Below are 144,179 nucleotides of genomic sequence, written 5' to 3' on the forward strand. Positions count from 1 at the left end.
CGCAAACACCGAAAGCGCTACTAAATGAAAAGGAAAAAGGAAACACAGGCAAAGGTACAAGATAAAAGAATAAGTAAGTTAAATATATAACGATAACAATATACAGAAAAAAATAGATAAAAGATGAAAAAATATAAAAATTTCGTAGAAATAAAACAATCACAACAGACTAGAACAGCTCAGAGAACGTGAGCAACTCCACAATCAGAAACAAACTCAACTACCCGGCTAACAACGTCACGATCATCCCCCAAAGCACGGGTAAGGAGACAAGGCAGTCCGTAACGTTCTCTTAGAACTGAGTATTCAGGACATTCAACAAGAATGTGCTGAATACTCAGGGGAACAATACACTCCTCACAATATGGACGGTCTAATCCACGCAACAAATAAATATGCGTCAGATAAGAGTGTCCGATACCCAGACGCACCACGAGCACTTCATCTTGACGACAAGAGGAGGATGTGTGCCACGTTCCTAGGATCGGCTTAACTGCGTGAAGTTTATTTCCAATTGCCTGGTCCCGATCCCCTTGCCAGTGAAAGCGCATCAAGCTGGAAAAATGACGACAAAGATCGGAGCAGGGAAGGGTATGCTCCAGTGCAACTCCGGCCAAAGCGGCCTTCTTGGCAGCTGTGTCAGCACGTTCGTTTCCCCGGATGCCGACATGACATGGCCGGATGCCGACATGACCCGGCACCCATCAAACAACGACGATACAACCCTGCTGCTGCAATTCATGGCATCTCACAAGAATGTCCTACACGAGACAGTTCATACTGAACACATTCGGTAGACTCAGAACCACGCTCTGTGAATAGGCGCAAACGAGCACCCGTCGTAATGAAAGCGTGAGAGCATGGTCCAAGGCAAGCTTAAGTGCAGTCAATTCAGCAGTGAACACGGAACACAGGCGATGCAAATGAAATTCTGAGCTGCTCTCGTCGGTGACAAAGGCACAGCCTACAGAATCACCATCCTTAGAACCGTCCGTATAGAACATTAAAATCAGGGTACTGATCTAACAGTGCAGCAAACTTCTGCTAGTACACCTGGGCTCGTAGTAGCCTGTTTCGAAAGTACAGACAAACTGGTATCATAACGAGGAATACAAAGCAGCCATGGTGGAATAGCACAAAACTGAACCAACGAAAGAGAGGGCCACACGAAATCATCAACGAGAAATCTCTCACACGCCCGGATGGACGTGTAAAACGAGGACGTGCAGCATAGCGCTCGTAATTCCGACCACCACGGACACACGGTCCACAACGGTGGTCTGGAATACAGCGCACATTTGCAGAATAATTAAGGAGACTCCTGCGACGATACGATAAGGAAGGTTCATTGGCTTCAACGTACAGGCTGGCTACGGGCAAGTACAGTAGGCGCCAGTAGCAATCCGAATACCCAGGTGATGCACTGTATCAAGTTGGCGCAACAAGGAAACATGAGCAGAGCCATAGGCAATATAGCCGTAGTCTAACTTGGATCGAATTACACTACGGTACAAGCGAAGCACGACAGTACGATCACCACCCCTTAAGATTACGAATATATGATGCCCACAAGAGACGATCAAAGACCAGACCCAAGAAACGGACCGTATCAACGAAGGACAAACGGGTGTCGCCGAGATACAAGTCCGGGTCAACAATGCAGGTACGCTGCCGGCAGAAGTGAACACATTGGGATTTCTCGGTGGAAAAGGGAAATCCCGTCTCATTCGACCAACGAACAAGACGACTGAGAGTCAGGTGAAGCTGTCGAGTAATGCCGCAAAGGTGGCGGGAGCGACAGAAAATAATAAGATCGTCAACGTAAAGGAGCCTGACACAGGAGCCTGAATCTGCGAAAGAACACTGTTGACAGCGACAGCAAACAACGTGACACTAACGACACTGCCTTGTGGAAAGCAATTTTTTTGTACAAAGCGCTCTGAGAGACTAGATCCCACACGCACTCGAAAATGTCGCTCGTGAAGGAAATTCTGAATAAATTCTGGCATATCGCCACGAAGACCACAGGCGTGTAATTGCCTTAAGATTCTGTAATATGTAGGATTTTCATATAACGTTGTTTCACGTTTTCTATATGTAAGAAGTTAAATTTTATATTTCCATAAAGTTAGGTTTGTTTTGTGTGTTACAAATTCCATAATAAATTGTAGCTAAAGTTCAAAATTTTCAGACATCATTGTGTCTAAGGCAGGTTGAAATGTAATGAGTTAAGCATCCTAAGGATATAAATACTTAATGATGTAACAGACTGTATACGAATACTTCATTGAAGTTATATTGAATTAAGTACCCAATTGTAAACAAATAATGTACTACAATGAGCAAAATAAATGACGCGTCTCTTTATTTTGAAGTTTTTTGAAAATATCTCCGTTTTCTTTATATGTTCGAAATCTCGGAAGGTTTCCCCAGCAGGACAGGTTAATAACAAACCCGTTTTTAATATTTGTGTTAGATATTAGCTTAAAATAAAGAAATTAGAAGCAAAAAACATTAAATCGACAGAAATCTCGAGAATTACCAACTCTGCTAAAGTGGGAAATTTTCAAGAACGCGAGGGAATTCTGCATTTCAACACGAAGCAGCGACATCTATGTCAGTGAGAGAAGCGTGGATTAGATCTACAAACGAAAATTTTAACGAAATATTTCTAGTATGTCTTATTATATGCATTATCAGCGAACTCCAAATATATGAATCTATGCTAAGTATTAACGTATAGATAGTGCAAATAGTGGAAATTACCTATGGAAAAAGACTGTTAGCCCAATCGTAATGAAAAATCGTCTTTACTGTAGAACAGGTTCAGCGTACGTAAGAAAGCAAATAGCTCAGTTAGATAAAGCAACGAGTTTGTATACCGAAGGTAGACGGTTCGAATCTCGTGAAGGACTGTTGTCATTTTTATCACTAAGGTTATTTTATTTATTTTTTATTTGGGAAAGAATCAAATTGTAACATATGTGTAAAACTCATGACGATACCAAAAAAAAAAAAAAAAAAAAAGAGAGAGAGAGAGAGAGAGAAAATATCGTCGCATTTGCATTAGTGTCTCTAATTTTTGTTTGCAAACAGATTCGTAATTATTTCCCCTGTGCTCACTGATGCATAACGAATGTTTTCCAGTAAATGTTAATTATACTTTGGAGAATTTTATAGTTTCACAATTCCTCACTTCATAGTCTTCTATCTACGTGTTTGGATATTTTGATAACAGATTTCCCTATTAAATGTTTAATTTTCTCTATAAATATTTCTTAAATTGAAATTGTTTTGAATTTACTACATAAGCAAAGTTGCCCGAAGGAGGAGAGCTCAAGTAATAGATATTCTACGTAAAAGCAACCTATTGTAGAATGATGATGCTTCTTACCTTCAGCACATAATCTTAACGTTAGAGTCAGAGAGAGAAAAATCCTGTTTTTCCTCCCCTATGACCACTCATCTTAAAGCTCTACCTATAATGATTCGTGTCACATAATTTCGACTCTCCAAAGACATTCATATTTATTATTATTATTATTATTATTATTATTATTATTATTATTATTATTATTCCTGAATATGCCACCATTACATAATGTTGTAACTTTAGACATCTTAGTTTAATGTGCTTTCTTTAGTAATAATTTGAGCAACCACGTCACAAAATTTAAAATGTATGAGGGGGCACGACGTTTTATTTCCCCTCCTCTCTTTTCAGCACCCTCCAACACAAGGTATATAATTTCTGAGAAGCAGGGCAGACAAAATGAATAAGAAATATATTTAGAGCATCCTTTCCTCCTTCGTGAATGTAATATCACGTAGCATTTTTTATTCTACTGAAGACGACCCTAGGCCGTTATGGTTAGGTAACAAAAGAAATACCTAATATATTTATAGCGCCCCTTAACTGTAATATTACCTCTTCCTTATTTGTTCGAGGCTTCCCTACACAACCAAGGGTGACAAAAAGAATAGGAAAAGTGTCTAAAGATTACAAAAGACTTTATATTTTGTCAGAAACAAGGCAGTATATACACAACATTGCTTTCGTTAACAAGTGTTTCACCCTTGAGTCGCTTATAAAATTAGGCAGAATAACTTTTGCCGATCATTGTTCTAGAGGGATTTGTCCAGGATGGTTTGGTGTCGAGCTAATAACGATGAGTATGTTTATTTACATCACTGTTAAAGAAATAGCAACCTTTCTGAAAGGAACTTACTTAGGAAACAGATCTTCCTTCTACTTAGCCAGAGCCCACTCTGAAAAATTGCATCTGGCGTTCTGAGTGAAAGTTCTATGGGACTATTAGAAAAATATATTCCCGTTTCCACGCTGATGGTAGAATTTCTTAAACCGTTATTGAATTACGTTCGAAGGGTAGGCGTAAATAGCGCCCCCGCAACAATGTGGCGTGGGGACCGCACAAGCTGCAAGGCCAAAAAGTATACAGAAAGTACGCAGGGGCGGAGCAGGCCAAATTTTCACACGGGCAAACTGACTTTTTGGCGCCCTTCCCCTAGTAGTAGCCTATATTTTACATTTTATCATAGTGTTTTTAATAGTTTAAACCAGAAGCGTCATTTCAGATTTTGCTTTGGGGGGGGCATGACCTCTTGATATAAGTAAAATTTCGCGTTTTTCACTGATTTACTACTATTCTAATGATAAAATCTATATACATCTCAAACTCAGGGGGGGGCAAATGCCCCTCCCTGCCCTTCCTAAATGACCCCCCTGTTTTAAACCCATTTTGAAAAAGAAATCCTTATCTAGGAAAACTTCACAAAGAATATGGCCCGCTATAAACAATACCAACTCCACCCCCCCTGGTCTAGTGGCTAGCACGCCTGCCTTCTGTGGTACCGGGTCCAATTCCCGGTGGATTACTGTTGAACGATAAAAGTGGTTCGGATTCCACTATAATTAGTATCCACATCTCCCTTGCCCATTAAGGCATAACCGTGGAACGCTAAACTCAAGCAAACAAACAAACAATACTTAATTCCCGGCACTCTTTATTCTACATGCCATCTCTCAATTTTTCGATACAGCCCCCTTAGTATTATGAAACTCTCTTCTTCCATAGTGAAATGGAAAAAGATCATATAATTGCCACTACTTTACAAGAATATAAACCAAAAACGTCAGTAGAAAGCACATTATAAAATTTACTTTTTGAGGCTCGTTTTGGTGCCCCTCTTTCTCTGGCACCCCGGGCAGTCGCCCGGCCCTTAGTCCGCCCTTGAAAGTACGGACGCATAACTAAGGACTGCGGAGGAGAGGTTAACCTTCATGTTATGCCACTGGTTTGACGTGTTTGAAATGTTCAGTAAGTGAAATAATTTCGACAGTTACTGATGTTTAAAGTTTAGCTAAGACAAAGCTACCTAATCAAATACATTTGATATCGGGATGTCACAATTTGATTTTTCCTCGCATAAAAAAGATAAAAACAATAGTAATAAAAACCCTTACTCGTACTGGGCTCCTAACTAACTAACAACCTAATTCTTACAGACTAGTTGCTCTGACCAACTGAGTTTCGATTTCTTACGCGAAAGAAGTCTGTTATATTAAGAGGCATGCTTTTCATTATCAAAACTGTTCGAAGTAATACGAACATGGCTTAAGAACAGAGACGGAACTGAATTACCACTCGATTGACCTTGAGGGCAAATCACCAAAGCGAAGCTATAAACGTAAGTTCAGCATGCATTTCTCTGGACTTGTGTTCAGTATTCCTATCTGCCAGTCATGCTTGTTCGTAGGAGTAATATGTTACAAACCTGACCTTTCGATACAGCACAATAGCAAAAGAATAAAAGGGAAGGAATTCTTGCCCTTGTGAACGTTGGATACCACCATGTGCAATAAAACTGTCGCGTCTCCTTGAAGTGATATTTTATCGAAAATAACTCGTTTTCCTTTATATAGTCTATCCGAAGTTTTTGAGGGTTTCAAAATGAGGAAATGTTACTGACAAACAAGGACGCATTTAGGGGTGGGTCCTGGGGGTCCGGACCCCCTCTGAAACCCCAACTTTTCTGTAAATTTAGCCTAATTTTGGGGATTATCTTTTAAAATTTTATTATAATTTATCCTAATATTGAAGTCGGACCCCTACCGAAATAAATTACTGCATACGTGTCTCTGACAATTTTCAATATATTCGTTAAATAATAAAGTAAAATAACTAAATTAGGAGCAAAAAGCTTTAATAATAATAATAATAATAATAATTGAAGCGAGCTTAACGAGTTTCAACCGTACGACTCAACCAACGTTTGGGTGCCTGTTCGTTCGTCTGCTCCTCTCATAAAAGACATTTCATTTTAATGAAACTAGTAAGTGCCTTCTTTTAGCTCTGCGAAGTAACTATTGCTTGGAATATGAATCTGCAAAACATAAGAGGTAAAATTAACCAAATGGTGCAAGTTTCCACTTATATATATAAAACAATTTTGCAATATCAACTACGTGAATCTTGTCCCATAAAGAAGCCGAAACCCCTACACCGAAGAGCCCTCCGAGATTTGATCATTGTCCACACGGACTGAAATTGTCATTTGAAGCCAAGACTTTAATATCAAGCCAATAATTTCTTTAAAATAGACGAAAATTCGGAAGTTATAAGCATTTTCATATTTTTGCTTTTTCCCATAAGGGACCCGTAGCCCCCTATACTGAAGAGCCCCCCTCCCGGAGATTTGATCATTGTCCACTCGGACTGAATTTGTCATTTGGAACCAACACTTTAATACGAAGCAAAATATTTCTTTAAAATAGACGAAAAATTCGAAAGTTATAAACATGTTAATAATTTTGCCTTTTCTCATAAGGGGGCCGTATTAGCCTACACTGAAGAGCCCCACGAGATTTGATCATTGACCACTTGGACTGAAACTCTTATTTGAAACCAAAACTTTAATATGAAGCCAAAAATTAAACTTTTACATCAATTTAAACTGACTGGGTTCCGGTTCCCCCCACTATTGTTTAGTTTAGTTAAGTGGTAATTTGTGACAGCTTCACATCATCAAAAGAATGTTTCACTTCCCCTCCCCTCCCCCAGGAGTTCGTGCTGGATCCACCACTGGAATCAATAGACACTCTTCCTATTCTTTTTGTCACCCTTGATTGTGTAGGGACTCCCTCGTACAAATAAAGAAGCGCTAATATTACAATCAAGGGGCGCTGTATATTAGGTATTTTTTAGTTACCTACCCCTAACCGCACAGGGCCATCTTTCGTAGAATAAAAAATATTACGTGATATTCCAATCATGAAAGGGGAGAGGATGCTGTAAATATATTTCTTATTCATTTTGTCTGTCCTGCTTATCAAAAATTACTTTCTGTTGGAAGGGTACTCAAATGAGAGAGGCAAAATAAAAAGTCGTACCCCCTCCTACATGGTTGCTCAAATAAGTACTAAAGAAAGCATTTTAAACTAAGATATTTAAGATTTAAACTAGGAAACTAAGATATCCTTACATTATGTAAGGATGGCATATTCAGGATTATTATTATTATTATTATTATTATTATTATTATTATTATTATTATTATTATTTGAATGTTTTTGGAGCACCGAAATTTTGTGAGACGAACAATGATATGTAGAGGTTTAAGATGGGTGGTCACAGAGGAGGAAAAACAGGATTTTTCTCTGTCTGACTCTCTAACGTAAAGATTATGTGCTGAAGGTAAGAAGCATCATCATTCTACAATAGGATGCTTTTACGTAGAATATCAATTACTTGAGTTCTCCACCTTGGGTCTACTTACCTTATGTAGTAAATTCAAAACATGAATGAATAGGGGGTTTAATGGGGACGTCAGCATCAAGGCTATATGTCCCCGTCACGATTTACATGGTTGCTCTGGACTAAAACATGTAAAGAAAAACGTTAAAATACTAGAGTGCAATAAACGAAAGTGCTGCTAAATAAAAACATAAAATGAAAAAGAAAATAAAAGAATAAATAGTCTAAAACAGATAACAAAAACAATATATAGAAAACAATAAAAGATAACAGAAATTAAAAGTTTAGCAGCAATAAAAATCGACAACACATTAAAAACGCTCAGAGAACGTGAGCAACCCCACAAGCTTTAACAAAGTCCAGTACCCGGCTAACTATATCATGTGAATCCCCCAAAGCGCGGGTAAGAACAGAAGGCAATCCGAAACGTTCTCTGAGAGCTGAGTATTCAGGACATTCAACAAGAATGTGCTGAATACTCAGCGGGACTATACACTCCTCACAGTACGGACGGTTCAATCTTTGCAGCAAGTAGCCATGCGTCAGATGAGAGTGTCCAATACGCAGACGCGCCAGGAGCACTTCATCTCGACGACGATGGCACGACGACGTACGCCATTCTCCTAGAAGTGGCTTCACTACATGTAACTTATTCTCAAGAGCCTGGTCCCAATCTGCTTGCCAGTGACAGCGCAACAAAGAATAGAAATGACACTGAAGATCGGAGCAGGGAAGGCTATGCTCCAGTGCAACCCCGGCCAAGGCGGCGTTCTTGGCAGCTGTGTCAGCACGTTCGTTTCCCCGGATGCCGACATGACCCGGCACCCAGCAGACAACGACGACACAACCCTGTTGCTGCAATTCATGGCATCTCACAAGAATGTCCTGCACGACAGAGTGCATACTAAAGACATTCTGTAGACTCAAAATCACACTCTGAGAATCGGTGCAAATAAGCACACGACGGAGGGAAAGCGTGAGAGCGTGGTCTAAGGCAAGCTTAACTGCAGTCAATTCAGCAGTGAACACTGAACACAGGCGATGTAAAAGAAATTCGGAGCTGGCCCCGTCGGTGACAAAGGCACAGCCTACAGAATCCTCATTCTTAGAACCGTCCGTAAAGAACACACTAAAATCGGGGTACTGATCTAACAGTGCGGCAAACTCTTGCTGGTACACCTGGGGACTAGTTTGCTGTTTCGAATGCATAGATAAACGTAAATCATGGCGAGGGAGACGAAGCAGCCATGGGGGAACAGCGCAAAAGTGAACCAATGAAAGAGAGGGCCACACGAAATCGTCGCCAAGGAAACTCTCACACGCACGGATGTACCATGGACGTGTAGAGCGAGGACGTGCAGCATAGCGCTCGTATATCCGACCACCACGGAGACATGGTCTACACGGGTGGTCTGGAATACAACGCACATGCGCAGAATAATTAAGAAGTAGTCTGCTGCGACGATATGATAACGAAGGTTCATTGGCCTCAGCATACAAGCTGGCGACGGGACTAGTTCGGTAAGCGCCAGTAGCAAGACGAATACCCAGGTGATGCACTGTGTCAAGTTGTCGTAACAGAGAAGCACGAGCAGAACCATAGACAATACATCCATAGTCTAACTTGGACCGAATTAGACTACGGTATAAACGAAGTAGAACAGTACGATCAGCACCCCACGTGCGGTGGGAAAGGACACGAAGGAGATTCAGAGCTCGAAGACAAGAATATTTAAGAGTCCGTACATGTGGTGCCCACGACAAGCGACGGTCAAACACCAGACCCAAGAAACGGACTGTATCAACGAATGACAAACGGGTGCCATCGAGGTACAAGTCCGGGTCAACAACGCACGTACGTTGCCGGCAGAAGTGAACACATTGGGATTTCTCGGTGGAAAAGCGAAATCCAGTCTCATTCGACCAGCGAACGAGACGATTGAGAGTCAGTTGAAGCTGTCGAGTAATGCCGCGAAGGTGGCGGGAGCGACAGAAAATTACAAGATCGTCAACATAAAGCAGACCAGACACAGGAGCCTGGATCTGCGAAAAACGCTGTTGACTGCGACAGCAAACAACGTGACACTAAGAACACTGCCTTGTGGAACACCATTTTCTTGTACAAAGCGCTCTGAGAGAGTAGAGCCCACACGCACTCTAAAGTGTCGCTCGTGAAGAAAATTCGAAATAAAGTGGGCCATATGTCCACGAAGACCCCAGTCGTATAATTGTTTTAGGATTCCGTAACGCCATGTGGTGTCATACGCCTTCTCTAAGTCGAAAAATATAGCAACAAGATGCTGGCCGTCGAGAAAGGCATCTTGAATTTCACCCTCAAGATAAGCAAGATTGTCGGTAGTGGAGCGGAAACGACGAAATCCACTTTGAAATTTGCTCAGAAGGGAATGCGATTCCAAATACCACACCAGGCGCTTGTTGACCATTCGCTCCAGCAGCTTACAGACACAGCTCGTGAGAGCAATGGGTCTGTAGCTCGTGGGGCTAGTTGCGGCTTTCCCTGGCTTTAAGATGGGAAGAACCAGGGCCTCACACCAAGCAGGTGGAAAAAACTCCTCAACCCAGAGGCGATTATACAGCTGCAATAATGCAAGCTGAGAATCGCGGGAGAGGTTGCGCAACATATCATAGGAAACACGGTCAAGCCCGGGAGCATTATTGGACGATTCGCGGAGAGCAGAATCGAACTCAACGAGCGTGAAAGGAGCGTTATAGTCCTCACTGTTGGCGGTACGGAAATTTAACGGGTTTCGCTCCAGCTGAGGACGTGAACGAGCAAAGGCTGGTGGGTAGTGATCTGACTCAGAGATAGTGGCAAAATGGTGGCCCAAGATATTGGCGATCTCTGAGGGATTGGTCTCTAGAACACCATTCACCGTTAAGGCTGGAACAGCAAGTAAAGAAGCGGATCCGTTTAGGGAGCGAACCCGACGCCACACAGTTGACATAGGTGTGCGACTACTGATGGACGAAAGGTAATTCTTCCAGGTTTGGCGCTTCGAGAGCTTGACCAGACGTCGAGCACGAGCACGTAGAATGCGGAATTGCTGAAGATTGTCTTCTGTGGGATGATGATTAAAAGTGGCAAGAGCGCGCCGACGAGCCTGGAGAGCCTCACGGAGTTCCGCAGACCACCATGGAACACGCCGGCGAGAAACGTCGCCACCGCATTCTGGAATGGAACCATGAGCAGCATCAATAACAGTCTGCTCAAAAGCCTCAGCCACAACAGCTACAGGGAGATCATCACGACAATGAAACTCACTGAGCGCACGGAATTTACGCCAGTCAGCACGCTTCAGATTGAAGCGGCGGGGAGGAAAAGGAGGAGTAACTGGGAGACCTTCAACAAACAACGGGAAGTGATCACTGTCACAAAGATCAGGATGCACTCTCCAGGTCAATGAGGTCGAGAGACCAGCACTGCACATGGAGAGGTCGATAGAAGAATATGTGCCATGGGCAGTGGAGAAATGAGTAGGACTGCCATCGTTAAGGATAAGCAAGCCACTCTCCTCAAGAAATTGGGTGACCTCGCGGCCACGACCGTCAGTACGGACAGAACCCCACAGACGGTGATAGGCATTAAGGTCTCCTACAAGCAAGACTGGCGGCTCAAGTTGATGGAAGAGCTGAAGCAGATCGGCGGTTGTAAAGGCTTCTGAGTGAGGAACGTACAATGAGCATACTGTAAGCGGGCGAGAAAAGTGTACTCGCACCGCAACGGCTTGCAGTCGGGACACAATGTGAATTTGCTGAGAATACAAAGAATCGGAGGCACAGACTGCCACGCCGCCAGCAGCGTGGGCAGCGTCTGGCTTGTCACATCGATACATAGTATACCCAGAGAGAACAAATGACTGGGTAGGCTTAAAATGGGTGTCCTGCAAGCAGAGAAGTACAGGCGAGTGGTCAGTTAGCAGTTGGATCAATTCCTCACGGTGACCACAGAAGCCATTGAGGTTCCACTGAAGAAGCGCCATACTGGGAAGGATTAACGTTTCAGGCGAATTTTCCCACGGGGTCCAATAACAGCCCACTCGGAATCCATAAGTTCGTCCTCCACCATGTCAGATTTCAGAGAAACTGCAGGAGGCTTACGAACTGGCGTAGATTTTGTTCTCTTGGGAGTGAGAACAGTCTCGTTCAGCCGGCGAATATGTTGGCTGAGTTTAAGTCCGCCTATATAAGGTGATCGGCGCTGGGCTGGAGTACGCCGAAGGCCACCACTAACAGAAACACGTGGGGTTCTGGGAAGCTCGCTTGTCGTTGCAACCGGGGTCTTCGGGGCACAACTAGTCTGTGGGACCGAGTCTGTCTGGGTGGAAACGTCGGAAGTCTGGGTGGCTACAGATTTTCGGGAACTAGCTGCAACAGTAGCGAAGGGAACAGAAAGCGAAGAAGGGACGCTTTCTTTCAGACGACGCTTAGCATCAGCAGCAGAAATCTTCTCAACAACCATGAGTTCCCGAATACGCTTCTCGCGCTGAAAGGCTGGACAGTCCCGTGACCAAGCTGAATGCTCACCCTTGCAGTTGACACAGAAGGGCTTGGCCGCTTTGCAGGGTTCCGCACCATGACTACCCTGCCCACAAATCGCACAAAGAGCAGCACTCGCATTACACGAGGTGCTGGTGTGCCCATAATGTTGACATTTAAAGCACCGCAAAGGACTAGGGATATACGGCCGAACTTTCAAACGATAGTATCCAGCCTTGACGTACTCCGGAAGCGTGGGCAAACTGAAAGTAAGAATCAGGGACTGGGTGGCGACAAGTTCACCTGACTTCTTACTTTTGATTCGAGCTACGTCGATAACGTGTTGGTCCGCTAACTCCGACTTAATTTCCTCTTCGGTTGCATTGAGGAGATCCCAACACGATATTACCCCTTTGGAAACGTTCAGCATACGATGTGGTTCGACTGACACGTTCACCGGTCCAATAGATGTTAACTTAAGTAGCTTCGCAGTTTGCCTCTCGTCTGTCGTTTCCACCAATAAAGTGCCATTACGCAACTTCTTCATATCTTTTACCTGTCCGGCATGGTAAGTGATAACTTTATGAATAACAAAAGGGGACAAGCCCTTAATAGCACTCGGACGGTTTGCATCAGAATTGGCACTATCAACGTCTTTATCTTTTATTACAAGATACCGGACTACAGGTGTCGCGATACTTGTCTTTTCCACTATCTCAGGTTCAGTTTGTTTGGGCTTCTTCCGTGAGGGAGAGCCCGGATCAGTGTTTAAAGTGTTTTTTCCCATAAAAGTGTTAATTTTAAGTAACATTTGAAGAGGAAAAAAAGGGTGTGAGGTCACACCAGGGCGTTAATAGGGGAACTAACGCTACCCCCTGGCCATCCCTTCAGCACGCCCGACACCTTAGGATCAGCGTGGGGCCGACGCGGTCAAGGGGAATGGAAGTGCAAAAACCATTCCCGTCGACAAAAACGCGTGGCCCCGGAAAAAGAAGAGGTAAAACAAAAGAAAAGAAACCTGGCCAACCAAAAGATAGACCCCCACCAGCCCAGAAAGAACAAAACAAAAAACAAAAGGTGCGGATTTTTTTTATTTTTGTTATTGTATTCGTTTTTTTTTGTATTTTTAGTTTTTTTGATTTTTTTTGTCTTTTATATTTTCAAAGACTAAACACACCGGACAAAACAAACACTGGACGCACACAACAGGAGGCCGGGTGGGTGCACGTCCTCCTCAAGTGGAGGAAGACGTCCACTAGACCTGCCTCTTCCCGACTCCCACCAACCACCCGCGAGTCCGGTAGCGGTATTCGCGGCTGAGAGGGCATGCAATGATATGCAGATGAGGGGTGAGACATGAATGAATGGATGATGAAGCCGCCCTCTCAGCTCCACCCCCTCCCCGACGATGACGGTCCGCTACATGGAGGGGGAAATTCAAAACAATTTCAATTCAATACAAATACATTGTAAAACCTTTCCGTAATTAAACATCTAGGGAAAATTAAACATTTAATAGGGACATCTGTTATCAAAATATCCAAACACGTAGATAGAAGACTATCTAGTGAGAAATATTGTGAAACTTTATAAAATTCTCCAAATTAGAATTAACATTTACTGGGAAACATTCGTTATGCGCCAGCGAGCATATGGTGAGCAGTGAGCACAGGGGAAATAATTACGAAACTGTTTGCAAACAAAATTAGGGACGCTAGTGCAAGTGCGACAACGGAATTTTTCTTTTTTTGGTATCGTCATGAGTTTTACACATACGTTACAATTTGATTCTTTCCCAAATAAAAAAAAATAAATAAAATAACCGTAGTGTAGTGATAAAAATGACAACGGCATTTCCAGGGGATCGAATACGCTACCTTCAGCATACAGACTTGTTGCTTTAACTAACTGAACTATTTGCTTTTTACGTGAACTGAGCCTGTTCCGGTAAAGACGATATTTCATTACGATCGTCCTACCAATTCGTCCTCTTCCATATATAATTTCCACTATTTGCTCTATCTTTATGTTAATACTTAGCATATATTCATATATTTGGAGATAATGAATATAATAAGACATACTAGAAATATTCGTTAAAAGTTTAGTTTGTAGATTTAATCCAGATTTCTCTCAATGACATAGATGTCGCTGCTTCGTGTTAAACTGCAGAATTCCCTCGTGTTCTTGAAAATTTCCCACTTTAGCAGAGTTGGTAATTCTCGAGATTTCTGTCGATTTAATGTTTTTTGCTTCTAAAATCTTTATTTTAAGCTAATATCTAACACAAATATTAAAAACGGGTTTGTTATTAACCTGTCCTGCTGGGGAAACCTTCCGAAATTTCGAACATATAAAGAAAACCGAGATATTTTCAAAAAACTTCAAAATAAAGAGACGCGTCATTTATTTTGCTCATGGTAGTACATTTCAGTGAACCCTTGTCATCTTCTTCATGCGTGTGTTTTTTAAGTGGACGCTCAAAAATTACTGGAGAGTTTAGTGCTAATTTTAAACAAAATTTAATGAAATTTTTGTCTCACGGTTTAGTGACTCATTTGTTGAAATCAACAGAGATGGGAAACGTCGGAAAATAACACCACTTTTATTATCACGGGGACACGTCTTTCAGATGCTCTAGCGTAAACTTTAGAAGAGTAAGGAGTAATTTCCGTTAAAGAACTCCATAATGCTAATTCAAGGAAATTTAAATTTATTCGATGAAAATATGTAGCCCTATTAAAAAACGGATCATTGAAACATAGCATCTCGGTCGTAATTTACACACATACACACAAAAAAAACGCATGTGGAAGACAATGAGTCATTGAAACATTGCATCTATTTTTCTACATACAGGGTGTTTCATTTAGTGCACTTTTATTACAGTTCCCTACTATATGCCTCAGAAAAAATAATATCTAATGAGGGCTTTTAAACATACGCAGAGTGGCCCGAAAGTAGGTATATAGACATACATGACTGTATACCTACTTTTGCGCCACTCTTCTATATAGGCTTACAAAACAGTCTAGAAATAAATATTGATTTTTCCATTCTTTAACTTGTTCACATTCGTTTTCCCTCCAAAAATGATCCGCAAATGTATCCAAAGTTTTTGTGTAGTATAACTTTTGTCTTTTAATGTATGTTTCACTGCTGTATGTGTTTAATGAAAAAAAAATTGCAATGTTACATTATTTTTTTTAAAATAGAAGGTATTCATTAACTACACAATGAATGAATGAATGGGGGATAAATGGGGACGTCAGCAACGAGGCTATATGTCCCCGTCACGATAAAAAAACGTTGCTCAGGACTGCAAGATTAAAAAAGAATCACAGGCTGAAACGAAGACAGTGCAAAGGAACGAGAGTGCTGCTAAATCAATAGGAAAAGGATAAAAGCAAAAGTGGAAGATAAAAGAATAAATAAGATAAAAAATAAAAACAACATACAAAAATAAACTTAAAACATGTGAGAAAATATAAAAATTTACCAGCAATAAAACAATGACAAAAGACTAAAAACAGCTCAGAGAACGTGAGCAACGCCAATACGACGCACGAACTCCACCACCCGGCCAACAACATCTCTATCATCCCCCAAAGCACGAGTAAGGACACAAGGCAGTCCGTAACGTTCTCTGAGATCTGAGTATTCAGGACACTCCACAAGAATGTGCTGAATATTCAGGGGGACTATACACTCCTCACAATACGGACGGTTCAACCTCCGCAGCAAGTAGCCATGCGTCAGATGAGAGTGTCCGATACGCAGACGCGCAGGAGCACTTCATCTCGACGACGATCGGACGAGGACGTACGCCACTCTCCTAGGAGTAGTTTGACAGCGTGTAATTTAATCTCAATGGCCAGGTCCCAATCGGCTTGCCAGTGAGAGCCCATCAATATGCGAAAATACGAATGAAGATCCGAGCAAGGAAGGCTATGCTCCAGTGCAACATCGTCCAAGGAGGTGTTCTTGGCAGCTGTGTCAGCACATTCGTCTCCCCGGATGCCGACATGACGCAGCACCCAAAAGACAATGACGACACAATCCTGTTGCTGCAATTGATGGCATCTTACAAGGATGTCCTGCACGAGAGAGTTCATACTCAAGACATTCTGTATACTCAGAACCACGCTCTGAGAATCGGTGCAAACAAGCAGACATAATGAAAATGTGAGAGCATGGTCCAAGGCAAGCTTAACTGCAGTCAATTCAGCAGTGAACACGGAATACAGGCGATGCAAATTGTCACCGACGAGGGCAGCTCAGAATTCAAAGACACATCCTACAGAATCCCCATCCTTAGAACCGCCCGTAAAAAACACACTAAAATCGGTGTACTGATCTAACAGTGCGGCAAACTCTTGCTGGTACACCTGGGAACTAATCTGCTGTTTCGAATGAATAGACAAACGTAAATCATGGCAAGGTAGACGAAGTAGCCAGGGAGGAATAGCACAAAAATGAACCAACGAAAGAGAGGGCCACGGGAAATCGTTGCCAAGGAAACTCTCACACGCCCGGATCGACGTGTAGAGCGAGGACGTGCGGCATAGCGCTCGTATATCCGACCACCACGGAGACATGTTCTACACGGATGGTCTGGAATACAACGCACATGCGCAGAATAATCAAGAAGTAGCCTGCTGCGACGATATGCTAACAAAGGTTTATTGGCTTTAGCATACAGGCTGGCGACGGAACTACTTCGGTAGGCGCCAGTAGCAAGACGAACACCCAGGTGATGCACTGTATGAAGTTCTCGTAACAGAGAAGCAGGAGCAGAACCATAGACAATATAGCCATATTCTAACTTGGACCGAATTAGACTACGGTACAAACCAAGCAGAACGGTACGATCGGCACCCCACGTGCGGTGGGAAAGGACACGGAAGAGATTCAGAGCTCGAAGAAAAGAGTACTTAAGATTCCGTACATGTGGTGCCCACGACAAGCGAGGTCAAACACCAGACCCAAGAAACGGACTGTATGAACGATTGATTGAATAGTGGGTTTAATGGGGACGTCAGCATGAAGGCTATATGTCCCCGTCACGATTTACACGGTTGCTCTCGACTACAAGATGTAAAGAAACAGGTTAAAAGATTAGAGCGCAATAAACAAAAGTGCTGCTAAATAAAAGGAGAAAATGAATGAATGAATGATTAGGGGGGGTAATGGGGACGTCAGCAGCTAGGCTATATGTCCCCGTCACGATGAACACGGTTGCTCTGAATTAAAAGATGGGAAGAAAAAGGCTAAAAGAAGAGGAAAAACAAAACTGCTGCTAAAGAAGAGAAAATAAAAGATAAATAGAGTAGAAAAATAGAAAATAAAACAATAAATAAGTTAAAATATATAACAATAAATAGAAACACAATAAAAGCTAACAGAAATTAAAAATGCAGCAGCAATAAAACAGTGGAAACACACTAAAACAGCTCAGAGAACGTGAGCAACCGCTGAAGCATTAACAAACTCAAGTACCCGGCGAACCATAACACTTGAATCCCCCAAAGTACGGGAGAGCAGAAGGCAATCTGAAACGTTCTCTGAGAGCTGAGTATTCAGGACATTCAACAAGAATGTGCTGAATACTCAGCGGGACTATACACTCCTCACAGTACGGACGGTTCAATCTCCGCAGCAAGTAGCCATGCGTCAGATGTGAGTGTCCGATACGCAAACGCGCCAGGAGCACTGCATCTCGACGACGAGCAGACAAGGACGTACGCCACTCTCTTAGGAGCGTTATAGTCCCCACTGTTGGCGGTAATGAAATTTAACGTGTTTCGCTCCAGCCGAGGACGGGAACGAGCAAATGCTGGTGGGTAGCGATCTGACACAGAGATAGTGGCAAATTGGTGGCCCAATATATTGGCGATCTCTGAGAGATTGCTCTCTAGAACACCATTCACGGTTAAGGCTGGGACAAGAAGTAAAGAAGCGGATCCGTTTAGGGAGCGAACCCGACGCCACACAGTTGACATAGGTGTGCGACTACTGAGGGACGAAACGTAATTCTTCTAGCTTTGGCGCTTCGAGAGCTTTACCAGATGTCGAGCACGAGCACGTAGAATGCGGAACTGCTGAAGATTTACTTCTGTGGGATGACGATTAAAAGTGGTAAGAGCGCGCCGAGGAGCGTGGATAGCCTCACGGAGTTCCGCAGACCACCATGGAACACGCCGACGGGAAACGTCGCTACCGCATTCTGGAATGGAACCATGAGCAGCATCAAGAACAGTCTGCTCAAAAGCCTCAGCCACAACAGCTACAGGCAGATCTTCACGACAATGAAACTCACTGAGCTCACGGAATTTACGCCAGTCAGCACACTTCAAATTGAAGCGGAGGAGAGGATAAGGAGGAGTAACAGGGAGACCTTCAACAAACAACGGGAAGTGATCACTGCTACAAAGATCAGGATGCACTCTCCATGTCAATGAGGTCAAGAGACCAGCACTGCACATGGAGAGGTCGATAGAAGAATAGGTACCATGAGCAGGACTGCCATCATTAAGGATAAACAAGCCACTCTCCTCAAGAAAGTCGTTGACCTCGCGGCCACTACCATTAGTACGGACTCAATCCTACAGACGGTGATAGGCATTAAGGTCTCCTACAAGCAAGAATGGCCGCTCGAGCTGATGGAAGAGCTGAAGCAAATCGGCAGTTGTAAAGGCTTCTGAGTGAGGAACGTATAATGAACTGTAAGCGGGCGAGAGAAGTACACTCGCATCGTTGACGATTTCCAGTCGCGATACAATGTGAATCTGACGAGAATGAAGAAGATCGGAGACACATACAGCCATGCCGCCAGTAACGTACTCAGTTTCTGGCTTATCACATCGATACATAGTATACCCAGAAAGAAGGAAGGACTGAGTAGGCTTAAAATGGGTTTCTTGCAAGCAGATAAGTGCAGGCGACTTGTCAAAAACGAATTGTGTCAATTCCTCACAGTGACTACAGAAACCATTCAGGTTCTTCTGAAGAAGCGCCATACCGGAAGAGATCAACGTTTAAGGTGAACGTTCCCGCGGAGTCCAATAACAACCCACTCTGAGTCCATGAGTTCGTAGTCCACCATGTAAGACTTGAGAGAAACTGCAGGTGGCTTATAATCTGCTGTAGATTTTGGTCTCTTTGGACTGAGAATTGTCCGTTCATCCGGCGAGTATGTTGGGTAAGTTTCAGGCCAGCGATATAAGGTGATCGACGATGGACTGGAGTACGCCGAAGACCACCACTAACGCAAAACGTGTGGTTCTGGGAAGTCCGCTTGTCGTTGCAATTCTGGTCTTGGTGTTCCAACTAGGCTCTGGAATAAAGTCGGTTTGTGCGGAAATGTCGGAAGTCTGGCTTGCGACAGATTCCTTAGAACTTGCTGCAACAGTAGCGAATGGAACAGAAAACGAGGAAGAAATGCTTTCTTTCAAACAACGCTTAGCATCTGCAGCAGAAAACTTTTCAACAACCCTGAGCTCTCGTATACGCTTCTCGCGCTGAAAGGCTGTACAATCCCGAGACCAAGCAGAATACTCACCCTTGCATTTGACACAAAAGGGTTACAACGTTGTCAATCTGTACCTGTTTCATAAAAAGGATCAGAGGCGTCATAGTAGAGCATCTATGCAAAAAGGAAGATAAAAAGAAATGTCTTGAGGTTGATAGGTAAGAATAATAGATATGTGTAAAAAGAAGTAAGAAGTAGGTAACGATTATTGAATGTAATATGGTGAGACTTCTTTTGGAAATAAAAAGATAAAAACCAGTTACCCTCGAAAAGGATTCTGTTAATTTGCTAGTATAATAATTCTTCTGATTACTATTTGCTAGTATAATAATTCTTCTGATTACTATTTATCCATACTTATTGATATGTCTTATAATGTTTATAAGTATATGTCATTATAGGGTTTGGTTGCTTTACAGGGTTCCGCACGATGACTACCCTGGCCACAATTAGCACAAAGAGTAGCACTCGCATCCCACGAGGTGCTCGTGTGCTCAAAATTTCGGCATTTATATCAGCGCAAAGGACTAGTTATATAGGGCCGAACTTCCAAACGATAGTAACCAGCCTTTACATACTCTGGAAGCGTTGGCAAACTGAAAGTAAGAATCAGTGACTGGCTAGCGACGAGTTCACCTGACTAGTTCACCTGACTTCTTACATTTTATGCGAGCTACGTCTGTAACATGTTGGTCCGTTAACTCCGACTTAATCTCCTCCTCGCTGGCATTGAGGAGATCCCAACACGATATCACCCTCGAGAGACGTTCAGTAGACGATGAGGTGCTACTGACACGTTCACTGGTCGAATCTCAGTTAATTTCAGTAGCTTCGCTGTTTGCGTCTCATGGATCGTTTCCACCAAGAAGGTGCTATTCCGCAATTTCTTGATGTCTTTAACCTGTCCGGATTGATAAGTAATGACTTTTTTAATAACGAAAGGGGATAAGCTCTTAATAGGACTCGGACGGCTTTCATCAGAAGTGGCATTATCGACATCTTTCTCTTTAACCCAGAAACGCTCCTTGTGCCACCAGTGACCCACTTTATATTTTACTACGTTACATGGGCTATATCATTCATTTAGTCTAGCCCCCGTTGTTCCACTTCAGGCACACTACCCCTTCTCTTGTTGTAAGGATTTCGCTTAGTTTTCTTCTCAGGTTTTCGATGCAACATGGTATTGTTCAGGCAGTTGCTAGTGTATGCAGATTTTTTTGAAATTGAGGGTGCGGTTGTGAATATAAAAGAATAAAAATTGTCTGTCAGGTTAGTATTTGCAGGAAAGTTTGATTATTTTCTTCAAAGGTAAGTTGTCTAATATAAATATAAATAGAAAACTGGCTCACTATAGTTAAATGATTCAGGTTATGATATGTCTAATCACCATCTTCCTCAGGTGTCCCAATGGGCTTTTCGTTTAGAAAAAAGAAGCCAAATGCAACATATAGTGATTTCATTTCTTAGCATTATGCAGAGGCGTAAAGAAGAGGTGTCCGGGTTTGGATACCTCAAATTCATATTTTTCTAAATTAAGAGCATTACTTTAAGCATGCAAGAAAATGTACCGTATGTGGAAGTAGGGTTCGGATACATCCTTCTAGAATTTTCAGCGCAGGCTTCTGCTGTAAAGTTGACCAGTTTAGTTTGAAATGGGATTCTTGTTTTATCGAGTTTACATAAAGATTAAACACAAATGTTAGTAGGTAATGTTTTTATAAAATAATGTAATAATGCATAACAATAATAATGAGGTAACGGATGAGGAATATATGGTAAAATTTTAAATTCGTGTTTCAGAATGAAACCAAAAGTAATACAATAGGACGAAATAAGGAATATATTGGAGGAAGTACATCGGACAGTGAAATTGATATTCCTTTCAGCGATGAAGATGGTAGTGATGATGGGAGGCAAGTACTTTCTGGTGTAACAGTTGATAATATAATAGAGTCGTTACAAGCAGAAGCAGATAGCAGTGATATAGAAGATGCAAGAACGTAAGCTTGTGGTAATAATGAAGCGAGTGAAACATCAAAGAAAACAAACAGAAAAACTTACAATTTGAAGTGGTCAAAGAATCGCTATAAAGAGCCAGATTGTATGTTTCAACAAGCATTCTCTGACCCACCATATCAAGGGAAAACACCCTATGAATATTTTAAGCAGTTCTTCACAGATGATCTGTTAAAAAATATATCAGAGCAGACAAATATTTATCATCTCCAAAAAGAAGGGAAGACTCTTGACTGTAACTTGAAAGAAATAGAACGATTTATTGGTGTGTACGTAATGATGGGACTTGTTACGATGCCTGAGAATGTATTGGCAAAGTGAAACAAGATGTCCACCGATTGCAGATGTTTTCACGAGAAGTAGGTCTCTAAAGTTATTGAGGAATATCCATTTTGTAGACAACCTTCAAACTTCCGAGGAAACTAAGATTGATAAATTGTGGAAAAACATCCTTTTTTGAAAACTTTGAAAACGGAGATTTTGAAAATAGAATCGGAAGAATTCAACGCTGTTCATGAAATCATTGTTTCGTTCAGAGGGCGATTATATTTGAAGCAATACATTCCGTCCAAACCTCATAAGTGCGGCTTCAAAGTTTGGGGAAGAGCAGGAACGTCAGGATTTCTTCATGATTTTCAAATATATGAGGGTGCATCCGAAGACAAAAACTTGTCTTGGTACCTGAGGAGATGTAATGAAATTATGTGAAACAGTACCTAGAGGTCAAAACTATAAAGTGATAGCTGACAACTTTTTCACCAGCATTCCCCTAGAACAAACATTACTCGAGCAAGGATATCGTTTTCTTGGAACAATCCGCACGAATAGACTGTGAACTAGCTGACGAAAAGGATCTAAAGAAGAATAGACGTGGCTCGTATGACTGGAAAACAAACATTCAGCATGAAATATGGGTTGTACGCTGGTATGACAACAGGGCGGTGACACTTCTATCAACGTTCATTGGAACCGAATCTTTGGATATAGCCCAACGATGGGATCGAAAAGCAAAGAAACAGGTTCAAGTAGAAATACCGAAATTTGTACGAATGTATAATCGCAAAATGGGGGGAGTTGATTTGCAAAATTACCTTACTGCAAAATACAAGTATTGTATTCGTTCTAATAGATGGTATATATTCATATTCTTTCACTTCATAATGGTTTGTGAAGTGAACAGTTGGATCTTGTACAAGCGTCACTGTACTGAAAATGGTGTGAAACATATACAGCTACGAGATTTCCAGTCAAGTATTGTACTGCTTGCTGAAATGTGGCAAGACAATGTCTAAGAGAAGCCACTCATCTCCACGTAATGATAAACCAAGGAAAAGAATAAAAAAATGAAAATGAAATCTTTGAGTTTTACGTCCCACGATTATGCCGGTTAGGCTAAAGGAGACGATGATTATGAGAAATGAATGAAATGGTGGAATGAAGAAAGTGGGAGGAAACGGGAGAACCCCGAGAAAACCCACGCACACGGTGTTTGTCCACCACAAAGTTCACTTGGCGGGAGCAGGGTTTGAACCCGGGACCCCATGCACCAGAGGTGAACGCTCTACCACTGAGCCACCGCGGCCCAGGAAAAGAATAAGTCGCACATGGAAGCCTTCTGCAGATGTAAGGAAAGATCATGGATCACTGACCCTTATGGACAGATGAACGGCAACGATGTACTCATTGTGTCAAGTATAAATCGTTTTTGAAGTGCTCAAAGTGTGGTAAGCTTTTGTGTCTTATAAAGAAAAGAAATTGCTTCTATAATTATCACAATGGTTGATTTTTGTACTGATGGTGTTATTTCTTTGTATTCATCAGAATGCAGGACTAAATTTTTGAGGTAGTGAGCTAGAATACAACACAAGGTAGATACTCCTTTGTTTAGGATTCCTAATGTTGAAAACGACAATAAGCGTGTAAGGTATTTATCCAAAGTTCAAATAAATAAATAATAATAAATGTATAACACTGAATCCAATAAATACATAAATAATAAAATAAAATAAAATAAAAATAATATATTTCCCTATACTTATAATAACGACATTTGTTTTCAGAATATTGTGTTTCTATTACAAATTTATAACTAATATAATAGTCTTCGTATTTCATCCGTAAAAGCCAAGTGGGTCACCAGTAGCACAGGGTGCCCTCCCTTCTTCCCACATGCTGTTACCACGGATTTTATTTTTTTGTCCCTTATTTAGGGCTGTGATTAAGCTAAGAACGAGAGTTGAACAAGATTTTACGAATTAAACTGGTCTTGGGCGTTTGTGGGTTAATTACAATATATCGTACGACTGGCGCGGCGATGCTTGTCTTTTCCACGATTTCACTTTCCTTTGTTTTGGGCGTCTTACGTGAGGGAGAGTCCAGATCAGATTTTAAAGTTTCGTACCCATAAATAGTGATGTTAATTAAACATTGAGTAAGGGTGTGAGGTCACACCGGAGCGTTAACGGGTGAACTAACGCTACCCCCTGGCAATCCCTTCAGCACGCGCACAACCTTAGGATCAGCGTGGGGCCGACGAGGTCAAGGTAAATGGGAGTGCAAGGAAACCATTCCCGTCGACAAAAACGCGTCGTCCCGGAAAAGGAAGAGGTGAAACAAAAGGAAGAGACCTGACAAAAGGATACACCTCCACCAGCCCAGGAAGAACAAACCAAAACAAAAAGGTGCGGATTTTGAATTTTACTTGTTTTTTTAATATTTTTAGTTTTGCGATTTTTTTGTTTTTTATATTTTCAAAGACTCAACACTCCGGAATACACATGCACACAACAGTAGGCCGGGTAGATGCACGTCCTCCCCCTCTCGTCCACTAGACCTTCCTCTTCCTGACTCCCACAAACCAGCCACGACTCCGGTAGAAAACAAGATATTTCATCAGACGGACAAATCATTGTAAACAACTTCAGGTGAAAGGGAAAGTGTTCTGCCACAATCATATAAAAGGACTCACTTTTAACAACAAGTTATGATTTGGAAGATTTGAAGATTCGAGTTGATTAGACTACCAAGGTTCTTACGAAGTCTTTCAAGAATAGCAACACACTCTCCTGGCCAGTAAGTTGTCCTTTCTCTCCTAACTGCTTATTTGTTATGATGACATTTGCTATGCCAGATTGTTGGTAGGTCTTCCAACAACAGGCTTCACTTATGCTACTGAGTATTTAGATTTATAATTTGTGTAATTATCATGATTGAATAGTACATTTGCTTTGAGAATGCAAATCTCAAGTTGGCTCCCATTTGTTAATGTGTTTGTGTAAAAGATATCTGCTAATGCTAAAGGCACATATATATAAATAATTAAGTAGTCTCTATAATTGTGCCTATAATAGCGAAAAGGCAGAATGTGACTTTGTATATTATCTGTCTAATAAATCTGTTAACAGACCATCGCTTCCTTTCATTTCACACATAATATAACTTTTATTTTTTTAAGAGACAAAACATGGCTCTTTTTCGGCGAAGACAATCGTACGTATAGCAATGTCATCTTAACATAATCCTAATTAATTTCACGCCAATAATTCTTAAGTTTATATGTTATGCTTTTGCTCAAAATACTCTTAGCAGGTCTAAGGTTAACATTTTCAACTCACGCAGTTGAACTTAACAGTATTCTTTGTAGAAAGTAGCCTTCCTAAAGATTCTTGCTATTGCTTCCGTTATGACCTACATAAGCTACTTCAACTATGTAGTTTGTGCTTCTTTTAGATTTCACACATATTTCAGTTCCTGCACCATTGCTATCCAGTTGCTAAACACAGCAACCCAACCTTTAATGCAGTTTTCAGTTTATTTATTTATTTATACATACAATATAGCTTTCGTCTTAGAAATTTAATGTCTCACATAAAAGAGGTACAAGACATCGGCAATTAACTACAAAAGACCGCTCTTCTATCTATAGACAAAAACAGTTTCTAAGAACACTAGGTTAAAAAAAATAGCTATTTAACTTCTGTCCTGTATCACCCACTAGTTTAATAGCTTCAATATAAAAATAATAAAATTCATATAAAATCGCTAGATAAAGAAGAGTAGGCCCATTTTCCATTAGCCGAATAAATAAATCTAGTGTTAAAAAATATTAGAATAGAAACATAGAGGTTTCCGATTCAAACCTCCCTTACTCTCCAAAAATCAATCAGTGCCTTTTGAGCACCTTTAGGTTTGCACTCCTATAGATTGTATTGAAACAATCTGGGTTAATTAGAACTTCTCTATAATAATAATTAAACTAAAGAGGTCCCAGACTATAACCTCTTGTTCTAATTCCATGTTGAATCTTGCATTATGCAACTTTGTCTTATCTCTTTATAGCGCGCAAATTGAGATCAAGACTAAACTATCTACCATTAAGTCCTACGTTTTACTAGGCAATTAATAAACCACTAATTAACTTATTAATTTAGGGTCGTAATCGCTAGTTGCACTAAACATAAATATAAGCGATCATCACTTGCTAATCCCCTTACTAACCATCACAATAATTTGGGTCCATAATCGATATATAGGCGATCTTTCACCCAATACATATACTAAATACAAGCAAATTTGCTCTTTAATCTAATCTATTAATTAAAGCATCATTAATGCTTCTTAATTCCATACTAAAATACTGCATCAAGCAGCTTTCATGCTAACTATACATTTAGTATCAAAAATGCATGTCTCCACTCCCAATATTTAGTAAGTTTAGGCAAGTTACTCTTTAATCATTTCATTACAATGCTAATCACATTGCATTTTCATTATCATTGCTTCATGATATTTTATTTCATTCTTTCGACTGACGACTTTCGAATAACAAGTCAAAACAAAACACCTAACAAAATTACTTCAAGATGTGAATATTGTTCAGGAAGAAAATAAGTCTGAAGGTCTCTGTTAGTGTATTTTCCGTAAACATATTATCTAAAACTTTCATAACATCCTATTTTCTAAATTCTTGCGCTTTTAAAATAACTATTTGTTGATATTTTCATTCTCTTTCCGTCAACAGTATCACTTGTTTATTACAGCAATTTTACTTTCAAATTTGTTACATGGTAAATATTTGTAACTTCTAAATACAAAACAAGGAAGTTTAGACCACTTTCACAATGGCTTGTTGACGTCACTTTCACTTTTAATTTCTATTTCTCCCATCAAGTTGAGTCTATTTTCGTAACTTTCACTTTCAAAACATTCTTCTAGTCACAAAAATATTTTGCCATTTCCTTCTGACAAACATGTCATTTCTGCATGTCATCGAAAATATTATTTCAACATCTGACGAAAACTTAAACTTTCTTTCCGGCTCAAAATTAAGATCAAAACAAATAATAATTTGAAATTGTCAATATTTTCTAGATTATTTCAAAAATAAAGAAAAGAAATCTATTTTCAATAACATTTCATGTTTGTTACAAGTCAACTACTTTCAAGTTCTTTAAAATAACAAATTTCAAGGTAGCTACAATGTACCAACTTCCCTTTCACTTTGTATAAAATCTTCAACACCCAAGTTTTTGGTATCAGTCTCTCATTCAGACTCATCGTTCTCAACCAACGCTCAACGTGTCTCCAAATTTTAGGTAAGACTTTCCTTCTTTCAAATTTATTTTGTTTTAATAATTTTGAACTTTAACTACTTTGAGATTTCAGAACTTAGTCTGTAATACCAAGATACCTTCAGTACTTTAACAAAGTAACATTACATATTTCCTTGCTTTAACTTTACATTTGCTTAACTAGCGTTTTTCAAACTACAGTCTCGCAAATATTTATGAAGTCAGTCTCATTGTTCATTAATTCAATGGCCGCATATAAAGCACAGGTTAATCATTTATTAACTTTACCATTAAATTGTTTTGATATAACAAGTGCGTTCTTTCATTGTAAATTCAAAAAAAACTTCTTTTCATTTATAGAGCCCTACAGGCATAACCATAGTATTCTGCCTAGATATGGCTGAACGCACATATATAAGATTCCTTTAATAACATGCCAATAGTTATAATTACAAATAGTATATCTTTTCCTTTAGTTTAATGTTGATGGCTTTCATAGCCTTTATTCTCACCCATGCTATTGATACACAAGGTGTCTGACTATAAACAATAGCTTACAATAATGATGTGATCTTTTTCTAAAACTTACAATGTAATTCATATATTGATTTAGTTCAAATTAGTGCTTTCTCTGCAAAAAAAAATATTTCAGCACTTATTTTTAGACATGATATTGAGTTTATAGTTCAAACAAGAGTAATAAGAATAATTTTCAAAATACAAAATTTTAATACAAGCATTTGGTGTGAAATTAAAAACTAATTCCTGCCCAATATAATTAATGGTATACCTTTAAAAAATTCCCTAATACTAATATTTTGATTTCTCACCATCACCCCACCCTGTTCTAAGCCATCAAACTAATCTGCCTGGCCAGCGAGAACAACGAGCAACTCCAAATACCTTACGAAGACATTCAGTATTCAGACGCTCTCAAGAAGAAGATGCCATCCAGTTCCATGAGATGCCATCGAGTTTCCGTGAGATGCCAGTCTTGTCCAGCACCTGATCCAGTACCAGTTTTACATCTTACACTAAAAAGAAGAGGCCATCCTTCCAGCCATTCATTCCAGACGGTATCCAGTCAGAACAAGATGTGTTCAGATGGATTGCGCTGGCTGCATGGAAATCATCCCAGACGGTATCCAGTCAGAAGATGATTTCCAGCCAGCCCAATCCAGATGACCACATCCCAGGCGTTCGTTCAATCCGTTACCAGGATTGACTTTGATGTCCTGACACACATTTACTACAAAAAAAGGATCTGTTCGTTTCCAGAACAGACCGCCAGTTCCCATCCCAGGCTCCAGTATCCAAGAGAAGCTGATGTTCCGGATGCAGTCTTGTAGCAGCCTCTTATGTTTCCACATCCCTGGAGATGTCAATCCAGCAGTACAATGAAGGCTCCACCCCAGAGGTTTTCCAGAAGAGCAGCCGACGTACAGCGCAAATTTGGCTCCAGATTCACCATCAGTTGTCCAGAGCAGCTGCAGTAGCAATTCTCCAAATTCGCCGTGGTGGTTTGACCATTCCCCCTACCTAATTTGGCCTTTGGGAATGTTACACCCAGACGTCTACATGGTTTTGCCCAGCATGCTTCTGTACACCATGGACCAACAGCTGTTTTATCAAAGCATCTACATCTAATATCCAGTTTCCAGTCTTCACGGATTCAGAGCTGCACAGCATATCAGCAGTAACATCCAGATGATGCTTCAAGATCTCATTCTTCACCACAATGAAACCTGCAAACTTGCGATGTTCATCTCTCGTTTACGCATCGCAGCATCACTCCATAAGATGAATCTCTCGTCATAGTCACCACCATTTCATCTCTCCAGTCAGGGTCTTCTAGTCTTCAATCAACACCTACATGATGTTTAGTGAAGTCATCCCATGCAGCACTTTTGGGACTGATCACCCCAGAAGGCAAGCCGTCTATGGATGTTCCACGTCTCAACGCCCCTGCCTGATTTCATACCAGCGTGATTCTGTGGAATGCGCACCCATATGAATCAGTACGCTTGAAGAAGTTTCAGCAGAGATTTGTCATTTCATCCTTCATCGATGCCCATCCAGAGAGTATTATCTATCCAGAAAATCATGCAAAGATGAGACTCTCTTTACGTCCTTCAGAAGTTTGTACCGCATCCATTGAATCCAGATGCTACAAAAATTTTTTCCTGTACAAGAAGTCTATAGCTGCATTACAATCTTCTGTATTAAATAAATACTTTAGCCTCTTACTTGAATACATAAAATAAAATAATGTACTGGTATCATATCATAAAACACATACTTTACAATATTGCTCGTCAAGCATTTCATATCAATCATTATTTCACATAATTATTTAGTATTCTTTATGTAATTATTTTGTATTATTTAAGTATATACTCAAATATTTGGTTGCTATTTTATTACATATGCTTATATATATATATATATATATATATATATATATATATATATATATATATATATATATATATATATATATATATTATACTTTGACTTTGCAACCATTACTACACACAGAATATACTAATAAGTCCTAGACAATTTGCAACACTTTGCTTCAATTTGTATTAATTTGCATTAGTTTGCATTTCATTCTTACTTGCTTCAGTGTTGAATTTTATTAAATTTGAGTATAATTAAAATAAATGTAAAAGCTGTTCTTTTTTGAGCCATGTCCTTAAGACTATGACTGGGCTGTGTGTTGTTTAATATAAATTTGATAATTATATTTGAGTATAATTAAAACTTTTTTAAATACAAAGGCAATAGCAACACTCTTTAGAAAACAAGATATTTCATCAGACGGACAAATCATTGTAAACAACTTCAGGTGAAAGGGAAAGTGTTCTGCCACAATCATATAAAAGGACTCACTTTTAACAACAAGTTATGATTTGGAAGATTTGAAGATTCGAGTTGATTAGACTACCAAGGTTCTTACGAAGTCTTTCAAGAATAGCAACACACTCTCCTGGCCAGTAAGTTGTCCTTTCTCTCCTAACTGCTTATTTGTTATGATGACATTTGCTATGCCAGATTGTTGGTAGGTCTTCCAACAACAGGCTTCACTTATGCTACTGAGTATTTAGATTTATAATTTGTGTAATTATCATGATTGAATAATACATTTGCTTTGAGAATGCAAATCTCAAGTTGGCTCCCATTTGTTAATGTGTTTGTGTAAAAGATATCTGCTAATGCTAAAGGCACATATATATATAAATAATTAAGTAGTCTCTATAATTGTGCCTATAATAGCGAAAAGGCAGAATGTGACTTTGTATATTATCTGTCTAATAAATCTGTTAACAGACCATCGCTTCCTTTCATTTCACACATAATATAACTTTTATTTTTTTAAGAGACAAAACAGTATGACCAGCACCCCATGTGTGGCGGGAAAGAACACGAAGGAGATTCAAAGCTCCAAGACAAGAGTACTTAAGATTCCGAGTATGTGGTGCCCACGACGGGCAGTGGTCAAAGACCAGATCCAACAAACGGACAGTATTAACGAAGGACAAACGGGTGCCATCAAGATAAAACACAGGGTCAACAATGGAAGGACGCTGCCGGCAGAAGTGAACACATTGGGATTTCCCGGGGGAAAAGCGAAATCCAGTAATGCCGCGAAGCTGTTGGGAGCGACAACAGATGACAAAGTCGTCAACATAAAACAGAGCAGACACAGGATCCTGGAGCTGAGAAAGAACGTTCTTGACTGCGACAGTAAACAACGTGACACTGAGGACACTGCATACTGGAACATCATTTTCTTGCACAAAGCGCTGTGGAAACTAGATCCCACTAGACCTTCCACTTTCTGACTCCCACCAATAACCCGTGAGGCGGTAGCGGTATTGGCGGCTGAGAGGGCATACAATAATGTGCGGATGAGGATTATAACGAACGAATGAAATAATGAAGCCGCCCTCTCCACTCCCACCCCGACCGTGACAGTTCGCTACATGGAGGAGGCTGAATAACTGAATTTTAACGTGTTAATAAAACTGTTTGAATATTTTGTAGCGTAGATGCCTAAGGAAGCTTGTAACAGCTGTTTTTATGGAATTTAATTTTGATGTTTCAGGCCAACTAGAAAGTTGTAATGTCGTTAACTATATTTTCGTGTTTGTATCCCATGTTTTTTTTTTTTTAAATAAGTCTCATATATTTTGCCTTGCAGAGACATATTTTACGATGCTACGAGAGCATTTGTATTTTGTGTGTTTACACATTTTTCTACTTGGTGGAGGACCAAAGTCGGTACGATGTCTTTCAGGGAACATACATATATTTTACTGAATATCAGTGTTTATATTTCAGTTGTGTATAGAAACATTTTTCTAAGTGCCTATAGTTGCAGGCCTTTCTACGTTTCTAGTTTTGCATCGCAGGTGTCGATCGCATATTTTGTGTGTAAGTACGTGTAGTATTACACATTTTCCCACCTATGGTTTTGGTCAATTCATCGCGTAATGACCGTTTATTTTCAGTAATCTTTAAACTAATGAGTCAGCTTCCTTGACTCACACCTTCGAAAAGGTTGGATCAACACTGTATAGTTTTCAACGTTTTCAAAATAGTTTTTTGCTGACAATACCCATACGTTCTGGTAACCCTACAATATCTACGTTTTTCTGGAAGTGAGCAACAACTATTGTTATAGGCCTAAGCTAATAGGAACTTTGTTTTAGAATAAAATTGTTTGTTATATTGAGCAGTATCGAACCAAAGTATCGATTTTCACATGGCGAACAAATGCCATTTTGATGTAATGACGTGCCGAATTTTCTTCATACACGTTAACGAAATCAAAATATTCTTTTCTTGATATACAGAATCATGCTTGTTTGTTAGAATGACTATGAACGTCAGTTTTGACACTCAAGCTCATTTGTTTTAATATTGGAAAAACGATTTTACGTTTGTTTTCGCTAAACTCCACAAGACACTATTGGAAAAAGGACATACAGGTGAAAACGTTAATTTGTTTTCATATTGTCAGCCTTATAATGTGTTTACATTTTTATTCATTTTAGTTTTTTAACGATCTTCTTTTTTCGAATATATTTCAGTATTATCAAATTTTTGATAATAATGTTTATATTTCTTTATGTTTTAGATTTCTGCTACCTGTCTATTTATTCACTTTTTAATGTTTTAAATTCAGATATATTCTAAAGGAGAGATTTACTAACTTTTATTGAGACGTTTGATACTTATTGAAGTCGATATTTTCATGAATAGTTATTGAGAGCGTATATTTACTTCATATTATACCAAATAAAGTGATCGAAACGGAACACTTAAAATATTTTTTAAAAGTATTTATAAGTGTTTAAATAGCCCTATAAAGGCTTTCTGCACACTTCCAGTGAAAAAAAGTTATCATACAGATATTTTAAAAAAATCTTCACTCCCCTCCTCATCAATTCAACGTTGGAAAACAATGAATCATATTCAACACAGGAAAATAGCATAGATTTAAACATAAGAAGAAACGGAAGATAAGGAAACTCAACGACTCCAGACATTTAAAAGGATCTTATTACATCATGGAACATTTGGACTGCTCATGCAGGAATGTCATCATGTTGCAGTGACTGAACAAATTGTTTAACTATTTTAAATAGCCCTTCTTCAGGTGAAAAACCATTGAACGTTTATGCATGTAAGTCTCACACCACACCACAGTGTTGCTAACTCACTGATTTTAATTTTTTTGATGAAAAACCTAATTTTATTCAAATCTCATTAAATGGCCAGGAGATTACAAAGACACTTCCTCAGACCAGACGGCAATCTATAACCGCCACCAGGTTGTAGAAGTATTTTTTGTGGAGCTCGGTATATTTCGTAAAGACAGTGATTATTTTTCTTATTTGTACTTTATTTCTTCAACGCAAATAAGTTCTTTCTTCGGTGAGAATTGCTTCTTTCTCACGCAATCTAACAAATAAGTCTTTCATCTTTTTATTTATAAACATATTTAAAACATTGCTTTGTTGTGAGAACACTTCAGTAAGCGACGAACCTTCTCAGTGTTTCTCCCTGACTTATTAACCCTTGGATGGATAAGCAGGGCCTCCGAGGCCCTATGTAGTTTTGTTTCCTTAGCCTTTAAAATATTTTATTGTGTAAAAGGCTGTGGCTTTGCGTAATCTTCGGATTGAGGATGTACATTGTGTATTGTCTTTCTGTACCTATTAGCTGTCAACGCTTTTTAGTAATTTGCATTTTTTCATTTATATACCCTATCAATGCATATGCAGGGCCTGCGAGGCCCTTGACCAGATTGCGTTCGCATTGCATTATTTTCAAACTATTTGACGTAAAATATATCTTAATATAATATTTTCAGACCTGGCATTCAATAACTGGGTGCTTTTATACATTTTAAGATTGTCAATAGATGGCACTACGCATGTTGATAGTGATATTGTAGATTTTTTCCCCAAAGCATTTTACATTGTAAATTCGCAAAGAAATAAAACGTGTTTAGTAAATTGTATCCAACTTATATCAATTTTGGAGAATGTAATAGATATTGATGTAATTATGAGTTTTGTTGTTTTATTTGGCACTTATAAATTACCGAAGGTTTTGCTATTTTAGGAATGTATTTGTGTTGACGTTGTAAGCTGAAGATTGGTGTGTTTCGTATTACTTTTGGTGCTACAATCGCCTCTACTCAGAAAAGGAAAGCATCAGACGAAGACTTCAGAAGTTTTGTGCGTATGTGTCTTGACGAAGAGACAGTGATATCCGATAGTAGTGCGACCGACTCTGAAGTTGAAGATTGTTCTAGTACTGTTCGGCCTATTAGTGCTCGTGAGGAAAGTTATCAGGACTATTCTTCATCAGGTTCAGAATATTGTAGTGACAGTGAGTGCATACAACAAATACAGAAAGATGATACCTTCATTAGCGTAAATGGAACAGTATGGAAGAAGAACGCTCCGTCTACTTCACGTACCCGAGCTCATAATATTGTAAAGTGTACCCCCGGTGTTTCAAGGGAAGTGAAAACATTGTGTCCCAAAGACGCATACGATTGTTTCATAACCCATTCAATAACAGAATAAATTATATATTGCACTAATTTGGAAGGGAGAAGATTAGCAACGGAAAAGGGGAAGGACTGGAAGAACGTTTCCGTTGAAGAAATGAATGCGTTTTTCGGTATTCTATTACAAGCAGGAGTTGAAAAGAGTTGGGATGTGCCTATTCGTGAGCTATTCCTGAACGAGAGGTCTAATCCTCTTTACAAAGCAACAATGTCTGTCAACCGGTTTGAAGATATCCGTAAAGCACTAAGATTTGACAAGCGTACACGAAGTGTTCGTCTGCAAACGGACAAGCTTGCACCAATTAGTTATGTGTGCAATCTTTTTCTTCATAATTGCAGAAAAGTAATTATTCCCAGTGAGTTTGTAACGATTGATGAACAATTAGTGCCATTTTGCGGAAAGTGTAGTTTCATCCAATATATGCCAAAAAACATTCCAAATATGGCATAAAGATCTTTTGGTTGTGCGATGCCAAATCATCATACGTTGTTGATGGGTGTTTATATACAGGCAGGAAACCAAATGAGCCAGTTCAAAGAAATTTGGGAGCAAATATTGTCAAAGAACTCACTCAAACCGTGAAGAAAACTTCAAGAAACGTAACAATGGATAATTATTTTACCAGTGTTAGTCTTGCAGAGGAGCTTCAGCAAGGAATGGCAATAGTGGGAACAATAAGACAAAACAAACCTGATATCCCGAAGGAGCTGAAAGCATCCCCCTCAAGAGAAGTAAGATCTTCAATTTTCGCCTTCAAAAATGACGTCACTCTTGTAAGTTACGTACCCAAAAGGAACAGATCAGTAAGTATGCTTAGTACAATGCATCATGACAAATCCATTGTTGAAGACCATCGTTGTGTGTGTGAGTGATGTTTGTGTGCGTTATGGTCTGGATGACCGTCTGAACGTCCGTGAGGTTTTCGAGACGAGACATCCGAATCTTCGGCACCTAATGCTCATCTGATAATTGAGACCGACGAGCAATTTGGGAAAAATTTTGTAATATCGTTTTGGAGAGGTCCTTCAACGTCCTACCCAGGTAAGTCCAGGTCTCAGGGAATACTCATTGGCAGGACCACGGACAGTGACCCGACAATATATATATCCGGTTGCATTGGTCTACATAACAGCTAAGGACATACTTTGCTTCTTTTCAAACATTTTTCAAATAACAGCCATAATTTAGGTATAACTATAATTTTCAAGTTCTATATCAGCAATAATAATACCGAGCTTTGCAGTTTAGTAAATTTGCAAAATATCTTTAGTTTCCGAGATTCAAGGAAGAACTGCTTTCAAAAATAACCCTCTTCGAAATTTCTGTGTAACGCTACTGCCTCCAAACAAATCAATTACTTATTCACTCAATAAAAATATTAAAAATGGAAAAACAGAAATAGAATAAAAGATCTTACCTGTAGCTTCTCAGCTTCCTGGGAAACATTAGTAATTGCATCTTATCTAGTGCTTGATCTTGTAGGAACTGTAGAATCATCAGGATATAAATCTTATTTTCCTTCCGTTCGAAACGCATCAACTGTCTTTTTTACCCTCTTTCGGAGCCATGAGTCACTTTCACTTTTGTCTTTGTGTGTGTCTTCTTGCACAATAGTAATGTTCCTACTTCATCCGACTTTAATTGCTTTCGAATTTCGAAAAATATAAAAATGTACATGGACGTCTGCTAAATTTATTTTGTGCATTCGAAGTACAAGAAGGTTGATCGTTAACTTTCTGTAGAAGTTGAGGATCACTTAAAAAGTCACTCAAATGTTCTTCCTAAACAAATGGTAATGCTTCATTCTGTTTTATTTTTCTTCTTCGGAAGAAGTAACAGAGCATAACACACAGCACGACTACAATCTTCCAACAACGACCGCTTAGTTTCATCTAAACCAGTAATGAATTACTATGACAGGAATATTTCTGGATACAGTCGAAAGGTGAGCCTTCGCCATTTGTTCTGAAACTCTGTTTTACAACACAGACTGCTTGCATGAAAAAAACTTACTTAAGGAACAGTATAAAACCTAAGAAATCAAAACGTTGAATAATAAGAAAGAAACAGGTAAAAGAATAAATAAAGATAAAACTATAACAGTAGTAATAAATACAAGAAACAACACCATATGAGGATAAAGGATAAGATATAAGCAACGAAAAGATAAAAGAAGGAATAACACACTCAAAAACTAAGAGACCGTGAGCTAGGCCAAGTGTATGCTGAAACCCAAGAACATGGCGAACACATGACATATCCCTTAAAGTGCGGGCAAGCGTACAAGGCAGTCTGTGATGTTTTCTGAGTTTTGAGTATTCAGGATATTCGACAAGAATGTGCCGAATACCCAGTGGGACGATACATTCTTCACAATACTGAGGGTTCAGAAACGTATTAGATAACCATATGTCATATGAGAGTGCCCAATGCAAAGACGCGCCAGGAGCACTTCACCTCGACTACTAGGTGAAGAGGATGTGAACCAATCCGAAAGCAACGGCTTAACTTCGTGAAGTTTATTGTCATAGTCTTCGTCCCAATCTGCCTGCCAATGGGAGCGCATCAGTCTAGAACAATAACAGCAAAGGTCGGAGCAAGGAAGGCCAATGCAACTCCAAACAAGGCGGCGTTCCTCGTAGCTGTGTCACGACGTTCGTTTCACCGAATGCCGACATGACCGGGCACCCAGCAGACATCGATGACAACCCTGTTGCTGTAGTTGATGACGTCTCAAAACAATCTCTTGTAAGAGGGCGCGCTGACTGAAGAAATTCCCTATGCTCAGAACAAACGAAAACGTGAGAGCACGGTCCAAAACTAACTTAATCGCAGTTAACTCTGCAGTAAAGACTGAACAAAGGCGATGCAATCTGAACTCTGAGCTGCCTTCGTCGGAGACAAAGGCACAGCCAACAGAAATCTCATCTTTAGAACCGTCCGTATAAAACACATTAAAGTCGGGATTCTGTTCGAGTAATGATGCGAACTCCTGCTGGTAGACCATGGAGCTGGTATATCCTGCTTCGAATAGAAACACAACGATCATTCCATGTCAAATCACCTAGAACATTGTGCTTCAGTGTCTCAGATTCTCTTCAAAATTTTTTCATACATACGTAAATACCAATGAAATTATGCTATTTTTTCGATTTTTGGATGAGAAATGGGTCGGGGAGAATTTTTTGAAAAATGTTAATTTTACTTCAATTTTACTATTTGGCAGTCAGCATCATGGAACTAAATTACCATAACTTTCTTATTTTCAAGTTATTGGGCTCATCCAGGAGTCAAATGAAAGCTTAATTTTTGCTCTTTCAGTAGATCCTAAGTAACCTTGCAAAACGTCACATTGTCAAACATTAATGCACATACAAAGCAAATTTTAGAGTTTTTACAAATTGTTCCATTACCCAAAAGTTACAACTATGAAATATTTTTTGTACATCCATCTTAACACGTACATGGTATGGTTTAAAAATAAAGAGGGTGTTTTTTGTATTTTTGTAATTATTAATTTTATGTACGGAAATATACAGTTTTAAATTTTGTTACAAATTATGTCATTGCTCGTAAGTTACAACTATGAAACATTTTAAATACAATCATCTTAGCCCGTACAAGATTGTACAAAGAGAGGGGTGGTGGGAAATGGCGGTAAAAAAATTTGGAAGAATTAATGGAAACACAGAATTTCTAGGAAAATACAGCACTCTCACCATTTTATGGGTGCTAATATTGAAATGAAGTTTCAATATTGCTGCATTGCCAAAGAAATCTTGGGATGTGTAAAGTTTCTCGTTTTCCAATATATCGATAGATCAATAGGTGGATTATCACTAAATCAATAAATGAAAAACTCTGATATCTACAGGTGTTGCTGACGTTGGTCAATGACTTGGCTTTATTCAGTAATTCTTTATATTTCTCATTGCTTCTGATCTTGATAAACTCTTCTTTCGTGCTTTTTACCAGGCGTCCGACTGCCATCAAATCTAGATCTTGAGATTGAAGCAGCTGCGAGAGCGAGCATGTTATGACCTGCATTACGAATTAAAGAAATATCCATTGTTTTCCCATTTGAGCTAAAATATCAACAACTTCAGCTCTCTTTCTTTCGTATTCTCAAGTACAGCTAAAATAGCTTGAAATATTTTTTATGCCTCCCTCACTGCATTATGCCAGGAAAACCATCGTGTTAGGACTAACCTTTCTAGACTTAAAATAGGAAGTATCTTCAGTTCTCTCTTGGTTTCTAAAAAGTAGTTCATGTCCTGGAGCACTATTCAATATGAAGCTGTAGAGCGGTTGAACCGTAGAAAGAAATTTTTAGCTTCCCGAACAACACCCATTGAATGCACTAAAACTAGGTTTAGGTTATGAGCATGTCGGTGAACGTACAGAGCATGAGGTGCTCGCTCTTTTATACTAATCTGGACACTACTTGCACAACCACTCATAACACTATACAGCACAATTTTTAACGTCCATTCCTTAGTCTGCAAGAAGGGGTAGAAGATAGTTTGTAATTCCCTGAACTACAGTCCCTGCATTACAATCACGTATCTAACCAGAAATTCTAACTGTTCAGACTTGGAGCAGTATTCAGTTTCGTCAGCAAGAATTGAATGCAAACCAGCCTCTTTTACTCTTGAAACGATACTTTTATAATTCGTGAGGAAAGTAAATACATCAGATCATTCTGATATTCTGGAGAGGTGTAATGACCATATCGGCGACTCTTTTTTTCTTAAGTTAGGAAGTCTTCTTGACATAAAGTTTCTAGTATTTCTAGAAAATTACTTTATTCGCAGTCTTCAGATTCCTATAACTTGGCGGCCTAGGTAACATACCACTTTTACAAGTGTTTTCACATATCTTCGATTTTCTGCAACTTCGATTTTCTTTTCGTTCACTATCTATTAATGACGATATTAACATATGTGTTTAACTTCGGCTTTTTAGCTCTGACAATGCAGCCATTGAATCATTTCCATGTTGCTGGAAATGTGTTAAAATATCCTTCCATTTTCTGAATCCTTTGTCTATAAATGTGCGGTTTCCTAGTGTTTCTCCTTGTCTTGTACAGAAATGATGATATGAAAAGCAATACATAGCGTCCTTGGATTCGGAATACTCCGCGCACTCACGAGCAATATAAGAAGGACTAGAGAATCTTCTTCCCTTGGTTTGAGGGAAATCTTTTACCTGTTGTACGGGAGATTCCAAAGGTCCACTACTTAGTGGTGGAATTTCTAGGAGGTTCAGACACCTCCCCAGTTGTTTCTTGTGAAAGAAAAGAAAAAAATTCATGCAACTATTTAGTTTAATAATGTATTTACAAAGTCATGCCAAATCTTCCATAAACTGAAATATATAATTTTACTTATATTACGATAGAAACTTTTTGCACTTATTCGTAAACAGGGACAATGCAGCAATTTATCTAACAAGCTGTTCTAGTTGAGAAGGCATGACTTCTTAAGGAAGGCTGGAAAATTTACATACTACAAACAAACCGAAATTATTATTTAGGAATACGAAATCATTAATAACTTGCTATACATATACATTTATTATCACAGTTTGTTACCTTATTGCTATGTAAAACCGTTTGGTGTTAACACAGACGAATTTAGAATCACTGGCTATAGAAAATTTACCAATAAAATTATACATAACAAAATAAAGTCACTTGTTTGACTTTAGCGTTTGAATTTGCGGTAATCGTGATAGCAGTCATGATTTTTATTTTTTTATTTTTTATTTATTTATTTTATTTATTTATTTTTTTTTGCGTTGCGATACACAAATATTGAGGAAACTGATACAAAATGTAGGACCTACTTCCTTCAAACAGGGTCGGATTTAAGCAAGAGCAATTTGGGGCATTTACCCTTGGGCGTAGCTGATTGAATGTAGGTGAATCATAGATTCCTTTTGGTCAGAGCAAGGAGCTGTAATCCAATTTCTTCCTGCAGAGAAAGTATATCTTCTAATGTGATTGTCACCTCTTCGGCTCCTTAAAACACTCATTCAAAGGTGAACAGTCCACCTGTGAGGAATTGACTCCGTAACCATAGTATTTGTACACTGAAACAATCCATTCACTTCTTTCGCGCTGGGATCAATATTACTGTCAATTATGTGTAGGTATCATGTTCCACGTTAACTGTACTTCGCATATTATGTATTGCACACACACACACACATACACACACACACTGTATATAAGTCTTTAGCTATAGTTCGAGCTTTTTCATTTGGACAATTCTTATATATTAGTACAAAAAATGCCTTGTAGAAATTCAAAATTATTTTAAAAAATAAGTATCAATGCTTTTTTCTAGAGTTCAGTGAAATTTGGTTCCTGTTTCCGTTGCAAAAGTACAAAATATAACTTTTATCGCTTTAAAAAAAATGATATAAGCTATATTTCAAATAAAACGTGAAAGTATAATTTACAGTATTGTTTTTCGATATTAACATCATAAATACCCTTTTATTGCAATGTTGCAGATTTTATTAAAATAGTAAAATGCTTGATATTATAAACTGACACGAGCAAATGAATGAAGTAAAGAGAACTGCAATGAGGAAAATAGTTCAGAGATGAATTCAAAATATACAGATTGTCCTCTTTTTTTTTATTGAGTACTAATAAAATAATTATTGAGGGAGTAGAATATATTGTTTCTTTCCTGTGAACTGAATAAATGGGTGTTCATTAGAAAAGGTATATGGTGCTGCGTTTTTAGGAAATTTAAAATCACTAGAAATACATCAGTAATTTTAGTAACAAGATCTTGGGTGGAAGCCACCATTTTATAATACATTCATGTGATGATCATTTTGATTAGTTTGTATTCACGTTACCTATTCCATCTAACCGGATAATACGTTGAATAGTGTATTAAAATGGTACTTCCAGGTAAATTTCTTCTTAGCGGTTTCATGAACTTTCCAGCTTCCCCTTCTAGATGGCTTTGTGGATCTGGTGGATACGACAGCTGAAAATCAGAAGGGTCGTTGGCAAATCACGCATTACTTTTTATCTTCGTACCATTACTTCATAATTGCATACAGCTTATAGCGATATATACGAGTAGAAATTCAACATAAGGGGACGTTTTGGCCAAAATTATAATCTCAGTCATTATACAACTAGAACAAGCAGGTGTTCATATGATCGGACATACATCTGATGAAAGTCAATCAAACAAAGCAGCGTGGAAACTTGTAAGCACATCAGGAAAGCTAGGAAAAGTGAATTCCACTATCCCTAATCCTGTAAATAAACACAGAAAAATACGGGCTTTTTCTGATGTAGTTCATATTATAAAATGTATCAAAAACCATTTTCACACAGATAAAATAAATTTCTAATTTTACAGGAAAGTTTTCCACATAGAAAAATCCCCTGAATTTGCAGGAATTAGGTCATGTCCCAATATTACGTCCAATTACATTTATCCCATGAATGTCCATGTGGCTTTCCAACTTCTCAGTCCGAGCGTGGCTAGAGCCACAAAATTATTTTAGAACCATAAACTGTGCCGGTTTCGAAAGCACAGAATAATTTACTCAGAACATGAATGACTTTGCCATGCTTTGAACATTAAGATCCCTTCCTCTTTAAAATTGCTCACACCATAAAATTCTGCAGAACATGTTGCATTTAATAAACAACACAAAGAACATTTTTGCATGTGAAGGAACACTTGAATATCTTCGTGTCATACAAAATACACTGGAAATAGCCCAATATTTGTGGAATAATGGTTTCCACACATATTAACAGCAAAATTTATTCAAGATCCACTAGAACGATATTTCGGGATTATAAAATCATTGTCATGTGATGATCACCATGTTACCCTTGACTTCCTTCATTTTTGTATGTTGCAATCTGTGTGTGTTCCTCTAAGAAAAGTGTTTTCTTCAAGTTTAAACTGAGAACCTGAAATAGATATTCCCCTCACATCTTTTGTTAATAAAATGAGACAATTGACAAAAATTACTAAACAAAAATACGCTACAGAACATCTCTTCCAAGGTAATTTTGGTTGGAAAGGGTACAAACGCATAATGGGAAAATAATTCACCACCACTTACAAAATGTAATGCTGCAAGTTTACCACTTGGCAGGTTACATAGTAAAGCGTTAAAATTCACTAAATATACATGCTATATAAGCACAGTACGAAAAACATCTACAAAACAAAATATCACTGCCGTTTTCACCAAATCAAAAGACTTCGGAAATTCATTTCTAACGTAATCAACTCAAAAATCGTTTAGTGTGCTATTACAGACAGAAAAAGAAGTGACCGCTAACACTGCATCTAATAAAAGCATATGGGGTGACGTGTTTTATGATTCTTTGAACAGCTTAAATGAAATCAAAGTTGAGACCACAGCTCTGTGATGTAGCAAGGAACATTCCATGAAACATTCCCAAATTCGTTTTACGTTATATGAAGTGCCGTTTCTATTTTCGCGCAAAGGAAATTCGGAAGGAGTTAGTGTCGTAAAAAATCGCAAATCCTGACGTATGTTTTCAAAAGTTGGTAATGTCTAATTACTGATCCAAGGCTCAACGAAGAAATCTTGTAGCATAATTACAGGTATACCTACATTTCCTACTTATAATAAATTATTATCTATGTTATCAATTTACTTTTACAGTTAAACTTACATAAATGGTGGAAAGCAATGAGTCGGACATTTTCTTCCGTTTTACACGAATCTCGAAAGCAATATAAAGCCACATCGGGACTTTGAAAAGTTATCATCATAGATATATTCCTACTTCATTGAATGAATGAATGAATGAATAGGGGGTTTAATGGGGACGTCAGCATCAAGGCTATATGTCCCCGTCACGATTTACATGGTTGCTCTGGACTAAAACATGTAAAGAAAAAGGTTAAAATACTAGAGGGCAATAAACGAAAGTGCTGCTAAATAAAAACATAAAATGAAAAAGAAAATAAAAGAATAAATAGTCTAAAACAGATAACAAAAACAATATATAGAAAACAATAAAAGATAACAGAAATTAAAAGTTTAGCAGCAATAAAAATCGACAACACATTAAAAACGCTCAGAGAACGTGAGCAACCCCACAAGCTTTAACAAAGTCAAGTACCCGGCTAACTATATCATGTGAATCCCCCAAAGCGCGGGTAAGAACAGAAGGCAATCCGAAACGTTCTCTGAGAGCTGAGTATTCAGGACATTCAACAAGAATGTGCTGAATACTCAGCGGGACTATACACTCCTCACAGTACGGACGGTTCAATCTTTGCAGCAAGTAGCCATGCGTCAGATGAGAGTGTCCGATACGCAGACGCGCCAGGAGCAGTTCATCTCGACGACGATGGCACGACGACGTACGCCATTCTCCTAGAAGTGGCTTCACTACATGTAACTTATTCTCAAGAGCCTGGTCCCAATCTGCTTGCCAGTGAGAGCGCAACAAAGAATAGAAATGACACTGAAGATCGGAGCAGGGAAGGCTATGCTCCAGTGCAACCCCGGCCAAGGCGGCGTTCTTGGCAGCTGTGTCAGCACGTTCGTTTCCCCGGATGCCGACATGACCCGGCACCCAGCAGACAACGACGACACAACCCTGTTGCTGCAATTCATGGCATCTCACAAGAATGTCCTGCACGACAGAGTGTATACTAAAGACATTCTGTAGACTCAAAATCACACTCTGGGAATCGGTGCAAATAAGCACACGACGGAGGGAAAGCGTGAGAGCGTGGTCTAAGGCAAGCTTAACTGCAGTCAATTCAGCAGTGAACACTGAACACAGCCGATGTAAAAGAAATTCGGAGCTGGCCCCGTCGGTGACAAAGGCACAGCCTACAGAATCCTCATTCTTAGAACCGTCCGTAAAGAACACACTAAAAGCGGGGTACTGATCTAACAGTGCGGCAAACTCTTGCTGGTACACCTGGGGACTAGTTTGCTGTTTCGAATGCATAGATAAACGTAAATCATGGCGAGGGAGACGAAGCAGCCATGGGGGAACAGCGCAAAAGTGAACCAATGAAAGAGAGGGCCACACGAAATCGTCGCCAAGGAAACTCTCACACGCACGGATGTACCATGGACGTGTAGAGCGAGGACGTGCAGCATAGCGCTCGTATATCCGACCACCACGGAGACATGGTCTACACGGGTGGTCTGGAATACAACGCACATGCGCAGAATAATTAAGAAGTAATCTGCTGCGACGATATGATAACGAAGGTTCATTGGCCTCAGCATACAAGCTGGCGACGGGACTAGTTCGGTAGGCGCCAGTAGCAAGACGAATACCCAGGTGATGCACTGTGTCAAGTTGTCGTAACAGAGAAGCACGAGCAGAACCATAGACAATACAGCCATAGTCTAACTTGGACCGAATTAGACTACGGTATAAACGAAGTAGAACAGTAAGATCAGCACCCCACGTGCGGTGGGAAAGGACACGAAGGAGATTCAGAGCTCGAAGACAAGAATATTTAAGAGTCCGTACATGTGGTGCCCACGACAAGCGACGGTCAAACACCAGACCCAAGAAACGGACTGTATCAACGAATGACAAACGGGTGCCATCCAGGTACAAGTCCGGGTCAACAACGCACGTACGCTGCCGGCAGAAGTGAACACATTGCGATTTCTCGGTAGAAAAGCGAAAGCCAGTCTCATTCGACCAGCGAACGAGACGATTGAGAGTCAGTTGAAGCTGTCGAGTAATGCCGCGAAGGTGGCGGGAGCGACAGAAAATTACAAGATCGTCAACATAAAGCAGACCAGACACAGGAGCCTGGATCTGCGAAAAAACGCTGTTGACTGCGACAGCAAACAACGTGACACTAAGAACACTGCCTTGTGGAACACCATTTTCTTGTACAAAGCGCTCTGAGAGAGTAGAGCCCACACGCACTCTAAAATGTCGCTCGTGAAGAAAATTCGAAATAAAGTGGGCCATATGCCCACGAAGACCCCAGTCGTATAATTGTTTTAGGATTCCGTAACGCCATGTGGTGTCATACGCCTTCTCTAAGTCGAAAAATATAGCAACAAGATGCTGGCCGTCGAGAAAGGCGTCTTGAATTTCACCCTCAAGATAAGCAAGATTGTCGGTAGTGAAGCGGAAACGACGAAATCCACTTTGAAATTTGCTCAAAAGGGAATGCGATTCCAAATACCACACCAGGCGCTTGTTGACCATTCGCTCCAGCAGCTTACAGACACAGCTCGTGAGAGCAATGGGTCTGTAGCTCGTGGGGCTAGTTGCGGCTTTCCCTGGCTTTAAGATGGAAAGAACCAGGGCCTCACACCAAGCAGGTGGAAAAAAACCCTCAACCCAGAGGCGATTATACAGCTGCAATAACGCAAGCTGAGAATCGCGGGAGAGGTTGCGCAACATATCATAGGAAACACGGTCAAGCCCGGGAGCAGTATTGGACGATTCGCGGAGAGCAGAATCGAACTCAACGAGCGTGAAAGGAGCGTTATAGTCCTCACTATTGGCGGTACGGAAATTTAACGGGTTTCGCTCTAGCTGAGGACGTGAACGAGCAAAGGCTGGTGGGTAGTGATCCGACTCAGAGATACTGGCAAAGTGGCTTCCCAAGATTGTAGCGATCTCTGAGGAATTGGTCTCGAGAACACCATTTACGTTTATAGCGGGCACATTAAGTGAAGAAGAATAGCCGTTTAAAGAGCGAACCCGATGCCACACAGTAGACATAGGCGTGCGACTACTGAATGACGAAACGTAATTCATCCAGCTTTGGCGCTTTGAGAACTTTACCAGACGGCGAGCACGAGCACGCAGAATGCGGAACTGCTGGAGATTTTCGTCTGTTGGATGACGATTAAAAGTGGCAAGAGCAAGCCGACGAGCCTGGATAGCCTCACGGAGTTCCGCAGACCACCAAGGAACACGCCGGCGGGGAACGTTGTCACCGCATTCTGGAATGGAACCATGAGCAGCATCAAGAACAGTCTGCTCAAAAGCCTCAGCCACAACAGCGACAGGGAGATCATCACGACAATGAAACGCACTGCGCTCACGGAACTTACGCCAGTCAGCACGCTTCAGATTGAAGCGGCGGAGAGGAAAAGGAGGTGTGACAGGGAGACCGTCAACAAATAACGGGAAGTGGTCACTGCCACAAAGATCGGGATGCACTCTCCATGTCAATGAAGTCAAGAGACCAGCACTGCACATGGAGAGGTCGATACAGGAATATGTGCCATGGGCAGTGGAAAAATGAGTAGGACTGCCATCATTAAGGATAAGCAAGCCACTCTCCTCGAGAAATTCAGTGACCTCGCGGCCACGACCGTCAGTACGGACAGAACCCCACAGACGGTGATAGGCATTAAGGTCTCCTACAAGCAAGACTGGCGGCTCAAGTTGATGGAAGAGCTGAAGGAGATCGGCGGTGCTAAAGGCTTCTGAATGAGGAATGTACAATGAACAAACTGTAAGCGGGCGAGAGAAGTATACTCGCACCGCAACTGCTTGCAGGCGGGAGACGAGGTGAATCTCCCGAGAATGAAAAGAATCAGAGACACAGACTGCCACGCCGCCAGCAGCGTGGTCACTATCAGGCTTATCACACCGATACATAGTGTACCCAGAAAGAAGGAAAGACTGGGTAGGCTTAGAATGGGTTTCTTGCAAGCAGACGACAACTGGTGAGTGGTCGGAGACCAGTTGTATCAATTCCTCACGGTGAGTGCAGAAGCCATTCAGGTTCCACTGAAGAAGCGCCATACTGGAAGGTGTCAACGTTTAAGGCGAACTTTCCCACGAGGTCCAATAACAGCCCACTCGGAATCCATCAGTTCGTCCTCCACCATGTCAGATTTCACAGAAACTCCAGGTGGCTTACGAACGGGAGTAGATTTCGGTCTCTTGGGAGAGAGAACCGTGTCGTTCAACCTGCGGATATGCTGACTGAGTTTAAGGCCAGCCAGGTAAGGTGATCGCCGTTGGGCTGGAGTACGTCGAAGACCACCACTAACAGTAACACGAGGTGGTTTCGGGCGTTCGCTCGGCGTTACAGCTGAAGGCTTGGAATGTTCGCTCGTTGTTGCAACGGGGGTCTTAAGAAGTTCGCTCATCTTCGTAACTGGGGTCTTCGAGTCAGAGCTGCTCTTTGAGACTAAGTCCGTTTGGGTGGAAACGTCAACGGTCTGTGTAGCTACAGATTTCCGAGAACTAGCAGCGACAGTAGCGAAGGGAACAGAAAGCGAGGAAGGATGGCTTTCTTTCAATCGACGCTTCGCATCTGTAGCAGAAATCTTCTCGACAACCATGAGTTCTCGAATACGCTTCTCGCGCTGATAAGCTGGACAATCCCGAGACCAAGCAGAATGCTCTCCCTTACAGTTAATACAGAAGGGCTTGGTCGCTTTGCAGGGCTCCGCACCATGACTACCCTGGCCACAATTCGCACAAAGAGCAGCACTCGCATTACACGACGTGCTGGTGTGTCCAAAATGTTGACATTTAAAGCAGCGCAGAGGACTAGGTATGTAGGGCCGAACTTTTAAGCGATAGTAACCAGCTTTCACAGACTCCGGAAGCGTGGGCAAACTAAAAGTAAGAATCAAGGACTGGGTGGCAACAAGTTCACCTGACTTCTTACTCTTGATGCGAGCTACATCTATAACGTGTTGGTCCGCTAATTTCGACTTGATCTCCTCTTCGGTGGCGTTGAGGAGATCCCAACATGTTATCACCCCTCGTGAAACGTTCAGCATACGATGCGGTTCGACTGACACGTTCACCGGTCCAATGGCAGTTAACTTAAGTAACTTCGACGTTTGCTTCTCGTCTGTCGTTTCCACCAATAAAGTGCCATTCCGCAGTTTCTTTATATCTTTAACCTGCCCGGCTTGATAAGTAATAACTTTATTGATGACAAAAGGGGATAAGCCCTTAATAGCACTCGGACGGTTTTCCTCTGTACTGGCACTATCAACGTCTTTCTCCTTAATTACAAGATATCGGACAACAGGGGTCGCGATACTTGTCTGTTCTGCAATTTCACTATCATTTTGTTTGGGCTTCTTCCTTGAGGGAGAGCCCGGTTCAGTTAAGAAAGTTTTTTTACCCATAAGAAAAGGATTTTGGTAAACATTTATAAATGAAAAAAAGGGTGTGAGGTCACACCGGGGCGTTAATAGGGGAACTAACGCTACCCCCTGGCAATCCCTTCGCCACGCCCTCAAACTTAGGATCAGCGTGGGGCCGACGCGGTCAAGGGGAATGGGAGTGCAATAAAACCATTCCCGTCGACAAAAACTCGTGGCCCCGGAAAAGTAAGAGGTGAAACAAAAGAAAAGAAACCTGGCCAACCAAATGATAGACCCCCACCAGCCCAGGAAGAACAAAACAAAACAAAAAGGTGCGGATTTTTTTGTATTTTTAGTTGTACTCGTTTTTTTGTATTTTGTATTTTTTGATTTTTTTTTATATATGCAAAGACTAAACACTGCGGACAACACAAACACTGGACGCACACAACAGGAGGCCGGGTGGGTGCACGTCCTCCTCAAGGGGAGGAAGACGTCCACTAGACCTTCCTCTTCCCGACTCCCACCAACCACCCGCGAGTCCGGTAGCGGTATTCGCGGCTGAGAGGGCAAGCAATGAGATGATGATGAGGGGTGATAAATGAATGACTTATGAAGCCGCCCTCTCAGCTCCACCCCCTCCCCGACGATGACGGTCCGCTACATGGAGGGGGTCCTACTTCATTGAAGTTCTGGTTTATACAAGTTTCATTATACATTAAAACTTTTAAAACTTAATTTAGGTTTTGTCTCAGTAGGTCGTATTTATAAAGTTCAAGGTTATCTTTTCAAGTAAAAGGTTGTGCTTTAGAGTATAAGGTAGAGGTATAAGCATATCCTTTTCTCCGTGTTCATAATGATTACCTTAGACTTGCAAGGATATCCTTCATTGTTTAAAGTAAATGGTGCCAAAACAACTGAGTATCTAGATATACAAATAATTTGTCCTTTACAGAAGCTTCGTTAGTAAGTTTGCAATCGTTTAAACGCATAATGTTGAGAGGAAAAACAAAAATTACTGTTCACAAATCGTGCAGGCAAAAATATACTCGTCTATCTAATATTAGGGCTGCTATAAAGCCAAAAGGAACGTGTGAAACTGCACCTTTAACGTCTTCTGTTTTGAGGAGTTCAGAAGGGAAATTCGATTTTAAAATGTGTTTCATCTGTGGAAAACCAGAAGTGATTGATTCAAAGTGTCCACAACACTGCAGCAAACAGTCCACCTTGTCTCTACATTAGAAGTAAGAGAAAATGTAATGAATTATGTGATGGTTTTGGAGAGTGTCAAATCTAGGCTTCTTAATGTTAATGACCTTGTGGAGCCTGAAGCACGATATCATAAATACTGTTATAGAGATTTGATGGAAACTACACCAAGCAAAGATGCAGTCAGAAAGCTGAAGCCACAACTAGGCGAAGTTTTTGATAAACTTTGCGAATACATAGAAAATAGCAACGAGTGTCAGTTTACTATACAAGAACTGCACAGCATAAATAAAGGTTTTTCAGGCATCCAGGAGACACACTGATTAATACTTGAGAAATCTACTGAAAGAACGGTTTAAGGATCGGTTACTTTTGTCCAATATTGGTGGACGAGTTAACGTTGTATGTTCATGCGATAATACCACTTAGCTGCAAAAACACAATCTGTTCACCAAGCTCTCGGTAGAACTAGTGTCTTTAAAATCTGGATTTGTATGTGACGATTCGGCAAATTGTGACCAAGCTTACGAGATTGGACTTAAAGCTATTGACAAAATCAAAGGAAAAAAATGAAGAGCTGAAACTTCACAGGAAAGACTTGGTAAAAAAAAATACAAGCAAAGCAAAAATCAGTTAAAAGTAGGTCCAGAGAGGTTATCGTTAATTCGGAACCGCTTTTCAACCGTATATTGTGTCTGTGCCCAGCAAATTAAGATTGCACCTGGAATATGAATTGAAAGCATGTCCACAATCCGTATTTGATGGTGTATCACTTCGAAAGGGTAAAAAAATCTTTTCTGATGATGTTTGAGGAAGGTGTTGTCGATAAACTTGATATGAACGATTGTATGTTTTGGATGGAGTATTCTTGCCACACTACGTGCCATGCCCGAAGAATTATATGTAAGGTGATGTCATACAAAATTACCATGCGTATGGGAAAAATGCGATCTTTGTTTTTGACGAACATCCAGAAGAGCCTACTACAAAGAACAAAGAGGAAAACAGAAAGGCGGCATGACATTTGTCCCGTGATATCGCGTTTGAGAACACCGTTTGTGTTATACGAAAAGAGGACTCCTTGCGCAACAAAACCAATAAAAATAAGTTGACGTTACCTCTGGGATCAGAACTTCAAAATCATGGATTAAGGCTGATAACAGCGGAAAACGATGCCGATATAGACATTGTGATGAGAACCATAAACCAAAGTAACATTAGTACTAACGTTATAGTTAGTAGGTTCAGATACAGATGTAATTGTATTCTTAATTTCGCTTTCTCCTGAACAGAAAAAAAAATTCGTAAAGAGAAAGGGGTGATATTTCTTCAATTCATAGACATGATAGAAACATTGATTGAAAAGTATAAGAGTTTCCGGCAACTTCTACTATTCACTCATGCAGTGACCGGTTGTGATACCACATCTAGTTTTTATGGCATAGAGAAAATAAAAAAATGAAAATGCTGAAGTCACCTGAGACTTACAGTTGGGCTGAAGTCTTTCTGAATGCTACCACATCGCAGAAAAATTGTTCACTGCCGGGGAGAAATTTTTACTGCATTTGTATGGGTTGAAAAATATTCTACGTTGAATGAGGCCCGATATTACAAATTTCTGATTTTGACAAAGAAAAGTACGCTTAGATATAACTTTGACTTGGCAAAATTACCGACGACCTCAGAAGCGTGCCATCAACACTTACTCACTTAGGTTCCATACTTTTTTTTCTGTTCAGATACAAATTCAGAGGTGGTTAGAAAACAAACTCCTTGCCACAAAGTGAGGACGCAAAATTGAAACTAAAAAATACAACGAAAGTTTCAAAAGAAGACTGAAATCAGTTCCAACATCCAAACCATTTCCTCCAGATGATCTGCTACATCGACTGTATTGTGCTTGCAACAAATGATGTGGCAATTACTATGGGTGAAAAAAGGCCAACTTGGATTGTTCGCCAACGTGTGAGCATTGCAATGGGTTATCATGCTTAAACTCACCAATCTACTAGAGGAAGATAATATGAATTCATCTTCTGAATAATAAAGATATACATATTGAAACTAACAACCACAAATTTAAAACGAACTGGAAGGTAAAAGAAAAGATAGCGTAAATTTTACTTGTGGGTGGGTGGTCCGTGATGCTATAAAACACTTTTCTCTGTATTATACAGTGTCATTAAATAACTGCGGGTTTTGCCAATTAGGAGCATGGCGCGCCATAAATGGTAGATCCGGCAGTGACAGGTAGGTGTATGGCCCTTAGTGGAAAGGGTTAGGGAACCCCCTTCCCCCGAAACAAAATTGGCATAAGTATTAGAAATTGCATATAAAATATTTATGTTGTTTTATATTATATTCTTATTTCTTTAGTAAACTCAATTTAAAGATATAGGATTAATAACCATACTTCTGTTCAATTACTTTACATTTTGTAATGGGTAAAATTCATCTACTTTACATCTTGTAGTAGATGCAATCACATTACATCTACTTCAGTCACAAATTACATGACCGAGCAGCCGCGTCGCAAGTCGAATCTTCTTGTTTTCTTTCGCCTCACCATCGTTAGCATCGCACATAAAGAAATAAAACTATATATTATATATATATATATATATATATATATATATATATATATATATATATATATATATATATATATATAAAAGTAGATTTAGAAATATATAGGCTATAACTTTTATAGCGAGTGTTTTACATAATATGGTATTAAAAATAGCCAAAACTCGAAAGCTACAACTCGAAAATCTAATTTTTCTGTATTTTTTTTAAAGTTAAAAACTACTAGGTTTAACGTAAATATTAAGAGGATCAATGTTGGGGTCCATTTAATAACAAACAAAACAAATACAGTTGAAGTTATCCTATCATTAGTAACAGATATATTGACTGTTTCATAAATCGTAAATATTGGCATTTTCACCCTTTGAAAGGGTGAGGGAAAGCTCCAGGGGATTTTCGGAGAGTTCTTTAAAATGCTCCTCTGGTAGAGCTCTATCAATGGGGTAAGATTCATTTTACCCTAATTGTTTCCAGCTCAAACCTAACCTCCCTCAACTTTAATAAACATAATGAAAAGTTCTTGTTCGGCTGCGCAATACTCTGAAACTCACCAACAAAATTGTGATTAACCCGAGTTTTGCTAACAGTGACAATACTCGAATAAGTAAATCAAAGTTCTGAAAACGTGACATGTAACCCTCGAATCCATCTATGAATCTTACAGCTCACTAGTGATTAGTATGTTGCTTCATTCAAATACATTGTTTCGATGTTTTACACTGTGCTACTAGCAGTACTACTTTGCTTAATTTCATGTGCTTCGTCAGCAAAATATAAACAATTCATTCCTATTTTAGGCATGTATCGTCGGATTCCACACGAGGAAAGTTCCATTCGTGTCTTGAAGCAAATATTGCGATAATCAGCGTGATGTATGAGGCGATGATCAGGCCTGCAAGTGGCCATATTTGCTTCAAGAACTGGGCCAAAACATCGATATCCATGGCGCCGATATCATCTGAGAAGGATTTCAAAAAGTGAGAAAATGCATGGTGTGAAATATGCTCGTTTTGTGGCTGATGGAGAAAACTGCGCTTAGCAGGTTAAGGGAAGTATAAGGGATCAATTAAGAGAATATTAAAATTTACTTTGTATCCAAAATTTCAGCACTATATCCACACAAGATGCTAGCTTATATCTATTTTTTTTATTAATTTACTTTGTGTTCATTTTTATTAGTAGTAATCTTTATAGTTATTAATATACATTTGCCTATTCTTTTAACAATTTAAAAAAAAAGTATTACTTTTCTGGTAATGGCTAAATATAGCTACAAAGATACAGAAATCCCAAAAGTGCAGGGAAAAACGCCAAACTTAAGAGTTTTTTTAAACTCACTGCTATGCAGTGTTTATAACCATTTAAAATTCATTTGGTCAAAATTTTCGAAAAAAAATCTAATCTTTTTTAGTATAAAAACAAAACACACCCATGTTAGCTATATTTCAAAACACAATCTCAAGACGGTGTCAAATTTCAGTGTCCACTTCGTTGCAAAAACCCTATGTCCAAATGTTAAAAAAGAAACGTCGAATAACACTAAAATAGCGTTGGTTAATCTCCCCAGTCAGCCAGTCTTTCCAAAGTAACACTTTTTTTGCTTTGAGTTATATACAAAAATTAAATATAAAGACAACAATTATTTTTAAAAGTACTAATAGCTCTAGAAAATTTTAAATAGCATAAACTTTTCCCAAAAACTTTTCCAAATTGCATTCCTAAGTTTATATTTACTTCTAAACAATGTCTGGAAAAAAGTTGTGGGTGCCTCTTATAATGCATTTAATTTAAAAATAAAACATTTTTTTTCAGTAAACAAAAATAATAAAAATGCTAGTTGTTGGATATAAAAATGCTATTGCAATAAGTAGTGTTTCTAGTGTGGTGTTTCTAGTAAACTAAATGCATATTAAAAGGTCTATTTAAATCATAAGGATGATTAATTAGTGTCCTACTTCAATACACCTGTGTTTGCACAAAGCTGTATGGTAAGTCCAAACTTTTCATTGTTTTATATGTTTGCATGTGTGTTTGTCAAAAAGAATCTCCTAATGTTTCTTTACAGGTGTTGTTGAAACTAGCATTTATATATCATAGTTTAGTTCGCATGTCATAAATTTAAGGCCTAGTACCAACCAAACAAGTCTATATAAAAGGTAACAAATTCAAACTTATAAAGCCATTTTTTGCAGGTGGTTGGCATAGCAAATAATTACCACACTATAATAGCATCCACTCTTATGGAAATAGTCCTGCAACTATACAACTTTGGCGCCCATCGTGGGCAAACCACCTTCGACTTATTTATACGTATGTAAAAAGTTATTTAAACAAAATACCGTCCAGGATATAAAGCTAACCATTTCTTCTATCTCAGTACATAGTGTAAACATAGGTAAATTTGATGCGTAAATGCGTTTCTTGAAAAAAGAAAAAGTATTGTAACTAACGGTAATAACTATTGTTTCTAAGTTACATTTCAAAAAACATTGCACCCTCCCCCCCCCCAAAAAAAAATAAGTGCGTTAAACTCAATGGAAATATATATTGAGGCGCTGTATTCTTCAGTCTCTGTCCAACTTCCAAAAGGTAATTCTTCTGTTTTGATACATTTTTGTTTATAGTGCTAGTTTTCCTTGTGTTTTTATAGTGGCCATATATTTTGTGTCTTTTGTTTACATGCTCTGAACAGTCTTACACAAGCAGCAAGAAAATAAGAGGAAAATTCAAAAGCAATACAAACATCTTTCTCTGGATGGTAGGGAAAAAAAAGTTTAGTATGGTATTTAATGTATATATATATATATATATATATATATATATATATATGTGTGTGTGTGTGTGTGTGTGTTTCTTTTAGCTAACTGTGTACAAAGTTGCTATGTGTTTAAAATAAAAAAAATCAAAATAGAAGGGGGGAATCAAGAACCCTCCAAACCAAAATTAGCATTAGTGAAAATACTAAGAGCATTTTCAACAGAGCTACTAGTAAAATCAAAGTGAAACTATTTACTTGTTATTGTAAAAATTAGATTAATGCTAAAAAATGGACGAATTTGTAAAAAATAACTTTTGGGGACAAGTTCTTAACGTAGAAGAAAGCGCGGAAAATAGGACAGTAACGCAAATTGTTGACGGAAATATTCAAAATATCGGACTAAAGTAAACCCTTAGAGTAATGAATGAATTCCAGCGGTCATTCGAGACTGAATTAGAATCAACCACTCAAGGTTTAAAAGAGAGTCTGGAGTCAAAACTAAAGTTAAATAATACTAAACTTGAAAATAGACTAGACGAGGTTACTAAAAGCTTGCAAGAGTCACAGAAGCAAAGCTACACTAAATTGGTTGAGGAATTCAGGCAGGAAAATAACGCTATAAATAATCGCTTGGAACAAGCATGTATTACGTTAAATTCACAAATAAACGAGATTTACAGTAAAGTAGGTTAGGTAGAAAAATGTTACGTCACAAATCCAATTACAACTAGAAACAAAACTAGATACTTTGAAAAAAGAGGTACAAAAAAGTAAAAATTTGCACTCAAACACTGAGAGATGAAGTAAGGGAACAGGTAAGAAATTGTAATCGTGAGATAGACCGCCAATTACGCTATGAAGTAAAACAAACTAGAGATGGCCACATTTTCCGGAAAAACGGAAAATATTTTTTCGTAAACGGGAAAATTGAAAACGGAAGACGGAAAATTTTCCGGAAAAGGGAAGACGGAAAATTTTCTGGAAAATGAGAATGTTCACTTGGGATAGTGACATTGGTTGTCTTACATTAAGAAAAATAACGAAAAATGCTACGCGAAAACAAGTAAATGAGGCAATGCTCTTCACTATCTAGTGCTATAGAAACGCAACTCAAACTTAACAGTGAATAGGAGAGGAAAGGTCGAGCAAATCAGCGACGAAACATTCTTTCCTGCTACATCTATTTGTACATTTGCTTAATCACGTACTTTTTCTGTTTATGTGAGGGCTTAGGGGTCATTCGTTTGCACCGGGAAATTCCGATCATGCGTGTATCTGAGGGCAGACTCCTGGCAATAAAGAGAGCTGGCAGTGTGTTATTAGTGCAACTAGTATGGTCATATGCCAACCATTTCTTCATTGCTTATCATGATCACTGTGATCTATCAAGGTCACCGATCCTTGGGGGCCGGGGGAAGCCCCCAAAGTTCATGTGGACCCCGCATTGTATTTAAAAATATACAATATTTTTCATAATTAGAATTCAATTTGTCTTAAAACACTCATATATGCCTTCTGAATCTGAATGGATCCCCAAAGTTACAGAGAAATCGGCACCCTGATTCTATAGAATCCATACGCAGTAGTCTTGTATTATTTCATGGGCGGGAGTACACTACGGATTCCAACTGAGCGCAGGCGTTAGAACATTGGTTTAACATTGAGAAGACCGATGCTCGATTCGAGCGCCCTACCATCCCGACTGTTTTTCTTTTTCTGTAAGTTTATTACTCAGTTACACCCGACCTGTGCCATAGACTTTTTAAACACATAAGATAAATTCAATTCTACTGAAGTAATTCAATTTTACTCTGTTCTCTGGTGTTACCAAATGTAACAAATGAAAAATATAATTTCAGTAAAGCATTCGACTTATTCAATTCCCTTCCCATTCTCAAAATGAACCCAAGATTTCTGTTTGCGTCATTTACAATTTGATATATATGATACTGAAACTATAGTTTGTTATCGTATATTACACCCAAATCGATGAGTTTTTCCCGCTTTGACAATCCTAGTAACATCACAAGTGCGGTACGAGAACTTTCGTATGCAAGCATATGTTGTTTTGTTCAGACTCTACATCTCTCTATAAATAATGGTCTTGCAATAGAAAAAGTCGAGAAACTGTTTTGTGTTGCTAGTCGGATTGTTTCCCACTTTAAACATAGTACGTCCGCAACGTCAAAACAGGAAAAACAATAAAGTTTATTAGGATTGGCAGTACATTCCCTTATACAGCAAGTTAAAACTCGGTGGAACAGCATACATGGAATGCTTGAGAGACTGGTAGAACAAAGAAGAGCTCTTAACATGTATTATCAGATAGAAATGTAACAAAGGCGTCAGATTGCAAGAAGCTGAATCCTTTAAGGATTTCCACTTTCTGAGGTTTCTAGGCTTTCACTCTAGGCTACTGCTTCCTTACTATTTATCGTAGGATCATGGTTGATACCTCGTTTTTTTTTTTTCACGATAGAGCATACTTACCAATGGTACCACCTGTCCGTATCATAAACGTTAACCGGAAAAATCGGGAAAAAACGGAATTTTTCTGAATAATCGCCCCTTCGTAACACTTGTGCACCTCGGGCCCGGCCTTGGTTTTACATAGGGATCTAAAAAATTGATAAATACCCAAAGGTACACACAATCCTTATGCAAAGCTTCAATCTGATATCTTGGAAACTACCAGGTGTAGAAGTATGAAACCGGAATTTCCCAATAGATGATGTTCGCGTCAGTTGAAACACCGTAAGACCGCTTGTGGAGCGCCAGCGCCTGCCTCTCACAGTTGAGGAAGTGTGGCAACACACAGTAACCAAGTTGAATGCATCGATAGAGTTTGCTAAAACCTCAAACATGTCGAGTTTTGTGCCTACGAACTATGATTTGCGGACAGCATTGCCGTTTTGCTTTCATTTGAAGAAAACTGCAGCGGAAGCGCATAGAATGCTTGTTGAAGCATACGGTGCGCATGCTCTTGGGAAAACTCAGTGCTTCGAGTGGTTTAAGAAGTTCAAAAGTATTGATTTTGATGTGCGAAACAAGGCGCGTGGCAAACCACCGAGAAAGTTTAAAGACAAGGACTTGCAAGCGTTACTGGATGAAGACGATACTCAGACTCAACAAGTACTTGCGGAACAATTAAATGTGACTAAAAGCAGTATCTCTTCGTCTTCAAGCTATGGGGAAGGTCCGGAAAGTGGGAAAATGGGTCCCACATGTGCTGACGAAAGACAGCAAGAAAATCGAAGAACCATTTGTCAGATGCTGCTCGCCAGATATCAACGCAAGTCGTTTCTCCATCGGATAGTTACAGGGGATAAAAAGTGGATATATTTACAAAATCCCAAGCGTCGTAAATCATGGGTGAATCCAGGCGAACCATCGACATCCACTGCCAGACCAAATCGGTTTGGCAAAAAGACAATGCTCTGCGTGTGGTGGGATCAAAAGGGTGACATCTATTATCAACTATTACAACCTGGTGAAACCGTTAACACGGATCGCTACCAACAGCAAATGATCGCTTTACACCAAGCCATACGTGACCAACGACCGGAATATGCAAAAAGGCAACATCAAGTCATTCTGCTCCACGACAATGCCTGATCAGGTACAGCAAAACGGGTCACGGATACCATCAAAGAGTTCAGTTGGGAAATACTAGCGCATGCGGCTTACTCACCAGATTTGGCCCCGTCCGATTACCATCTGTTCGCCTCATTGAGACATGTACTTGCCGGGCGAAACTGTACGACAATGGCTCGACGACTGGCTCGCTTCAAAGGAAGCAATGGTTTTTTTTTTTTTTTTGGCGTAGCATTCATAAGCTGTCGGAGAGATGGGAAAAACGTATCACTGCCAGTGGAGATTATTTTGAATAAAATGTGTTTGCTCATTGTCACATAACAGCAGTGTTATTGGCACAACAAGAGTCCGGTTTCATACTTCTTCACCTGGTAAAACCGTGAAAAAGTATTGAAATTTGCCTTAAGAAAAAAAGTCACGCCCCTTCGCCCCACTTGGCGATGCCAAGTTGACCATCTGGTTCCAAAACGCATCTGCGGTATTCTTTGGTCCATCCTTGACTTGAAAAAAAATCCCGGGTTAAATGTCTATTATAGAACCTAAATAAGCGGTCAAAGACGATAGTACGCCATAGTATATAAATATAACAGAACTCTTAAAAAGGTTGAACTTCCTACAGACTAGGGATGACCACATTTTCAGGGAAAACGGAATATAATTCTTCCAGAAACTGAAAAATTAAAAAGGAAAGACGGAAAATTTTCCGGAAATGGCCATCCCTAAAACAAACAAATAATTCTGTTAAAAAGCTTTATACTTACATTAAAGCCTCACTGAACAGTATTCAATCTCGTTTATACCGTAAAACTAAAAAAAAAATTAGTAATTAAAAAATTATCGGTCTATTCTACGCAAAACAATCAATCACATAAAATAGTCTTAATCAAACCCGGATACTCAGGAAATTGTGGCAAGAACGCTAGCAGCGTACCCTGCCACGCAAATCAGTCAGATGATTGTAGTAGTTTGGCTGAAATAAATACCATAAAATCTGCTTTCCTGCATAAAGATCTAACTCTACCCATATACACACAGAGTAAAGATGAATCGGAAACGTCAAGCTATTTGGCAGATCTGGATTCATACTTTAAGTTAACCGGAATACCAGATAGCCAAAAGCTTGCTTTTATAAGTCAATCATTAAAAAGTACACATTTACAGTGGTTCAAAGTTATCAGAAACGAGATAAATTCATAGCAAAATTTCGTAAAAAAAAAAAAAAGAAAAAAGAAAGAAAGAAAGAAATTAACAAACCTATCTCAACAAGGACAGGTTAGCAATATTAAGAGCTAATATTTTAACACAGAGATTTAACTCAAGTTTACATAAATCACCTACTGAAATTTCATTTAAAAATTTGCACCAAAATGCCACGCTTAAACCTCCAATTGAAAACGTCATACTAGTTAAAATTTTAGCAAAACAGCTCCCAGTTTAAATAGGTAGAGTTTTAATTGCGGCACGCCCAAAAAATACAAATAATATGCTTGCTTTGGTAGCTAAAATTCAAAGTGTACCAAAAAAGGAAAGTTAACAACCCCTCCAATAAAAAAGGTTATATAAATACTTTGAAAAGTAAAAGTTCTGCTTCCCCAAAAAATGCTTATAATAATAGGAAAAGAAAAAAACGCAAGAAGTAAAAAAAAAGTCTGGCCTTACAGAGGGACGAGAGTAAGGATAACGGTTCACAAAGTGATAACAATAGAGAAAGAGGCCAACACCGTCGCCAAGGACGAGGTTTTAGCAAAAGAGTACAAGGTCGTTCAAATAATAAAACACCACCCAGAAACAGGTCACGGGATCATGAAATACAAAACATAGTTTGAAGAGGGCCACCTCAATATGCGTGATCCAGGAAGTACAACTTCCAGTGTTTCAAACTCAAAACGTGTCGCCTGAGACCCGTATATACACACTGAGAGGAAACCGGAAGTAGAAATAGTAAACTACAAAAAGTCTCATCCCATTACCCAGTGTGTATACATTCCAAAACATAAAGCTAAAACAATTATTAAAAATACGTCAAAAGTTAGTAATAAGTGTGCCCAGTGTAAATACATTTAAAAAGCATGCTTTAGCATAGACCATGTAGAGAATCAAAGTAAAATTACACATTATTGTTAAGAAATGGCAAATCTATTACGGGAAAATAAAGTTTTTTTTTTTTAAATAAAATCTATGTTCAATAACCTACTTGACACAAATAAGAAACCTACTCTTTCAAATAATATTATCATTTTACCAGTAGTAGTTCTAAATAAATTTTACAGGAAAATGATAGTATTATGTAACCACAGGATCATCAGTATCGACCGTAAGCAAATCTTGTAAGAGAGTTCTAAAAGTGCAATGAAAGAAAACCACCATTTCTCAACATATCTAATATTCGTGTATCAGCTGTGTTTGAAAGCAAACCTGCCAAGGTAATAGGTCAAACGATGCTGGATATCACAGTAGGAACAGACACTTACGAGTACAACACTGTAGCGCTCTTCATATGACACCTAAACATAATATACTAGAATCGCAGTTCTTTCAAGAATGTGGTCCCAATATTGACTTATTATAAATAAGTAGGTAATATTTAGAAAACCAGTATACACTGAGGTCTAGAGGTAAACCAAGTAGGGTTAGTTTTAAAAAGTTTAAAAGAATAAGAAAAAGAAAAGGAAACTGTATGTGATAATATTGTTGCAATGAGGGAGAGAGAGTCCTCAGTATCCGATTTGCATGACATCACAATAGAGGCATAGAAGCTGCTAGCCTCGAGAGGCATGTAATATAAAAATAAGGAAAGGGTAAATGGAAGGTCAATCCTAAACCAAGGCGTAGGTGCGCCAGCTTCTTGTCGAAATGCCGGTAACAGTTCACGTGCATCAGTATAAATTAACTGGTCGCGTGTTATTACTAAAGCCACAAAAGAGGATATAAAAGATGTTCACTCCTATCAGGATCTAGATAAAGAGCAAAAAGAAATGCTCTTGAACGTATTATTAAAACACATTGATATTTTTAATAAGCGGCCTGGTTTACTTAAAAACTACACGCTTGTGAATGTTCTGTACAAATTTTAGTAACAAAAAAAACTCATAAGATTCTTATATGAAGATATTTCATACTGTTTCACAAAATTACCATATGGTACAAAAACTAGTTGGCATCATGTGTAAGGGCACTTGACAAATTATTGGACACTGGAGCGAGAAATTTCTCTAGTACTTATGCTAATGATACTGTAATAAATAGCATTACTTTTCAAAATCATATAAGGCATTTAAATAGAATTTTAACTTGTTTTTTTAAAAAAACGGAGGTTTAACATTGCAACTTCGAAAATCTAAATTTGCAAATACTAGTGTCAAAATTCTAGGTTACCAACTTTCGAGTGAAAAAATAAGCAAATTCCAACAAAAATCAAAGCTCCCCAAGAAAGTAAAAAAAACTCAGACAAATGCTTAATATTTGAACTTTTACAGGGCGTCCTGTTACAAGTACGCGGAAATTCTCCATCCTCTTTTCAAGTGATTAAAAAAGGGGTACAATTTAAATGAAAACCAATTCATCAAAAAGCACTTGAAAAAAATGCAAAAATCGTTTCAAAATAAAGTTGTGCTTAAAAAGCTACTTCTGGATTAACCCTACATTTTAAAAGTAACTGCTAGGAAGGTCGGCTCGGCCTGAATATTGTATCAACTCGATAACAAAAAGAAGATTAGAATTGTAGCACTAACTTCAAAAACATTCAATAAAGTACAATATCGGTTCACAGTAACGAAACGAAAATGTCTTAGTTTTATTAATGGAGTCTCAAAATTTAAACACTATCTTCTAGGATCAAAATTCAAAATATGTTCCAATCATCACTCATTAAAGTGTATCCTACTGTGTAGGCTTACGAGCAAGCATTTAATAAGGTAGGCCCTCGCCTTGTCATGTTTCAGTTTTCAATTTAAACATATTAAATGAAAAAATAATTTAGTAAATTACTTTTCACACTATCCAAATACCAGCAGCGTTGATGGGAAAATGAATAAACAATATGTGCTTCAAAAAACAATAGCAACGCTAACTAATACAGTTCTGTGTAATCTCCAAAAACTGATAGCTGTGTTACCAAAACTTCAAACATCAAACATATATTATAAAAGCATTAAAACACAGCTCTCACAAAGCTCAAAAACACGAAAAGTAAGCAGCAAAATTCCATTCGTATCATTTGATTAATAAAAAATTATGTAAAAAAATATATAAAAACTAAAATTTGCATACCGAAGGTGCTTGTAACTCCTATACTAAAGTACTATCATAACCAACATGGTCACTCCAGCGCTAACAAATGGTATCCATTAGTACTAAAACACTAGTTTGTCCTAAATAAAACGAGCAGTGAAAAAAAATATTATAAAAGCTGCAATATATGTCAAAAAGCAAATGCACCCAGCTATTATACAAATAAAAAATGCAATCAATAATTCCAAAGCAGGCAGCAGGAATCCTCATTTCAATTGACTTCTGCGGGCCAGTTGTACGAAAAATAGATGGGATGCAATATATTGTTGTAATCCTTAATGCTTTTTCAAAAGTAGTAGGCCTTTATCCTTATAAAAACAATACATTACAACCAACAATACAACAATCAAAAAGCTAAAAAAGTTCGTAAAATTATGCCCAAATGCAGAGGTAGTATTATCAAATCGTGCTTCACAATTTAATTCGGCAACGCGAAAAAAATGCAAAATTTAAATTTGCATCATATCATAAGTATACCATATCACCCACAGGGAGAAATAGCAAAAACTGCAGTAAAAAATAATGTACAAATATTACGAAAATATTGCCATAAGAGAAAAAACAATGGCCTAAGTATATATCTCATGTGGAAAAATGCATAAACATGTCAAAACACTTGAGTACGAGTCTAGCCCCGTACGAAGTCCACATGGAAATGTCACCATCAAAGAAAATGGCAAAGTTACTTGGCCTACCAAAACTAAATAAACGCTTACTAGTCTAGAGGACGTACATAAGGTCCTATTAGAAAATTGGACTTCAGAGAATTTCTCTTCAGATATTTGTTAGACAGTGGAAATGCATTATTTTTGGCTTGGGTACGTTGTTCCAGTCCCGTCAGTTTTTTTAAAATGGCCGCCAAATCCTATATGGCGGCCAGATTTGACATATTTCAAATAATAAAACAGAAACTTCATACATTTAAAAAAACGTTAATTTTTTATTGTAACTTTTTCTACATAAAATTTTGCTTTCCAAAGACATATAGACCATCAGTATACGAATTAAACTTTTGGATTGGGAGGTGCTTATGCTTATTAGTATAATGGATATAAATTAAAATGTAATGTATCTTATAATCTCACTTTGCTTCGTTTGTTTCAGATAAACAGTAAATCAACATGGAAGGAGTTCCACTGAAGCTATCACCTTGTAAAAGACAGCGGTGGCACACGACACATGATGATCCGAGCGCCATGTTCGTGAAAAACCTCTGTATCGAAGTGCCAACGGACGCAAGAAATTGAACGAAGCTTCTCTGAAGTGTGGTGACAAAATATTTAAAAACATTACAGAAGAAGATCGTTGTAAGGTCGTTTATCATATGCAATGTTATAAAACTTACATCCTAAAAGCAAAACATATTAAGACATGCAATGAAGTTGATGTAGAAAATGTAGGTGATTTGCATCAAACGGACCGTAAACGACGCTCGAATAGGCATTCAGGCTCTCTTTCCGCTGACCGATGTGAAGTCCTACAAACGCGACACAAAACTCTATCGAATATGCGAAAAGGATAGAGCCAGTGTCTTTTTATCTTCCACTAGACTCCTAAAGGAGCATGTTTATTACCGAACCAGTACTTTCATGGATGAAAACAGTGTTTTTGCAGCTGACATTATGTATCACGCGGTGCGTGTGAGTGGTTATCTGTCAAAATATGTTCATGCTCAGAAAGAAGTCAAAGCAGAAACTGAACAATCTAATAACGTACATGCGGCTTTTGAACCACTACTTCAAAAATTAGATTTTCCCACAAAAGACTACAGCTTGAGTGAAATGTAATCTTTCATGAACACTGAATACAATCTTTCTTCTCCAGTGACTAATAAGGAGCTGAAACACATGCTTATTTAAAAACTTGGCGATCAAATCATTTTTCATATCCCAAAGAGAGAACTTTGTCGAAACTTGTGTTTTCATTAAACGCTAATATTTCATCTGTTGTAGACAAAATCAGAGCTAATGAACCTGTAGTAAATGCCGCCAAGCTACTAGTAAGAATGCTTACAGTTTATCTTTGATCTGGATAACAAGTTTGGTGATGAACGTGATCTCGAAGCTTCATTCAGTAAATACACAGATAACCGTCCACCTTTGTAGGACCAATTCTTGAGTGTGCTAATTCCAAAAGAAAAGAGTGCAGATGTTGTTCAAAGAAAATGCGACAGCATTTTTTAGATAATCTTTTATCTGGTTCGTGGTGGGAAGAAAATGCAATCCATGATGCATGCAGATCCAAGTCCCTTATTACTGCTACCTCGGTCTGTGTGTCAGCTATGACACTGTGCAGAGACAGGACCATTACCTTGCATGGAGAACTGTCACTTGCAGAAGGCAACACATTGCCATTACCGCAAGTAATTCGTGCGAACCGGCCTATTAGAGCAGCGATGGATAACTTTGACTTGAAAGAAAACATATCGTCTGGGATTGGGGGGAACCCACGACACTGTTCTAGTTCTTTTCCAGGATAGTGCCACTTTGGACAAAAACTATGCTTTACCAAACATGACACTAGACAGTTTTGAGTTCGATAAACGGAGGAAAATATTTGATGACATTCTAGAGTACCAACAGTTAGAAAAATTCATTACATCTAAAACTACAGGTTGCAGTGGGCAGGATTACATTGCAAGTGAAAGAGTCGTAACTGTTGAAGAATCCGTTCGAACCGCGATTACTGATCGAATCTGGTATTTGACTAGATACTTCCAACAGCTTCCTATTGAGTCTGAAGAAGAGTTTCCTGCAGACAAGCAAATACCTTCCTGGAGTTCCTTTAATTCTATTGTGACGAGTAAACAGTTGCCAAAGAGGAATGTTGCATATAATCCTATTCTGCCTCATCCAGCCACTGATGTCTCATCCATTTATACAACAATGCTGAATTTTCAAAACGCGATGTGCCAAATTCAGATTAATGAGGGTTCTCTATCGTGCGACGAAGGAATATATCGGATTGCACGGGAAATACAGTTGCGGGAGCCAACAAAATTTTCAAACATATTTATCGGTTTAGGATCCTTTCATATGTGTAAGGTAATAATAAATTGCATTGGGCAATTTCTGGAAAATAGTGGAGTAAAAAAATTTTGATCGAAACAGAAACATTGGTCCGAAAATAGTTGAGAGCATCCTTATTGGCAACCATTACGCACGGGCTGTTCGAGGACTATTTCTATTTCCCGAAGCCTTCAGTTCGAACAGTTTTTCAACACTCCTGAAGGCAATAAACATTTAGACATATGTGAGTTGTTTCGAATGCTGCAGGAAGCATCCATAAAGGCAGACGATCAGAAAGCAAGTGTTGAGGTAAAATACGTGGAGTCCAATCTTCACGAATTCGACAAATGTTTTCAAGCATTTGTCAACGAAGAAAATGCAAAGTCAGTGATGTTCAAGTACTGGAACACATTCCTTACTGAAATATTCCCCACTCTTCGTGACATTATTCGTGCTGACCGGGAAGGCAATTGGGAACTGCATCTCTCAGCAGTTGGAAGAGCACTGCCTATTTTTTTTTCATTCGGAAAAATCAATTACGCAAGATGGGGCTGAACACTGAGAATTTTATTTGTGCAATTGAAAAATATTCCGCAATTTGGGACAGCACAATCGAAGACTACGATAACAGGAACATTCAATGCATGGAAATCAATTAGAGAGTTATTCATACCAGATTTTGAAGAAAACCACCTGTTACTGAAAAGAATATATTGTGTAAGTATCAGAATGTAATATAATTATATCCTAGATAGGGATGTGAAGTTTTCGCTTTAACGATAAGATTTGATTAGATGAGATAAGATAACGGTAATATTAATGATATTCCTAATCATGTCCGAAACAAGATACAATCTACAAAAGTTATTGTGCACTCAAATTTCAATAATCGGCTAAAATCAAGATAGGCAGTAAAATTCCATTTTCCTCTTTTAAGAGTTTGGAAATGAATCTATTGTAAACTACTTTTTAAATAAGTTTGTTGTGAATTGAAAAAAGTGTAGAATGTTTTAAGAATCACTGCAGTGTCTTTTTAGTCAGTATGTGTCTTCAAAGCTGAGTAACTTGTAATCGAAGTTTAGGAAGAATATCAAGCAATTTTTCTCAGATGGTAAGTCCAAAAATATATTTATTCGTTTATTTTTTAGTACATCGCGAAAAAATTACAAAGAATTTGAGTAGAAAATAAAATGAAAACTTTACGTCGCTATTCATAGCTAATGTTTCCACATGGTCTGCTGGTCTCCTTTGTTTTGGTGGAAAAACTAAATTAATATACATATTTGGACAACATTTCCTTAGTGTGCAAGGTGACCACTGGTTTTACCTCCTTACAAGTACTACTGCATTTCTTACATTAACATTTTCAAATACTTTCCAAAAGTAAATTATTACATACATATTACATGGAACTTATGAATCACAAGTTATTTTGTTACGTACGCCTGGTACAATTCTATTAAAAACTCGTTGCAAAGTGTCATAGTGCGTGATCACCCTTGCACTTATCACTTTCCAATATAGCCCATTTGCCATGGAAGAGCTTCTCCTGCACTCAAAAAATTATCAGCAAATTTATCCCTTAACTTAGGTGCTTTCTTTGTTAGAGGTTCAACAGCCGGATCCGTGTCGAACAACCTATCTACTGTTAGTATATCTTCTACGTTGAAACCGTCTTTTTCCCTCACAAAATTATGTAGGACACAGCATATTCTTAATTATGAACTCACATAATGACACTTCTACGTTTAACGACCAGTGAAAATCCTCCATTTATTTGCTAGGATTACAAAAGAACACTCAATATGTCTTCTTGCTCTGCAGAGCCTGTAATTGAAGACACGTTTCTTAATGTTAATGCATTTTCTCCGTAAGACCTGAGAATTGTATTTGATAAGCCAAAACTCACACCTGCCACAAAGACAAACGACATCGTCTCTTCCATTTCTCTGAAGAAGTTCTGTGCTGGAGGAATATATAGCGCGCTGTTTTGTAGCTTCTTATAAAACACGCTATCTTTAAGTACTGTCGAGTCTGTTTATTTCCCATAAACACTGATATCGATAGAGATGAACGTGCTGACACAGCTGCGAAGAACGCCGTTTTGACTAAGGTTGCCATGGAGCATAGCCTTCCTCGCTCCGTCCTTTGTCGTTATTATTGTGTTATGATCTGTTACTTCTTCCGAAGAAGAAAACATGAATCGACCATCAACAAAACTAAAACAGAATGTAGCATTATCAATTGTTCAGGAAGAACATTTGAGTGACTTTTAAGTGATCCTCAATTTGTACAGAAAGCTGACGATCAACCTTCTTATACTTCGAATGCACAAAGTAAATTTAGCAGACGTCCATGTAATTTTTTATATTTTTTTCGAAGTTCGAAAAGAATTAAAGTCGAATAAAATAGGAAAATGACTAGTGTGCAAGGAGAGGTATACAAAGACAGAAGTGAAAGTGACTCATCGCTCCGCAACAGGTTAAAACGACATCTGATTCGTTTCAACCGAAAGGAAAACAAGATTTATATCCTGATGTTTCTACGGTTCCTGCACGATCAAGCACCAGACAAAAGACAATTACCAATATGTCTCAGAAAGCTTAGAAGCAACAGGTAAAATCTTTTATTCTATTTCTATTTTTCCATTTTTTATTTTTAATTGAGTAAATCAGTAATTGCTTTGTTTGGAGGCAATAGCGTTACATAGAAATCTCTAAGAGGAATATTTTTGAAAATAATTCTTCCTTGAATCTCGGAAACTACAGATATTTTGCAAATTTACTCAGCTACAGAACCCTGTATTATTATTGCTGAAATAGAACCTCGAAATTATAGTAATACCTAAATTATGTAAATTGTGAAAAAAAATGTTTGATTTCTTTTTAAAAAGCGAAATATGTCCTTGGCTGTTATTCAAACCAATGCAACCAAATATATATATATATATATATATATATATATATATATATATATATATATTCGGTATATATCCATTAACAACAAGAGCTGCGAACCGTCCGGTGTCAGTAACAAGTTCAAACCGGACGCCTAATGTCTGATTTTGAGAGGTTCTTCCTAAAAGTAATAAGTTCCTTAACGTTAAAATATCAATTTATTTTTAAAGTTTTAATCGGTAAGTGAAGATTCGCTTCTATAATTAGGAGACGAAAGTGTGATATGTAGCTTATTTTCGGTCTGGTGAAACAATTGTTGTCATTTCTTAATATTGTATTTACTTACTTCTAAATGTGACGATACTACTTTTATGTAATAGTACACTTTGTAAGGATGTCTTATGTTTCTACAGTATTTTGAACCAAAAATAGGAGTCTCATATCTAGTTGTTATAATTGGCATTGGTGTGTTCTGAGCAAGTAATTTCCTCTCTGCCGATACGACAATTCCTTTTGTTGTCTTTGGAGACGAAGCTTTTCCACTACAAAAGAGACTTATGAAACGCTTTCTCAAGAGAGGACTTCTTAAACAAAAAAGGATGTACAATTATCGACTGTTAAAGGCTAGGAGGGCAGTGGAGAACTCTTTCGGAATACTAGCTGACAGATTTCGTGTTCTACTATTTCCCATTAATTTGGTTGTGAAGATGGAATTAATTGTATTGGTCACTTGTGTGTTACACACCTTTTTATTAACAAAAACAATCATCTTCAAACAAGCGGTGTACCAGAAAATGAGCCAGCAGAAGAATGTGACTTTATGCGTTTGAGAGTACAAAGTGGAAACCATCCAAGACGTAGCGCTATTGACAATACGCGAATAATTTTTGGAATACTTTTATAAAGAAGGTGTTGTCGCGTGGCGAAACAAATGTGTGTAAAAGAAAAGAAACTTACATTGGATAAACTAGCATAACTAGTAAATTTATGATAATTACCTTGTCAATTATTAGCCATATTAAGGCGAAATCTTCACAAATCGACCCTTAATGATGGAATACACATGAACCGACTTTGTAACTACCTTAAATAATAATACTTTTTGAGAGTTTGCAAAAAAATATCTTGGGTTGAAACTTCCCTTAATAATTTACCCTCGGCAAGCCCTTTTTTTTTCTTTTTACTGCAAATACGTATTGGGCCTGCAAAATTTCAGTAACTCGCAACAGTTATGGAGACGATTTTTTAATATATTAGAAGGGATAGTAAGAACATATCGCAGGGTGATAGAGCTATCCAAAAGGTCGCACACAGGTAATATAAAATTTTTCTTCTTCTTTAGTGCTTTCCGTCTGTTTAAGAACCCAGTTCTTGTGAATGAAATTCCACCAGTAGAAGGGCTTAAAATCTGGTAAAACTTTCTCTACGCCTGTTGTGATTCCGTTTTCTCTGTCATATATAATGTTCATATCTTTAAGTTCTGAACATTTTTGTATAACTAGGTTTACTAGGATTATCACAGAATATGTTTGAAATTGTCAGTATATATATATAAAAAAAATCAATTTCTCATACGCGCAACGGTATATCTACGCTTATTGGTTTGCGACAGTCAAGGAAGTTGTAGCATAGCCAATCAGATTAACCTTTGATTATAATAATTACTATAGCATTGACAAAATAAACATTCTCGTATATCTTATTTAATCTCGCTTAGATAATTTTTATTTAAATCCAAATAAAACATTTCTTTTTAACATCTGCCAATTGTTTTCATTGGTTTCACATGCATGATGGAGTTTGCAATATAAAAGGAATAATATCAAGAGTTTCAAAACCAAGATTATGGACAACTCATATCCATATTCAACACTGTAACACACAAACTTACAACAAAATAATGTTAATATTTTGATACAAATTCTCAAATGTGTATATAACCTATTTAATAAGCGATAATTTTACTTTGAGTGAATGCTTCTTTATTTAGTTCAATGAAGGATAACAATCATTTGAAAGTCTGGATATATTTAAATTATATGTCAGTATCTATGCCTGGCTCTCCATATTCGGTTAGTTCTCTTGATAAAATATTTAAAAAAATATCCTGTGTCAATTTACAACAATAACATCGATGTGTAATAATGTTAACTTCTATTCAATTCAGGAATGATTAAAGTAGCGAGAACTCAGTAACACTGGCATATTCAGTGTTTAGTAAGAGCAACTTACTTACATTGGCTCTAAAATAGCAAAGGCTTAACAAGATCAGCGTATTCATTATTAAGAACAAAACGATATATTCAGCGTTTAACGGTTCATGTCATTAGAACAAGTCATTCATTGACATCGCCTAAGGATGATGATATATCTAACATAACTAACCTACTAATGAAAACTAAAACTAACTACTACCGATGAAAAAATACGGTGCTATCAATATGCATACAATACATAGACGTTTATATTAAACATTATTGTTAGTGAATGGAGAAAAAAACGTGAATAGTTCTCATTTGGTTATCATGTGCTATGGAACCAGTGCATAGGTCATCCGAATTTTATATATATCTTTAGAGAGCAAACGAGAAGCTGTAATATTTTTTCTTACTAGCACTACGATTCAGTTTAATACGAATCAGCAACAAATTACGATAATTATTTTTATTTCATTCAATTTTCCGATTGATCTTCGATCAGTGAATATACTCTATCGAAGATAGGCTGCAAATACGGACAATCAATTTGACGTAGCACAATTCGGTAAGGATCTACAGTCACTATTCTGCAATAATGATTTGTCATGCAATAGTTTATGTGCCGCTATAGTTACTTCCCTCGATTAATTATTCTTAGATAAGAATGATCATGCTAAGTGGCATGCTACAGTATTTTTACTATAATACAGAAACAGGATTCATAGGCCTATAGTTTAAGGAAAAAGAATTTGAACATACCCCCTGATAATCTGTCCAGATATGTGTGACTGCGATATCTAAATTAATTAGTTATGATAGCACATATTTTAATTAATCTTGTATGAAAACACATATAATAAAGAAAACCATAACGAAGGAAACTTTAGTTTACTTTTAATAACATTAAAATTCCCGAAACAGGTTCTACCCAAAAGCCACCAAGATGGCGATCCTTACCTGCGTTGTCCACCTGGCTCTTATTTACCGATAACTGTTAATGTCCGAAATTTTAATTTTAGCAGGTTTTGATTTCCAAATTTGCGTTTCGATGTTAATTTTTCGTGCCTAAGTTACTTGGTGTTTCACCCAATTTTCTCTTTTTAACTACACTCACTCCATCTAGTGAGACGAACAACATACCTATTATAATAATAATTTCCAAAATTACAATTTATTGTTATTATAATACTTAAATTCTCCCTTCTCATTAAAAAAAAGCTGATTTTTACGTCTATTTTAATTTTACTATGCTAATTTTGTGAAATAAACTTAATTATTCTGTATTTCGAAGGTCATTTGTTTAATATAGTGGTCCGCGTTGTTGGTGTTACACTCTACAAATAAGTCGCACTCTTGGTTTTGTTTACAAAATTTCATAAATTATAACTACCTTCTTTCGCTAAAGCTATTAAATACATAAGAGTTGCGTCATTCGCCGTTTCATTTTTTTTTTTTTTTATCATTTTAACATTTAAGCAAAATTATAGAGATATAAATTGGATTTGTTTACATTGTAAATATAGCCCTCGTTATGTAGTATGTACTAGTTATGTACGTTATGTTACTAAGTGCCAATGGGTACATTTTTCGGGTACGTTGTAAAATGAGATATGAATTCATTGCGTGGTTTTAGGCGTAATTTGTGTTACACGTTATTCTCCCATTTGCATCATTCTTGCTGTTGCCAGAGGTTTAATTTCGATTAGAATGGTGTTCACGAAGTCACGTGTGTGTAGCCGGTGACGTCAAATGAGAGGGAGATTCTAGTATCTCTATGATGGTCACAGTGAGGGGTTCGTATGATGATCAGCGTAGTCATCATAGGACGAGTTTTTCATACGAGAGCTTGCAGATACGTACCAATGATGAACACCTTCAATTGATTTCAAGAATTATTCAGATCTGGTCAATATTATATATGTGATGTTTCTATCAAGTAAAATTATTTTGTCTTACACAATCATAAGAAATGTTTGTATTGGGGTGTTGTATTAATGTACCCGTTGGAAAACTTAGCGTTTTAAATGTATGGTTTTCTCTGGAGATTTGTAATTGGAGATGTTTTAATGTTGCCATGGTTATAATTTCAAACTACTATATAAATCGAAGAAGGAAGATGCCCTGCTAGTCTTTCCTATATGTAAAATGAACACATAAATTATAGATTTACTTTAAAATAGAGAGAGAGAGAGAGAGATAAATCAGTAATGCGAGGCCTTAATTTACCTGTTTTGTATCAGTTGTCTTACGCCATTTCGATTTACATGAACTTCAGTATACATTTATTGCAAGCGTGCGTAACTAATAAAATCTAGTGGTATAGCTAATTTGTATATCGCCTCCTTTTAATCTTTAAACTAGTCTACTCGTATGTGCTTTCTCCAGTATGGATAATTTAGCCCGAACTGTTTATATCAGTACTTGCTTTACCAAGTACTTGCTGGAGTATTTTCCAAAATGTTGGTAGCACTGCTTTATTCCTTCCCAGACCATACACACGTGTTCAAGTTTCTTAGTAGAAGTTTAGCTGACCTACAGATCGTACTTTCTTTTTCATCCATCACGGCTACATAAATATAGTCACCCATCTAAGTAATTTCTTTTCAAAGACATGTTGAGTGTTTTGAGTTACAGGCATTAACTAGGAGACAGATAAAGGAGTGGTTTCTTTTATTATTATTATTGATAAGACAACTTATATTGCGCAGAATAGAATCACTGGCTACTTAGGTTACGTATACTCCATCCCTCACCCCTTTTCTTCTATGTTATTACTTTTGTTTTAGCTGGAAAGTTTATCAGTTTGTCTTCTGAAGAAACTTTGACATGTTGTAAGACAGGTTTTTCTATGCCTCATTTGAAACAAGACTGGAGAAATATGTGAAAAAAAGACTGGGAAAGTTCGAGAATTTAATTCCCGAAATTCACTTTAATAATGCAAAAAAATTCTGCCCAGCCCACTTCATTTCCACTTTGCGATTACGTTTCTCTGTTTTGAAAATATAGGAAAAAAGTTACATGAGCGGTTTAATTTCGCCCCATTGAAGCGAACAAACTCTTTGTCATGTTATTACTGATTTAAAGCCTATTTCTCAGAACATACACAATCTTGCTAAATATTAGTGGCCACAGTTTCTCTTACAATGAAATTTAATTCGCTTTGTGGCCATGGATAGACTACTATAAACTAAATTTACGTTAGATATCTACTGTAGTCCCAAACAACTAGCTAACAAATTATATCAACCTGATATTAACGCACAGATATTTCAACATACCCCACCCACCCATCCACACACACACACATCCTTCGAAGCTTCATATTGCCGCAGCTCGAACTGTATTATTCCTTTACACAACATTACAATAATAGTGATTGTATTGCTCTTTCCAGTATATGGTAGTAATATGGCGTCCAAACGAAACAGAACTACCAACAGACAAAGATGGAATGAGAATGATCTTCATAAAGCATTGTCAGAGGTAATAAATGGCCAATTGTCAGAGAAGAGGGCATCCATAGTATATAACGTACCTAGAAGCACATTGAGAAGAAAATTACAGATGATCCGTAACAAAGATATTGATCTCAAAGCCAATAATGGGAAAAAATCATACATTCATTTTAAAGTGTGAGTCGGAATTGGCACGCCATCTACAGATTTTGGAAGAAAAGGGTTTTGGTTTGACGTCCAATGACGTACGATTTTCCAGTTTGCTCAAACAAATGGTATAAAACACACATTCGATGCGAGCAAAAAAATTGCAGGTAGAAAGCGGTTCAACGCATTTCTTCGCCGGCACCCGGAATTATCTATACGCCAGGCGCAAGGGTTATCTACAGCAAGGGCTAAAGACATGAACAGGGCTGTTGTTAATACATTCTATGAAAAACTTGAAACTGATATTTTAGACAATAACTTGGGGATTAATGGAGACTGCAGCAATTATTTTCGCTCTTATTTACAACGTCGACGAGACTGAACTAGCTCTGAACAATGAAAGTGCGAAAATAATTGCAACAAAGAAGAAGAAAAGTGTAAATGCAATAACAAGTGTTGAAAGAGGGGATAATGTTACAATTACCGTCTGTTGCAATGCAAGTGGTGATTTCATAAAACCGTTTGTTATTTTTAAGAGAAGACGACCTTAATTCGAAAGGGGGTTTCCTCCTGGGACTGTTACTGAATATTCAGAAATTGGATACACAAACGCTACATTATTTCTCGCGTGGATAAAATTTTTTTGTTCCAAGTGCACTCCTGCCCCAGTTCTTCTTGATGGACACGCTAGAATTGCCATATCAACCATCTTGAAACGCTAGAATTTGTTGCAGGAAATTAAATACATCTTCGCTATTTACGTCTCCACAACACACACTGGCTTCAGCCATATGCAGCCACAAACAACTGGATAAGACACAACCCTGGGGTAAACTTTTCTAAAAGACATTTTGGCACTGTATTTTTTGAAGCCTGCTTGAAGGCTGCCACACTTCAGAATGCTGTGAATAGTTTTGCGGGATGTGGAATTTTTCCTGTAACGCCAAGCAAAATTCCGGACCATGCCTTTGTCGCAAACTTCGCTGGTGAACCATTCTCAGATTGCGGTTCACATGAAGAAAGATTTTTTGAGGCTCCTACAACTAGTTCCCATAATGGAGTTGCTGAAGCGTGTTAAAGTACAAGTGACAGTGTTAATCCTTGTTCTCCTATCTCGTGTGAACCCGACCAAGTTGTTAATTGCCCGTTAGGTAATGACAAGCACGTAAGCTTTTCTACGTTATCCCCTGCTGCATTAATGAAGACACAAATTATGGCAAGAAACAAACTTATGCAACCGCATAAATTCAATCCTCTTCCTCCAAATAAACTGCAAACGCTTCGCGAGAAGCAACTTAAAGGAGATCGCAAAGCCACACGTAACAAAGGCAATGGCGATCCTGCTCCTCAACCTATTACGGATAAAGCTAAACAAGCAATTCCGCAAACCCGTGGTGTTATATCTAGTTATTTTGATCGTACCACTTGTAAGAAATTTCCTACCAGAAAAAAATTGAAGTTGTCAAATGATGATTCTGATCTTTGTGTGTGTTGTGGCAAAAATTACTACGAGAAATGTGCTGTGAACAAAGTTGATTGGATTCAGTATGTTTTGTGTAATCTCTGAGCCCATGAAACGTGCGCACAGCCATATGGTGTGCTGACGAAAACAAAATATTTTTGCGGAAGATGTTTTGATGTGGAATAAACTAGCCATAAGATATTGTGGTACCTAGGAGAAAGAGTGGAATGTTGAAAAATGTTATGTTTAATTACAATTATTTTTAAACTGTCAAATAATACAAATGAAATTATGTACGCGTAAACTCGAAATGTTAATGTTACACTTTAAATTAGAACACGACATTTAAGTTTCTCATGAGTTTTCAAGTAGGATGCACTAGCACTACTCACTGCTTTTCAACTAGCAGCTGCATAATTCAACTATTTAAAATGTAATTTCTTTAATGTGGTTTCAAATATTAGACTACAAATATCACTGTACTTTCAATATCTTATATATTATAGACTGTTGCCAAATATACATGTGACTATTTGTTTTTAACACATTTAAGACAATTTTTCCTTGAATGGCCATCATAGGCATTGAGGGTGACCATCATTGGGTATAGTTTCCTATGTTCGTCTTTTTGAACACTTTCACATTTCCGCTCTGTTCTTCATAGATACTACAGGATGATTCATTATTTATCTGAAAGTAGTAAAAGGACAGAGCAATGGTTGAGACCCACCCAGCATGATAGTTCTTAGCTATTTTGAAATTATAAGGAAAAATTGTTAGGGGTGGCCATCATCGGTCACCTTACTCTATGTACTAGTTATGTAGGTAAGATTTGCAAGTTTATATTCTCCTTATACGGTGTTCTATGTAGTCCTGTTTCTGTTGCTGTATAAAATAGCATCTTATATTCCTAATAATCCATAATACAATTTATAGTTATTCATATTTATGAAAGATATAAGCGCAATGCATGCATATGGTACATCACCTATCACGAAGATTCTATAACTATAGAATAGGGTGGGCCGAATTTCAATTTTTTCCGAAAATCGATTCGGCGAAGCGGTTAAAGGGTGTCGTTTACTGGGCAAAAGTGCCAGATTTTTTTCATAAGTTTTGGTCAACGCCTTTATGTGCCGCGTAGGGTTTTATGAAAAATGTATGCAACCAGCACTATACGGTACAATATTTCATGTTTTTGGCTGTGTAAAACTTATATATTGTGTTTTTTTCAAAGAATCAGCCTTAGGGGTAGCTTGAATTATACCCAATTTACCTTCCCAAAGCTCACTTAGTTCTTCACAGTGCAGTTGATCGCTTAAATTGGCCAAATTTTAACGCTTAAGGCACGAAGATTGCGTTTCTTTTATTTGTATGTACAAAAAACGGATTTGTTTTTGTTTAGGGTAAGAATAGAGTTTATTTACTTATTTATTTTTGTATTTTTTTTTTATCTTTCTCCCTAATGCAATTTATTATCAACATTCACGATCATTTATTATCGCACCTTTCGCCTTCAGAACAGCCTTGATGCGACGTGGGATGGAGGCATAGAGATCGTGAATGGTAGCAAGTGGAATTTTACACCATTCCTCCTGCAGGGCATCAGCCAGTTCTGTGAGAGAGGATGGAGGTGGAAATCGTCGCCGGAGTCGTGTTTCCAAGACGGACCACAGATGTTCAATTATGTTGAGATCTGGGGATTGGGCGGGCCAGAGGAGGTGTTGAACTTCATCCCGATGTTTCTTAAACCACGCTGCAACAACGCCAGCTGTGTGAGTGGGTGCATTATCATCCTGGAAGATGGCGTCATTGTCCGGAAACAACATCCGGACCATAGGATGCAAGTGGTCTCCTAAAATTGCGACATAATCATTGGCAGTGATTCGTCCGCTAAGTGTGACCACAGGACCCAATGAAAACCATGATATGGCGGCCCACAGCATCACCGAGCCCCGTCATGTTTCACAGTTGGGCGGAGACACTGCAGATCATAAGCTTCTTTGGGCGTTCTCCACACTAAACACGGCCCGTGGTTGGGAATAGGGTGAAGGATGACTCATCCGATCATATCACACGTTTCCAGTCCTCAACGGCCCAAGTTGCATGGTCGCGGCAACATTTGCGGCGTGCGAAAGCGTTATGGTCCCTGATGAGTGGTTTGGCCCGTGCAACACGACCCCGTAAGTTCATGTCATATAATTCGCGGCGGACTGTGATTGTCGAAACAGGGTGGGGCAGGTACTGATTGAGTTCCTCCGTCACTTGCTCCGCAGTGGCACGACGGTTCTGCGTGACAATGCGCTTTAATACCCGGCGTGACCCGTCACTCATGATTTTCTTCCGCCCACTGTTCCGCTTCCCCGATGTGGTTTTCCTGTGTGTTGTGTAGGCCGTCATCACCTTCGACACTGTCCCACGCGACACACCTAACACAGTAGCCATTGCCCTCACACTCACTCCACATAACCGCGCACCAACAATTTGCCCTCTTTGAAAATCTGAGAGGTCCATTTTACACTACCTCCGTCTGCTCAGCCACTGGACACTGCTGTTCCACTGCGCCTGACGTAGTATGGAAACCGACCTAACACACCACCACCAGCGGTCCGGCGCTGCGGGCGCCACGACATCACTGCCAACCCATACATCTGAAGTGTTGCCAACTACAGGTGTTTCCATTTTTCTGATCATCATCTGTATGTTAAAACTGCATTTCAACCCGCTTAAAAGTCTATTAGAAAGTTACAACTCAAATAATATACCAAATGCGTATACACTTTGTAAGCTTAAACTTGAACGTGAAATATGATGGCTCGTTTGTATTGGTAGCCATCGCACGCCCTTGTATTGTATGGCGTGATCAATTACATGCTTAGACCTCAGAGATTCAATGTCCATTAGCACAGAGCATAAAAAACACTAAATTTCCAAGTGCGTGGCTATTAGGGCGATAAGTCAATCATGTTTAATCGCTGTAAGATTTTGTCTTCTACTTTTTACCCTTTAGAACACGGTATACGTCGGAATCAGTTCTGGAAGCTCCACCCCTCCCCGAGGATGACGGTCCGCTACATGGAGGGGGTCAAAATAGAGAAAAAGCTGTTTCGAACTGCCCTTTAAATTGATGAAGTTTCTAGAATTTTACCTGGAATTGCACTGCTAGCTGGCGAAACACACATTAAAATTGTAGTGCCGCTACAATTAAATAAAATTGTAGTAACTTTCAACATGTAAGTTCCGTACGAAAATAGCGCTACAAGGTACAAATAATTTGTAGTTGTGCTGCCGCTACAGTTCTAAGATTGTAATATCGCTAGAGCTAAATCTAAAAAATTTGTAGCTAGCTACAGTAGCGGCGCTACAAGTAGCGCTACTTCCTATCACTGTCCATTAGTAATCTGGGCCTGTACCGATCTCGTTCAAATGATAAGACCGCCAACTCTTTATATCATGATTAATACATAACACCAGTAAGCAATATGTGATGCGTATCTATAACTTTCCTAATTAAAAGAAATTATTTTGTATTGTGCATGAACTTATAAAAATAGTTAGATTTTGGAAACTGCCTACGACAGCTGGTAACAGCATATTAATTTAAATACACAGTACTTAAAGCACACAATGTGATCATCTTCAGGAAAAGAACTTAAACACTGATCGCATACTAGAACTGTAACAACACTTGTTTGTGCAGGTTAACATTGTAGGTTAATTTCGCTCGAGGCTGTATTTATTAACCGAATAAATTCGAACTTTATATAAAATAGTACACAGAAAACTGTTATTCCCTTTCGAAGATGGACTAAATCAGTAAGGGAGTATTCCGGGCATCTAACCGTACATTCTCTTGGTGCCATAGAATAAAAGTTTGGATGCTTTCGTATAAATGAGCTAAATTGACAGGCGTTCGTAAATGAACTAATTCCCTCAAGTTTTAAGCTTAAAAGATATATATCAATTTCCCATAACAATCATCAATTTCTTTGAGGCTGTCCAACGGGAATTAATTACATACAACTACGGAATCTACCTATAGAGTGCAGGCTTACGCCCGATTGGATTTATTTTTAGTTCTTTTATCTAAACCATTTATTTTTTCCTGAAGATGTTCTCATTGCGTATATGAAAGTTCTATGTGGCTAAATTAATAACAATTTTCAAAGTAGCATTTTCCACGTCCGACAGACAGGAAAACTTCATGTTGTTATTGTATATCTTTCAGGAGGCATTACCCATAGATGATCTTAAAGAAAATTGTTCATTGCCAAAAGTTACTATACTGGGGAAATTTCGTCGTATGCACAGACGAAGTTACTTCATACATAAAATAGTACAAAAGAAATCCCTGATGTTACTTTTTCCGTGTGTTTCATATTGAATTTCGAATATCGCAAAGAAGTGAAACATACACTCTCGTCCCTTCAACATCACGTGCTGAACATTAAAACTGCGCGTGAGAAATTGTCAGTAAAAGTGATTAATGTTGTTGAAAATCTTAGTAACCTGAAAGGTAAGAACGCTGAGTCTTGAATTTGAATTTTGGAGGGGTTAATGGGGACGTCAGTAACAACGCCATATATCCCCGCCACGATAAACACGGTTGCTCAGGACAAGATTAAAAAGAGGAACATGCTAAAACCAATAGAATCCGAAGAAACAAAAGCTCTGCCCAATGAAAAAAAAATGCAAAGAAGAGGATAAAAAAATTAATAAGATAAAATATATAACAATATATAGTGAAAAACAATAAAAGCATAGAGAAGATATAAGAATCTAACAACCATAAAATGATAACAACAAACTAGAAAAGCTCAGAGAGCGTGAGCAACCCCAGATGCAGGAATAAACTGAAGTACCCGGTCAACAATAGCACTAGTATCCCCCAGGACACGGGTAAGTTGAGAAGGCAGTCCGTAACACACTCTGAGGTCTGAGTATTCAGGACATTCAAAAAGAATTTGCTGAATAATCAGGGAGACAATCCACTCTTCACAATACGGACGATCCGTACTACACACCAAACAACTATGCGTTAGATGAGACTGTCCGATACGCAAACGCGCCAGGAGCACTTCATCTCGACGACTGAGACGGGAAGACGTTCGCCAATCCCGAAGAACTGGCTTAACTGCGTGAAGTTTATGATCATGTGCTTGGTCCCAAACTGCTTGCCAGTGAGTGCGCAACAAGCTAGAAAAATGACGACGAACACCGGAGCAAGGAAGGCTATGCTCCAGTGCAACTCCAGCCGAGGCGGCATTCTTGGCAGCCATGTCACCACGTTCGTTTCCCCGGTTGCAAACACGACACGTCACCCAGCACACAACGACGACACAGTTCTGTTGCTGTAAGTGATGGCATCTCACAAGGATGTCTTGAATGAGGGCACGCGGACTGGAGACATTCTGTAGGCTCATAACGATGCTCAGTGACTCGGTGCTAGTCAGCACACGACGGATGGAAACCGTGACCCAGGGCTAGCTTAAGTGCAGTTAATTCTGCGGTGTACACTGAACATAGATCATGCAGTTAATACTCAGAGCTGCCTTCGTTGCAAACAAAGGCAAACCCAACAGAATTCCCATTCTTAGAACCGTCCGTATAAAACACTTTAAAATCGGGGTACTGCTCGAGTAATGCTGCGAACACCTGCTGGAAGACTTCATAGCTGGTATCTTGCTTCGAATAACAACACAAACGTAAATAAATTCGTGGGGGCCGAATCATCCAGGGCGGCACAGCACAAAACTAGAGCAGCAAGACAGAGGGCCACACGAAATCGGCAATGAGAGAACTCTCACACGCCCGGATGTACCATGGGCGTGTAGCACGACAACGTGAAGCATAGCGCTCGTAAATCCGATCACCACGGAGACAGGGTCTACAGGGACGGCCAGAGGTACAGCGAACATGTCCAGAATAATTTTACAAGTCTCTCACGACGAAATGTGAACGAAGGTTCATTGTCCTCAACGTAAAGGCTGACAACATGACTAGTATGAACAGCGTCAGTAGCCAGTCGGATACCCAGGTGACGAACTGTGTCTAGTTGACGCAGCAGAGAAGAGTGAGCAGACGAATACACATTACAGCCATAAATTAACTTGGACCGTATTAGCATACGGTGTAAGGGAAGCAGAACAGTTCGATTAGTACCCCATGTGCGGTGGGAAAGAACACGAAGGAGATTCAGAACTCGAAGACAAGAATACTTAAGATCCCGAATATGTGGTGCCCACGACATGCGATGGTCAAAGACCAGACCCAAGAAACGGCCAGTATCAACGAATGACAAACAGGTGCCATCGAGGTACAAGTCCGTAATGAATGAATGAGGATTAATGGGGACGTCAGCAACGAGGCTATATGTCCCCGTCACGATAAAAAGCGTTGCTCAGGACTGCAAGATTAAAAAGGAATAACAGGCTAAAACGAAGACAGTGCAAAGGAACGAGAGTGCTGCTAAATGAATAGGAAAAAGAAAATTAAACAAGATGCAGTATGCCAGTGAGATACAACTCAGGTTCAACAGCCCAAGAGCGTTGGCGGCAGAAGTGCACACATTGAGACCTCTCTAGAAAATCGAAAGCCTGTCTCGTTCGCCCAGCGAACAAGACGATTGAGAGTCAGCTGGAGCTGTTGAGTAATAGCGCGTGGTGGCGAGAGCGTCAGAAAATGACCAGGTCGTCAACATAAAGCAGACCTGACACAGGAGCCTGGATCTGCGGAAGGACGTTGTTGACGGTCACAGCAAACAGCGTGACGCTAAGAACACTGCCTTGTGGAACACAATTTTCTTGAACAAATCGCTCTGAAAAAGTAGATCCCACACGCACTCTAAAATGGCGATCATGAAGAAAGTTCACAGTGAAATCAACCAAATTCCCACGAAGACCCCAGAAATATAGTTGTTTTAACATACCGTAACGCAAGGTGCTGTCATACGTTTTCTCCAAGTAAAAGAAGATAGCTACAAGATGTTCTCCGTGTAGAAAAACGTCTTGAATTTCACGCTCAAGAGAAGCGAGATTGTCTATAGTGGATCGGAGATAATGAAATCCACTTTGAGTCTTGTTCAAAATTGAATTCGATTCCAAATACCAGACCAGGCGCTTGTTCCCCATGCGCTCAAAGAGCTTACAGACGCAGCTCGTGAGAGCAATGGGTCTGTAGCTCGTGGGACTAGTTGCGACTTTTCCTGGCTTTAAGATATGAATAATGTGAGACTCACACCAAGCCGGCGGAAAAATCTCCTCTACCCAGGTGCGATTATCAAGGTTGAATCTGATCCATGACCCGAGTAGCTGTTGGGCCCGACTCGAAGCGTAAAAGCTTGACCTGCCCCGTAAAATGAGTACATCTGACCCAACCCGACCTCTGACCCGAGTTACTCTGATCCAACCCGTGATCTGGGTTCCTCTGACCCGATTCAACCCGTTTGAGGGCACTAATCAGTACAGAGGGAACGCTGACACTATTCTACTTTCTGGGATTTACAACAGACTTTTGAAAATATAACTCGCACAAACTAGAATACTGTCAGCGTTCTCTCTTCGTATCAATGGCAAACCAAATACCAAAGTCTTATGCCATAGTGAACTAAGTTACAATTTGTACTTATATTATTGTATTTTGCACTATTATTTTGTTGTTACCCACTTAATATTCGTCGTAGTTAGAAGATCAATATTTGTAACAAAAGATAGAAATAAACCTATATTTTCAAGTGTTACGTAGCTTTTTTTGAAACAACTAAAATTTTAAGTCTCGATTTCTCGAAAAGCTGTTTTTGGCGGTTAGTTCACTTTGGAATGAGACCATCCATGTAGCGTTGTTAAAGATGAAAGTAACTGATCACCTTCAGCTTTCTCATCATTTGTTCCCTACTGCTACCAGTGAAGAGCATTTTTTTTATTCACTATGCCCGGCATATGTAGAACTATGGTCCTCTAAGAAAATGCTGGAATCTAAGATTTGAAACTAAACATTTCTACTTTAAGCGCTTAGCTGTTTCTGGTAAACATTTTAAACAGTTAGGCTTAACACTAGCTATAAGACACCAGACGTATCAAGCATATTGTGTCGGTTCTGTAGATTATTTAAAATATAACTAATCAGTCGGTTCTAGTACAAAGATTCCAATGAATTCTTTACAGAATGTTTTATTAGTGCTAGAACATAATGGCTTTGTTGCAAATCACACAGTAACCATATTTTCATTTGCATCCATTAAATCAATGAAGTATACTTGTGGCATGTATGTATGTATTGGTTTTGAACAGGGTGAACCTTCTTTTTATAACACAGAATACATTAACTTTAAATTAGGCTGCATATATTTTTTTTGGTTCGCCACGCCGTTTCAGTATTCTATGTTCATACTGGGACATATTCTGTTCAGACCGTAAATAAGTGAAGTGTAGTTAATATGAACAATTAATGTGACGTGTATCTGCTAAACACCCAACTTTTTCTGGTTCTTATATTTTTCAAAAAAAATATCGTAATATGTGTGAATACCTAATCCCATTGAAACATTTGTGAAGTAAGTTTTTTGCTAATATCAATCCTGGTTTCATTCACTCGAAGTTTTGACTGTTTAGATCTAGTAAGAGCACACAATATTGAGAAAAATCATTAAAATATTAATCCCTTTCAAGGTAATTGCGAATGTAATTTGATCATTATGAAGAAATTGGGATTTATGCACACGATGCATATTTGGCATACTCGTTGTATATAACAAACAATTTAAAGGAAGATAAAGTAACGGGTATTGCATACAATTAAGACATAAGCTTCCGCCTGGTATACCTAAGCTCGAAACTCGAAAATGATGTTTTCCTTCTATTATGTCTTCATTTTTCTTCTTAATATGCTTTGATTTAGGTTAATATTTTTGACATGTACGGCTTCATCATTTGCTTAAAAACTGACAAGTTTTGATTGATGTTCATTTCATATTAAATAAAACTACTTCCCAACTTACGCACAGTGTCAATATAGGAGCAGAAGCTAACTTTTAGGAGTGAAAATTAATAAAAAAAAAAAAAGCTATATAACCTCTGTACATAGAGGTTTGGTGAATACAATCGGAAGTTCCTAAATTTATGTTTAATTATTTCTTCCGTATATATTCATCGTTATCAGACAACATTGTAGTCCAAGCACAACTGGAAGTTGTGGTACTCTTTGCGATGTTCGAGAGAACGAGCATCTACGTAAAGAATGGAGATCGTGTGACTGGAAAGAATCGAGTGGGTGGCGCAATGGTAGCTCATTGGGCGTAAGCCTAAAGGTCCCAGGTTGAATTTCCAGTCCGGTCACAATTTTAACCTTTTTAAAAATGCATAGTGTCATTGTTACATCCATCAAACGTTACGTACTTTTGGAAAATGTCGGAGTACAATAATGTGTTTATGTGCAGTGAGTACCGGTGATGGATGCCGGTTTAGCAGGAGTAAGAATCCTCTTTAAAAGGCACTCAGGTAGCGTTCTGAAGGATTGTGAACCTACATATTCAATTACCATCAAAGCACAAACATTAAACGTTATGTGAACAAAAATAAAAGCAGGAAACCGTAGCGATTGAATTGAAGTCACTATCACAAATGTAAGTGTATTTGTCGATTTTCAGATCGTGCCTCAAACAAATGTGATACTCGTTAATTATTTTCTGTCAAACAGTACAGTAATGTATTTTTGAGACTGCTTTTTGTACTTGGCTGGCGAAAGAGTAGAAAAATGATTTTTACAGACCTACTTTTCAAATACTATTAAACCACCGTAGAAAGTATGGCTTATTAAATTACTTAAGAAGACATATCGCACCCCCAGAATAATAGTGTCGTAACTCCAAAAATTCGATTTTCACATTATTAGGCATATGCTGTGATGTTTCAACCGTGAAAGAGTGTACTAAGTTGTACTCCCAATATAGGGGGAAGGGGAGACGAAACTACAGTTTTCCATTAATAGAAATGTTCTATAGAACTCAGTGAAATACTGTCGTAACCTGTTACGACAGTCTTTTTCCCCATCTAGTTCAAGTTTCATATTACAATTCCAGAATAATACAGTCGTAAAACACTTTTCTTCCGAAAAGAGATCGGCTTTCGTTTTGTGTTCTTTTATTATTGTTACATCAAATACAAGGTCTGTATGATAAGTAATGAGACTCGCCGCGCCGCGGCGCGCGTGTCGCTGGAGCGGGTTTGTCGGTGATGGAGGATGTAGGGGGGGGTCCGAGCAAAGCAACGCACCGCGCGTCAGTTGGCTCCGAGCCTTAGTGGAGCGCGGACAAGCCTTGGACAAAGCCCTTGTGAACATTCTTGTCACGGCGGAAAATCAACAAACATGGAGGGTTCCATCGAACAGCGTTATGCGATCAAATTTTGCGTTCGCCTGGGGAAAACGGCTACTCAGACGCTTTCTCTCATCACGGAGGCCTACAAAGAGGAAGCCCTATCCAAAGCCCAGGTGTTTCGTTGGCACAGTGCGTTCCGGAACGGCCGGGAAAGCGTTGAGGATCTGGAGAGGGCTGGACGCCCGACAACAGTGACTACGGACGAAACTGTGGCAAAAGTGAGGGATCTCCTGAACTCAGACCGTCGATTATCGTTGAGATTGATTGCTGATGAACTCGATATGAACCACACAACAGTGCACAAGATTGTGACGGAACAATTGGGAATGAGAAAAATCTGTGCGAAACTGGTGCCGCGAGTGTTGACTGACGAACAAAAGCAACGACGTGTTGATTGTTGTCAGGAACTGTTGAACCTCATGAACAGTGACCCTAACTTTGAAGATGACGTCATAACAGGTGACGAGTCGTGGGTGTTCCAGTACGACCCTGAAACGAAACGTCAAAGCGCGGAGTGGCACACTCCTGCGTCCCCGCGCCCCAAGAAGGCCAGAATGTCGAAGTCAAAGGTGAAAACAATGTTGATTGTTTTTTTTTGACAATGTGGGGGTGGTCCACAAGGAGTTTGTACCCCAAGGACAAGCCGTCAACGCCGCCTTCTACAAACAAGTCCTTGAGAGACTGCACAGGAGCGTCAAGCGGAAAAGACCGGCGATCGCTAGCCGGTGGAAGTTGCATCACGACAATGCCCCTGCCCACACCGCCTTCTTAGTGACCTCCTTTTTGACCCGGATTGGGGTGGAAGTCCTTCCACAACCACCCTACAGCCCAGATGTGAGCCCGGCCGACTTCTTCCTCTTCCCGAAGCTGAAGCCACGCTTGAAAGGAACCCGTTTTGCAGACGTCACAGCCATCCAAGCAGCCGTGACCACATTTCTAAAGGACATGCCGGCTGCTGACTTCCAGGGGGCGTTTGCAGCGTGGAAACATCGATTGCAGAAGTGCATCGACGCAAGAGGAGAGTACTTCGAAAGCTTTTAAGTCCCTGTACAGATCAGATCAATAAAACAATGTTTCCAGACCTGGTCTCATTACTTATCATACAAACCCTGTAGGCCGATAATTGTTAGAACAACGCTTTAAGGGTGAAACACCTTCTTTCTTTACCCACTAGAAGCAAAACATTCTCTATAACAAACTGCAGGAGTAATCTAGTCTCATAAACTTACTGTAGTCCTTTGGTAAAGGAGAATGCAAGATCAGTCGTGCTCCTTATGATACAAGAGCAACGAGAATATTATCATTAGCATTAAAGGAAAAACGTACTGCAGATGATAACGAAGATGTACCAATGGAAGAGGTAAGAATTATCCTGCTAAAACACTGAATATTCAACGCAACTTGATATAGGTGTCATACGTGGAGAGAATGATTATAATTTCCATGTAACTAACAACTCTGATTTTGTTAGGGCATTCTGACTGTTTTGATGTGTGATGGGTTTTGACCATTTTAGGGTGAAGTAAGAGTACTCTCCTCAGACGATTGCTAGCTTTACGAATGGCGACTCCACCTATAACCTGCATTAACATTAAATGGAATCTTTAATTTAACATCGCATGGTTATGAAAGCAAAGTGCTAATGGAGACGGATGAAATTACAAGTGAATGATGATTAAAGAAATGATGGAATGAGAAACTGGGAGGAAACGGGATAACCCCGAGAAAACTCACGAACACGATGTCGTCCACCACGAAGATACTTAGCGATCGAACTGCGACCTTTTGAACCAGAGGTAAGCGCTCTACCACTGAGCGGGGTACACCTCAATTGAGTCAGAGACTCTGAAAGTACTATTCCTGTTCCAGTTGTTACACAGTTCGTTTGTGAGCTTGTACAGCTGTTAATGTATATTATAGATGAAGGCTTTATTTCTAAAGCTAGCAATCTTCTGAGAGCATAATTTTACCTCATCTTAAAATTTGTTAATTTTGTGGGTGTTTTGGCCATTTTAGATAAAATGAGGATTTGCCATGTATGATATATGATGAGCCTAAATTTATATCTAGTTCCTGTTCTCACTTTCATTTAGTTAATGAATTATCCTGGTATAGTGTTTCTTTCAATTGCTTTTTTGTTGTTATTACGATATGTCTTATAATGTGCATCAATCACCATATTTCTCAATTTTGGGGTAGATTGTGTTAAAAGAACATTTAATCTACGTTAGGACAGTCCTTTTAGATAGAAATCGGAATGTGCGCCTGGAAGAAACACTTTCCAATCTTACAATGTAGCATCTATAGTGACACTTAGCAGTCGTTCTCCCTTTTTTTCAGCTTTCATCAGCATTAACACATCTGGGCAGTGATTGTGATGATAGTGATGTTGATAAGACCTGGAAACCTAAGCCTGAGGACTCTTCAGAATGTAGCTTACAAGAAGAAAATGAGAAGACAAGAACATACGCAGGCTTGGGGCCAGTTCCAGACAATTATGATACAATCAATGTAGCTCCAGGTAAAGTATCCAGCAAGCAATGAAGTAATTTCGAAATCAAAAAGGTGACTGATGAAAGTGTGAACAGAAAGGAGAACAATATAGAAGTTGTTGCAGAACCAGGGACAAGCAAAGAAGATGGGAATATCAACTCTGAAGCTAGTGTTACTCAAATTGAGAAGCAGCGTACGAGAAAGAGGCAGAAAAATGTTAGCGTGTGGAAAGTGAACGTAAGAAAAATAAAGAGAAACATGGGACTAAGCTACGTCACACAAACTGGAAGAAATGTTGAAGAACGTAAAGTAAAATTGCCTTGTAGTGACAGATGTTGTCTCGGATGTAATAACAAGATTAATGAAAATGTTCGGATCTCAATTCATAGTGCTTTCTGGAAAATCGGTGATATAAACAGACAGCGTGAATTTCTCATTAACAGCATGACTGAGGTTCGCCCTCCTTATCAAAAAAAGAAAGAAGGCAGTTCCAGATCATCAAATTTTGCTTACTATTTAAAAACAGACAATAATACCAAGATACGAGTGTGCAAAACAATGTTTATTAATAGTTTGGGTATTAGTGAAAGATATGTGTATACCGCTCAGAAGAAGAAAGGGAAATTTGATATTCTGAAAGGGTACCTAAGAGGGAAACATCACAGAGTAGACGACAGTGTAAAGTATGACATTCGAGAACATATCAATTCCTTTCCGAAAATAGAATCTCATTACTTGAGAAATCAGACACAAAGGGAATATCTGGAAGGTAACTTATCTATTTCAGAAATGTATAGACTGTATAAATAGAAATGCATAAGAGAAGGTAAACCTTTCTACAAAAAGCACGTTTACGAAACAATTTTCAACACAGAATTTAATCTTAGCTTTTACAAACCGAAGAAAGATCAATGTAATATTTGTGAATCTTGGAAAAATACTCCCGAAGAAGAAAGAACACCAGACCTGGAAGAAGCATATGCTCAACACCAAAGAAACAAAAAACTATCATGGGAGATGAAAGTTAAGGATACTTCTAATCACAGAGCTGCAGTGTATTGTTTTGATCTTCAATCAGTAGTACCAACGCCATGTGGGGACGTGTCACATTTCTATTACGCAAGGAAATTATCAGTTTATAACTTCTCACTTGATATTCCTTCAATCACTCATAAATTCCTCGCTACAGGCCACACACAGAATGAAGGGGATAGCATGCATTCTTGTATAGAAAAGCAGAAGAGAATTCTTAGAAGTGGTCCAATATACGTTCCTAGTCAATGGGTTTCTGTAATCAAGTTAAGTAAGAAGAGTGGAACCCCCTACTTGGTCAAAGAAATGGATATAGAAGACTTTTATGACCTTAAAGACCTATCATCTCAAATTGGTAACAATTTCTCTGTGAATGAAGATGGTGAGAAAGTACATTGGCAAGACATTAAAATTCTGAGAGTCGAGAAGGCAGCAAAAAATTGTATCATGTACAAAACTGAATATGATGATCAAAAATACAAACTTATTCGAGTTAGACGTGATCGGCGCGACACAACAAAGTCTCAACCTCAATTACGACTTGCTTACAAAGATGGAGATCTTGCTATATCCCACAGCAAGAAGACAGACTTGTTAACATTGTGTAAAAACAACCTAATACCTAAACAATACCACAGCTTCTATGAGGGGTTGAAATCTACAGAATGAAAACTAAATCAGTTAAATTCTACAACGATTAGAGAATCACTTTGAAGATTGTGTCATTTAATTACAACGAAAAATATGTTTCTAAGTACGAATAAAACTCTCGCAACTCACAAGGCAAGTAAAAATCATCGTGAATATGTAATTTGTAATACACAAATACGCATTTATTTTCTCAAGCTACTTTCAACAAAGTATGTAATAATACATGTGTTTAAATAAAGTTATGGTTTTAAATAGAAACAAAAATATTAAGGATTATCTCAATGTAAAAACTGTTTTTTGCCTCTCCTGTAAAATCAACTTTTTTGAGTTACGACACTAATATTCTGGGGGTGCGATATATCTTTTTAGCCTCGCCGAGACCGCCATCTTGTTTTCCGTTCTGTGTACATCGTCTATATTTCTAAAGTTCAAAGAATTTCTCGACAGCTTCTGCAAGTTTGATTGTTTTCTGTTCTCAATATAAGTACTATTTTGTACCTTAATTTTAACCTGTTTTATTTAAGAAATGCATCTTTGCAAACTGTGTAGTGCGTGCCCAAGAGGCCGTCTGAAAGACTTGACGAACCGACAGTAAATTCCATTGGTTCATCATCGCTATGGGGAATCGCTTTTGCATACGCATCGCACAGTTTTGAAAAGCATTTTTTAAATAAAACAGTGATTTGTTAAGCCGCATTTCCTTCTACGTTGGATGATACTTGAAATATAAGCTTTGAATCCCGCTCTTTTGACAGCCTATATCTATGAAACGTAGATTTTGTCCAAAGATCAAGAACAGTTTTTTTTTTTTTTTTTACATCCGGTATCTAACATACATTTTTTGTATATGTATTAATCTAACATGCTGTATATACTTGAAAACTTGTAAATTGTGACTAGGAAATGTTAGAAAATTTTCGGTCACCAAAAAAAGTGGGAATCCTGGCATATTTCCTTGTAGGTCACCAATATATTCCTTGTATAATTCCTTACGCTCTGCCAAATTGTAATTGTTGTATCTTCGTCAAATGTGAACCCAAAAGTTGAAAACATTGTTTCACCCTAAGGTGTCATATTACACCTTCCTTTTCAGATACATTTTCAAACTTGTCAATTACACTTTAAAGGTGGAAGCATTTAGGTTCCACTTCGAGGTTTAACTGAAGGCAGCGAAGTTACTCCCCAAAAGTGTTTGGTTACACTCGAGGGGTGATACTTTCGCGGCAAAATTTGCAAGTGCGTTACCCTTATAAAGTGTTAGGTAGCACCTTACAAGTGTTTTAACACCTTTTTGGTGCACCATTACACAACGTGGGTGTAGTTGTGCGAAATCGACACTGTACACCTTTGGAGTGTAACAAATTAGCCAGTGGAAACTTTACACCCTTCACTTACACCTTAAGCTGGAACCTAAATGCTGTCACCTTTTTGGTGTAAACTTACATCTTTTTGATTTACGGTGTAAAGTAACACTAGCTTCACGTGAGGAAAACTTACAAGTTCTTGAAGTTTGTAAAGAAGATTCCAATAACGAAAAAGATAATCTCAGAAAAGAGAGAGACAGAAAGCAATCGGCTGTAAATGTTGCATTGCAAGCCAATTTCCTATGGAGATGTGACGTGTAGTGGATGTAATTTAACACTCTCAGTCCGAACGTTGTATATATACAACGGGCTTTGCACATACGTTGAGGCCGAGCGTTGTATATATACAACGCGACATTTAAAAATTAAAAGGAAAAAAAGGAGCATGGCCTTGACCATCACGTGTTCACCCAAGTTGTTCAGCGATCAATTCCCCTTCAGAATGTAATAGGAAGAAGGGTCCTATGTTTTGTTTCAACGAAAGAAAACAATATGTACTGTGTAGGTGACGTAAGATGTTTTTGCGTCTTATCATCTACTGTAAATCACGTTGCACTGATTACGTTTTCAACACTTCCCTTAGGTTCGTAGGCGTCAAAACCATATACACGCACTCGCATCATATGCGTTCATTGCAGTGAAACGGGCGAACGTGCATTTATATTTTTCCTGTGTATTTTTCGTTCTCTTTTCTTAGAAAAAAATGGATATTCCTTCTACGAGCACCGGCATTACAGAAAGAAGAGAATCTATATCAGGCAAAATTTTGAGCGATAAAGAAATTGCAGAACTGATGAATGATTCTGACTCAGACGGTTATGAGTTAGACAGTGAGGACACTGATTATTCTGTGCTCAGTGGCGTATCTGGGGATGAACAAGACACCTCGGTTTCAAGTGAACCTGAGGTTGCTCCGGTAAAGAAAAAAGCGCGGCGTTCCCATTCAAAGGCAAAATCTGATGCAGATTGGAGCGATAAAATTCAAATAAATGCAAAGCCCGTGTTTAGTGGTGTCCCGGGAATTCATCAAAGTACTGGTCTATCTACAGAGTGTTCCCCATATGAAGTTTTTCAGCTGTTTTTTACCGATGAAGTTTTAGATATAATAGAAAGAGAAACTAATCAATACGCGAAACAGCAGATCGTGAAAAAGAAAAAAGAAAGACCACTGAAACAAAAATCTTTGTTTTCTAAATGGAAGCGTGTTACTTCAGTTGAAATCAAGAAATTTTTTGCACTAATTATTCACATGTGTCTTGTACGCAAACCAGCTTTACGGGATTACTGGAGTACCAATCCAATTTTACAAACCAACTACGCAAGAGCTATTGATATGTCAAGGGATAGGTTTTTCGAAATTTTGGCTATGCTTCATTTGAATGACAATAACTTCCTTGTCCCCAAAAATCAGCCCGATTATGATCCTCTGTACAAAATTCGACCCATTTTGGACATTATTACGCGGAAGTGTCGGGAGACGTATACACCCGAAGAATTTGTTGTGATAGATGAAGCTATTTGTGGATTTCGTGGGCGGGTGTCGTTTCGTGTCTATATGAAAGGGAAGCCCCGAAAATACGGTATGAAAATTTTCGAGTTGTGCGAAGCAAGAAGTGGGTATGTGAGTAATTTAGAAGTATATGCGGGCTCATATTCTGGTGACGCGCAGCATAATTCTGCACTGAACGTTGTGGATAGACTTTGTGAAGACATAAAAAACAAAGGGTATACAGTTTATATGGATAGATGGTTCTCCAGTCCTATTCTTTTCGATCATCTGTGGAAAAATAATACGAAAGCCGTAGGCACTGTTATGCCGAATAGACAACAAATGCCAAAGGAAGCTTTCAAAAGAAAACTACAAAGGGGAGAACATATTGCTATGCAAAGGAAGCATCTTTTAGCAATCAAGTGGAAAGATGTAAGAAAAGATGTATATATTCTCAGCACTGTTCACACCGATGACATGATTGAGCAGCCAATGTCGAAAGGAAGGCATCAAAAAATAAAACCTTCAGCTGTGGTCGACTACAACAAATACAAGATAGGGATAGACAAGTCGGACCAGCTGCTCGCGTATTACAGCTTCGAGAGAAGGTCTGTCAAGTGGTGGAAGAAGCTGTTTTTTCGTTTATTTGACTTATCACTTGTCAATGCTCATATACTGTATGGGAAGAAAACAGGAAAACATATCGCACTTCGAACTTTTTATGCGAACGTAGCAGAAGGACTGCTGCACTCAGCAGGCATAGAAGTACAGGGACCATCCCAGTCTTCATCCGGTGGAAGGCTGGTAGCAAGGGGCCATTACCCATACAGAGTTCCCTCAACATCCACAAATCCCAATAGAGTAGGACAAAGGAGATGCAAAGTGTGTAGCATCCGCACGGGGAAGGGAAGTAAAAAATTTACTAGCATTTATTGTCCGATATGTGACGTTGGGCTTTGCGTGGGAAAGTGCTTTGAAATGTATCACACTAAAGAGAAGTACTGGGACTTTTAGATCTGAAAAGACATTTTCTCTTAAGTATAAACGCAATATTACACATCGGATAATATTTTAACATATAATAAATTTTATGAGTGTATTTGCTTTTTGTGCAAGTGTATTTTTTAGTGTGTGCAATAAGTGAAAAAAACTGACAAAATACAACCATTTTTCTCAGGACCATCACATACATTCCAAACAAGGTAAACGGTTAGCTTTTCTAATTTTGAATATTTGATATATTTACTGTATATCCTGTTAGTTTCTAAGAAATTGGTTTAAAATCAGTAGAGATATGAAATTTTAAAAATACCTCTAAAAAGTGCCGGACAGGGTGTGTGACACGTTTAAATACCCGTCGGGCTCAGAGTGTTAACAGTTCACGATTAAAAATACAGAGAATCTCTTATGGATTTGTAGTCAATGCATAAACAAGAACACCGTCGAAAAGGAGTAACAAGAAGGCTTAAAACGAGAAAATTTGAGGGGATTGGGCATTTCAAAAAAAAAGAAAAAGATTAGAAAAGGACGATGATAGCTAGAGCCTAATGCTGAGTGGGAATACCTTAAGTATTTCGGGCAAGTAATTGCAATACGAGTGATATAAAGATGGCCACAGAGAAGAGCTTAAACCTATTTTATTAAATAAGAATAGAATTATACTTGCTAATACCTGATTGTAGTTTCCAAATTATCTGTTCTGTTTATGCGACATCTTTATTTATAGGGAGTTTGTACAAGATTGTGGAAAGGACTTTCCTTCATGAGAACTAGCTTCAGATTTGTTCAACGGAATAACTGCGACCACGTACAGAAAACGAACTGTCATTCTGCCTGCGATTTGTCCAGCAGACACACTTCTGGGACACACTAATCTTATAAAATCTGAAACGCCGATGATTGCCCTCATAACCTACTTATTTAAGAAGTGCCGTTAACCATTGAAATATCTCTTTGCAGCAATCCTCTCTGTCCAAATCCTATGAGGGATGGAAAAAAGACACATTATTTTAGCAGTTTTCCACAAATGATATATCCACCTTTGAGGACAGCATTCGCAGTGAATTTACTTCAAAAGTTTCTAACTGTTTCACGCACATCGCAGAAACACAAATGATTGCTGTACTGGTAAACTTACTCTGCAACCAACATTAAAAGGAAACCATTTCCTGGTGGAAGTAATCCCTGATAACCCCAGAAAAGCGACGGAGTGTGAGTTGTCCCTGTCATCAATCCCAACGCAACTGCAGATAGATATTACATCTTTCCACTTAAGCGGTGCAGTTGGTTTTATAAGTGGTACTGGGAACGGTATATATCACTATGTTGCGTACAGCCGGAGGAATAATGAGAAGTGGGAAGCCTAAAATGATCTTAACGATAGAAAAATACGTGTGAAATCAGACTTCAAAATCACTGTTCATCTCATCGTATACACAGTGTAGCATATTATAATGTCACCGGGAGCAAACTTCGTCTTAGAAGATTTAGTGGTGTTAAAACCGGGCTTTTTTTTGTATCTTGGTAAATTATTATTGTAAATTTATTAATACGAAGAATTTGTTTCTTTTCTGTAATGTTTTAGTGTATCTGCAAATTTTTGTAGCTATGTGAATAGTAACTGCATAATATTTTATTCAATATGTCTATAAATATAGAATGAATGTATTCATTATCTGATATTCATTATTATGTACTTCAACTGAACTAACCTTCATAATTATTGGGGAAAATTTATTCAATATACTTATTTTTTTAAAGAAAAATGCAAATATGTATTGTGTACATGTTTTACTCTCCAGAATGGTTTTATATTAAAATATAACTGTTAATAGTTTGTATATGGGTTTTTTCATCTCAAATCAGGCACAATCATGTATATGGTCCTCAAATCACGTGAACAGGATTAATATCGTTCAAAAATATGCGAAAGACCCATGTGTGCAATGAACATTCCCAAGATATTTCAGAAAAAATGCCCAATGGGGCCAGTGATATCCACATTGCAAGATGGCGCCGTGTACCGAAAATGACACCAATGAAAATACAAGAAATCAGACGTAAGTTAGCAACCGCTGTTAATAAGGGAATGATTCTTGCACTGTTGCAAAGATAGTTAAATCTACATCTACTTGTGATAAGCATTTGCTCTACAGTGTAAAGCATTGTGGGAATTAAAAAAAATGGCGCGGAAAATGAAATATGGAAAAATCAATAACTCAAAAACCCCATTCTCATTTTTTAAACATCGCAGAAATATCTCGGAAGGGGTTTGCTTTGACATAAAAACGTAAAAAAAAATGGTAGTATTTTCACTTAGGAACCATAATCCAATATGATAGCACGCGTTTTGTGGTAAAACAATACGCACGCAAACTACAACCTAGCGAAGTGTGTGTATATTTGGGAACAAGAAGAAACCTCCAATGCAAGATAAAATTGTGTTATCAATGTAATCATACTCCTTTCCAAATGCAGAATGCTGCCTCAACCTGCTGCAAGTCCGTTCTGTGCCAGCCGCTGATGGTACTTGTGTCTAATTATAATTAATCTCTTTCCCAGTACTAACTCCAGCAAGGCTGACAGGAGATACATTTTAAATCAATAATTGCTTCTAAGACAGCTGAATTTGTGGTTGTTAACTACTTTTTTTTGTTTCAATACGGAAACACCAACATTTACCTTAGGAAATACTATTGCCTGTGATTACTGATAGTGGGCTGTGCATTGTGTATACTGTCCAGTATGTACGAAAGTGCATTAAGTGCTGATAAGGTATATTGCTCAGACTTTGAAAACCGCCACAAATTAAAAATATACAAGAAGGATGAAAATGCATTCAAAAAAAAGGTAATATGTCTTCAACCCTGAAAAAATTATTTCCAGCTGTTACAGTTACTGCTTCTGATCCTGTATGTCGCAACTGATACAAAAGATAAACATGACCCACATAAAGAAGACAGTGAGTATGAAACAGATGTATCTAATCTGAACAGAAGTGTGTCAAACTAAAATATAACATACTGTTTCGTCTCTGAAACATCCATCAGCTGTAAGACCAGATCGGAGACATTCATATACGAAGAGGAAAATGTAGCAAATTAATGGTGCCACAAACCAGATTATTGAAGCAATTGCAAATGTATACCCTGTTCTGCTAAAGAAAGAAACGCAAGAAAACAAGACATGTACAACATGTGTATCCTGGGAACAAAACATCAGTATTGCATATGCAAAAGCAGGACTGAACAATAATAGGAGTCTTTAGTTGCAACTGTTTTCGTTACTCCTACATTCATCTCATCGATTTATATACCAAGCAGGAACTAATGCCAATAATACAATCTGTCACGAAACACACGATCGATAAATCGCGGACCCTGAAGAAAGGGAGTGGTATATCGATTGAACCTGACCCACATTGTTGTCACCCAGTTTCAGAAAGAGACATCAATACTTGTCTAAGATATAATTTGGATGATGTCAAAGGATGCATCTACCAGAGTCCAAATAAAGGTGATGCCTCATTTGTTACGGGGAATAATATGTGAATACAGAAAGTGAAGCGGTTCATAACATGTTCTCTGAAGGAAGCATGACCCATGATGAAACAACAGCATCCAGGTGTGAAAGTAGGCCTGATGAATTTTTTTCCTCTTCTATCGAAATGGGTTAAGATTCAACCTAGCCGTGAAGTTTGTGGCAGCGTATACTGTTGTAATGTGGATCTCCTATGCACCATCGTGCAAAATCTGCTGAGGAGTCCTATTCACGTGGATGAGTTGTACAAATTGTGTATATGTCAGGAACCTACACAGACATGCTGGTTCCAAAAATGTTATTCCTGTTCAGGTGCTGAAGGACTAACATTGAGTCATTACACTGGAAGATTGGGAAGAAGATGAAGTGAGTTTTAGTAGTTGGAACCAAGCTATATTGGTAAAAAAAAAAAAAAAAAAAAAGACAGTGCCCATTGACAATTACATACAGGAAATACAAAAGTGGGTGACAAAAGGTGTTTACAATCAGTATGTGCACAGAATAGAGAGAGAAAGAATTGCAAAGGAGAAACAGACTGCATTAAAGTTACATATTGTTTTCCACTTTGATTTTGCGGAAAATTGGTCCCTTGTCCTTCCTAATGAAATACAATCATTTCATTGGCAGAACGTCCAAATTTCAGGACCTGTGATTTCGGATAACACTTTGTGACGTTATCAATGTAAATTAAAATATTTTAAACAATCCTCGTATATATACACAAATTTCTTGGAATCGATGCTTGGCGAGACGAAATTCCGAAAAAAGCAGAGCTAGGAAAGTTTTTCTCTCACGCGCGCTTCTGTGTGTGTAACGCCTACGATGACTTTCGCATAGCCATTTTAGGCAAGAAATTTGAAAAAGTGTGGTACTTTCATCAACCGACACACAATCAAAAGTGTGCAGGATGGATCTGTGTTTTAATAGATTTTATTGATTAGTGGCAGTCAATATGTCATACTTGACTGTGAAATTCATCCCATTAATAACACTGAACTTTATTTACTGTTACCTATAAAAGGTATATTCCCCTAATAAACTGAATATCTGTGATAATATTTTTCGTTTTAAAAGTGTCCGCATCTTTATCTCGGAGGGAGAACTGTTTGCGTCAAGCAGGCAGTGATATTCCTAACTCGTACCGTCGTCCCGGCGTCGGGATGTGGCGCGCCCCATCACCCAGTTCTTCGGAACTGCAGTCAGCCAATGGTTCTCCAGGTTGGGGGTTGTGCCGGGCCAATCGCCCGGCATGTAAAACCTGCGATCAACCGCACTAACAAAAGAAGTTTAGGATGTGGCCTGCTTATTTGGAAGATGACCTTGCTATGGCCTTGTTTATCATTATGTATTTTGAATGACTGAGTCACGTGACTGAGGACGGAAGCTCTGGTAGCCACCAGCAGTACTGGAAGGAGTGATGCCATGAAAGAAAAAACTGGGAGTGCGCCTTGTGAAAGTTTATAGGAAGCCTGATTCCTCCCCGTAGTCGGTGGAACGGCGGTCTCCTCATGAGTACTCATCAGTCAGGGGTACAAGTGGTCCTGTCTCATTGCAATTGTTTTTCCTGTTGCTTTGAGCCATGACTCAGCTTAGGGCGATTCAGAGCTACTGGTCGCTTTGTAGGCCCTAGAACTATGACGAGGAAGTGGAGGGGATTAGGGTTTTTTCAAATCATGGCTATGCATCACTATTCTGTTACACAGCGATCATATAGAGGAACAGACCGTGGAGTTTACTCGCCGGCAACTAATTATGAAAGAGTCAGTAAACGTTAGGCTGTTTAGATAAGTTGTCGCCATTCGTTATTCATAAGCACCTCATGCATATTGCCACGGGTACATTTCCTCCTGGCCACAATAAGAAAACTACGCAGTGGTACACTATTAATATATACCGTCACTGACAAGCAATCTCAGCTGTTATTGAAATGTACGTCGTTGGGATCTGTGCCTGTATTAGTTGAAGCTCACCGCCAATTAAATACCAGTAAAGGAGTAATTACTTGTTTTGATCTACACAATATCAGTGCAGAAAAGAACTCCATGAAAAACATGTTATTGACATCAAACGTATTCATTAAAAGCAGAATGGCGTTCTTACGCCTACATCGTCTTACATTCTTACATTTGGTGTTGCCGAGCTCCCCTCCTCGGTACGAGCAGCTATGTTCTTTAGGTAAGACCTTACATACCATTACCATTACGTTGTTTTAAATGCCAACATTTCGGCCACACTACAGGGTCTTGCCACTCGGCTCAAACTTTGTGTGGTAATTGTGGTCAGGTAGAACATGGTAATCCATGTACCTGTGCCCCTTATTGTGTCAACTGTAAAGGTTCCCATCTCGTTTGGTCTCGGGATTGTGCATCGTTTAAACTCGAGAAGGGCATTCGAGAACTAATGGTTACAGAGAAAATTTCTGCTGCTGACGTCCGTAGACGTCTAAAGCCTACTCATTCCTTTGGGGTTCGCTTCTCTTCAGTAGCTACAGCCGGCATCTCCAAGGGAACCCAAACAGCTGAGGTTTCTACTCAAACTCCTTCTCTAATTACCGCTACCCGCACACCGTCTACCCAGACTGTAGATTCTGGTACACAAATTAGTTTTTAACCACCATCCACATCTGCCGTAGCTGGCGAATCGTCATCAACAAGTACTACTGAGCAACGAAAGCCTAAACCTGAACGTGCTACTTCATATCAATCAGTTGCAGCTCCTCCCTCTTTATGGGGGTCTTTCCTAAAAACACCTACATTGCCTAGTTCTTAACCTGTACCCGCCTCCGAGAATCACACTCAAAAAACAAGAAGAAAGTTCTACGAGCTAAATCGGCCAGCCCTCCTACTCATAAGAAGTCCAAATCATCTTGTAACCCACCTGACAATCCTCAGCATACAGATCCTTCTTCTCATTGTATGGCTCTGGATGATCCAGATCTTTTTACTGTTGTTGAGAACCAAAACGAATCGAACCAACGTATTACTCCACCGTAACACCTTCGGTACATCATGGACCTTCTTCAACGGAATTTAAATGGCTTTTCCAGCCATTTTGAGCAATTGACGCAGCTGTTTTGCTTTATTCGTCCTTCTCTCTTTTGCCCTCAGGAAACACATTTTCTTCCAACCCCCTCAGCTGTTGTCTCGGATTATACTCTCTATCGGCATGGTCAAGTTCCTGATGGCCGTGCCGCAGAAGTGGCTATTGGTGTCTTGAATACCTGGACCTTTCCATTTACAGCCCTCAGTTAGGTGTCCCACTTACATGGATTGTCTGTCTCATTTGTGTGGTAATGATCATTTCCTCATAATCATTCATGGCCTTCCTGGTGTTCTTAACATTCGCCCGTCAAGTTACAACTTACGTCGTGCAGACTGGGATCATTTCTCACGCCTTTTTAATTTTCATGATGATTCTAATCTTTCTCTTGACAAGCGTACTGCACTATTTCACCAAAGAATTCTCGCAGCTGCTGATTCTTCTATTCCTTATGTACGAGGGCAAGTCTCTCGCAGTGTTCCTTGCTGGTCCCCTGAAATTCGTCATGGTCTTCTTGCTCGGGTTGGTGCACTTCGCCGCTTTACACGTTTTCCAACAGTCGATAATTTAGCACATTTTCGTCAGCTTCGTGCTCGGGTCGACTACTTAGTTAAACAGGCAAAACGTTGGTGTTGGCGAAACTATGTCTCTACATTAACCACGTCTAGTCCAATGACTGCAGTTTGGTCGAAAATCCGAGGTTTGCAGGGTCTTGGTGAATTGCATTCTATCCCTGCCCTTCACGTAGACGATGTGCTGGTAACTGATCAACAGCAAATAGCGAATGAATTAGGTAGTTATTTTGCCTTCATCTCTCGTTCTACCCGCTACTCTGTGGACTTCAATCGCTATGAAGAACAGGCCGAACGTAGACATTAGTTTTTCCACACTAGGCATGCGGAACCACATAATTCACAACTTACTGCTGCAGAACTCGACTACGTGCTATCCACCACAAAGGATACAGCTCCAGTTCTTCATAATATTCATTATGCTATGCTACCCTATCTACCCCCTCATGCATCTTTACTGACTTTATTTAATGATATCTGACTTACTGGTCACCTTCTGGTCGTTTGGCGAGAATCTCATATCCTTCCGTTCTTAAAACCAGGCAAGATTTCAACTTGTAATTCCAGCTATCGGCCAATTGCCCTTACTAGTTGTGTCTCGAAGGTTTTCGAAAAAGCTGGTAAATCTGCGGTTGGTGTGGCTCTCAGAACGGAATCCCTTAGTTACAGATTTCCAATGTAGATTCCGTCGATTCGTTCTCACCACCGACCATCTTGTCCATCTGGAAACAGCTGTTCAAGATGCTTTTCGTCATAGGGAACATTTGATGGCTGTCTTTTTTGATCCCGGAAAAGCGTATGACACTACCTGGCGCTTTGGAATTCTGTAACAGCTTCACTTGTTTCTAGAAAAGTTTTCGTTCGAACGCCATTTGACGGTGCGGGTTGGTTCCACTCTTTCTGAACGCCATTTGAGGGTGCGGGTTCGTTCCACTCTTTCTGAACGCTTCACCCAAGAAAATGGTGTCCATCAGGGTAGTGTTCTGAGTGTGACTTTATTTGCCGTTGCCATTAATAATGTCATGTCTCATTTTGTAACACCTGTTCGTGGTCTTCTTTATGTGCATGAGCTTACGATCTATTGTCGTTCGCGTGACATCCGTACATGTACTTGCCAGCTTCAACTTACTCTGAATCGCTCATACACCTGGACAACACAGACTGGGTTTCGTTTTTCCGTTGAGAAAACCAAGTTTGTTCATTTTGGTTGGTTACGTATCTGTGTTTCAGATGCTGATCTTTATTATCGTGGAACACGCATTTCCTTCGCTAGTAGTGTTCGATTTCTTGGCGTACAAATCGACCGAATACTAACATTGCGTGAACATGTGGGTGATCTGAAATATACTTCCTTGCGTGGGATCAACATTTTGCGCGCCCTGTCTCATCGTTATTAGGGTGCTGATCGTACAGTACTTTTCCATCTGTACGGTACCCTAATTCGTTCTAAAATGGACTATGGATGCGTAGTTTTCTCCTCCGCTGGTAACGTAGTTGTCTCTAAACGTATCAAATCCCCAGCACTTCCTTCCCTTGGATGAAGTATATGTTGGGCCGGAATGTGGAGATATTCTTTGCGAAATTCCTGCTGATGGTGTGCACGATTTTAAGAACAAGTGTTTGCAGTTTTATATTGTGGCTGCTGAAGAACTTTTAAAACGTTTACCCACTACAAATGTTTTGTTCAAAGAAATGGCTTTCCTGGATCCCAACATTGCCCTTGTTGTTGAAGGAAGAAGAAAACTTTCAGAGCTAAGAGAAATTAGAAAAATCTTCAGTGATGTTGTTGATAGAAACCAAATAACAATAAAGATGAGAAATTTACCAAACTCTTTCACTGAAGAACAGAAAGCAGTTATGAGTAAAATGGAAATAGACTAAATGTGGCATGAAATTTCAAAGACCAGGGATTTCACCGGGAGATACAATTTCCCAATCTGGGAACATTGTCAAAAATTCTACTTAGTTTGCCACACTCAAATGCGGAAGCAGAAAGAATATTTTCAATAGTGACAGATGTCAAAAATAAGAAGAGAAATCGGATAGGTGATACGTCTTTAAATGCTGTTTCAATAACAAGGTCACATTTTCAATCCAAGGGCATAGACTGCAGAAATTACAGACTTAAGAAGTCACATTTGCAGTTGCATGCAACTAATGTTTTGTATAACAATTAATTCGACAAAATTCTGTAGCAAAAAACAATGTAAGGAACGAGTAAAAAGAACGGAATTGCATATTATCTTTTTTTTCTTTGCAACAATGCAATGCGTTACGAACTTTAACTTAATTTTTAATAGTGTATATACATATTTAAATTGTGTTATCGTAAAACTGTATCAGCTTGTTTAGTACTTGTAAAATAGTTTAGTTGTAATGTGCCTGTGCATCAATCGAAACGAACTTCCAGACAAGAAATATCAAAACTCATGTTTTGGGCGTTAAACTACACAATCCACAATCTATCGATATTTGTATACTAATAGTTAGTGTGTAAAAGTAATCGTAAGTGTACATACGATGATCACAGAAGAAAATAATCTTTGGAGGAATCACCGGCGATTGGTGAAGTAGGATCATTTTGGTAAGTAATATTTTTATTGTAGTATGTTTCCTTCCTCGTTTTCAACTGTTTCAGCTTCCTTAGATTTAACTACTTAATTTCAGTAACTTGTCATTAGTGATCTAATTTTTAAATAGGTCCTAAATATTTTTAATGAAAACTATTCAAGGGAATTTAATCACTTGGATTCGGAAGTCTTTGCTCCTTGCGAGAGGTCGCGAATTCAAATCCCTATAAGCAGAGGTGTCATTAGCCTATTGCAAGGGAGTGGGTACACCCCGTAAGTCAATATGCGTACCCTCAGTTTTTCACGGAAGGTAACATTGCAGTAATAACAGATCGAAAGCACAAATGTATATTGTGGAAATATGAGAACAGTATAACAATTCATAGAACGCAATAATCCTCTCTTTAAACAGTGATTAGCGAAAGGTAGGGAATTTTTATCTTGAACAGGGAATTTTTAAGCATTCCTGAGGGAAATTTTAACTAAGACCTAGCATCACTGGCTGGAAATTGAGCGTCGACTGCTAGAAATGGCATTCACGTAACCCCGTGTGGCGCCTCTGCTATTGCTAAAAACAAGTTGTTACCTATTGAAACTTTCAACCTTTTTTTCACTGAGAAAATTAGAAATAAAATTGTTTCCTATAAAAATCTAAAAATTGGAGAAAAAAGTGCTAATTATAAGAAACAAAAAACGACTGTTAGTCAGTTGTCAGCTAGTCTGTTTGATGCACTGTTGGGACTACTAATTCTTTCAGCAGCACAAAAGGAAAATCATCTTCCATCAGAAGAGATGTTTTACCCAGAAATCAGTGGTGGAAGATATCATGCTACAATGCGTTGTGACCGATTCGATGTCTTGCTAGAATGTTTACGGTTTGATGATTCTGAGAGTCGAATTGAACGAACGAAAACTGACAATTTTGCACCCATAAAAAATCTGGGTTGCCATATGCCGAAGTTCTTACAAGCCTAGCTCGTTTTTAACAATTGAGGAGCAGTTGCCTTTAGAGGACGTTGCATATTTAGGATGTACATTCCTAACAAACCCGACAAGTATGGGATTAAACTTGTTTTGAAGGCTTACCTCAAGCGGAGTTTTTTTTTTTTTTTTTTTGTCAAAAAGTTGTCAACAACTTGCCACGGCTTCAACCGATATAACAGTCGACAACTGCTTTACCTCAGTACCTTTGGCAACCTCACTTTTAGAAGAACCGTAAAAACTTACCCTTGTTGCCACGCTTAGAAAAGACAACCCAGAAATTCCAGAAGAAATAAATCCCAAGGGCAGAAAAAATGGCACAAGCATATTTTGTTTTGGCGGGATGAAAAAAATGGTTTCTTACAAATAAAGAATACAAAAGTGGTTTTACTCTTATCCATTTGCCACGAAAATCCTGCCATTGATCCAGTTTCAAAGAAACCTCAGATAATCAAGACTTATAATGCAACGAAAGGAGGCGTTGATGCACTGGACCAAATCTATCAGATGTCGCGCAGCCACAAGAGCAAACGATAGCCCTTGTGTGTCTTCTTTGGGATGATATACATAACCCTGGTTAATGCCTACGGGATTTATGTTCACAACGTTGTGAAAATGGGTTAAAAGTAGGGATGGCCAATTCCGGAATTTTTACTTTCCGGAATCCGGAAACTAAAATCGGAAAATTCCGGAATTCGGAAAAATTCCGGATTTCGGAAAAAATCCGGAATTCGGAAAAATTCCGGAATTTAGAAAAAATCCGGATTTCGGAAAAATTCCGGATTTCGGAAAAATTCCGGATTTCGGAAAAATTCCGGATTTCGGAAAAATTCCGGAATTCGGAAAAATTCCGGAATTTAGAAAAAAATCCGGATTTCGGAAAAATTCCGTAATTTGGAAAAATTCCGGATTTCGGAAAAATTCCGGATTTCGGAAAAAATCCGGATTTCGGAAAAAATCCGGATTTCGGAAAAATTCCGGAATTCGGAAAAATTCCGGAATTCGGAAAAAATCCGGAATTCGGAAAAATTCCGGAATTCGGAAAAATTATTTTTTCTTTTTGTAATCCTAAGAATTTTGTTCAAACGCAAACGAACAAATTTCCTTTTTGTAATCCTAAGAATGTATGATGCAAATTAAGCTGAAACTTACATCCTAAAGTATACACTACTCAATCTTCCCATGGTTAATGAGATGTAGTCCAAAAGTACGATGTACTTCTAATATTTAATTTTTGTTTTACTGTGATATTGTCCAGAGGTAAGACATATATCACACTGAGATAAACAACTTGACATAATGAAGATGTTATCATACGTAGTTTTCCAGAAAATCGTGAGAAACTAATTTTTGTGAAGTTAAAATATGCGTCTCTTGTTGCCAGTGGGATGCAATTGATAACTTTTATGCTGGAATAGTCTTATTATTATTATTATTATTATTATTATTATTATTATTATTATTATTATTATTATTATTATTATTAATATTATTATTATTATTATTATTATCAATCGTTTATGTACTGTAAAAGAAAAATGTGAACCGTTAAGTAGTAGATTTTATCTGTTGTTTTTTGATATCTTCTAACAGTAATAACAAACTGCTTGTAAATACGCAATGATTATCAAGGACAATGGCATATTAATGTAAGGACTACTCTGCAGACTAGCAATAAACAATCTATATATATAAAAGAGAACGCACAAATCCTTTGTTACCTCATCACGCTAATACGGCTGAACCAATTTCTTTTATTTTTGGGGGGTTATTAGGATTTGGACCCTAGATGGTTTTTATCATATCACTTTAATTTTTAATTACCAGTGTCTTGAGATAATTGACCATTCAAGTGTCCATAACGTACAAATCCTTTGTTAGTTCATCATAGGTAAAAATAAACGTATTTATATGCAACCCGCATGACCGTGTCACTCGGCGGGTTAACATAAATGACAGGCGATATAATGTTAACATTTACTGCAATCTACTATGGTTTTTATCATATCACTTGAAAGCGAAAACTTCCGGGATGACCGCAGCGAAGCGGGGCGGGTTAACATAAATGACAGGCGATATAATGTTAAGATTTACTGCAATCTTCTATGGTTTTTATCATATCACTTGAAAGCGAAAAAGTAAAAATTATCTAAGTAACAAAGTTTATTGCGTTCCGGGGTGACCGCAGCGAAGCGGGGTGAACGCTGCTAGTAACAGATAAACAATAGTTGCAAAAAAAAAAAAAAAGTAACTAACTTGGGCACGTCAGAATGTTCGCGAGAATATAGGGACGCATTGAGACTAGCAAAGAGCGTGCTATTATCATTACTCATAGGGCCGTACGATGGAGGCATTAATGTTAATGGCTCTAATGAGCACTTACTTGCTCTAACGGTTAACCTCATTTTTGAGATGATTCTTAGAAGGGGCGTGTTGGCATGCAGTTAGAAGACCTATATCCATTATTTAAAAAGCACACGTTATCTGTGGAGTACTAACGATTTGCGTCACTATCGAACACTAACGTAGCACTAGCGACGTTTAAAGTCGAAATTGGAGTCTGACATAAGTGGCTTGTCAACTTCACGGACATTATATTTTCCTTGACGAGAGAATTTTGCGCCCAGGAAATTTGCGCCCTACCACAAAAATAGGAAAAAATGCGCTCGCAATATATTTGCACTGGGATGTTTGCGCCCTACCCCAAAAAGAGGGGAAAATGCGCCGGCTATATATTTGCACTGGGATGTTAGCGCCCTACAATTCAACTTATTTTTGTATTGTGTAAAGTAACTTCCACTCACACTTGAACTAGGCTTGCCTATCATCGTCTCAGTGAGTTACTCCATCCGTTATAATATTCCGAACAAATGAAAAAAATACAATTTTAGTTCACTAAAGGGCAATCCATACAAATACAATTTTTCATTATACTACAAAATTTACAAAAAAGTATAAATGACTGATATATAATTATTAATATAATCAAAGAGTATAATTTAATCTACAAAAGGTTGTTTGGCTCTACCCAGATATCTCTGTTCACAATCCTTGCGAGTTGTTTGGCTTTTCAGGACACAAAATATAGAAAAGAAAATGTAAAGTGAATGTAAAATCAGTTCAGTAATATTATCAAGAAAACTATGTACAGTGTGTTTACTTGCTGGAATTCAAACACACAATTGCGTTCAGTTGTTCTTTCAGAAAAAAATGTTCCGGGGGGCACACTTAGTATTCCGGAGGGGGGTCACTGCTGGTACTATTCTATTTATTATTATATTATAGACGTATTATTTTGATCTCCTCCGAGGGGGCACTCTGAGAGCTCTGGGGAGGCCAGTGTTCCCCCAAAATCATCTCTGGAAGAAGCAGTGATTGCTTTGATCCGTTGTGTTCTTTTGGCTTATATTGAAGTTTATTCTCCCCTTATATAGCCACAATGAAAATAAATCACAAATGGCATGGTTGTGGGGGAGGATTGTTTATGCTGTAATGTCAGCCCCTCCGAGCAAATGCGTAAGCTCCAATAGGTTCTTTTATTTCGCAGGGCTCAACTTCCCGGTGGAGGTACATCGCAGGCGCAATTTTCCCTGTTCTTGAGGTAGGGCGCAAATTTCCCAGACGCAAAATTCTCGACACCGTTCGAATGACCTCGGAAAACTATATCTTTTTCAATACTTTTTTATATTCTTTTACTCGAGATTTCTTCATAGCTTCTAATTAAAATACTTACTAATATATCCTCATTTTATTGTCCTAACCAATCAATATGGGTATGTTGTCAGTAAAATATTTAGATTGATCGAGCCTCTGGTGTGTAACCACAGTATTTCATATCATCCCCCCATTTAGAAATCTTGGCTAAACGAACCAATATATGTTGCCAATAAAATAGTTTAGAATGATTGAGCCCCTGGTAAATAACCACAGTATTTCGTGACAGACCCCCCCCCCTTCCTATTACCATATTCTAGCTACATGCCTGACTCAGCTAATTCTCTACATTCTTTACCAAGCACACATTTTCTAAAGCGGAAAATGCTCTCTAAATACCTAAGCTCATTATTTTCAGCAGATGCACAAATTGGGTAACATTCTATCTACATGAATGTTATATATATGTCGATTACTGGAAACCGCTTCTCGCTATCTATTACCATATTTATTATATAATGATTAACGTTAAAACCGGAAATGGTTGATTTGTACCGCTTCCGGTTTGAATATTACATTCATCAGGGAACTCGATTCTTAACTATTGACTCTGTACATCATGGCCAAAATTGATTGGTAATCCATCAGATAGTTCTTGAGACTGTTTGCTTCACTGACGGACAGAATGAATATATGGCTATAGAGTTTTGATAAACTAAATTCGTTAATGAGTGATGATGGAACAAATATAAGAAAGGTAGGCCTTCCACCGGGAAAATTTTCGAACACAAAATTAGCCATCGAAAACCCACATGTCCTGGGTTAGAATACCATAGATGAAAACTCTACCACTGAGTCATCAATCACCCGCTTATTAGTTTTATTAATTATTATATTAATATAAATTAATGAATGCCTGCTTATGTTAATTATTGAACAATTACATTGTACACTTCGTAACGTCAAAAATTATAAATTTGTATTTACTGTACATACAGTGAGCGCAAAAAGTGTTCGTACACCTATGCTATTGAAACGAGAATGCCTGCGAAAAAGAAACAGAAAATTTAAGAAGTGTAATAACACACACAATGTGAATAATGAAAACTAAGCTTTATGAATGTATCAATAAAGAACCACAAAGACAAGTTTAATGGTCAGAAAGTAAGTAAATTCCGTAGAAAGTGTATAGAGTAAACGCAAAAAGTGATCGTACACCTGATGTACGAATACGAAACAAAGATACCACAACTGGGGTTCACTAGTATTCACCTGAATATACACCTCTGTATAGCATGACGAGTAACAGAATGAGTTTAGTTGTGAATAGAAGTGAAAAAACTGCACGTTGGGCTGTCAAAGTGGGAAGCAACCGAACAGAAACAAATGAGGAGACAAGAAAAGTAATTATTAAATTGCATAAGAAGGGTAAGTCTTTGAGAAAGATAGCAAACCTTGCAGACAGGCCTCGTACAACAGTACAAACAATAATTGCGATGTATAATGTTTCTATCACTGTGCGAAAAAAAAAAAAAAAACTGGAAGACCAAGACTGTTGAGCGAACAAGATAAACGTTACATTATTAGGGAAAGAAAAAAGGTTCCAAAAAATAGTGCTGTGCAATTGGCAACGGATCTGGAAACACGCGGGGTTAAAGTATCAGCCAGTACAGTGCGGAATATTTCCAAGGTATCATGGTTGGATAGCCAGGAAAATGTTCTGGGTGAACAAGACAAATCGTATAAAGAGACTAAAGTTTGAAAAAGAGTATAAAGATAAGGGATCAGGCTTCTTTCTGGAATAGGGTCACATTTTCGGACGAAAGTAAATTTAACTTTATCGAGTCCAATGGGAGGCGTATTGTATGGCGCAAGGTGAATACAGAGATGAATCCTCAAAATCTCGTCCCTAAAGTAAGACACGGAGGAGGGTCCGTGCTCGTCTGGGGTTGTATGAGTGCCTCAGGAGTGGGTCGTCTCCACCTTATCGATGGAGTGATGATCCACAAAGTGTATATTAACATATTAAAGGAAAATCTCCATACTAGTGCGCAGAAGATGGTTCTTGAAAACAATTTATTGTTCAGCAAGACAACGACTCCAAACATACAGCGGAAAATACTCGATTGTGGCTACTCTATAATACCTTGAAACAGCTTCGCACACCTCCCCAATCCCCAGACATGAACCCCATAGAACATCTATGGTCTGTTCTGGAGACAACAATCAGAAGGCACAGCTTCTCTACTCAGGGCCGGCGCTAGCAATTTTGCCGAATTGGGCGGTGCTTTCACATGCCGCCCCTTTAATCCGCAAACCTTATTTTGACAGATAACGTTCAAGTGTCATTTAAAAACATGTATAAAATGGAAAAGTAAACAAAAAAAAAACTACCTTTCTGGAATGTTCACGTAATATTTAAACGACTCTATACTGACACAATATTCAGTATGCTCGATTTCGCTGTATATCTGTAATATAGAGCAGCGCATACAGAAAATAAAATTTTAAAAATATACTTTAATCATGACTAAGAATTTTAATTTTTAGGCTTATTTTATATCAAAAGGCGTTTTCAACAGAGTATGGAGCAAGAAGATAATACAGTAAATCAGATATTATGGTAAATGTAAGTGATTAGCTTAAGCCTTATAATGTACTAAAACACAATAGACATACATAAATTTAACATATCTTAATTGAAAGAAACTTTTCTTGCTTTGATATGAGCAAATTCCTTTATCACATCACGTAGTCCAATGTTTTAGCCAACTTGTGTTCTATTGATATCGTCGCTAGACCACTCAAGCGTGTTTCAGACATAGAAGAATGTAGATAGTTTCTAATAAACTTAAGTTTCCAAAAACTTCTTTCTCCACTTGCCACTGTTACAGGCAAGATTAACAAAATTCTACGTGCAATACTAACATTGGGAGCAAAGTCATGTTCCTTAATTATTATTATTATTATTATTATTATTATTATTATTATTATTATTATTTTGTGAACTTTCACAGGCTTAATTATAGTGGATAACACTTTCAGTTTGTCTTTCAAATCACTGGGGTTAATATCTTTCAATTCTTCGTGTGTTAAAATGGTGGTAAGTTTAGTACACTTTTCAGACAAAAAGTTCAGGTGGTAGGCTATATCTTTACGATTACTTATATCGCAAAGAAAATTGAAATATTCGCTGTGATGTTTAAGTTGCTCAAATCTTTCTCTTAAAAGCTAACACAATCACTTCTAGAACTTTGTAATAAAAATCGATCTTGTATCTTGTTTGTGGATGTTTTCAGTAGCTTCATCCTCTGCCTCGTACTGAAACTGTCTCTTCTTTCGACTTCGAGCTTGCACTGTATTACGTATCAGTGGATCACCCGTATCTAATGCTGATGCCAAGTCCATCGTATCAACTAAGTAAGATTTAAACTTTGCATAATTTCTGCTCCTCTCAAAGTACCAAGATATATTTTCAAGAAATCCTACTGCATCCAACACATGAGAATCAATGCTTTAAAGTCATATCAGACAACAAGTGAGTAAAGGAAAGAAAAGTAACTCAGCTGGTTTGCTATACACAGAACATCGTGGACGACCATTCTATCGGTTCTATTGTCATTACTTATTTCAAGTAAGGCATCATAAACTTCCTATATTTGATAACTGAGTCAGAGCATCAATTCGGCTCTCCCACCTTGTGGTGGATTATGATTTTAAAGTGAGACTACTAATATGTTCCTTTAGTATGGCCCAACGTTGAACTGACGCAGAAAAAAAAAAGTCATAAACTTTTTTTTAGCTATACAAAAAATGAAACATTTCTCAAGAAATAATACGCTGTACGATTTACTATATTCGGAATGAACAATTTGTAAATTGGTCAAAAACTCGCTATTAGAACCTAAATGTCTCTAGATGCTACCAGGGGCGAATCCAGGGGGGGGCGATCGGGCGATCTCCCCCCCCAGAAGAGGAAACTTTTTTATTTTATATATAAATAAAATATATAGTTTATTTTTTGACGCTCTTAAAAGTAGCTCTAAGTAGCAGTATTACAACCCACCGCCCCCCAGAAGTCCGTCCTGGATCCGCCCCTGAATGCTACAGGCTAGAACGGCCTGTCTCAAGTGGGAGTGTACCTTTTGCATACTTGGAGCGGAGCGTTAGAACATTATTGAATAGAAAAAAATATAAAAAGACACCGTGATAATCTTATGCACTCTAGCTCAAAATCCTATCTACACTGCTGCAAGGGAAATATTGAACGAGATACCTGTGGCTAGTAGTTTGATAATTGAAAACGAGGAGGAATGCTCTGAATTTCCTGAGAGAGTATTTCTTGAATGTGAGTGAAGTAAGTTCAATTACATTCTCAGGTTAACACAATCTTATTTTTCCATGTGAGCCTATTACGAAGCATTATATTTTGATAGTATTCTTTTCTTTTTCAAATTTTGCCGCCCATTAGACTTGCCGCTCTGGGCGGTGGCACGGCTCGACCCTCTCTCGCGCCGGCCCTGTCTCTACTAAAGAAGGCCTAAGAAAAGCTATTCAAGAAGAATGGGACATAATCAGTCCCGAAGCTACAGAACTACGAACTACTACAGGTAAAATCAATGCCACGAAGACTACAATCATTAACGCACAGGGTAATCCCACAAAATATTAAATAACGTAATATACTTTATAAGCACTAATTCAAGCATAAGTGTACGGTGACATTTTGCGTTTACAAAAAAGGAATTCTCTCTTTTCTTCTGAACAAAACAGTGATTGTGTTTGTTTGGCCTTTCTCTTGTATATAGAAATAAAATGTATGAATGTGTAGTCTTAATTCTGGTTATATATATATTTTCCACCTCCCGTTCTCATGCTAGCTGTTTTCAATATAAAGTATGCACGGTGTACGAACACTTTCTGCGCTCACTGTAGGTATGTTGACAATAAGCGAATGTTATTAGAATATTTGTTGAGATTTCTTTTCCTCCACTGCCTTTCGCCTGGTTACAAAGTAGTTTGCAGTGCTTTGGAGTAGCTGTAGGTGGGAACGCGATAATGTTTGAGACATACCGGCGACTTTTTTGTGTGTGAAAATAAGACCCTTATAAAACAGTAAATAACTGCAGTAGCAATTGTCTACGTAAGTGATAAAGACATATCCAACTACAAGAAACTAATACAGTATATATATTCATTATTGTGTTTCTCTTTTAACAGCTACTAGCTAGGGATGGCCAATTCCAGAATTTTTACTTTCCGGAATCCGGAAAGTAAAATCGGAAAAATTCCTGATTTCGGAAAAATTCCGGATTTTTTCCGAATGTCGGAATTTTTCCGAAATCCGGATTTTTTCCGAATTCCGGATTTTTTCTGAATTCCGGAATTTTTCCGAAATCCGGAATTTTTCCGAAATCCGGAATTTTTCCGAATGTCGGATTTTTTCCGAATTCCGGAATTTTTCTGGATTCCGGAATTTTTCCGAATTCCGGATTTTTTCCGAAATCCGAAATTTTTCCGAAATCCGGAATTTTTCTGGATTCCGGATTTTTTCCGAAATCCGGAATTTTTCCGAAATCCGGAATTTTTCCGAAATCCGGATTTTTTCCGAATTCCGGATTTTTTCCGAATTCCGGAATTTTTCCGAATTCCGGAATTTTTCCGAATTCCGGAAAGTAAATTTTCCGATTCCGGAAAACAAAATTTCCGGAATCCGGATTCCGGAAAATTTTGGCCATCCCTAGTTAAAAGCCTCTTTCTAGAAGAAAATTTGCCATGAAAATCCACAATAGTCTTATTGAGCCATGGCTCCAAGAACGGGTTCAATAACCAAATTTGCCACGGCAATCCATTGCTGATATTCTGAAAATACCGGTGCCAGAGAAGAATGTTGTCCAGTCCAAAAACCAGCCTCGCTTAATTTGGGGGATTTGCTCATCAGTCAAGAGAAGAATGACGTCAATGTATTGCTGCCGCTGCAACAGGCCGATCTGCGGAGAACATCGTGGGAAATGCTGTGTGTACTGCGCGGAAAAAGTTTGAACAACCAAACTGAATGCAAAAATGTTCACTATCTAATATGAATTCTTGCCAACTGTAGTCATTAAAGTCAAAGTTTGTAAAAAGATATGTATGTAATTAAGCTTTTGTAACCAGTCGTAAATTTTACGATACGTTAGCTTTAACGTAACTTTTTGAACATGTTAGCGTTCCAGGGTTAAACGGGATGTAAAATAAATAAAGAACTGCTAAGATAACATGAAGAAAAGAGCCAGGAGAAATCTGGCAGAAGATCGTAAGGAGCAGACGGAAGGAGATCGTAAGACGAGTAGTGGCACTGTGCAGACGAAAACAGTGAATTTAATAGAAGAGAAACTAGTTGGCATGCTTGGGAAACATATGACGCCTCTTCCGAATCCATTCGATTCGGATGGCATTTCCAGAAGAGAAATGTGTAAGTACTTTTAGTTTACATTTTCAGAAAGTAGGATTCAGTTCAATAGCTTAAATAAGAAGAGGTAGAACAGGGTGATCCCTCTAATTCAAATGTTATTAACATTGAGACACATCATTTTAAAAATTTTGACCGATTTTTGGAAATTCTTCACTCCAATGACAGCGGAAATTGTAGACTTCCTGAAGTTCCAGTTGCCATTTCTAGCCCTTCAATAACAAACTACTTCAATTGTTACTACTTCGTGTTTTCCATCATCTAGTGTAAATACTACCAGAATTTTTCCCTGCCCAGTAATGATAGCGGTATTTATACAACTCCCTCTCACATGTCTCAGCATACACAGTGTACTCACTCCCAGCCTAGTCAGGACAAAAATTCTGTAGACTGGAGAGATAGGAGTATTCCTAACACTGGTTTTAGGAATCTTTTCAATTCTCATAATTGCAAAAGTTCATTATGTGGAATTAATCTTTCCCCCATGCAGCCTTTTGGTACTAAATCTGTTGACCCTGTTAGTTCGAGATCTTTGAGGTTAGACCAACCTGGCTCCTCTCTGCTAACAAATACTTGTCCTTTGTCAAATGTCGACGGGCAGCCTAATGATTGTAAGAAATGATTACACTTGTCCGATCTTAGTCATTTTCCTGAATTCACTGGGAATGTTTTGGAGATTTCACCTTTCGATTTCTTACAACAGTTGGAACAGAATTTTAAGCTAATGAATCTGGCCCCTGTATACCAAATCTTGGTCGCAGTGCATTCTATGAAAGATGCAGCTGCATGTTGGGTTTCCCAAGTCAAGGATCAAATTTGTTCCTATGATGATTTCAAAGTCTTTTTTTTTTTAGCTCAATACCTGAATCCTAAGGTTTGCAGGGCTCACTTGCGTCATCTTTTGTCTACTAAGTACAATCCTAGCCTCCATGGAAAAACCTCTGATTTTGTCTGGAAGTTGTCAAAGAGTCTACGGATGCTCAAAAGCAATTTGACTCAGGAAGAGTTGGTGGATTATCTCCTCGACACCCTACCGCCTGAGTATCAGTTCACGTTAAGTCAGGTACAGATTTCATCTGTTTTCGAACTCCCTGAGAGGTTAATGCTTTTATAAGTTCCTGATAAAACTAAACTGTTGAACAGTCCATTGGTGTCTTTAGTGGTGTCCTAGTGTCGAACTTGATTATTATCCTAATAAAAATAAAAAGCGTAACGTTCATTTAGACGTAGACTTAGCCACTGCAGCATCTGAAGACAATAACAATGACCAAGGTAGCTTAGCTCAGGTTTCTGACGGTCAGAATAAAAAGCAAACTAAAGAAAAATGGGTTCAAGCAGGCTACTCAAATACAAAGGATTATGCTAATAGTTCGTCACCTAACTCCAATAATAATAGTAAGAATCCGAATTTTAGGTATACTCCTTGTTCAAGATGTGTTCGCAGACCATTTTGAGTCTTTACTAGTATCTGTAAAATTGTTGAACATTATATCCATCTAATCTTATTCTTAGTTATTAGGACTGTAGTTAGTGAGAACTGTATTCTGTTTTAGCCTCCAATAAACTAGTAGATAACAGAGAACAACTAAGTTTTTCAGTCATTTCACAGAAAATTACTCGAATCCCTTCTTTGAAGCGTTACCCGTAGCAGGCGTCTAAAGCTCGGCACATCCTACCAACACCCCTGCTACAACAAGTCGGAAAATCAAGTGGATTAAAATAAATAACGAAACTAGCTGAACTAAACAACTGATGTCAAAAAAACATTGTCACTGTTATTTACGTTTAAGAAGCCAACAAACAAATGTAAAGAAAACACTGAACAGTGACAAAGTAGTGCAGTTCAGTGTTTTTACGTCTTAGTCCACTCAGTTATTATGACCTTTTAAATCCGTGTGACTCTCGGACTTCATTCAACAGAAGGGAGGATTATTCCCGAAAGTTAATAAAGCATCAATGTTTTATATCCATGCTTTATATGTCATATATCTATGTTTACGTGGACAGCAGCAATATTCTTATTTCCTGAACTCCGTTTATGGGAGTAGGATACATACTTAACAATACCTTGAAAAAAGATAAGAAAAGTGCTTAATGGTATTGTTTCTTAAGAAAAGTTTCATCTGATGACTACGTCCGGATCTCTTCGAAATAACCTGGATAACGAGAGTTAATGTTAAAAAGAAAGTTCAAAAATCTCAAATATTACAACATAGACAATTGTGCTAAATTCTCATTCTTATTGTCGACAATTTTTAGAGTATGAGTATGAGTAGGGGGACGAATGGGGACGTCAGCAACGAGGCTATATGTTCCAGTCTCGATTAACAACGTTGCTCAGGACGGCATATTAAAAAGAAAACAAACTAAAATGAATAGAGTTCAAATCAACGAAAGCGCTGCAAAATGAAAAGAACCAAAAAATACAGACAAAAGTAGAAGATAAAAGAATAAATAAGTTAAAATATATAACGATAACAATATACAGAAAAAATAGAGAAAAGATGAGATAATATAAAAATTTAGCAGCAATAAAACAATCACGAGAGACAAAACAGCTCAAAGAACATGAGCAACTTCACAAACAGAAACGAACTGAAGTACCCGTCTAACAATTGCACGATCATCCCCCAAAGCACGGGTTAGGAGACAAGGCAGTCCATAACGTTCCCTGAGATCTCAGTAATCAGGACATTCAAGGAGAATGTGCTGAATACTCAGGGGCACTACACACTCCTCACAATACGGACGGTCTAATCCACGCAACAAATAACTATGCGTCAGATGAGAGTGTCCGATACGCAGACGCGCCAGGAGCACTTCATCCCGACGACAAGAGGAAGATGTATGCCACGTTCCAAGGATCGGCTTAACTGTGGGAAGTTTATTCCCAATTGCCTGGTACCAATCCGCTTGCCAGTGAGAGCGCATCAAGCTGGAAAAATGACAAAGATCGGAGCAGGGAAGGGTATGCTCCAGTTCAACTTCGGCCAAAGCGGCGGTCCTGGCAGCTGTGTCAGCACATTCGTTTCCCGGATGCCGACATGACTCGGTACCCAGCAGACAACGACAACACAAACTTGTTGCTGCAATTGATGGCATTTCACAATAATGTCCTGCACGAGAGAGTTCAGACTCAGACATTCCGTAGACTCAGAACCACGCTCTGAGAATCGGTGCAAACAAGGACACGACGTAATGAAAACGTGAGAGCAAGGACCAAGGCAAGCTTAACTACAGTCAATTCACCAGTGAACACGGAGCACAGGCGATGCAAATGGAATTCTGCGCTGCTATCGGCGGTGACAAAGGCACAGCCTACAGAATCAGTCCTTAGAACCATCCGTAAACAACACATTAAAATCAGGGTCCTGATCTATCAGTGCGGCAACCTCTTGCTAGTATACGTGGAAACTAGTCTGCTGTTTCGAATGCATAGACAAACTTAAATCATGGCGAGGTAGACGAAGTAGCCATGGTGGAATAGCACAAAAGTGAACCAACGAACGAGAGGGCCACACGAAACGTTTTCAAGGAAACTCTCACACGCACGGATGTACCATGGACGTGTAGAGCGAGGACGTGCAGCATAGCGCTCGTGATTCCGACCACCACGGAAACATATTCTACACGGGTAGTCTGGAATACAACGCACATGCGCAGAATAATTAAGAAATAGTCTGCTGCGACGATACGCTAACGAGGTTCGTTGTCTTCAGCATACAGCCAGGCGACGGGACTAGTTCGGTAGGCGCCAGTAGCAATACGAATACCAAAGTGATGCACTGTGTAAGGTTGTCGTAACAGAGAATCACGAGCAGAACCATAGACAATACAACCACAGTCTAACTTGGATCGAATTAGACTACGGTACAAACGAAGCAGAACAGTACGATCAGCACCCCATGTGCCGCGGGAGAGGACACGAAGGAGATTCAGAGCTCGAAGACATGAGTACTTAAAATTCCGAATATATGGTGCTCAAGACAAGCGGCGGTGAAAGACCAGACCCAAGAAACAGACTGTATCAACGAATGACAAACGGGTGCCATCGAGGTACAAGTCCGGGTCAACAAGCCAAGTACTCTGGCGGCAGAAGTGAACAAAGTGGGATTTCTTGGTGGAAAAGCGAAATCCAGTCTCATTGGACCAGTGAACAAGACCACTGAGAATCAGTTGAAGCTGCCAAGTAATGCCACGAAGGTGGCTGGAGCGACAGAAAATGACCAGGTCGTCAACATAAAGCAGACCAGACACAGGAGCCTGGATCTGCGAAAGAAGGTTGTTGAAAGCGACAGCAAACAACGTGACACTAAGGACACTGCCGTGTGGAACACCATTTTCTTGTACAAATGGGTGTTTGAGAGACTAGATCCCACACGCACTCTAAAATGGCGCTTGTGAAGAAAGTTTATAACATATTCTGCCATATGCCCACGATGACCCCAGTCATGTAATTGTTTTGAAATACCGTAACGTCATGTGGTGTCATCTGCTTTCTCTAAGTTAAAAAGTCTAACTACAAGATGTTCTCCGTTTAGAGAGGCGTCTTGAATTCGGCCCTCATGATAAGCAAGATTGTAAATAAATGAAGAGATGAGACGGAAGCCACTTTGAAACTTGCTAAAAAGGGAATGCGATTCAAAATACCACAACAGGCGCTTGTTGACCATTCGCTCTAGCAGCTTACAGGCACAGCTCGTAAGAGCAATGGGTCTGTAGCTCGTGGAAATAGTTGCGCCTTTCCCTGGCATTAAAATGGGAAGAACCAGGGCCTCACACCAAGCATATGAAAAAAAAAAACTCCTCAATCCAGAGGCGATTATACCGCTGCATTAATACAAGCTGAGTATCGCGGGAGAGGTAGCGCAACATATCGTAGGATGCAATGTCAAGTCTGGGAGCAGTATTGAACGATTCGCGGAGAGCAGAATCGACCTCAAGGAGCGTTATAGTCCTCACTCCTGGCGGTACAAAAACTTAACGGGTATCGCTCTAGCTGAGGACATGAACGAGCAAAGGCTGGTGGGCAGTGAGCCGACTCAGAGATAGTGGCAAAGCGGTGGCTCAATATGTTAGCGATCTCTGAGAAATTTGTCTCTAGGACACCATACACGTTTAATACTTGCACAATTAGGTAAAGAAGCAGAGCACTTCAGGGACCAAACCCGAAACCACACGGTTGACATAGGCGTGAGACTACTGAGTGACGAAACGTATTTGTTCCACTTTTTGCTCTTCGAGATCCTTACCAGACGCCGAGCACGAGCGTGCAGAATGCGGAACTGCTGAAGATTTTATTCTGTGGTATGACGATTAAAATTCGCAAGAGCAAGCCGACGAGCCTGGATAGCCTCAAAGAGTTCCGCAGACAACCATGGAACACGCCGGCGGGAAACGTCGCCACCGCATTCTGGAATGGAACCATGAGCAGCATCAAGAACAGTCTGCTCAAAAGCCTCAGCCACAGCAGGTACGGGGAGATCATCACGACAATGAAACTCATTGATCTAACTGAATTTACGCCAGTCAGCACGCTTCAGATTGAAGCGGCGGAGAGGAAAAGGACGAGTAACAGGGAGACCTTCAACAAGCAACGGGAAGTGATCACTGCCACTAAGATCGGGATGCACTCTCCATGTGAAGGAAGTCAAGAGACCAGCACGGCACATGGAGAGATCGATAAAAGAATATGTGCCATAGGAAGTGGAGAAATGAGTAGGAATTTCATCATTAAGGATAAGCAAGCCACTCTCCTCAAGAAATTCGGTGAGCTGTCGGCCACGAACGTCAGTACGGACCGAACCCCAGACGGTGATAAGCATTAAGGTCTCCTACAAGCACGACTGGCGGCTCAAGCTGATGGAAGAGCTGAAGCAGATCGGCGGTTGTAAAGGCTTCTGAGTGAGGAACGTACAATGAACATACTGTAAGCGGGCGAGAAAAGTATACTCGCACCGCAACGGCTTGCACTCGAGATGCAATGTGAATCTGCCGGGAATGAATGACTGCCACGCCGCCAGTAGCGTAGTCAGCGTCTGGCGTATCACAGCGATACATAGCATACCCAGAAAGACGGAAGGACCGGGTAGGCTTAAAATGGGTTTCCTGCAAGCCGATAAGTACACGCGAGTGATCAGTGATCAGTTGGGTCAATCCCTTACAATGACCACAGAATGACCACAGGTTCCACTGAAGAAGCGCCATACTGGAAAGGATCGAAATGTCAGACTCGAGCGAAACTGCAGGAGGCTTTCGAACTGGCGTAGATTTTGTTGTCTTGCGAGTCAGAAGAGTCTCGTTCAGCCGGCGAATATGTTGACTAAGTTCCAGTCTGGCGTTATAAGGTGATCTGTGATGGGCTGGAGTACGCCGAAGACCACCACTAACAGAAACACGTGGGGTTTTGGGAAGTTCGCTTGTCGTTGCAACTGGGGTCTTGGGATCACAACTACTCTCTGGGACCGAGTCTCCTTGGGTGGACACGTCCGACGTCTGGGTTGTCACAGATTTCTTAGAACTTGCTGCAACAGTAGCGAATGGAACAGAAAGCGAGGAAGGAATTCTTTCTTTCAAGCGACGTTTAGCATCAGCAGCAGAAGTCTTCTCAACAACCATGAGTTCTCGATACGCTCCTCCCGCTGAAAGGCTGGACAGTCCCGAGACCAAACTGAATGTTCACTCTTACAGTTAACACAGAAGGGCTTGGCCGCTTTGCAGGGTTCCGCACCATGACTACCCTGGCCACAAATCGCACAAAGAGCATCACTCGCATTGCACAACAGGGGTCAAGATACTTGTCTTTTCCACTACTTCAGTTTCACTTTGTTTGGGCATCTTCCGGGAGGGAGAAGCCGGAGCTGATTATATAGTTTTAGTACCCATAAAAGTGTGATGTTTATAAACATTTGCAAAGGAAAAAAGGGTGTGAGGTCACACCGGGGCGTTAATGGAGAGAACTAACGCTACCCGCTGACAATCCCTTCAGCACGCCCAACACCTTAGGATCAGCGTGGGGCCAACGCGGTCAAGGGGAATGGAAGTGCAAGAAAGCCATTCCCGTCGACAAAAACGCGTGGCCCCGGAAAAGGAAGAAGTGAATGAATGAATGGGGGTAATGGGGACGTCAGCAACGAGGCTATATGTCCCCGTCACGATTAACACGGTTGCTCTGGAATAAAAGATGTAGAAAGAAAAAGGTTAAAATCCTAGAGCACAATAAACAAAGGTGCTGCTAAATAAAAGGAGATAATGAAAAGAGAAAATAAAAGAATAAATAATCTAAAACAGATAACAATAACAATATATAGAAAAACAATAAAAGCTGACAGAAATTAAAAATTTAGCAGCAATAAAAAGCAACAACACATTAACACAGTTCAGAGAACGTGAGCAAACCCACAAGCTTCAACAAAGTCTAGTACAAGGCGAATTATAGCACGTGAATCCCCCAAAGCGCGGGTAAGAACAGAAGGCAATCCGAAACGTTCTCTGAGAGCTGAGTATTCAGGACATTCAACAAGAATGTGCTGAATACTCAGCGGGAAAATACACTCCTCAAAGTACGGACGGTTCAATCTTTGCAGCAAGTAACCATGCGTCAGATGAGAGTGTCCGATACGCAGACGCGCCAGGAGCATTTCATCTCGACGACGATGGCACGAGGACTTACGCCATTCTCCTAGGAGGGGCTTGACTGCATGTAACTTATTCTCAAGAGCCTGGTCCCAATCTGCTTGCCAGTGAGAGCGCAACAAAGAATAGAAATGACGCTGAAGATCGGAGCAGGGAAGGCTATGCTCCAGTGCAACCCCGGCCAAGGAAGGAGAGGTAAAGGAGGATTAACAGGGAGACCTTCAACAACGGGAAGTGATCACTCCCACAAAGATCGGGATGCAGTCGCCATGTCAATGAGGTCAAGAGACCAGCACTGCACATGGAGAGGTCGATACAAGAATATGTGCCATGGGCAGTGGAAAAATGAGTAGGACTGCCATCATTAAGGAGAAGCAAGCCACTCTCCTCAAGAAATTCCGTTACCTGACGGCTACGACCGTCAGTGCGGACAGAGCCCCACAAGCGATGATAGGCATTAAGGTCTCCTACAAGCAAGACTGGCGGCTCGAGCTGATGGAAGAGCTGAAGCAGATCGGCGGTGCTAAAGGCTTCTGAATGAGGAATGTACAATGAACAAACTGTAAGCGGGCGAGAGAAGTATACGCGCACCGCAACTGCTTACAGGCGGGAGACGAGGTGAATCTCCCGAGAATGAAAAGAATCAGAGACACAAACTGCCACGCCGCCAGCAACGTGGTCACTATCGGGCTTATCACACCGATACATAGTGTACTCAGAAAGAAGAAAAGACTGGGTAGGTTTGAAATGCGTATCCTGCAAACAGATGAGAACTGGCGAGTGGTAAAATATTAGTTGTGTTATTTCCTCACGATGACTACAGAAGCCATTCAAGTTCCACAGAGGAAGCGCCATACTGGAAGGTGTCAACGTTTAAGGCGAACTTTCCCACGAGGACCAATAACAGCCCACTCGGAATCCATCAGTTCGTCCTTCACCATGTCAGATTTCAGAGAAACTTCAGGTGGCTTACGAACTGGCGTAGATTTTGCTCTCTTGGGAGTGAGAACAGTCTCGTTCAGCCGGCGAATATGTTGACTCAATTTCAGGCCAGCGATATAAGGTGATCGGCGATGGGCTGGAGTACGCCGAAGACCACCACTAACGGAAACCCGTGGGGTTCGGGGAAGTTCGCTTGTTGTTGCAACTGGGGTCTTGGGGTCACTACTGGGCTCTGGGACAAAGTCACTTTGGGTGGAAACGTCGGACGTCTGGATTGATACAGATATCTTACAACTTGCTGCAACAGTAGCGAAGGGAACAGAAAGCGAGGAAGGAAGGCTTTCTTTCAAACGACGTTTAGCATCAGCACCAGAAATTTTTTCAACAACCATGAGCTCCCTTATCCGCTTCTCGCGCTGGAAGGCTGGACAATCCCGAGACCAAGCAGAATGCTCACTCTTGCAGTTGACACAAAAGGGCTTGGTTGCTTTACAGAGATCCGCGCCATGACTAGCCTGGCCACAATTGGCACAAAGAGCAGCACTCGCACTGCACGAGGTGCTGATGTGCCCAAAATGTTGACATTTATAGCAGCGCAAAGGACTAGGTATATAAGGCCGAACTTTCAATCGATAGTAACCAGCCTTTACATATTCTGGAAGCATTGGCAAACTAAAAGTAAGAATCAGTGACTGGGTAGCGACGAGTTCACCTGACTTCCTATTTTTTATGCGAGCTACATCTATAACATGTTGGTTCGCTAACTCCGACTTAATCTCCTCCTCACTGGCATTCAGGAGATCCCGACAAGATATCACCCCTCGAGAGACGTTCAGGAGACGATGAGCTTCTACTGACACGTTCACAGGTCCAATCGAAGTTAATTTCAGTAGCTTCGCTGTTTGCTTTTCATCGATCGTTTCCACCAATAAAGTGCCGTTCCTCAATTTCTTGATTCTTTAACCTGTCCGGCTTGGTAAGTAATAACTTTGTTAATAACAAAAGGGGATAAGCCCTTAATAGCGCTCGGACGGTTTGCATCAAATGTGGCACTATCAGCATCTTTATCTTTAATTACAAGATATTGTACGACGGGCGCGGCGATACTTGTCTTTCCCACACTTTCGCTTTCACTCGGTTTGGGCTTCTTCCGTGAGGGAGAGCCCGGATCAAATTTTAAGGTTTGGTACCCATATAAAAAGACTTTATGAAGACATTTAGAAAAGAAAAAAGGGTGTGAGGTCACACCGGGGCGTTAATAGGGGAACTAACGCTACCCCCTGGCTATCCCTTCAGCACGCCCAACACCTTAGGGTCAGCGTGGGGCCAACGCGGTCAAGGGGAATGGAAGTGCAAGAAAACCATTCCCGTCGACAAAAACGCGTGGCCCCGGAAAAAGAAGAAGTGAAACAAAACGAAAGATACCTGTCCAACAAAAAGACAGACCCTCACCAGCCCAGGAAGAACAAAACAAAAAGGTACGGATTTTCTTTAATTTTTTTGTGTTTTTTTAATTATTTTATATTTTGCGATTTTTTTGGGTTTTTTATGTTTAAAGACTCAACACACCTGACAACACAAACACTGGACGTACACAACATTAGGCCGGGTGGGTGCACGTCCTCCCCAAGGGGAGGAAGACGCCCACTAGACCTGCCTTTTCCTGACTCCCACCAACCACCCGCGAGTCCGGTAGCGATGTTAGCGGCTGAGCGGGCGTGCAATGATACGAAGATGAGGGGTGATACATGAATGAGTGTTGAAGCCGCTCTCTCAGCTCCACCCCGTTCCCCGAGATGACGGTCCGCTACATGGAGGGGGAAGGAAGAAGTGAAACAAAACAAAAGAGACCTGGCAAACAAAAAGATAGACCCCCACGAGCTCTGGAAGAACAAAACAAAATGTGCGGATGTTTTGTATTTTTATTATTTTTTTTGTTTTTTAATGTTTTTATGTTTTGCGATTTTTTGTGTTTTTTTATTTATTTGCAAAGACTCAACACGCCGGACAACACAAACACTGGACGCACACAACATTAGGCCGGGTGGGTGCACGTCCTCCCCAAGTGGAGGAAGACGTCCACTAGAGCTTCCTCTTCCCGACTCCCAGCAACCACCCGCGAGTCCGGTAGCGGTATTCGCGGCTGAGAGGGCACGCAATGATATGAAGATGAGGGGTGATAAATGAATGACTTATGAAACCGTCCTCTCAGCTCCACCCCCTCCCGACGATGACGGTCCGCTACATGGACAGGTATTGTACCCTGAGCACTAAGAAATGGATGTAAAACTAATAATAAGAGCGTTAGTTAAAAACAAGTTGCCAGTACAGTAACTAACAAAGTAATCAGCTTATATGAAAAAAAGCATCTGTCCCTACAGTTACAGATAAGAGAATAACACTGCTCATAACTACGTAGCATGATAAGTATTACAGCCTGAGGAAATCATATACACGAGACAAAAACAAAGCTTCTTTTAAAAAGTATGGTGATGAATTTAAACGAAAGTGCTTACTCCTTTTTGACGTAGCGACTTCTAAATGCCTTATCGTTGTTGATTGCACTTGCAATAAAAATCCAGATTTGTGCCAGTGCAAATTAACTATTGATTGTAGTTGTGAAAAATCAAAAAATACCCTCAATTGAGCTAAGATTTGTTTACTCACTGCGAGTACACGTAATAGGAAAAATTGGAGCGGTATACATATGTGAAACAAACAAGCTTGCACGTCGTTCCTTACTGCCTTTCTTCCGTCGGCCACATCCTCCCTCATCCATGTCTCAGCATGACCAAACTGAAGATACTAACAAGGACCCTTATCCTGCCCTGGAGCTGGCCAATGGTGTCAGAGCCCTTGCTGACGCCATTCGATTACTACAGCAGGAGCAACAGCAGCCGCTGCAGCAGCAGACAGCCTCCGACTTCGATCTTCCAGCAGCTATCACTTTCCTCCAATGGCGATTGGACGTTAATACCCTGGGCAGACGTGACTATGCGGAAGCCCGTGAACTTACTCTATCCTTTTTACGACCAGCTATTGCCTGCGGATCAAACCTTCTTTCGATAACATGTTCGGCTGCTCGTCATCGCGATCCAGTTTGACTGGCGCACGGCGGCAGCCAACGCTAATTACGTACCCGTATCCGGACTTCTTGTACATCACTCACCGGCTCTTTTTCACCAACCAGCCTCCAGCCAGACGCAGAAGAAGAACCAGAAGATGGGTGCAAATGATGGCTCTTCCACCCCAGGCAACAAAGAAGACCCACATCTCATCGATTGTTGGGCGCCGCTTCCAATACCGTAAGCCCCGCCAGATCCAGTAGAAGATGACATTCTCGAACAAACTATTCTTCCGATGCAACCCTTCGATCCACTCGCCGATTTAATCGTCGACCTTGATCTCCAACCCGATGATATTCAATGGCCACCAGCAGACTCTCGGCTCTTGTTTTTATACCTCGCTGATCAACGGGGACTTGACATGCGCCAAGACCTCGGCATCCTTGAACCTGTTGCTAATTTACCAAAAGATTGGGACTTCTGGCTTGCGATTCTTCATAATATGAGCGAAATACCGCAAGAGAATAGAGACGACCAACAACCCAAAGAAGAGGACGCTTCAGACACTACTTCAGAAGACGACCACCCACAAGAGTCCAACATCGCCATGTTTTCTACACGCACCATCATACTCAACCGTCGTCTCCCACACCAGGTGATTTCTGTTCTGCCAGGCACGTGCATCACACTCCTCCTTCTTCTGTGCAATGTGTTCTTCGCCGAACCCGTTTACACTATGCACCGGTTATACATGCTCTTTGTGCAGTGTATATTCTTGAAGAAGTGCCAAAGAGTTTAGAGTTGAATTGTTTCCGTATATTCTGTGTGCCTAAGGGCAACAATGATGTGAGAGTTATTTATGATTGTTCACAGTGAACGGCAGCATATCGTAACTCCAGCCATGTTACGCTGCCTACAGTGGAAAGTGTCTCCCATTTAGTGACTCTCCAGGATTATTTAGTGAAACTCGACCTCTCGCAGGGTTTTTATCATCTCCAGTTGTACCCCACATCCAGAAGATATTTTGGCATTCGCCTCGCAGGACGTTACTTCCGTTTTACCCGCCTTCCAATGGGATGGTCATTAAGTCTTCTCTTTACGTAAATCGCCACGCAAATCGAACTTAAAAACCATCTCCCGGAAGGAATAAACTATTTAGTGTACTACAACGATATTCTGTTAATGGGACCTTACGACTTCTCAAGCAACTCCCCTGGTGTATAAACTACGAAAAATCTACCTTGACTCCCGTCAAGGCTTTGACATTCCTGGGCATACAAGTTAATCTTCAAGATAACTCGCTCTCAGTGCAACAAAAATATCTGGACATAGTGCGATCAGTTCCGTGGCCTATAATTCATTCCTCTCGTCATGCTCGACAAGTTCTAGCTGGATGTGCCACTTGGATAGCGCCAGTGTCTTCGCTCTCAAATCCGGTGGCTCATGCTATTCTACACCAAGGTCCAAGTGAATTTGTACGTCGTACTGTTTCACACGTTACTTCAAGACCACGTCGAATTTGGATGGATACGTCATCCTACCTTACTCTTTACGTGGATACTACTCCATCATCATTAGCAATTGTGGATCAAGATGGCCAGCCCTTGTTCGCAGTAACCATTTCACAGCAATATCCGATCTTCGTTATGGAGTTTGTTGTGACAGCCATTGCAATTTTATTGTACGGTGAATACCAAACACACATATTCTGTGATAACCTCGCTGTTGTGTACTGCTTTCGCAGAAAAATCTGTAGAGTTCCTTACTTGTATGTCATAGTAAATGTTGTTTTCAATAATTTTGTATATGAAGTTGAACATATTGTATCTGAAAGAAATAAAGCTAACAGCTTGTCGCGGGCTGGCGTCCCATTCTTCTCATGCCCTCGACCAATCAGGGAGCAGCAGCCAGTCATCCAGCCCTTAAAGCTGGATGACAGAGGCTAGTTCCGCCATACTGAGTTGAGGACCTGAGGAGATAGGACGCCTTGCGCGCGGCAAACTGTTTGATTGATTGGAAAGGAGGTTACGTGAGTCACTTATATGTAGAAGATGTGTCAAAACCCTCATGCTCACATTCTGCTTTAAATTTAGTCGAAACTGAAGATGAAGGACGTTGTCTCCCTAGTACGGGCTCGGACAGTGATAGCGACCAAGATTATACACTAGTACGAACAAAAATCTTCTAAACCTATTTCGCATGTGAGAGTTAAGTCAAAATCTACTGCAATACTAAGCAACAGTTATGGTATTTCTGATCGCGCCACTGCGGCGATTGCATCAAGTGTTTTGCACGACTTTGGCGTTGTTACTGATTCAGATTCCACCCATGTTATAGATAAGATCAAAATAAGGAGGGAAAAGCAAAATGTTAAGGCTGAATTGTGTAATAAATCAGACGAACTTCCACTGTTAGGTCTTTAATTAGATAGAAGAATGGACGACACGTTGGTGATAGAGCAACCTCATTCAAAAAGGTTTCGTAGAATTATTAAGAAAGAGCATTAATCGCTGATTCAAGAACCCGGCTCACTGTACGTTGGCCACGTTACTCCAAATTCTGAAAGCTCTGAAGATATTGTCAAGTCTATAATTTCTTACCTGTCTGAGCGTGGTATTTCTCTTGAAAATCTGTCATCGGATGTGATGGTACTGCTGTCAATACAGATGGGAAAACTGGTCTCGTTCGCCGAGTTGAACTTCGTTTGAGGAAACTTGTACAATGGGCAACTTGCCTACCTCATTTTAATGAGTTACCATTCCACCACATGTTTGAGCACCTAGATGGCAAGACAACAGGGCCTAGTACTTCTAAAGGGCCAATCGGTGAAAAGTTAGTAGGCTGCCGGAAACTTCCGGTGGTTAACTTCCAGAGTATTGATTGTCAGATCCCAGAGATAGACAGAAACGTGCTTAGCAGAGATCAGCAATACCTACTTGATATATCAAAGGCAATAAAATCAGGAACCTGTAATGAAGATTTGGCTGTACGAGATCCTGGGCACTTATCACATTCGTGGTGGTTGACAAAAGCAAATAAAACTCTCAGATTGTACATTAGTGAAGAACGCCCCTCACCTGAACTTCAAGAACTAGTTTTGTTTATATTAAAATCATACATGCCAATGTGGTTTACTATCAAAACAAGTAAACACTTTAGAGACGGCCCGAAACTTGTTTACCAAGCAGTACAGTCTACCAGGTATTTGCCAAAACCTTTGCTTGATATTGTCGACCCTGTGATCGAACGGAACGTTTTTTTCGCCCACCCAGAACACTTACTGTTAGCCATGACTCAAGATGACAGGAAACACATAAGAGAGCTCGGACTGCGAAAAATTCTGAAGGCAAGGCAAAGAGATGCAAGAAGGAGAACAGTAAGAACATTCATGCCACCAAAAATCAATTTTAATGCGCAAGAATACTCAGAAATTATCAACTCGATGGACTGTGAATTATCTTCTCCCCCATTGTTGGCAGAAATCCGTGACGACTTGATCAAATCGCACATCGGCAGTGACTCAATCCCTGACTGGAATATTACTTTCAAGCAATTCCCAGTTCACATGCAGGCTGTTGAACGCTGTGTAAAACTCGTCACGGAAGCCTCAGGAAAAGTTTGTGGAGCTGAATCACGAGATGCATTTATAAGAACCACTCTGCTGTCCAGATCATCTATGCCTAAATTCACCAGTAAATCAATCTTCAAAGTACCTTCGGCTACAAAATAGAGAAGAGTGCTAATGGACACTGGACAGATTGAACTAACATGAACTATGTATTCAGAACTCTGTTTCATTCTTTTTTTTTATAAAAGTAAGTTTATTGTTAAAAGCTACATTGTATCTTAAATATTTAAGCTTTTTAAATATAGAGCAAATCAAAAAGTACCATGCACGTTGTTACTGTTATCACCCATCATGTCACAGGACTATCTTTTTAAGTACTGTTTTTCTATAGCAATGAGATCACTGCGCAATGGGAAGTTGTTAATTTATTCGCATCTTAATAAAACACAATGTTCTTATCTTCAAAAATAAAAATACTGTATGTTTAAAAGAACTATACCAAAGATATTATTTTAAAAACTCGTAAAAATGTAACATTTTCAATATTTTGACAAATTTTAGGCCCTATGAGCGACCGGAAGATATCAACTGATCCAAACCAAATTAAAACACAATGTTTTGAACTCTATTTGAAAACATTAATTCAAAAATTTAAAAAATAATCGCAAAAATGATTTTTTTATATTCTGTCAAACTTACGGGACTATGCGCGACCGGAAGATGTCAACCGATTTTGATATATTTTTTTTAATTTTTCTTTGCTTATATAATTCGCAACTTTTCCGCGCTTTTACGACTTCGAAATGAAAAAATGAGTTTCTTCGGCCCACACTACAAATCCTTCGCACCCCTTCAATATCAGCCTTATTTTGTAAATATCATATTATATAATGTAAATACGATTTTCACGTAATGTAAATATTTTTTCATATATTGTAAATATTTTTTCCACGATATGTATAATGTATATAGCATAATTCAAAGCCATAATTATTTTTGTTGCAAATCAAGTACAAAGAAAGTTGTGTAAATACCTACAAAACAATTTATTTTTAAACAATTTACAATATTTCTTTTAAAATTATATCCTTGCATTTTATTTCTACACCCTGTAGAATTAGAAAGAAATAAGGTACTTAATACAAAGTATGTGTATTCTGTATAAGATAAAGGAAGAATACATATGCTTCATATACTATTAAATAAGTTTACGTACATTAATAACATAAGTATGTGTAATATGTATAAGACAAAGGAAGAATACATATACTTCTTATGTGTGAAATAGAGTATTACTTATTGCACTAGAGGCACACTATTTACACTTTTCATACAAGTACAATATCAAATTCATATATCAACCCAATTAATTATTATTTTATTAAATTCAATAATAATCTGAATCAAAATCGTCAACTGAGGTTATAAGTATACCATAAAACCGGAAATTACAAATGATATATCGTAATATTTGCTCTTCACTTTCACTTCGCGCAACAACATCTACGCCATAAAGATTGCCAACATCAATGAAGCAGCGGCAAAAACCAGGAAAATAGCCAGCATCGAAGTAGCGGTGTGTCATCAAAGGTAAGTGGACTTTCATTTCTTACTAAAGTTAAAGTATAAAAGAGCCGACAAATTGCATGAACACATGACATAGCGGGCCTGGCGGGCATACATATAAAGTGCGCCGGTATCTGTAAAGGAAAGCTGCAATGGAACCAGAAAGTGATGGCGATAGCGGAAACACCCTATACGCGCCATAAGGTAAATAAAAAACAAACAGTGCTTCCTAATGCGTAATAAAAAATAAACACAAGTTTCTGACCACTGTTAAAAAATAAACAGGGCTTTCTAAAGGGTCATAAAAAATAACAGGCCTTCCTATGGACCGCTAAAAATGAACAGAGCTTCCTGTGGACTGCTAAAAAATAAACAGGAGTTTCTGAGGAAAATAAAACATGAACATGGCTTTCTGAGAAGGAATAAAAAATTAATCGTGTTTATTTAATGAAAATCCAGGTGAATTGTCGTTAAAAACAGGTCATTATCGGTCCACAAACAAGTAAAAAGGTCCCTCTAAAGATATAAAAAGTATCATAAGCCCCTATATACTTCTATAACTATCCCAAAGGATAAAAAAAGTTTTGGTCCAAACTATGGAACAATGCTACTTACTTTAAGCTAAATTATAATGCTTAGTTTTCGGGAAAATAAAAAAAAAACTAACTTCAGTGGCGCTCAAAAATATATCGTCGTTGCCGATTGTAAATAATACTTTTTAATTTCCTGGAAGAAATATTTATTTATGTAGTACACATGTGGCAAAAATCTACTTATTGTTGACACAAGCACTTTACGCATATACTATTGAACTCCGAACTGTTAATGCCGTTTATATGCAATTAGAGATACTACGTAGAATATAAAGGTACGGAAGTATTGTTACGAGCAAGATGAGTCATCGACAAAACAGATTAGAACTAACTAAAATAATTTGGTTTATATTTCGTAGGAGAAAGCAACCCGAAGACCGACCACTCCACCACTAACACAGGAGCGAAGTCATCCAGCAAGCCCGTCTCTCATCTTGCTTCCTGAGACCTCACAGATGGAGCGTGAGACAATGGTGAAAGAAGTTTTCGTGGAGGAAATCGAGGAGGTAAGCTGATTTATTATTTCTTTATTTATTTATTCCATTGATACTAGTAACAGTGAATAGATTGAAGTCATGCAGCATGCTTATATTGATGCTTAGTTGACATAACTCGCCGGTGTTGAGATAAGCATAGAATTAAAGTCGATATATACAATATTCGGATGTTGCTTTTTTTTTTCAATCCAACAATTCGCACCTTATAACCACGATTTACATCGCCAGTGCGTTACATCGCATTCTTCTAGAGACTTTCCTGCAAGATTTACTCTCAGAGATGAGATACGAGTTTCGGGAAAGACAAAATTTCTTTTATCTGTAGTTACGTTGTTTATAAAGCTGAATGCGTTCTGGAACTCTCACCAACAACCTCCATTATTTTTCTTGCCCCCTTGATGATTTGGGAAATTTCTATCTTAGGAATGGCTTGACTACCTACAAAAATTTGAAAATTATTTAATGTATTGTAAATTATCTCTTTGAAAGCTGGAAAGAAAATTAATATTAGATTTTAAAAAAATACCTTTTTTTACAAGTATCACTCTACTGGCTCTAGAGGTGGAAAGAAGATTTTAAGAACCCGTTTGGGCGAATCGGTGCGAACTACCTGAATGACATCACTGATAACGACTTTCTTTAATGAAACGTAAGTAGCTTAGAATCATCATTATATATAGTTTTCTACGTAAAATTTCAAGAGTAATAAATAATGTTTCTCTATTGTCATTAAATTTCTATTGTTTTATTATTGCTGGAACGGCAGTAGGTACGACAGGAACCAACAAGACCGAGAAAACAGCGGCAAGAGGTCACCGGTACATCACCGCGAGAACAACAGTGGGAAGTCGATGATCATAGCTTGAATGAACACTCAGTGCAGGTAAATTGTGACTTGTATGTATATACATTATTTGTATATTTGTAAGATTGATACAATTCTAAAATGTTTATAGATTTACTCACAGTACATACTTTTATTGGAGAGGCCACTGTTTCCTTTATCATGGTGGAGCAGACTTTTACGTGTGGCTAGTTGTGCATGTAACATTTTGTTCCCGCCGTTCTGTTCGTGCATCAAAGGAGACCCATGTTTCAACTGGTGTAAGTTATTTTGATATTTTAACCTGTACAAATTATTACCATCTCGTAAGATTTATGATCCTTCAGTTAATTTTTTGTGTACGAGTACACAAATGTTTACTATGTATCCCGTTGGTTACACGGTGAAACCATGTTACAGCACTGATTACTGCTGCTATTCGTTGAACTGAAATGCAACTAGTTCATACCTAGTCCAGTAGATTGCAACTTTCTTCAATCTTATAATGTTCTGTGGTAAACAAGTCTAGTGTCTTTATTTATTTATTTCAAAAACAGTGACTACACATTAGATTTAATATAATGACTCTATAATAGTGTTTGAAATCTACGTTATTCTAGCTAGAAAAAGAAAGAGTAGAATGCTATTTCAATTGTATAAAATATAAAAATTCAAATCCTTTTTTTTTTTCTATATTTTTGTTTGTTTCAGATGAAAGAGACGAAAGAAGAAGAGGGTGGGAAAGAATGACGTGAAATAAGGATGCTACCCCAGGTTGGCTTCGACCCACCCACCCATCGGATTGTGGGCGTCTGTTCAAGAAGTACGTATGCTCCTGTTGCTGCTGCATACCTTGGTGCTCGAGTGAAGAAGAGTGCTTTCTCTAAAGAGGAATTGAGGTAAAAAGATAAGAATCTCTAAACATAATACAATAATGTGTTCGTCTTTCTTTTGTTTTTCTTCAGCGTATCAATTCGATTTTATCTCCTTATTTGTTTATGTATTTGTAAGTCTTCGATATTTCTCTTTCACGTCTGTGTCACACTTGTGATTTTTTGATTTTCTGTGTTAATTGGCCTGCAGTTACGATTTCGGGTAATTTGGACGGACTCTCAACTCGGCGACTTTTAAAGAATATTTAATCTTTTTCAATGCTTTATGTTATAATTTTGAAGAAAGGTTAAGTGTTAGGTTAATAAGATCAAATGGAAATTCCCTATATTTTTACCTCAGAATGTTCGAGTTCCTCATAAATTAAAATTGCATCCATTAGATCAAAGGATGATGTATACATATATGTATATAATCTCTGTAGTAATTGTAGTTCTTCGAAATTCAACAGTAAGCTTTTCTTAATTCCCGAAGACAAGTCGTCTTGTAGAATCTTATACAGTGAAACCTCACAATAACGGACACCTCCACAATATGAACGGATTTAAAGAAAAAATCCGTTTAAACTGTTTGTATTATAATAGGACAGAAGCCTCAGATAGTCTTATTTTCCCCTAATGTTTTACTAAGCTCTTTATAACGGACAGGAAATTGTTCTGAGCGTAAACTTATTCAGCACAGAAAGTGCTTTCTTCAGTTTAAAAACGAAACTTGGTATCACTACGTAAAGATCGGAGGATCACTCTGGATGCTCTCTGCATTTTGGTTCCTGAGGTTTCCAGAAGCACCATCCACAGGATTTTAAAGGAAAAGTTGCAATATCGGAAAATTGTGTGCAAGATGGGTGCCGCGTATGCTGACAGAAGACCACAAGCGGCAAGTGGTTGATTCTTCCCGCGAATTTCTTCGCCGCTATGGAGACGAAAAGGACAACATCTTAAACTCGATTGTCTCGAGTGACGAAACCTGGGCATTACACTTTACACCTAAGACAAAACAACAGTCACGCGAGTGGCGGCATCCCTCTTCGCCCAAGCCACGAAAATTCAAGCAAACAGAATCTGCCGGTAAAGTCATGGCAACTGTGTTTTGGGACAGGAAGGGGTACTGTTGGTCGACTTTCTGCCTGCTGGGACAACAGTCAACGCTGACAGGTACTGTGAAACACTGAAGAAACTCAGAAGGGCAATTCAGAACCGGAGAAGAGGGATGTTGACCAAGGGCGTAAGCATTCTTCTTGACAACACCCGTCCTCACGTCGCCCGTCAAACTGTCAATCTCCTCCAAAATTTTGGTTGGAACGTCATCACACACCCATCATACAGTCAGGACTTGGCACACAGCGATTACCACCTGTTCCCTAAGTTGAAGGAACATTTGTCTGGACGGCGGTTCTGCTCCGATGATGAGGTAAAAGATGAGGTTCAACGCTTCCTGAAGGGCATGGCGGCAACCTGGTATGACATGGGCATTGTAAAACTGCCACAGCGTCTACAAAAATGCATCGGCCGAAATGGCGATAATGTAGAAAAATAAAGCTTTGTTCAACCTTTAAACTGATGTAGCAATTACAGAAAATAAACGGTTCTTTGTATATCTAAAAATATAGGAGACCTTTTTTTGGGCATTACCTTCGTAACAAATGCAAAAGCATACCGCATGCGGTCTTTTCGACTTTCGACATTGTGTGCATAATTACGAGTAGTCTGATTACAGTGATCGTGATTGTGATGGAAAAATAATAAATACACTAGCAAGTTTTTCCGACATTTTTTCCGTCATTACTGGAAAAATACAAAGACATTATTGAATGTAAACGAACTGATGGGAATACTATAAAAGCGAAAGATAAAAATATGGGCATAGGTTGTACAAGAATTCAACTACAATCCAATGTCGTTAAACGGGATGTAAAAAAAAAATAAATAAAGAACTGCTATGATAACATGACGAAGAGAGCCAGGAGAAATCTGGCAGAAGATCGTAAGGAGCATTATAAGACGAGTAGTGCCGCTGTGCAGCCGAAAAAATTGAATTTAATAAAAGAGAAGCTAGTTGGCATGCTTGGGAAACATATGACGAAATTTATGTTCATTGTAAATGGCGCACTCACTGACACAACTTTTGGAGTATTTCACAAACGTACTTACTATTATCTTAATAACCGCTGAAAGCGGTTCTGACTACTCTATGCAAAATAAAGTGATAAAAAGTTAGCAACCATGGAATGACGTTCTTTATAGAGACTGCGTACTTCAGAATCCAACTTTCATTAATGTACTTTTGGGAAAATAACTATCATAGAGGTAAGATCCCCACATTTCTAGATTACTGATCAAATGCTATTCTAAAATTATATTGCATATTTTGCCCGTCATTTTTACAAATGTATGCGTCTCTAAAATAGGATATCATCAAAACTTCTTTAAATATTACGTTTCTTCAAAATTTCTTGTCTTCTGGCCTTCTTCTGCCACATTTGACCCTAAACAAGTTGACTGCCATGAGGCCATGATACCCACTTTTGTGCCTCACCTCACCAACACCTGCAGGCCGCGACACCCTATAAGGGTTTCACTTGTCACTTGTTAACATGGTCAGAAAATGTTCTGGTTCCAAAATGTTACACAATAACGGTACCATGGCCTCAGAAAGCAAACGGCGCTTATAAGAGTAGCGATTCATTTTCACAAATTTTTATTACTTGGCTCCACAGTCTTACACACAATCTGGCCTTGGCAGTCAACCTGTTAAGTAAATAACAGGTCAACACTCATGAAAATGCACCCGAAGAGTGCATTATGCCTATCAGTTGTGTATAAATATGTAATATGATACTGGCTCGGAATAAGCGGAACGCTTGGGAGCCCTTATAATAGTAAAGTTCCGCAGGAGATGCTCCTCAGCGAGTTAACAGTATTTGCATTTTGCTACAACGAGCAGTCATCGCTAACTGCCCAATTTTAGAAACTTAATTGAGGTTTTAACCGATTAAGCAAAAATGGAAGAACTGAGATATTTTCAACAGAATATTTCAAATAATACAAGTACAGTAGTGAGCAAAATATAGATCGTTTCTCAGCTTTAGTCATAATATTATGTAAAAAATATGTAATTGATATTGCTTAGCTGTTACATGCAAGTGTAGGAGGAAGCACGTTGGCGACTACCGGCATAGTTGAATGATTCAAGATAATGGGATGGCTGCGTCAGTCGCGGGTTCGAATTATTCTTACCTTCTTGTAATTTAAAGTCTCACCCGAATTCAGTCACTTGGAAACGTGACCGATGAACCTCACAGACCGCGTGACTTCCCCGACCCGCAATCTATTGCTTGTTTAACGATGCACAACTAATAAGACCCACCTTTTAAGTTACAGTATATCTAGAAATTCTATTGGTAGCATGTCTGGCATTTATGTCGTGAGAGAATCCCTTGCGCACGCCTCGGACATTACTGAAATAACGCATTTTTGGATGGCATATGTATGACTTCCTATATGGAGCAAAACTCCACGGTTTCTCGTGTTGCATTATAGCTTTACCACTTTGGGGTAGCTCTAGCTGTGAAACTAAGCTCCTTTCTTCATAGGTCCATACAAATTTTCATTATGAACTATGTCAGGAATCACCTCCCAACGTTGTGGGTGTTGGTTTGAAACACGATTTATATAGTATTGGCCAGAATAGATGACTCACCACAAATAAGTATCATGCTTATGAATACACAACAAACATTTCCATTAAAATACGGATGTAGATTGTTATAAATGATGCATTTCAGGCTAAAAACACATACAAAGGATACATTTCAGTGATAGAAACACAACGCTTGAGAGCAAGTTCAATATTTGGTGTGCAAATAATTGTTTTTTTTTTTTTCACGCAGCTTAGATTGAGAAGGCATGGGCAGATACAAATTTTCGCAGTATTCTGATGAAATTTCTGTAAGCTAGACGTGTTTTATAGCTTCTCTTAATTGAGAAAGTGAACTGAGGTTACGTTTAGACACTTTTCGCTTTAAAATTACCCAACAGCTCCAACATATTGAAAGTGGGTGCATTGGTTTATCACCATAAACATCATTAACTTCTCTTTATGCACATCAAGATAGACAGTTCCATTCATTGATATCCCTTCAGGCATGAATCACAATTCTTTAGCAAAAATGGCACTCCAGACTATGAGTTTAGCAGCATTTGTTACTGTGGGAATGATGAGCATTAAGAATCGCTTGCATTGGAAGACCATCGTATGTATCTAAAAGAGGCATAAAATTGCAATACTTGGGTTTTTGCTTAAAGCATAACTCCTTTCCATTGTTCAGCAGCTCATAGGTGATACTTTTTATTTTTTTATTATTATTATTATTATTATTATTATTATTTTTTTTTTTTTTTTTTTTTTTTTTTTTTTTTTTTTTACAAAATGTCAATCGATCGACAATGTTCTTGGCCGACAATTTCGACTTTTTGGTAATCTTATAGGATTTAAAAGTGGCACATATACAATTCTGGGGATTGGCCTTTGGTAAACTAGCCTGGATTGCTTTGGCTGATTTTCTGGGTGACTTGTTTTCTGACAAAAGTATGACCTCATCCATACGATTAGCTGTGCACTTTTGACGTCCTTTTGGCTTTTTTTAGCCATGATTTCCAGTGGTTTTGAAATTACTTTTATTTCTTGCTCTGGGAACTGCTATTTGTGCCAACCGCAATTTGACGAATACTGAATTCTTCTACACTCAGAATCCTTATTTGTGCATATATTTCCAATGATTTTCCCCCCAAGCATAGCCACTAATGCCTTCAACGAGAGTAGGCAAAGAACAGCACGCATTCTGTACGAACAATACAATCTCTAGGTGCTTATGAGTCATCCACCACTGATAAAATCATATCGGCAACCGATGCGCAGACCATGCATCACGTATCAGGCTGGCGACACCTCGTGAGTTCAAGCAATTACTCATAAATCATTCAGTTAGTTATTGTCGTAACTATATTCTAATTTAATTTTATTACAACTAGATTTTTTAAAGAGTTGCTATTGTGTTTACATAATACAAGTGCTGTACTATTGATGGTTATCCTGTTAATGTAATTTACCTATGTTTCTTCTTTCTTAGACTCAGCATTTATCTGCTCAGAGTAATGTTGAGAGTTTTCTCTCTTCATCTGAATCAAATACAGTGATTCCTTTACATCCTCAGTCCATATCTATATATTGGCTAAGAATAATTCTGGGCTTTGCACCAATCTTGTTATTTGCTGTTATTAGCGTTTCTGAAGCTCATCATATCAGAAGCCTGTTGACAAAAGTAACTCCAGGCACTTTAACGCCTGGAGTACCTCAACCTCACCTAGTTACCTAGCAGACGATTCAGATGAGGATGCCATGGAACATCGAGGACTTAGCAGAACACGATTCCAGTGGCATTCTACCTGAATAATCGCCAGTGGCTATCTTCATCAGAATGATATATTACCTGTGGCACTTGCTACAGTTTAAGAGACGGGTAACATAGGCCATGATACTTCGAGAAGATTTGGAACGGTCTTACCCGTTCCCCCCAATGTTGAAGACAGATTTGCGCCGATAGATAAGACATGCATAAATCGACAGATCTCACGGAAATGAACGAAATAATATGCTTTAAGCTAAATTGTTATTCTTAGTTTTTGGGAAAATCCAAAAAAAAAAAAAAAGGAACTAGTTTTTGTGGCGCTCAAAAATATATCGTCGTTGCCGAGTGTAAATAATACTTTTTAATTTCCTGGAAGATATATTTACTTATGTAGTACACATGTTGCAAAAATCACTTGAAGTACGAGATGTACTTATTGTTGACACAAACACTCTTTACGCATATATTATTGAACTTCCAACTGTATACGTCGCTCATATGCAATTAGAGATACTACGTAGAAAATAAAGGTACGGAAGTATTGTTACGAGGAAGATGAATCATCGACAAAACAGATTAGAACCGTAACTAAAATAATTTGATTTACATTTCGTAGGAGAAAGCACCCCGAAGACCGACCACTCCATCATTAACAGAGGAGCGAAGTCATCCAGCAAGCCCGTCTCCCATCTTGCTTCCTGAGACCTCACAGATGGAGCGTGAGACAATGGTGAAAGAAGTTTTCGTGGAGGAAATCGAGGAAGTAAGCTGATTTATTTATTTATTCCATTGATACTAGTAACAGTGAATAGATTGAAGTAATGCAGCATGCTTATATTGATATTTAGTTGGCGCAACTCGCCGGTGTTGAGATAAGCATAGAATTAAAGTCGATATTTACAATATTCGGATGTTGCTTTCTTTTCAATCCAACAATTCGCACCTGTATAATATAATTGGTGTAACCAGGAGTTTTCAAGTGCGTTACATCGCATTCTTCTAGAGACTTTCCTGCAAGATTTACTCTCAGAGATGAGATACGAATTTCAGAAAGGACGAAATTTCTTTTATCAGTAGTTACGTTGTTTATAAAACTGAATGCCTTCTGACTTTGTGGAACTCTCAGCATCAACTTCCATTATTTTTCTTGCCCCCTTGCTAATTTGGGGAATTTCTATCTTAGGAAAAGCTTGACTACCTACAAAAATTTGAAAATTATTTAATGTATTGTTAACACATTCCGGACGGTCTGCGAGCATAGCTCGTAGTGAATGTTTTAATCCTGTAGACGAGCTGCGAGCCATGCTCGCACTGTACAATCCTTTTTTGTAGCAATGAAACGATGGGCGACGCTAGCACCTCGTATAGTGTATTTGTTAATCGTGAGTACGTGTTTCAGATTCCAAGCGCTAGGTGGCGTGTGTGTTCAGTTTTGGTCACAACTGAGCTGTAATTACACCTCTGTAAGAAAACGCGGTTTTTGCCTTTACTTCTGAAAATGGCGAAGAAGTTGTTGAACTTTTTCACACAAAGGCTAATTACCTGTGATTTTCGAGTTTCCATGTGGACAAAAAAAATATCATTGCTGAAACTCTCACATTATGCACTTTGTAGCTCTTTTCAACTATAGCTTACATATTACATGCGTATAGGATATTTTTGTAGCTTTTGTTACATTGTAAAATTTTTTTCGCTTTGCGTAATTGATATATATATATATATATATATATATATATATATATATATATATATATATATATATATATATATATATATATATGCAGTAAAAAGTTAGAAAATGTATACCAAGTGTTGAATGTTACACATCTGTGTAAAGGGGAAGTTTTGTAGTTTATAAAATGGTATAATAAATAGCATTGTGTTGAAAACTGTATTTTCTACGAATTTCTGAAATATGCCGAAAAACTGTCGTCTACAGGGAAAAATCAGGTATTAAGAGGCCCGTCCGGAATGGGTTAATTATCTCTTTGAAAGCTGGAAAGAAAAATAAATATATTAGATTTTCAAAAATAATACTTTTTTTTTACAAGTACCACTCTACTGGCTCTAGAGGTGGAAAGAAGATTTTAAGAACCCGTTTAGGCGAATCGGTGGGAACTACCTGAATGACATCACTGATAATGACTTTATTTAACGAAACGTAAGTAGCTTAGAATTATCATTATATATAGTTTTCTACGTAAAATTTCAAGAGTAATAAATAATGTTTCTCTATTGTCATTAAATTTCTGTTGTTTTATTATTGCTCGAATGGCAGCAGGTATGACAGGAACCAACAAGTCCGAGAAAACAGCGGCAAGAGCTCACCGGGACATTACCGTGAGAACAGCAGCGGGAAATCGATGATGATAGCTTGAATGAACACCCAGTGCAGGTAAATTGTGAATTGTATGTATATACATTATTTTCATATTTACAAGATTGATACAATTCTAATATGTTTAGAGATTTATTCACAGTATATACTGTTATTACAGGGACCGCCGTTTCCTTCGTTTCGTTAAAGCCTTCATCTATCACTATACTGTTTTTTTTTTTAATAAACGCGATTACAGTAATTACATATATTAACATGCATATTTTTTTTATTTTTCACATTTTACGCTGATGGCCGACTAGATAACATACATTTAAACAAGAATGGAATAAGATTATTAGTTAACATCATTACGACATAGAAAAAATGTATATTGTCTTTAATACAGAATACATTACTTTTTCCGAACCTGGTTATGTGTGATTAAAGTATGATGAACGTAGTTGTAGTAGCAACTCGGTTGAAAATATTCGAGCAGGAGAATCAACGGGAAGCAGACCATCACCTTGCCTTGGAACAAAACCTGTTGTAAGGAGATACGATTGCTTATCCAGATGTAATGTAGCCGAGAGCAGTGAGGACTTTATGAAAAATATGAAAGCACAGAAGCACAGATCGCCCGCAAAAATCTCATTAACAGCCGTGTGCAAAAACGAAGTTTAAACGAGCGTTCACTCAAACGCGTTCAACATCAATCTTTAAAGGTTAAACGTGGTTCCCGGACTTCTGTTGCACCATTTAAAGTCGAAGTTCAATACATCTCGTTTCAGTAAATTTCGGTCAATTTGCAAAATTAACTCTGATTGGTTGTCGTCTTTTGTCTCTAATCTTCGTTTAACAATGTAACAAATGGAAACAGCATACCGCATGCGGTCTTTTCGATTTTCGAGATTGTATGCATAGAGTTACGAGTAGTCTAATTACAGAGATCGTAATTGTGATGGAAAAATAATAAATACGCTAGCATTTCTTTTTCGAACATGAGAAATGTATTGTAATTTCAATACTGGAAAAATACAAAGACATTATTGAATGTAAACGAACTGATGGGAATACTATAAAAGCGAAAGATAAAAATATGGGCATAGATTGTACAAGAATTCAACTACAATCCAATATCGATAAACAGGGTGTAAAAGAAATAAAGAACTGCTATGATAACATGAAGAAAAGAGGCAAGAGAAATCTGGCAGAAAATCATAACAAGCATTATAAGACGAGTGGTAGCGCTGTGCAGCCGAAAAAATTGAATTTATTAAAAGAGAAGCTAGTTTGCATGCTTGGGAAACATATGACGCCACTTCCGAATCCATTCGATACGGATGGCTATAGATAGATAGATAGAATAGGGGGGCTTAATGGGGACGTCAGCAACGAGGCTATATGTCCCCGTCACGATAAACAGGGTTGCTCAAAATTGTAAAAAAAAAAGTACAGGTTAAAAATAAAAGTGTTCAAAGAACCAA

The sequence above is a fragment of the Thermobia domestica genome, chromosome 7, assembly GCF_964235325.1.
Source record: "Thermobia domestica chromosome 7, izTheDome1.hap1.1, whole genome shotgun sequence".
In the NCBI taxonomy this organism is placed as follows: Eukaryota; Metazoa; Arthropoda; class Insecta; order Zygentoma; family Lepismatidae; genus Thermobia; species Thermobia domestica.